General features: G+C 36.2%; 2 protein-coding genes and 1 long non-coding RNA gene across 3 annotated transcripts; all 3 read right to left on the reverse strand.

The window, feature by feature from the left end:
* Positions 1–41,317: 41,317 nt before the first annotated feature.
* LOC111909790 (uncharacterized) lies at positions 41,318–41,752 on the reverse strand. The gene has a single exon (XM_023905567.1). It carries the CDS (start codon positions 41,750–41,752, stop codon positions 41,318–41,320), a length of 435 nt encoding a protein of 144 aa, XP_023761335.1.
* A 631-nt stretch (positions 41,753–42,383) lies between these two features.
* Positions 42,384–44,007, reverse strand: LOC111909791 (protein FAR1-RELATED SEQUENCE 5-like). The gene is made up of 3 exons (XM_023905568.2): positions 43,328–44,007; positions 42,965–43,223; positions 42,384–42,827 (listed from the first exon to the last, which is right to left on the reverse strand). Exons 1-3 carry the CDS (start codon positions 44,005–44,007, stop codon positions 42,384–42,386), a joined length of 1,383 nt encoding a protein of 460 aa, XP_023761336.2.
* Positions 44,008–73,661: 29,654 nt separating this feature from the next.
* On the reverse strand, positions 73,662–75,470 carry LOC111909808 (uncharacterized). The gene is made up of 2 exons (XR_002856311.3): positions 74,846–75,470; positions 73,662–74,527 (listed from the first exon to the last, which is right to left on the reverse strand). It is a non-coding gene; the product is annotated as an uncharacterized LOC111909808 (long non-coding RNA).
* Positions 75,471–117,895: the final 42,425 nt, after the last annotated feature.

The following is a 117,895-nucleotide window of genomic DNA, read 5'->3' on the forward strand; positions in this document are numbered from 1 at the left end:
GATGCCAAATGAAGAGATAATCCCAGATCCTTGAGCTCAAGATACTCAAGTTCTTCTTCTACCACTTCTCTTCTTATCCTTCTTCACAAAATAGGCTCAAAGATCAAACACACACTAGCAAAGAGCAAAGGGGACGAACTAGGGTTTCTTTGGGGTGAATGATAAGTGAGGAGGCCAAATGGGAGGCTATAATGGGGTTTAAATACGTCTCAACCCTTAAAATTAGGGTTTTCCAGCTGGTCGCGTACGCTGGGCGTACCATAAGGTACGTTGCACGTACGCTCCTTCTCCCAGCGTTTCATTTAAGCATTACGCCCAGCGTACCAGGGGGTTACGCCCCGCGTACGGCTTATGGACTGCTTACACTTCAGCCCAAAAAATGAGAGTCCAAACCAATCCAAGATGCAAATTCCTAATCATAGCCTAAATAAAATTCGAGAAACTAATTAAATTAATACCTCCAAAATTGATCATTACAGGATCATTTAATAAAATCCCTGCAATTAAGGAAACAAAATAAATAGGTTTGACCTCTCTTTTTTATCTCACGTTAGTTCTTCTTCTTCACCTACAAAAGAAAAGGAAATCAAGGAAGTCGGCCATAACTTCACTCATCCAGCAACCCATCTCGTCACCTGTCCTCCATCCTTCTTTCACTTTCGTTCCTGTTATCGTGCAATTGCGAACACAACTGATCGTGAAATAAAGGCTAACAATTCCTTGAACACTTTTCTAGATGGCTTTCTTAATGTCAAATCTTCAATTTTAGAGGTTTTTTTCTTAGCTAGTCGCAATCAAGTTCACAATCTGAAGTTTAGATTCATCAGGTTCGTTATTTTCTCTTTCTTTGACTTCATATATTTCTATTTTATCCTTCTTTTACTTCATATATTTCTGTAATCAAAGTAAATCTCATTTTTTTGATATGTTTGATATGATTCTATCATGGACTTCATGTGTTCGATAAATTGCCTCAATGAAAAAATAGTTAATAATATTTAATTTTTTAATTTCTATCCAACAAGAAATCTGATGCCTTTTGCCCCAACCAGAACTTCGAAAAATTAACAGTGTAATTTTTATGTACAGAGCAATGGTCTCGATTTGGTAATTACCACAAAATTTTGATTATGAGCGTATTTGACAGCAATTCTATCGGAATGGAAGATCAAGATTTAATTATGTCATAATGAAATCTCGATTTTATGGCATGGAATCTCAAATTACTTGTTAGTATTTGAAGGTATACACTCTTTTTTTGTAAATTTAGTCACATTCATGTATTTTTATTAATTACATATGTTGTATGTTTCATCAAGTGGAGTATAAAGATATGAGCATCTGATTTTGCCCGCCAAATATTTGTTAAAATGTTTGAATAAGATATTTCAGCGAATTGTTTTGTAATCTTTGAACTATCATATCTCTCTCATACTAGCTTGGAATGATCTGAAAATTTTTTCTGTATATTCTCCTTTGTGTTAGCTACAAGTTAGGTTTCAATGTCATTTTAATTGGATTAATATTGGCTGAGTTGTAGTCCTTCGGACATGGGATATTACAACTGTATTCTATGTATTCTATCAGAATGTATTCTACCAGAATAAAATCGATGTATTCTGCCAGAATGTATTATATGTATTCTGTCATATTCTATGTATTATACCAGGATATATTAATTGATAGTTAATTGCAAGTAACATGTTTTTAACAATTATTAGTTTTTGTTGTATTTGTGATACGAATGGCTGGAAGAAGGCGTTGAAGACCTAATAGGAATAACTTGAAGAATGAATGAAGTTTGATCATACTCACAATTTAAGAATGTTGTTATTTTTTAAGAATTTTAATCATTTTTGTTGATATTCTTTTAGAATATGTATAATTATATTAAAATGTATAAGGATTTTAGTCTGTAATAATATGTATGAATTTGTATTTAAGTTCGAATGTATAAGAATATATTAAAATGTTTGTTATTTTTCAACATCTGATTCAAGAATGTCGTTTTTCTTCAGTAATATTCTATTATAATAAAATTATGAAAGAGCATCATTCTAACAAAAAATATTCTGACAGAATAAAATCGGTTATGTTTACAAATTACGTTCGAATTAAAATTGAATTAATTAAAAAATTCAGATTTTTTTTAAATTAGGAGAATTAATAATCCCTAAAAATCCGAAAATTTCCTTTTATAAATGTAGTTAATTGTCCAAAATACCCTTTTGCTAAAAATTGTGTGATTATATGGTAGATGTTACCCCATTGTAATATCATACACTCTCAAATCATGTCCATTGATTAATTTCATCCGGTGGTCCAGATCTGATCATTCTGGCACACAATACTTAATAAAAACAAAATAACTTAAGCCTATATATATATATATATATATATATATATATATATATATATATATATATGTGTGTGTGTGTGTGTGTGTGTGTTTGTGTGTGTGTGTGTGTGTTTGTGTGTGAGCATAGGTGTATAGGTGTGTATATATTGTTAGTTAGTTAGGATCACTTGAGACGCTTTTTTATGATTTATTTTTCAAAACAAATTTTTCCGACTTGAGTCGTTGGATTTTAAGCTCTTTTGAAAATAAACTAAACATCAATTTAAAAAAATGGGTATATATGCAAACGTTAATGTGCCTACATGCACTTTGGAAATTCTTAAGTTCCTACATTTAAAAAAAATATTTCGTTTTAAAAAAAATTAGATTATTAATCTCTTCACGACTGTCTAATTAATGCATTGTAAACAAAAATATTAAAAAATATCTTGAATATTGTTTTTGATAACCTTATTGAGTTTTACATATCTTTGGATTAATGGTCAGTGTAAATCAAATAACAAATTAAAATAAGGTACGCACGATGTCTTTAATTAAGTGATACCCAAAATTAAACATCTATAAGAAGCTCGTGCAATATATCAAATAATGAAAGTAATGTACTCTTCATCTGTTACATAGGGTAAAGAGAATTTTTACATTAATGTATTTTATCAAGGAAAATATCAAACAAAACATATTGTTATTTGCGTGAAGTTAAAAACACATTTATTTATATATATATATATATATATATATATATATATATATATATATATATATTAAGAATGTACACAATAAAACTATATTTATTATTCAATCTTAAATTCCATAAACATGATCATCTCGGCAACTATATATTGTAGAACTTTTTTTTTGTTCGAAGAAGACCCAAATGTTTCGTTGTTAATTGTTATTTCAGGCCTCAACGGTTTACCGACATTTAAATTGAGTGTTTTTTTTTTGGTTTCATAAAAGGCTATATTTTGCAAATTTTCTTTTTAGAACTAAATTTTTTCTTTTAAATCAAACTTAATTTGAAGTTGTTCATAATTGTTTTATTAATTGAGTCGGTTATCTTCTGTACAAACGCTAAAGGTTCACCATATACCGATTTTGAACCAGTTTTTCTTTTTTGATTTTTTTTTCAAATCAGTTTAAACAAAAAATTATTATGTCTATACCGGTTTCGGTTACAATTATTCAATTTTTTAAGATAAATTGTGTTTTTGGTTACTTTATAGTATAAAATACGAAAGAAAAACGTTTTTAAAAAAACATACAAATAAAACAAAAATATGTGATGTAAATAGTAATTTATGTAATAAAATATTGTTTATACATATTTAACAAAACTTTAGATATTAATCAACATGTTTCATGTGTAGGTATGAAATTTGTAACTTATTTTATCACTTTATTATAGACTTATTATTGTCTTTTATTCGCATGTTTTCTATCTTCCAAAAAAAAATGAACAAAAAATCTGATAACACAAAAATGTTTAGTGGAAAAAGACTTATTTGTAACCTCACTCGGTGTAATGTGCATAAATTGAAAACCATGTTTAATAAGCATGAATTGTTTTACAAAAATCAAGTTGAAAACGCGTGAATTCTTCTTCAAGACGAGATTTAAAACAAAAATAATAGTATTTTCTGCGCCGAAAATCGGAGCTTGGGCATTTAAAGTGAAATGGGTGTCTAGATGATTTTAACTTTCAAATTAGAAAGCATATTTATATAAATATTAAATAGATATTTTAATAAAATCCAGAACCTACTTTTCGATAATTATGTGTAGGGGTGTTCATAAATACCCGAATCAATAAACCGGATCCAAAAAATTTGATATCTGATTTTAAATTATCTGAAAATTCGGAGACCCGAAATTTGGATATTCGGATTTTTGGATTCTGATACGGAAATCGATTTTGTAAATTTCTAGATATTTCGGGTATAAGAATCCAATATCCGAAAATTTTGGATATATGAATTTTCGGATATAAGATTCCACTATCTGGAAACTCGCTTTTCGGGATACAAGAATCCGCTACTAGAAAATTTTGAATATCCAAATTTGCTGACATATGGTTTCAAATACCCGTACCAATGCGATTGCGTATCTCGGAATCCCTCAATATCGGCCCCGAATATAATGCCATTTTGTACATTTAGCCATGTGACTGGGGGTAACCAACTCAACCAATGAGTTAACAACAAATAAGGTAAAATTGGTTTTGTATTGAAAAAAAAAAAGGTTTTACGTGCAAAAAAACGAAAAACATAGTGCCCTTTAATAAAAAAAAAAAAAACATAATTTAGCTTTTCCTGACCTTATTAACTAACAAGTAATTGGAAAATATAAGCTCCTTTTTGAGAGAAAAAAATGTTTTAGGAACAAAAAGTAAAAGAATTCCAAATATAAGGTCTTCTATAGAAATTACTCTTAATTCATATATAAATTTGAGTATATCCACAATAATTTTAATAATATATTACAACTAATTTGTTGCAATGTTTGTTGCGTATATGTGTTTACGTATCAAAGTATGTAACTACAAAATGTAATTGTCGTGAGGATCCATTAAACACAAAAATAAAAAAATAAACATATGTAAGCATATGCATAACTGAATAATACCAATGAATTTAATATATTGTAAAAGGGGTAATTATAAATATTGTAATATTTTAAATTTAAATATAATATTAAATTTTATTATTTAATTATTAAAATCTTTTCTACGACATGATATAATTAGCAATATTTTATTCTTTTTCTAACTTGATCTTGTACTCAGTTATTTTTTTAATTCATAATTACTTATGTACTTCACGAAATAAATTTAGTTTAGGATTCACAAGTGTATCTCTGTAAAAGTTAGCATAATGTGTGCCAATATTTATTCTAATATTAAGGTGTTAAAACTTCATTTGTCCTATATTTTTTATTTCATCAGTAACATTGTATAATGAATTCAATTGCTAAAATAGAAATCCTCGACACTTAAAAACAAGTTTGGTTGACAAGATAGACTTTATCATTAAAGTTCGTTGAATCAGTATGTTAATTAGGTAAAAAAAAAAAAAAAAAAAAACTTTTAGTCTACTTTCACATAATTTGTAATTTTACAAATTATACTAAAAATAAAGTAAAAGGATTTCATTCATGTTAGTGGTTGTCGTTTGATACTAACTTTTTTTACTTAACATTAACGTGATATATATATATATATATATATATATATATATATATATATATATATATATATATGTATAGGAGATAGGGAATATACATTACAGTCCCACCTAAGCTTAGGTACTAAACCACTAAAATATGTCATTTTAACATGCTAAATATACCCGGTTTGGTTTCACTTGGTAAATATATCATTCTCCATAACATTTCTTTCTTTCATTATCGTTTTATCATCTCCGTTTTCTTTCCTCAATTATCGTTTATCACTTTATCCAAGTGAACATTACTAAACCCTAAACCTAAACCTAACCCTAAACACTAAAGCTAAACCATAAACCCTAAATCTAAACACTAAACCCTAAACCCTAAACCCTAAACCCTAACCCTAAACCCTAAACCTTAACCCTAAACCCTAAACCCTAAACATAAACCTAAACCCTAAACCCTAAACCCTAAACTCTAAACCCTAAACCCTATTGTGTCGATCTTGAAGTATTAATCGTGAATCCATTAACCGTAATCTTTATATAGTAAAACAATGTATTTTCAAGAGGTTTAGTACCTAAGCTTAGGTGGGGCTGTAATATATATTCCCTTTTCCCATATATATATATATATATATATATATATATATATATATATATATATATATATATATATATATATATATAACTTAGTTCAAATGAAATGAAGTAAATAGTGTGAAAATGGAAAAACTCTATGTTTGTATTATTATTCTGCAATGAATGTTGTATATGTGTATTGTTGGAAATAATTCTAATGTGAATATTAATGTTTGATTATTCATATATTCATTAGAATGTTATTATTCTATTATAAATTTTGTTTATATATATATATATATATATATATATATATATATATATATATAGATACATACACATATATATATATATATATATATGTGTGTGTGTGTGTGTGTGCATAGGTGTATCGGTGTATATATATTGGTAGTTAGTTAGGATCACTTGAGAGGCTTTTTTTATGATTTATTTTTCAAAACAAATTTTCCGGATTTAGTCTTTGGATTTTAAGCTCTTTTGAAAATAAACATCAATTTTCAAAAATGGGTATATATGCAAATGTTGATGTGCATACATGCACTTTATGAAATTTTATATTCCCATATTTAAAAAAAAAAAAAAAACATTTTGTTTTAAAAAAAGTTAGAGTATTAATCTCTTCACGAGTGTCTAATTATTGCGTTGTAAACGAAAATATTAAAAAGTTTCTTGAATATTGGTTTTGATAACCTTATTGAGTTTTACATATCTTTGGATTAATGGTTAGTGTAAATCAAACAACAAATTAAAATCAGGTACGTACGATGTCCTTAATTAAGTGATACCCAAAATTAAACATCTATAAGAAACTCGTACAATATATCAAATAATGAAAGTAATGTACTATTCATCTCTTACAATGGGTAAAGAGAATTTTTACATTAATGTATTTTATCAAGTAAAATATCAAACAAAACATTGTTATTTTCATGAAGTTAAAAAGACATTAATTATGACATATATATATATATATATATATATATATATATATATATATATATATTTAAGAATGTACCCAATGAAACTATATTTATTATTCAATCTTAAATCCATAAACATGATCATCTCGGCAAGAATATATTGTATAATATAGAAACTTTAAAATTTATTGGATGATTATCCAATAATTATGTTAGTTACTATTTTGTGACACAACATTTATCTCCTTTACAGTGGCTCCTACAACCTGCTTTTGTTTTGCCACAAACGTTTTTCGCTCCACAACAACAAAATAAATTTTGTTGGCACTTCTTACATATCAAAGTGCACGTTGGGGGTTCTAAAAACTAAAATCCCAACACATAAATTGAGTTTTTTTTTTCATAAAAGGCTATATTTTGCAAATTTTCTTTTTAGAACTAAATTTTTTCTTTTAAATCAAACTTAATTTTAAGTTATTCATGATTGTTTTATTAATTGAGTCGGTTGCCTTCTCTACAAACGCTAAAGGTGCACCATATACCGTGAACCAATTTTAGTTTTCTTTTTCAAATGAGATTAAACCAAAAATGAATTTGTCTATATAGGTTTCGGTTACAGTTCTTTAATTTTTTAAGATAAATTGTGTTTTCGGTTAATTTATAGTTTAAAATACGAAAAAAAAAAAACATTTTAAAAAACACATACAAATAAAACAAAAATATGTGATGAAAATAGTAATTGATGTAATAAAATATTGTTTATACATATTTAACAAAATTTTATATATTAATCGACACGTTTCATATGTAGGTATAAAAATTGTAACTTATTTTATCACTTTATTATAGGCATATTATTGTCTTTTATTAGCATGTTTTCTATCTTCCAAAAAAAAGTGAAAAAAAAAATGATAATATAAAAATGTTTAGTGGAAAAAAAAAACTTATTTGTAACCTAACCGGGTGTAATGTGCATAAATTCTTTCTCAAAGCCATGTTTAATAAGCATGAATTGTTTTACAAAAACCGAGTTGAAAACGCGTGAATTCTTCTTGAAGACGAGGTTTAAAGAAAAATAATAGTATTTTCTGCGCCGGAAATCCGACCTTGGGCATTTAAAGTGAAATGGTTGTCTAGATGATTTTCACTTTCAAATTAGAAAGCATATTTATATAAATATTAAATAGATATTTTAATAAAATCCAGAACCTATTTTCCGATAATTATGCGTAGGGGTGTTCATAAATACCCGAATCAATAAACTTGATCCAAAAAATTTGATATCTGATTTTAAATTATCTAAAAATTCGGAGATCCGAAATTTGGATATCCGGATTTTCGGATTCTGATACGGAAATATATTTTGTAAACTTCTAGATATTTCGGGTATAAGAATCCAATATCCGAAAATTTTGGATATCTGAATTTTCGGATATAAGATTCTGCTATCTGGAAACTCGTTTTTCAGGATACAAGAATCCACTACTAGAAAATTTTGAATATCCAAATTTTATGACATATGGCTTTGAATACCCCTACCTATGCGATTGCGTATCTTGGAATCCCTCAATATCGGCCCCGGATATAAAGCGGTTTTGAACATTTAGCTACGTGACAGAGGGTAACCGACTCAACCAATGAGTTAACAACGAATAAGTTAAAATTGGTTTTATTTTGAAAAAAAAAATTAACGTGCAAAAAAAACAAAAAATATTGTAACGATCCGTCTCCGGTATGATGATTCCATGGTATTTATTTTGAAGTTTGCAAGAGGGACTCGGCGAGTTCATAGCCTGACTAGCCGAGTAGGGTCGGGATTTCGAGCACGTGTTAGTCGGCGACTCGGCGAGTCCATATTCGGGACTCGGCGAGTCTGCCTGCCTGGAAGAAACCCTAAATCCACAGGTTGCTCACTATTTAAACCACCTTATAGCCCCCAATCTCGCCTCCTTCACCCTCAGAGAGCTGTGAGAAAACTCTAATCCATCCTTGAGTGATTTAAGTGTTCTTGTGTGATATTTTGAAGGCTTGAAGAAGAAGAAGAAGAAGAAGAAAGGAGCAAGGGGAAGAGGTGTAGAACAAAGATTCAAGGGCAAATCAGAATCCATTGAGGTATTCTTCGGATTTTCCCCCCCTTTTATGCTTCAATTTCCATTGGAACTCTTCTAGTAATAGTTTTATGCCTTCTCAAGCCTTATGATTGTATGGATGCCTTAGTAGATCGAGATATCCTTAGATCTGTTCATTTACGAGTTGTAGAGCCCGGATCTAATGCCTTTTTGAAGATACTTTGCATGAAAACCCTAGATCTAGCTTTTATCATGCTTTTTGAGCCATTTTAGCTTCATGGATGCATATGGGCACGTAAAGATAGAATCTTTACGTGCTAATCGAGTTAAGGGAGTCCAAATCTATAAGTTCTATACACTGGATTCGAGCATAATCGAGTTTTGAGTTGTTGCATGAAAGCGACTCGGCGAGTCGGAAGAACGACTCGGCGAGTCGAGTCGCGAGTCCCCGATTTTTTCCTTTTTGAGTGATGCCGAGTGGGACCAGTGAGTGGTAGAGTGAACTCAGTGAGTTTGAGGTCAGACTCAGTAATGGAGGGACTCGGCGAGTTGTTCATACAACTCGGCGAGTCCAAGGCAATCTTCTTAGCTCGAAGAACAGCTCGTCGAGTTGTTCATACGACTCGGCGAGTCGGATGCAGATTGCCTGAGTTGTGGATTCGAAAGGGAACTCGTCGAGTTGATGCCATACTCGACGAGTAGCAGCGAGTAAGGTTGAGGAGTGAGAATAGGGACTCGGCGAGTTGGCGGCCCAACTCGGCGAGTCAGGTCAACTGTGGGTTGACTTTGACCGAGAGAGTTGATTTTGACCAAGGATAAAGGAGTCATTTTACCCAATGCAGTGTTTAGTATCTGATTGAGTGTGTTTATGGACTTGTAGTCGGGGAGATACCGGAGCAGTAGCAGATAGCTTTCAGAGCCATACACACAGCAGCCAGTTCACGAGGTGAGTTTCCTTCCAGTAGGAACGGGTCTACGGCCACAATGACGGCCCATTTAGTTAGTAGCAGTTCCGGACTTCAGTCCGAAGCAGTAGTTCAGTATGCTTGATGTCTCCGTGATTCAAGCACGTTGTGTGTTATATGTTCCGGACTATGGTCCGATGCAGAATGCAATATGTGTGTTTATGTTAGTTGCTATGTGTTATGCCATGCTATGATGAGTAGTTCCGGACTTCGGTCCGATGCAGTCAGTTCCAGACTTCGGTCCGATGCAGTTAGTTCCGGACTTAGGTCCGATGCAGTCAGTTCTGGACTTCGGTCCGATGTAGTTAGTTCCGGACTTCGGTCCGATGCAGCTAGTTCCGGACTTCGGTCTGATGCAGTGGGCAAGGCCCAATATGTGTTTTATATGTATTGTATGGTATGTGGTAGTTTGGGGGAGCTCACTAAGCTTCGTGCTTACAGTTTCAGTTTTGGTTTCAGGTACTTCCGCAAGCAAAGGGAAGAGCTCGGGATGATGGCATCGCACACAACACAGTTTCAGTTTTATTCCTGGGAGTTGATTCAGTTCTTGATTATGACATGTTTCAGATTTCCTCACAGTATTTTTATTATGGTTGAGAAACATAGTGTGTGGTTTTATGATATGATACTCAGATTTATGGTTTTTGGTTATATTAAAAAAAATGAAATTTTTGGGTCGTATTTTGGGGTTGTTTCAAGTTGGTATCAGAGCCTTGGTTTGAGGGATTCGGATACACTTCCGGGTGTATCTGAACTCAAACTAAAGGGAAGATAGAAAGATTTTTTTTTTTTAAAAAGGAAAATGTTTTCTAAAGAATTTTGAAAGCACTTAGAAAGAAAGAAATTTTTAAACGAGATAAGGGTGTGGTGCATGCGATCAGCCGAGCTCAAGTAAGTACTCCCAAATTACCCATACAAGTTATTTGTTCAGTTTCAGTTTCAGTAGAACAGCATGCTAGTATAGGACTAAGGATCTAGGAGGATGCCTTATGTGCCTGCTTTATGTATATCAGCTTTATGAGCATTGCATGCTAGTATTGAGTAGACAGCAGTAGGATAGCCTATTTAGGTTATGCCTGATAGTATGAGCTTAGCATTATATGCTAGTACAGTTTCTTGTTATGAGAATAGTTTTGCCTGAGTATGTTTCCTTTATCCGAATGTTGCTTGCTTTGTGCTTTGTGGGATTCTGAGTGATGGGAGTTAGCCATTAGGTGAATACGTCACATTACATGTGATCAGGGTTGAATAATCTCAAAGTGCTGGATTTGACCCTATTTCGCAGCTCTCGTTTGAGTCCAACCGTTGTAGGGACGAGTCTTTTACTCGAAGGATTATCTGAGTCTCGTCACATGTGATGGTATCCAGGTGGCGGCTAGTTGGCATCGCAAGGAGGCCTTCAACAGCTGAGGACTGGTTTGAGTTGAGTCTGAGGTTTCCCTAGGGCAAGCCTAGGATGAGTGTAGCAGAGATCAGTAGTAGTAGAAGTGACTTGGTGGAGTCAAGGCAGTTCTTGAAGAAAGTACGGATAGATGTGGAAGGTAGTATGGGCCCGTACTACTGAAAGCAGAGGATCCGTACTCGAATCAAGAAAGGCTGAGACAAGACCAGGAAGCTAGTTGTAGTATCAATGATCCCTTGAGATATTTCAGTTTTCTGATGTAGTTGTGATGTGTTTCAGAATGGTGGTTTTGCGTTCGAGACCAGCAGCCGGCAGTGGAGGTGCCGGGGAGGGATCAGGTTCAGGCTCGGGGGACGAGCGCATGGATGAGCAGACCCGAGAGTTTCTTTCTTCAGAGATTACGCGTATCATTATAGAGCAGACTCCTGTGATCTTCGGTTCGATCAAGGAGGGAATCCTAGAGCTGATGGATGAGAGATTGGGCACCTTCTGTGCCGAGGTGGCGGCCATGATGGGGTCGCGCACCCTTACATTCAGGGAGTTCAGGGCATGTGGAGCTCCAGATTATCACGGGGCGCAGGACCCCATAGCGAGTACTAGATGGTTGGCGGATGTGGCCAACGCTTTCCGCACTAGCAGGTGTCCCGAGGGGGACAAGGTCAGATTGGCGTCCTGTCTTCTGAAGGACAGGGCACGGGATTGGTGGGAGGAGGTCGGACATACCATTGGAGATGATGCAGCATTGGACACCATGACCTGGGCTGACTTCTCTACCAGGTTCAGGGCGGAGTTCGCACCGGTCATTGAGGTGCAGCAGCTAGCTAGAGAGTTTCAGGACCTCACCCAGACTACGGAGACAATGGCGGAGATCACCGCCAAGTTCAGGGAGAGGGCTCTTCTCGTTCCTCAGTATGCAGCCGATGAGGAGATGAAGAAGGCCCGTTATCATGAGATGTTGCAGAGCGATATCCGCCAGTTTGTGAGCCGGTCCAGCTGTAAAACGCTGGATGACATGATTGCTAGGGCTCGAGAGAGAGAGAGATTGATCTCGAGATGGAGAAGAAGAGGAAACCGGAGGCGGTTTCGGGTACAGGTAGTTCGGGCAAAAAGCCCAAGGTTTCAGATCACAGATCTAGGAGTCAGCAGAGCCACGGTCGATGTGGCAAGTGTGGGAGATTGCACGAGGGGGCGTGCAAGGCAGGGAGTTCCGGCTGCTACAAGTGCGGTCGGGTTGGGCATTTGAGCAGGGATTGTACGGCCCCTGCTACTGCCGTTGCAGCATCAGATCTGATTTGCTTTCAGTGCAATCAGAGGGGACATAAAAAGTCCCAGTGTCTGAGTTTAGCCGTAGCAGGGAAGGTGGCTGAACTTGCCCCTGCTACCTTGAGGATTACAGATGGCCGGCAGGGCCGAGCCGAGACGCCAGTGGCGAAGAGTAAGGCGTTTCAGATGACAGCAGAGGAGGTGCGAGCGACTCCTGATGTGGTGACGGGTATGTATCTTCCCTTCATCTCTTTATTATTATGGATTGATTATTGCTTATGATTGTATGTTTTATTTAGGGTCGTTCTCTGTGAACGACATTTCTGCTATGGTATTATTCGATTCGGGGGCTACCCGATCATTCGTATCGCTTGCGCTTAGCAAGAGATTTAGTAGAGCTCCAGGGGAGCTGGATTGTCCATTAGAGGTTGAGATAGCAGATGATAGGACCGTGAGGGTCGGCAGAGTGCATAGAGGGTGTTTTCTTCAGTTGTTTGATGAGCAGTTTTCAGTGGACCTGGTTCCTATTCCCCTGCGAGGGAATAAGGTTATTGTGGGCATGGATTGGCTAAGCCCCAATGGGGTGGTGATTGATTGTGAGCAGCAGTTAGTGAGGGTTCGCACTCCTAGTGGGGGAGAGTTAGTGATTCAGGGCGAGAGGCCACAACGCGGATCGACCTTTTGTTCCGCCGCAAGGGCAAGGCGCTATGTTCAGCAGGGTTGCGCCGGTTATGTAGCTTACGTCTTGGATGCCCGGGAGAAGGGCAAGACGACAGTTGATGATGTTCCTATAGTGCGAGACTACCCGGATGTATTTCCCGAGGATTTGCCGGGGATACCTCCTGAGAGGCAGGTTGAGTTCAGGATCGACCTGATTCCTGGTGCGGCTCCGATAGCCAAGGCACCGTATCGACTAGCTCCCCCTGAGATGCAGGAGTTGTCTACGCAGCTGCAAGAGCTGCTAGACAAAGGTTTCATTCGGCCGAGTAGTTCGCCTTGGGGAACGTCGATCCTGTTTGTGAGGAAGAAGGATGGGTCGCATCGTATGTGTATAGATTACCGGGCGTTGAATAAGGTAACGGTGAAGAACCGTTACCCACTCCCGAGGATAGATGATTTGTTTGATCAGCTTCAGGGAGCATCTTGGTTCTCCAAGATCGATCTACGCTCCGGTTACCATCAGATGCGGGTTAGAGATGAGGATGTACAGAAGACTGCTTTCAGGACCAGGTATGGTCATTATGAGTTTGTGGTGATGCCATTTGGTCTCACCAATGCTCTAGCCGCGTTCATGGATCTCATGAATCGCGTGTGCAGGCCGATGCTGGACCGGTCAGTGATAGTATTCATAAATGATATCTTGGTGTATTCCAAGACGCAGGAGCAGCACGAGGAGCACCTGCGGGAGGTGCTGGAGGTTTTGAGGAGGGAGAGACTTTTCGCAAAGTTCTCCAAATGTGAGTTCTGGTTGCGCGAGGTGCAGTTCCTTGGTCACCTCGTCAATCAGAAGGGTATTTTGGTAGATCCGGCCAAGATAGAGGCCGTGATGCAGTGGGAGGTCCCGAAGTCTCCATCTGAGATTCGGAGCTTCCTAGGGTTGGCAGGGTATTACCGGAGATTCATTCAGGATTTCTCCAAAATAGCAGTGCCGCTCACCCGACTGACCAAGAAGTCGGTGGTATTTCGTTGGGGGCCTGAGCAACAGGCAGCGTTCGAGACCCTCAGACAGAGATTATGCGAGGCTTCAATCCTTACCTTGCCAGAGGGAGTAGAGGACTTCGTAGTCTACTGTGATGCCTCGATCACAGGTATGGGAGCAGTATTGATGCAGCGAGGCCATGTGATAGCTTACGCCTCGAGACAGTTGAAGCCTCACGAGGCTAACTATCATACCCATGATTTAGAGCTGGGGGCGGTTGTGTTTGCCCTCAAGATTTGGAGGCATTATCTTTATGGGGTCCGTTGTACTATCTACACGGATCACAAGAGTTTGAGGTACCTTATGGATCAGCCGAGTCTGAACATGAGGCAGAGGAGATGGTTGGATGTGCTAAAGGATTATGATTGTGAGATCCTTTACCATCCAAGGAAGGCCAACGTGGTGGCCGACGCCCTAAGTCGCAAAGTGTCGGCAGCCCCTATCAGAGATCTGTGTTTGAGGATGACAATGATCACTCCATTGTTGGAGCGGATCAAGGAGGCTCAGGTTGAGGGTCTCAAGGAGGAGAGGCAGAAGTGTGAGAGGATAGTGGGCCGGGTAGCCTCGTTTGATTATGACAGTCGGGGATTGCTGACGCTTCACGGGAGGGTGTGGGTACCGTACCGGGGTGGAGTACGGCAGGTGTTGATGGACAAGGCTCATAAGTCTCGATTTTCTATCCACCCAGGGGCGACGAAGATGTATCGAGATCTTCGACCCGATTATTGGTGGCCCTGCATGAAGCGGGACGTCGCCTGGTATGTTGAGAGATGCCTGACCTGCAGGAAGGTCAAGGTGGAGCACCAGAGGCCTCATGGCAAGATGCAGCCGTTAGACATTCCTGTGTGGAAATGGGAGGACATCACCATGGATTTTGTCACCAAGCTTCCCAGGACCGCACGAGGAGTAGATTCGATATGGGTAGTAGTGGATCGGTTGACGAAGAGTGCTCATTTTATCCCGATCCAGGAGAGTATATCGGCAGAGAAATTAGCCGATATCTATGTGCGAGAGATTGTGGCACGTCATGGAGTGCCGGTATCGGTGGTGTCAGACCGAGATGTCCGTTTTACATCCAGATTCTGGAAGCGGTTCCACGACGAGATAGGTACTCGTCTCCATTTCAGCACCGCTTTCCACCCTCAGACGGACGGGCAGAGCGAGAGGACGATTCAGACTCTCGAGGACATGCTCAGGGCATGTGTTTTAGATTTCGGTGGCAGTTGGGATACGTATCTTCCGTTAGCGGAATTTTCGTATAACAACAGTTATCATGCGAGCATTGATCGACCTCCCTTTGAGATACTTTATGGGAGGAAGTGTAGGACCCCAATTTGTTGGGGCGAGGTCGGTCAGCGAGTCATCGGGAGCACAGAGGTGATGCTCAAGACAACCGATTTGATCCAGCAGGTCCGTAGTAGACTGCAGACTGCGCAGAGTCGGCAGAAGAGCTACGCCGACAGGAGGCGTTCAGACTTGGAGTTCCGGGTGGGTGATATGGTCCTTCTGAAGGTCTCACCTTGGAAGGGTGTCATCAGGTTCCGGAAGAAAGGCAAGTTGGGTCCCAGGTTTATTGGTCCTTTCAGGGTTTTGGCCCGGGTGGGTCGGGTTGCTTATCGTTTGGATCTTCCTGAGGAGCTTAGTCAGATCCACAACACTTTCCATGTGTCTCAGTTGAGGAAGTGTTTGGTGGATGAGTCAGCAGTCGTTCCCCTAGAGGATATTCAGGTTGATAGCAGCCTGAATTATATTGAGAGACCGGTCGCGATTTTGGATCGGAAGACAAAGACCTTGAGGAACAAGGAAATTCAGTTAGTGAAGGTGCAGTGGCAGCACCGGAAGGGGTCTGAGTGGACGTGGGAGGCTGAGGAGGAGATAAGAGAGCACTACCCAGAGATATTTGCAGATTCAGCCGTAGCAGACTTCGAGGACGAAGTCTGAGATAAGTGGGGGAGAATTGTAACGACCCGTCTCCGGTATGATGATTCCATGGTATTTATTTTGAAGTTTGCAAGAGGGACTCGGCGAGTTCATAGCCTGACTCGCCGAGTAGGGTCGGGATTTCGAGCACGTGTTAGTCGGCGACTTGGCGAGTCCATATTCGGGACTCGGCGAGTCTGCCTGCCTGGAAGAAACCCTAAATCCCCGGGTTGCTCACAATTTAAACCACCTTATAGCCCCCAATCTCGCCTCCTTCACCCTCAGAGAGCTGTGAGAAAACCCTAATCCATCCTTGAGTGATTTAAGTGTTCTTGTGTGATATTTTGAAGGCTTAAAGAAGAAGAAGAAGAAAAGAGCAAGGGGAAGAGGTGTAGAACAAAGATTCAAGGGCAAATCAGAATCCATTGAGGTATTCTTCGGATTTTCCCCCCCTTTTATGCTTCAATTTCCATTGGAACTCTTCTAGTAATAGTTTTATGCCTTCTCAAGCCTTATGATTGTATGGATGCCTTAGTAGATCGAGATATCCTTAGATCTGTTCATTTAAGAGTTGTAGAGCACGGATCTAATGCCTTTTTGAAGATACTTTGCATGAAAACCCTAGATCTAGCTTTTATCATGCTTTTTGAGCCATTTTAGCTTCATGGATGCATATGGGCACGTAAAGATAGAATCTTTACGTGCTAATCGAGTTAAGGGAGTCCAGATCTATAAGTTCTATACACTGGATTCGAGCAGAATCGAGTTTTGAGTTGTTGCATGAAAGCGACTCGGCGAGTCGGAAGAACGACTCGGCGAGTCGAGTCGCGAGTCCCCGATTTTTTCCTTTTTGAGTGATGCCGAGTGGGACCAGTGAGTGGTAGAGTGAACTCAGTGAGTTTGAGGTCAGACTCAGTAATGGAGGGACTCAGCGAGTTGTTCATACAACTCGGCGAGTCCAAGGCAATCTTCTTAGCTCGAAGAACAGCTCGTCGAGTTGTTCATACGACTCGGCGAGTCGGATGCAGATTGCCTGAGTTGTGGATTCGAAAGGGAACTCATCGAGTTGATGCCATACTCGACGAGTAGCAGCGAGTAGGGTTGAGGAGTGAGAATAGGGACTCGGCGAGTTGGCGGCCCAACTCGGCGAGTCAGGTCAACTGTGGGTTGACTTTGACCGAGAGAGTTGACTTTGACCAAGGATAAAGGAGTCATTTTACCCAGTGCAGTGTTTAGTATCTGATTGAGTGTGTTTATGGACTTGTAGCCGGGGAGATACCGGAGAAGCAGATAGCTTTCAGAGCCATACACACAGCAGCCAGTTCACGAGGTGAGTTTCCTTCCAGTAGGAACGGGTCTACGGCCACAATGCCGGCCCATTTAGTTAGTAGCAGTTCCGGACTTCAGTCCGAAGCAGTAGTTCAGTATGCTTGATGTCTCCGTGATTCAAGCACGTTGTGTGTTATATGTTCCGGACTATGGTCCAATGCAGAATGCAATATGTGTGTTTATGTTAGTTGCTATGTGTTATGCCATGCTATGATGAGTAGTTCCGGACTTCGGTCCGATGCAGTCAGTTCCGGACTTCGGTCCGATGCAGTTAGTTCCGGACTTAGGTCCGATGCAGTGAGTTCCGGACTTCGGTCCGATGCAGTTAGTTCCGGACTTTGGTCCGATGCAGTCAGTTCCGGACTTAGGTCCGATGCAGCTAGTTCCAGACTTCGGTCCGATGCAGTGGGCAAGGCCCAGTATGTGTTTTATATGTATTGTATGGTATGTGGTAGTTTGGGGGAGCTCACTAAGCTTCGTGCTTACAGTTTCAGTTTTGGTTTCAGGTACTTCCGCAAGCAAAGGGAAGAGCTCGGGATGATGGCATCGCACACACCACAGTTTCAGTTTTATTCCTGGGAGTTGATTCAGTTCTTGATTATGACATGTTTCAGATTTCCTCACAGTATTTTTATTATGGTTGAGAAACATAGTGTGTGGTTTTACGATATGATACTCAGATTTATGGTTTTTGGTTATATTAAAAAAAAAATGAAATTTTTGGGTCGTATTTTGGGGTTGTTTCAAATATAGTGTCCTTTGTTAAACAAAAAAAATATAATTTAGCTTTTCGTGACCTTTTTAACTAACAAGTAATTGGAACATATAAGCTCCTTTTTTAGAGAAAAAAATGTTTTACGACCAAAAAGTAAAAGAAGTCCAAATTTAAGGTCTTCTATAGAAATTACTCTTAATTCATATATAAATTTGAGTATATCCACATAATTTTGATAATATATTACAACTAATTTGTTGCAATGTTTGTTGCATATATATGTTTACGTATCGAAGTATCTAACTACAAAATGTAATTGTCGTGACGATCCATTTAACACAAAAAAATAAATAAACATATGTAAGCATATGCATAAGTGAATAATACCAATGAATTTAAGGTGTTAAAACTTACTCTATCCTATATTTTTTTTATTTCATCAGTAACATTGTATAATGAATTCAACCACTAAAATTGAAATCTTCAACGTTAAAACAACAAGTTTGGTTGACAAGATAGACTTTATCATTAAAGTTAGTTGAATCGGTATGTTAATTAGGTAAAAAAACTTTTAGTCTAGTTCACATAATTTGTAATTTTACCAAGTATACTAACAATAAAGTAAAAAGATTTCATTCATGTTAGTGGTTGTCGTTTGATACTAACTTTTTTGAGTAAACATTAATGTGATATATATATATATATATATATATATATATATATATGTATATATATATATATATATATATATATATATATATATATATATAACTTAGTTCAAATGAAATACAGTAAATAGTGTGAAAATGGAAAAACTCTATATTTGTATTATTATTCTGCAATAAATATTATACATGTGTATTGTTGAAATACTTCTAATGTGAATATTAACGTTTGATTATCATATATTAATTAGAATGTTATTATTCTATTATAAATTTATATATATATATATATATATATATATATATATATATATATATATATATATATGTGTGTGTGTGTGTGTGTGTGTGCATGTATGTGTGTGCATAGGTGTATAGGTGTGTATATATTGTTAGTTAGTTAGGATCACTTGAGAGACTTTTTTATGATTTATTTTTCCAAACAAATTTTCCGACTTTAGTCGTTGGATTTTAAGCTCTTTTGAAAATAAACATCAATTTTAAAAAATGGGTACATATGCAAACGTTGATGTCCGTACATGCACTTTAGAAATTTTTATGTTCCCACATTTAAAAGAAAACATTTTGTTTTAAAAAAGATTAAAATATTAATCTTTTCATGAGTGTCTAATTAATGCGTTGTAAACAAAAATATTAAAAATTCCTCGAATATTGTTGTTGATAATCTTATTGAGTTTTACGTATCTTTGGATTCATGGTCAGTGTAAATCAAACAATAAATTAAAATCAGATACGTACGATATCCTTAATTAAGTGATACCCAAAATTAAACACCTATAAGAAACTCGTGCAATATATCAAATAATGAGAGTAATGTACTCTTCATCTATTACATAGGTAAAGAGAATTTTTACATTACTGTATTTTATCAAGTAAAATATCAAACAAAACATTGTTATTTGCATGAAGTTAAAAACACATATATTGTAGAATATATAAACTTGATCATCTCGGCAACGATATATTGTGGAATATAGAAACTTTATAATTTATTGGATGATTATCTAATAATTATGTTAATTACTATTTTGTGGCACAACATTTATCTCCTTTACAGTGGCTCCTGCAACTTGCTCTGGTTTTGCGACAAACGTTTTTCGCTCCACAACAACAAAATAAAGCTGGTTGGCGCTTCTTACATATCAAAGTGCACGTTGGGGGTTCTAAAATCCCAATACTTTTGATGTCTTTGACTTCATTTTTGGTACCTATAAATCCAAAATCCATAATATTTCTATAAGTATGAAAGATAAAAAAAAATGTAAGCATATGATAATAGGTGATAGAAAATTACATTGATAACACACAAGCAACATGAGAAAGCTTATATAAAAAAGAAATATATGTGATTTGAAGAGCTTGACCATTGTGTGGAGTGCTTATGATACCTTTCCTTGTTTTGTGTATGAAGAAGATTCATTTGGCCACAATTTATACCAAGAGTTGGAATTATGAAGTAATTAATTAATCTGTTATTACCAAAACTAATCTTTTGATTATTCTTTTTAGACCTAGAACTTTTTTTTGTTCGAAGAAGACCCACATGTTTCGTGTTAGTTGCTATTTCAGGCCCAATAGTTTACCAACACATAAATAGAATTTTTATTTGTTTCATAAAAGGTTATATTTTGCAAATTTTCTTTTTAAAACTAAATTTTTTCTTTTAAATCAAACTTAATTTTAAGTTATTCATGATTATTTTATTAATTGAGTCGGTTACCTTCTGTACAAATGCTAAAGGTGCACCATATACCGATTTTGAACCGGTTTTAGTTTTTTTTTTTTTTTTCAAATCAGTTTAAATCAAAAATCATTATGTGTATAACGGTTTCAGTTACAGTTCTTCAGTTTTTTAAGTTAAATTATGTTTTCGGTTAAGTTGTAGTCTAAAATACAAAAAAAAAAAAAGACGGTTTAAAAAAACATATAAATAAAACAAAAATTTGTGATGTAAACAGTAATTTATGTAATAAAATATTGTTTATACATATTTAACAAAACTTTATATATTAATCGACATGTTTCATATGTAGGCATAAAATTTGTAAGTTATTTTATCACTTTATTATAGACTTATATTGTCTTTTATTCGCATGTTTTCTATCTTCCAAAAAAATGAACAAAAAATATGATAATACAAAAATGTTTAGTGAAAAAAAAAAACTTATTTGTAACCTAAATGGGTGTAATGTGCATAAATTCTTTCTCAAAGGCATGTTTAATAAGCATGAATTGTTTTACAAAAATCAAGTTGAAACGCGTGAATTCTTCTTCAAGACCAGGTTTAAAACAAAAATAATTGTATTTTCTGCATTGGAAATCGGATCTTGGTGGGTTTCTAAATGAGTTTCATTTTCAAATTAGAAACCATATTTATAGAAATATTAAATAGATATTTTAATAAAATCCAGAACCTATTTTTCGATAATTATGCGTACATAAATACCCGAATCAATAAACCGGATCCAAAAAATTTGATATCTGATTTTAAATTATCTGAAAATTTGGATATCCGAAATTTGGATATCCGGATTTTCGGATTCTAATACGGAAATAGATTTTGTAAATTTCTAGATATTTCAGGTATAAGAATCCAATATCCGAAAATTTTGGATATCTGAATTTTCGGATATAAAATTCCATTATCTGGAAACTCGTTTTTGCGTGATACAAGAATCTACTACAAGAAAATTTTTAATATCCAAATTTTCTGACATATGGTTTCAAATACCCCTACCTATGCGATTGCATATCTCAGAATCCCTTAATATCGGCCCCAGATATAAAGCGGTTTTGTACATTTAGCCATGTGACAGAGGATAACCGACTTAACCAATGAGTTAACAACGAATAAGTGAAAATTGGTTTTATTTTGAAAAAAAGTTTTACGTGTAAAAAAATGAAAAATATGGTGTCCTTTATTAAACAAAAAAACTTAATTTAGCTTTTCTTGACCTTTTTAACTTGCAAGTAATTGGAAAACATAAGCAGAAAAAATGTTTAAGGACCAAAAAGTAAAAGAAGTCTAAATATAAGGTCTTCTGTAGAAATTACTCTTAATTCATATATAAATTTGAGTATATCCATAATAATTTTAATAATATATTACAACAAATTTGTTGCAATGTTTGTTGCGTATATAACTACAAAATGTAATTGTCGTGAGGATCCATTTAACACAAAAATAATAAATAAACATATGTAAGCATATCCATAAGTGAATAATACCAATGAATTTAATATATTGTAAAAAGGGATAATTATAAATATTGTAATATTTTAAATTTAAATAAAATATTAAATTTCATTATTTAATATTTAAAATCTTTTCTACGACATGAGTAATTAGCAATTTTTTATTCTTTTTTCTAAGTTGATCTTGTACTCAGTTATTTTTTTAATCTATAATTACTTATGTACTTCACGAAATAAATTTAGTTTAGGAGTCACAAGTGTATCTATATAAAAGTTAGGATAATGTGTGCAAATATTTATTCTAATATTAAGGTGTTAAAACTTCATTTGTCCTATATTTTTGATATCATCAGTAACATTCTATAATGAATTCAATTGCTAAAATTGAAATCTTAAACATTAAAACAACAAGTTATGTTTACTAGATAGACTTTATCATTAAAGTTCGTTCAATCGTTATGTTGATTAGTTAAAAAAGACTTTTAGTCTAGTTCACATAATTTGTAATTTTTCCAATTATATATAAAATAAAGTAAAAAGATTTCATTCATGTTAGTGTTTGTCGTTTGACACTAACTTTTTTTAGTTAACATTAATGTGATATATATATATATATATATATATATATATATATATATATATATATATATATATATAGAGAGAGAGAGAGAGAGAGAGAGCTAGGTTCAAATGTTTTTAGCAAGTATTGTGTGCCTAAATGCACCAATGAGAAATCAAGAAATAATAAACAATTAAATAAATCATTTAAGGGTATTTTGGACCTTTTATACTTTTAATTAAGGAAATCATTTAATTGAATCTTGCAATTAAGGAAATAGAATAAGTATATTTGACCTAGCCTCTCTCTTAAATCCTGTCTAATAAAACCTCCAGAATCCTCAAACCCTTTTCACTCTTAGTTCACCAACCGGAAGATGCGATTGAAAAATTCTTCAATGGCGGAAGATGCGAAGGAAGGCAGTCAACGGTTCTTCGTTCCTCTCCCGTCGTCGGCAACAAAGAAGATCAAGGGGAAGATCCCCCTGTGCTCATCTTCGTCGGATTAAGGAGGAGAAGCACGATTGGAATCAGAAATCGGGAAGCACCTCCAGTGATTCACCGATTCGAAGGAGGAGGAGGAGGAGGAAAATATCGATTCCATGAAATCGTTTATTGCTAATCGAGTCATCTGTCATCAAAATCAATTCTAATCTTATTAATTGATTTTGTGTTTGAACTAAATCAATCTGTTGAACAGAAATCGGGGAAAAGCAACAGCAGCAGATGGCAGTGAAGAGGTGCTCGGTGCCTGTTATGGAGTCTGCAAAAGGAGGTGAAAACAAAGGAAACAGGGGATTTTAGGTCGTCAACGACACCACCAAGAAACTGAATTGGTATGCTCTTGTACTAATCATAACATGTTTTTTTAGTTGTATCTCCAGTTCTTGACCACCATGAAACTGAATTGATAAGACTCTCACTAATTTTTTTTGAAGAAATTGAAGAAGCACATCAAATGTTCGATAAAATGCATAGTTGAAATCTAGGTTTTTTTTACTGGTTCTGGTCATGTTATTTGGTGTAAAAATAAACCATTTCTTAATTGTTAGTAAGAATTTCAATTGGAATTCAGATACTTGTGTAAATGAATTTCAATGTCTGCCACATTCTATTAGAATGGTTAATTGTTTATATGCATTATGATAGAATTTTGGTTAATTGTTTATATGTATTTTGATAGAATTTCAATGTCTGCGACATTCTATTAGAATGGTTGTATTGTGTGCTTTAGAATTTATAGTATATTTTTTTAGTTACAGCTTAAATGAATCATTCTTGCAGAATGTCTATTAGAATGATGTTAGTAACAATCATAAATTCGATGCCTATTATTCGCAAAAGATTTTTAAAAGAATGTTATTTAAGTGCATTTTGTAATGTTTTCTGTCAGAATTTATTTATATAAATGTATTATGTTAGAATGTCTTTACAAATGTTTGTTAACTAGTATATTTGTTTAACGGGTAATACTAACGAGTAATGTATCTTATTCTTTCAGAATTGCATAGAGAAGGAATTCAATATTGATTATACAAGAAAAATATTTGGAATCGAGGTCAACAACAAGTATATATGCGAAGATCAAGTAGATTATACGGACCACTGAAGAAGATCAAGTGTATTTGTTCAATAATTGTATATTCAAGAATGCTATTTTTTAAGAATTTTATTCATCTTTGATGATATTTTTTTAGAATATGTATAACTATTTTAAATGTATAAGGATATTAGTCTGTAAGAATATAAATGAATTTGTTTTTTATTTCTCAAATCAAATATCTGCATTGGAAATATATTCTGCAAAAATAAAATCGAAAATATATTTACTAGTTTATGGTTGACATTCTGTCATTCTAACAAAATAATATTCTATTAGAATAAAATTCTGAAAGAGCATCATTCTAACAAAAAAATATTCCGACAGAATAAAATTGGTAAAAAATTGAAATTGAATTAATTAAAAAATTCAGATTTTTTTTAAATTAGGATAATTAATCATCCCTAAAAATCCGAAAATTTCCTTTTATAAATGTAGTTAATTGTCCAAAATACCATTTTGCTTAAAATTGTGTGATTATATGCTACATGTTATCCCATTGTAATATCATACACTCTCAAATCATGTCCATTGGTTAATTTCATCTATTGGTCCAGATCTGTGCATTCTGGCACACAATACTTAGTAAAAACAAAATAACCTAACCCTATATATATATATATATATATGTGTGTGTGTGTGTGTGTGTGTGTCACACCCCGAACCAGACGGCGGAAACGTCCGGGGCTTGTGATTGACTTCATCTTGAAATATCATTACAGTGAATATAAATAAAACATAACATCATCATCACCATGCATAATATAATACAACTTCCATTGTTTAAATCAAGTACAATAATTTAAATTACATGACCAAAACATTGAATGTATGATGTTTAACAGTGCACAAAACAAAATCCCATATTCTTGTGGATTCTTTCGCTTAACGAGTCCCTGAGAATATAAGTTATTTTGAAAACGTCAACATTTATAATGTTGGTGAGTTTATAAACATATTTGATTGAAAAGTTTTGTATGGTTCGTAAAACACCAAAAAATCCGATATTTTCTATAAAGTAGCTTGAAAGTAATGTGTCAAAATCAAGTATTAATGCATGTGTGTTTGCTGCTTTTGGAATGTATAAATAAACAAAAATGTAATCCAAATAAAAAAAACCATGTATTTTCTGTTGTAAGTAGAAGGTAATGTATAAATGGATTTATCCCAGAAAATCCGATATTTTCTACTTATAAAAGTATCGTAATCATAAAATTTCCAAGACCGAGTATCGATGTATGTATGTTTTTAGTATCGTCTAGATTTGTATAAATATACCTAAATCTTTGATGAAGTTAGTCCCTAAGTTAGCCGTTACAACCATGCTTGATAATGACTAATTCGCCTGTCTTGGCATTTTCAGGCGCCAGTTTTGATTTAGGTAAGGTTTGTCGCCCTAGACTAGCCTAGTCTAGCTGTAGCGAACAACTAAGGCGTGGGGGGTCACCCCGTATAGATCTATACACAAACTGCGGCTCTCCCTCCAGAAAACTCTGGTTATAACTATAGGCTACGATCGTACACTCGAAGGTGTCAACCGACAAGTCTTACTAGATCCTCAACTTTTCACGATTGCTATGTTTTTCACCATGTATAATGTTTACGTGTATGTTTTCAAGGTTTCCAAATTCCAAGAGTAAGTGCTGAATAGTCCAGGCCCAGTTAGCATGTAGATGGGTCATTAAGGTCCAATAGACATGTAAAAGGGTAATTTAGGCCTAATAGGCATGTAAATGGGTCAATAAGGCCCAATGAACATGTGATCCATGGCTCAGGCCCAAATTAACATTTAATGGGCTACCAAGCCCAATATACATGTCACGGAAAAATGTTAAGCCCAATATACATTTAAATGGACCACCAAGGCCCATTAACCATGTATCAAGGGTTTTAGGCCCAACACACATGAATCATTATATTTTGTTTATTCGTTAAGATATTGCTCATTTTAGTTTGAATGTTTTACCAAAGTGATGAAAAAGGCCCACTATTATTAATATGGCATTTGTAGCTCATTAAATCCTAATTTTACGATTTGAACTCGTTTTTAATAAAATTTTCACTTTTGGTCCCTTAAGACCTAAAATATACATTCCTGGACTTATTTCAAATAAAATGACATTTTTTTGGTCCTTTTTGATGAAAAAGAACATTTTAGCCCATTAAATCATTAAACTTTGTCTTTTGGTCCAATTAGAAAATGATTTACAATTTTGGTCCAAAATGCATTCATTGACATTTCCAGCCCTTATTTTGTAAAGATTTACATTTTCGGCCCTTATTTGCTATAAATGACATTTTCGGCCCAAATTTTATAAAATTAACATTTTGACCCAACTTTGAAATAAGTGTCATTTTCAACCCCTAAATTTGTAAGTTTTCATTTTTGACTCAAGTTTTGATCAAATAACATTTTAGTCCATAAAAATTTATAATTTTTCAATTTGGGCCCAAAAAGCCATAAGGCCCAAATTAAGGCCCATAATGCAAAATTTTACACTTTTGGTCCTTTGGAAGGTATGGTTGCTATAAAAACTCATTTTTATACAAATGTAACCCTTTTAATCCTTACAAAACTGTAAGTGTCAAAATTATCCCAATCTTTTGTTTATTTGTCAAAAAAATGATCCTTATAAAATATTTTTCTTTTGTTTTTCACATCTTAGGCATGTATAACACTTTTATCTTTGTAGCATGATGTTTAGAGTGTTTTAGTTTATGAATCTCACCCATTTTTGTTAGAGTTTTCGAGATTCATCAAGTTTTATCACATAATCACAACATAAACCAAGAAAATCACACATAACATGCATAAATACATAGATCTACACATAAACACTTGTATTCTCCCCCAAAAACATGTAAAAATCGAAAACAAGAGGGTATGAACTCACCTTGCTTTGTTGTTCTCGGTTTGATGAAGAGGTGGAAGGAAAGGATGTGGTTCTCTGCCCTAACAAGCTCCTTGAGATGATTTTTGAGCTCTAAGGTATTCTAAGAGCATAGATCATAAATTAATGTGAGTTAAGAAGAGATTTAAGGTGTAACTTGAAGTTAAAACCATGGAGTCCAACTAAAAACTTACCAAATATGATGAATTTTGAAGAAGAGTTCTTGGTGTGCTCTTAGACATTCTCAAAAATTAGGAGGATGGAAGGGGGGAAATTCTTTATGCTAGAGAGGAAAATGAGAGAGTATTCTTGAGTTGGAAGATGAAAAATGATGGTGGTGATGAAGAATCCTATGGCTGAGAGTTAAAATGAAGAGGAGAGGGAAGGAAAAGGTTGAGGTGATGTTGCATGGGTACATGAGAAGTCATTGTTATTTGGTGTGTTATTGCATGGAAGTCCACCATGCAAAGATTAGGTGGCACTTGCATGTGTAATCTTTTTTTTATTTATATATAGTTGGGCCGAGATTTTTGGGCTTGGAGAAATGGATTGAGGACATTTGGGCCTCATCTTGGCTTGGTTCGAATTCATGAAGCCAAAATAATATTTTTGGCCCATTGGGCCCTTATGGGGGTTCACGACCCAATATAGAAAAAGGAATGGGTTTATGGCCCATTAGGCTAATTAAATCATTTATGGCCCATCAAGGCCCTTTAGAGATAGAATGGATCATTCTAGGCCCAAATGGCCGAAAATGTTATAGTTTCCAGAATTGGGTCCAATTAGAGCCCAATTAGGGTTCCTAGGCCCAAAGTAGTCAAGTGGGAGGTTTATTGGTCCATTAGGCCCAATAAGAGAATGCTAGTTTATATTAAATTGGAACCGAGATTTCTAAGGTTTTCAGGCCTTAGTCGAACATATGAGATGTATTTGAATGAGCATAGAGTATGATATTCGCTTAGAGTACAAGTTATTACACTAGGTGAATGATTACATGAGAGTAGAATTTCCTAGCAAAAACGCTAGTTGTGACAATATATATATATATATATATATATATATATATATATATATATATATATATATATACATATATATATATATAACTTAGTTTAAACGAAACACAGTAAATAGTGTGAAAACGGAAAAACTCTATGTTTTTATTATTATTTTGCAATGAATGTTGTATATGTGTATTCTTGAAATAATTCTAATGTGAATATTAATGTTTGATTATTCATATATTCATTAGAATGTTATTATTCTATTATAAATTTTGTATGTGTGCATTTTTGTAGTAAATTTTAATATTAGTTTTAAAGTGTGCTTATTTATTTATTCATTGCTGAATAATGATATAAAGTTATGGATACGAAGTTCATTGTACAAGAATAACATAAAAGTAGTGTTTTTACGTGTTCATACTATTTATTGTTTTTATTCTAAACATCTCTCTCTCTCTCTCTCTCCATATATATATATATATATATATATATATATATATATATATATATATATATAATAGCCGTTTACCCGCGCCAAGCGACAGGTATGAATAGTTTTTTTTCAGAAATTAGTTTCAAGAATCAATTAATTCTTTTGTGCAAATTGTTTACTACATCTAAACAATTATCAATAAGATTCATGCTAACAAAAAAGAAGTCAATAAAAATAAAAAATAAAAAGTTAGAATTCTTTTCAAAATATACATAAGCACATGATTGATTGTGGATTTTTAATCGTGTTTATGCACCACATTTGATTTATAGACTTCGCTGTCATTGAATTATTCGTCAATGATCACTAATACTTTTGTATTAACATGTGAGACAACGATTGGATTCCTTTCAGGGAGCAACAAATAGTTTTAAACTCAAATGGCTAATGGATCCAATAATCATGTTGGTTTGATTACACTTCATATTTTTCGCCATAGAGGATTTGCCTGAAAAATGATTTTTTTTTAACGTTGATGATTGACAAATTTTAAGATGTATCATGATTTTCAATAAAAAATAAAAAAATTATGATATTTCTAATCATCAAGTTATAAGTTCAAGATAGAGAATATAGTTATTTATATATAAAAAAAAATTATACATATTACAATAACATCTATTTAGAAATATGATAGTTTAATGAAAATAAAACTTTAAATTTATAAACATAATTGTTAAATATATACATTAATAATATATTTAAAGTTATTATTAACTTAGTATCCAATAATTACTTTTGACTAATTAAGTCAAAAAAAAAAAAGTTTATATAATCCGTTAAAACGACAATAAAGGGTCAAGTGGTCACGGTGGGTCTATAATTTACTATATAAATGCCAAATAGCTATTGATCTATATGATTTGCAAAAAGTATCATAATAATGACACATATTTGTTTGGTCCTTATGGTGTGAGTTTTTGTTGGTCTTTCAAACACTAATTCTAACTTTTGAGTTGTTTTCTAAATGATCAATATGCCCTTATATTAAATCTATAGAATATTATATTTCTCTAAGGCTCATTTCAACAATACCCCTCATCTATTATAATTATCGTTAAACACTTATTTATTGGTTGTCATCTATCATTTTTAATATCAGTTGTCTTCGAAACCCATATCGAAAACGATGTGAAATAATTCCCCTCAAACATGCCAAAATAATAAATAAAAAATTGTTCAAGGGTTATTAAAATTAAGGATGAATTACATAAAGTTTTATTTTAAAAAATAATTAACTATTTCACAGCATCAACAAATTGGAATATAACAACATGTAATATGTATCAGGTTTTTGGGCATTATCAAGTGGTCTACAACCCAAAGTGGCACAATTGAACAGTCAACAACCAAATTACTTTTGTTAAAAGATTTCAAACAAATAACACGTTGCTATTCTTACTTTATGTTGGATGTCTTAGAGGGCTTTGATTAATTCCATGCATCTCATTTATTGAATCACCCGTCTCATTGTCTCATTTATTGATATCTAATCACCCATGACATTCTCATTAAATTAAGAGTTAACAATAGTTATTTAAGCCTTGGCAAATATTTTATAGAAAAAAAAAAAAAAAAAGAATGAACTTCAATGAAAGAAAATCAACCCTTTGATGTCTTTAGCAACACTCTGTTTTACCAAATTGTTAATAGCAAATTAAACTCCTTTCCCTAAGTGGGCTTTGATTTATTTAATCGAAAATTCAGAATTGCAAAACCATCACAACTGACAACATTATTAATCCAACACATTCATATGGGAAATTCAATCCAAACAAACATCAAATAATTGTCCGCTTAAACTATGGAACTGAGATAAGGTTTTATCCATCTACAGAACTTGTTGTAATTCCTCAGCAGAAACCTTTTATACCTTCCAACCTTCAACCCCAAAAAATGGTAAGCTATAAGAATTAAATGTTAGCAGAAAAAAGATAAACTCACAAAGCAGTTTCCTTTTCCTTGACACCAAATAGCAATGTAAGTATTTTTGGATGAAATGTGGCAAATAGCAACATAATTTTTTTTGCTACCTATTTGTGCAATATAGAGTGTCCAGCTGAGTGTAAACTGCAAAAATAGAGTTGCCACATAAGTAACATGCTTTTGTATTTGGATGAAATTTCTATAGCTTAATAGATATTGAATGTAAAATCTTCTGGTATGAAAAAAGGAATGTATAATTCCATATATACGAAACAAATCCATACAAATACATTTCTATTTAATGTCTGCTAAATGTCCTACCCTGAAGTTCCTCTCAAAACCATGTATTTCTAGCAACGATATTCTTCTTATTAAAGGCTAGTTGTATTTCCTTAACATTTTTACCATACTTGTTCCTAATTCGCAAAAATTAACGGACATTTAGTAAATAGTTTTAGCTATAATAAACAAATCAGTAAAACACCTCCCCAAATTCAGAAAAACCCAATATGCAGCAAGAATTAAAATGTCAATCGAAGTAAACATTTACAAATAAGAGTAATATCTCTTCATCTGATTTGGTCAACACAGTCAATCCCTTTTTTTTTTTTAAAAACCATGAAAATTCATGGCAACTACACGCAAACATGACATGTGCAACAAATTTTTTCAAATTTTTTGGATGAAAAACCCTTATTCTCCTGAGGAAAGATTCATTCAACTCTAACAATTGACCTAATCTAATCCTATAAACACCAAAATCAAAGAACTTTATACTAAAAGGGAAAGAGGCCTTCTTTTTCACAAGAACAAACATGCACAGACAAAAATGGAACCCTAATTCAGTAAAAAAAAACATCCCCGAAAGCCCTTTCTTTAAACCTTTACTTAAAGATTTTGTTTTTAGACACAAAAAAAAAAAAAAAAAAAAGAAATCAACATGTCTAGAAAGATAGAGAAAGATATGAGGCTAAATGTTTAAGATAAAATTGTTACCTTTCCGGCTTTATCATCCTCCATGACTAAGATAACCGACAAGGATTTTTCCATTGGAGATGACGCTTTCAGAAAATGATGTAGCCTCCTCCTGGTAATGGATTGGTGTGCAATAGAAAACGGGAAGATCGTAGACCAAATTTAAGGGATACTCCTTAACGCTAATCAATACAACAAAAAAATACCTTTAGGTTTAGTACCCACGCTTTCTTTTTTTTCCTCTGTTTGCTCTTAACCTCAAATCATAATAGCCAAAAAAAATTATAAAGAAACACCTGTAAACATAAACACAGTGAAACACACAAACACACCTAAAGTTTGAGAGAGAGAGAGAGAGAGAGAGAGAGAGAGAGAGAGAGAGAGAGAGAGAGACTTCGGTGCTGTGCATATTCGGTGGCAGTGGCATATCAGTGTGATGTTGAAGTATTGGCATTGGTGGAGACGGAGGAGCGGCGTTAGGATTTTCTAGAGAGAGAGGGGGAGATAAATTGATTTAAGAAAGAGTTTGTATTTCAAAACATGAATTGACATGAGAAAATAAAATGACGGGAGCATTCAGGATTTATTGAAAGAGACTTTATAAAACAATGAATGAGTCTCTAGATTTGAACGATAATAATTCTTCAAGACCCCAACAAATATTCAAACTGATTTGACTCACGTTAAAATATCAACAGAAAATCACTCTTTCAAAGATAAAAAATGATCTTTTACGGAGACAACAAGAGATTAAATGAACAGAAACAATGAGAACAAGGTCTTAACCCTAAAATAAGAATCATAATGATAAACAGTAATACATACCCTAACATTGAATATGCCATCTTATCTAAGGCCTCCCAAAAATAGTAATAAGACTTGATTGAAGACCTGGAGTTCAGAAACACATTTATTGTTTATAGATAGTAAATAAGAATATGAATTAATTCAAGTGATAATAAAATAACAACACGAACAAAAACTTCAAAATTACTAACCCAAAAATAAAGATGACAAATTCGATCAACATACATTCTCAAACAATGGTGGTGAATGTCGTTAGTTAGGGAAAGGAAAGATGGAGGGGACAGGGTTATGACGATGGTGATTAGTAGTGAGAAAGGGTTTCTAGATCTAGTCGATAGTGGTGAAGGTCGTGGAGGCGATAAAGGGTTGTGGTAGAAGGCAAAAGGAGGCAGAGCGACTGTAGTGGTGGTCGGAATTCCATAGTTAGGGTTTCTTTGACTGATAGAGAGATAGAGAGAAGAAAGAGGGCGATGAATACCGAGTGGTGTATGTAGTCTCGTTGTGATTGAACTGAGAGAATGGATCCAAATATAAATTGTTGACAAATTCAATAGGCTTGAAGATAAGGGATGACCGATTGAGTTTGTTCAGTTTGTTTAGTGTTTATTTGACTTTTTCAATGGTTGACCGGATAAGATCTAATTTTTCTGGAATGCATCAAGTTGTTGTATATGATGTTTTAAGGATTGTACCTCTTAAAATTCAACATTTGTGGCTAAATGTTTATTAAGGTGTGTGTGTATATATATATATATATATATATATATATATATATATATATATATATATATAGTTAGTTAGTTAGTTAGTTAGTTAGGATCATTTGACCGGATAAGATCTAATTTTTCTGGAATGCATAAAGTTGTTGTATATGATGTTTTAAGGATTGTACCTCTTAAATAACAGAATTTGAGGCTAAATGTTTATTAAGATACTAGTCGTTTACCCGCGCAAAACGACGGGTGTGGATCAACAAAATGACATAAAAAATTTGTTAAACAAAATGACGAACAGATAGAGATTTCTTATACCTGCGCTAGGATTAAACGTAAGACATTTTTTGCTTAATTCAATTTTAGTAGAAAGAAAAACCAAAGGAGGAGACAGCGAGCATGAGAGAGAACCAAGGTCTTGCGGTCAATAGCTAGGCATTCATGATAGACGAATGCTAGATCAATGTGCTTCTTCCGGTTTATATGAAATGCTTTATAACGTGTGCATCGTATTAGACCGATTCAAATAGATATGAAGATCATTTGGTCAAACTTTGACCCATTCAAAATCTTATCATCATCTTATTTGACTTTTTCATTAATGTTGACTGGATAAGATTCAGTATTTATCGATTCAATTGGATATAAGGAACACTTGTTCAATGTTTGACTCATTCAAAATCTTATCATCATATTATTTGACTTTTTCATAAATGTTGACCGGATAAGATTTAGTATTTTTCGATTCAATTGGATATGAGGAACACTTGGTCAAATTTTGACCAATACAAAATCTTATCATCATCTTATTTGACTTTTTCATAAATGTTGACCGGATAATATTCGGAATTCTTTTAATGCATAAAGTCATTGTACATGATGCACTAATGGTTTGTACCTCTTATGTTTCAACATTTGACCAAATTTGCATAATAAGTAATATATATATATATATATATATATATATATAGCTAGCTAGTTAGTTAGTTAGTTAGGATCATTTGAAAGGTGATTTTTTGTATGATTTTTTCTTTCAAAACAAACTTTGTGAAACTTTAGTCGTTGGATTTTAACCACTTTTTAAAAAAAAATCTATTTCAAAATGTGCATATATGCATTCACGTCAAAAGTTTTATTTACACATTTAAAAAAAAGACATTTCATTGAAAAAAATAGAGAATTAAGCTCTTATTGAGCGTCATAATGTGTTGTACACAAGAATTTGAAAAATATCTTGAATATTGTTTTGGATAACGTTATAGACTTTATAGTATCTTTAGATTAATTGTCATTGTAAATGAAACAACAAATTAGAATCACTACAAATGATGTTCTTTATTAAGTGATACCCATAATTAAACACTTGTGAGAAACCATCCATGCAAAATATCAAATAATGAAACTAATGTACTCTTGATGTAATATGTAGAGTAAAGAGAATTTTTACATTAATGTATTTTATCAAGTAAATTGCCAAACAAAGCATTGGTATTCGCATGAAGTTAAAAACTCATTAACTATGTTCATATATATATATATATATATATATATATATATATATATATATATATATATATATATATATATATATATATATAGGGAAAGGATCAAATGAGAACGTCTAAAAGATTGAGAACGCGAGAACAAATCTGGTACATTAAATATTTAAAATCTAAGGATGTCATTAATCATTAATTAAAACAAAATATTAAATGAATTTAATCTTTTTTTTAATTAAAAAAAATATAAAAGGGTATTCAAGTAATTTTATGATGTCATCCATTTTGAATATATCAGGTAAGTTTGAAAATTAAAAGAAATCATTCCTATGTTTTAGTAATCGCAGCTAACTTCTAATCTTTTGGATGATTCGATCGTATCTTGAATGCAAAATATCGTCAAAGCTAAACGTTTATACAAGACTCGATTAATATTGTTCATCCGTAAAGAGATATTTTGCATTCAGAAGTCCGTGAAGGGTTGAAGGTAGAGGAATGTCGTCAATGATCAACCGAAGTGGAAGAAGTAAGCTTTCTAATCTTTTTTGAATGTCGAATGACTGGAAAATGGGTGTAGTAGTGTGTTTATTTTTTGTTAATGTGTACATTTTAACGATTCTTAAAACCCTAGAAGTTGGGTTTTTCGTTTTTTCTTTATATCATCGATTATGAACTGTAGTGACTCTTCATCGTTGATGATTGTTGATTTAAAGGTTGTATTTTACAAATAACACGTTGATGTATGTGAATGTTTAAATGAAAATGGTAATTGTAGATGAGTTTCGAAGTTACGGTATTATGATATTGAATGTGTTTAAAAATTAATTGTTTATGATTGTGTTTGAAAGTTCTAAGATGCATATATATGTGTAGTCGTAGTCGACTACTTTTGAACTGAAGTAAGGTTACGAAAACCCAAAAATTAGGGCTTTTTTTTACTTTTGTTTTAAGAGTCGTATTGTTGATCAATGGCAAAATAAATACATTATCAGTAGGACAAGAGGAGTAATTGATGTTAGTATTTGATTGTGAATGGTGTTTAGTAGAAAAATAATAAGGAAGGGTATAAATGTCATTTGTTACTATTGATTACTTGTAAAATCCGATTGTTTGTGCGACAGAAGTACTTTTCTAGTATTAATCCTTGTTGTTGGTTGTATATTATGTATATTGTTAAAGTCATATTCAGATGTGAATGGGTACTTTATTGAGTATGTATGTGGTTTTGATCTTGTACATGATGTACTAAGTAAAGAATAATGGTGTAGGAGTCCCTACTGTTTTTTGTGAGTAAGTTAATTACACTGTTTGTTTAGTGATGATTATTGTAAACATTACTCTGTTTTTGGGTATGTGTTTAATTGTGTTTGTGTTTAGTAGGTATAATTTATGATTATTTGAGTCGTTAATGATTCAATTTTGAGTTATAAATGATTAAGTTATTTTAATTCTACTATTAGGTAGAAAGAAAAGCGAGAGGATATTACTAAAGACGGCATTTAGCAAATTCACAAATGAAGAATCCAATCCATTGCTTATTGATATTGAAGATGAAGACAATGAAAGAAACGAAATAGTACAACCTTGGATTAGAAGAGAAGGACAAAATAAGTGTTCAACACCTAAGAAGAAAACTAAAAAACAAACTGGTGGTGATGATGATTATATGAAATTTAAAATGTTAAATATCAATTGGAATCTATAGTGATTATGTGTCTTATTTTTTGGACAGGTGTGGGGGAACGTGTTAATCGCACACCAGCTAATTCAATGTGAAGGGATCTTAAAGTTGTAGTTTTGAGCTCAGATTTAAGTAATGTACTTGTTTAAAAATAAATCTATTTAGAGTTTGATGTTGTAGTTAGTTTTAATAACTTGTGTTGTTTTGTATTTATTAATAGAAAAGAACATGAAAACCAAAGTCAATGTGAAGAAGTTTGATGGAGGAAATTCAAGGTTTTCAAAATCTAAAAATAATATACAGAAACAAAAAGGTATCAATGATGATTTCATGTAATGTAAGTTGTATATTAAAGTGTCTTCAGTTATGATTATGTTGTCTACTTATTGGCAGGTTTGATTGAAAGTTATGACATGACAGAAGATAGTGGAATACATAGGGAAAATGAATTGAGAACAAAAAGACGGTTTGATAGATGTAAAATAAAAGGTGATGAAGTTGTTGTTATAAACTCATGTTCAGGTAGTGATTTTTTTTAATAAATTTAGTATAGTATTATTTTGGTAATTTATTTATAATCATTTATTGTGTTAAATATGTCTTAACAGGAATAGATAATGTTACTGTCAAGAAGCTTGATGAAGATGAAGACTCTGATTTTGAAGATGTCAAACCTGTGGTAATAAGGAAAAAGAGAAGGCGTTATACTTCATTCAAAAATGATGACAAAGAAAATGTGAAGAAATTTAAAAGACAAAAGAATAAAGAAGGAAATGTAGTGAAGGCAAGAAAACTGCCTAAAGTTGTAGCAAGTGATGCAGAAGAAGCAAGGCGAATACAAGTACGGACATCTCCAAATTTTTTGTACAGTTGTATGCATAACCTTAGCAAGGAACAGGAAGCTTATATTTCTTCTATTGGTCTGGGGCATTTGTTGAATATGAAAGTGGATGGGTGTGCATCAATTATGGGGCATTATATTGTAAGGAATTTTGATGCAGATATGATGGTACTCAAACTTCATCATGGAGAGATACAAATCAATCGGCAAGTTATTCACGAAATGTTGGGTCTGCCTCTGGGACATGTTACAATAAAGTCCATGCCTTATAGAGAAGTCACAGACGACACGATAACTGTTTGGAGGAAACAATTTGAAGATGAAGATAATATTAGACCAAGGGCAGTTCAACAAGTTATTATGCAATCAACACGTGCGGATTTAATCTTTAAAGTAAACATATTTGTCCTGTTGTGTAATACACTAGGTCAGTCGATGAGCATGGGAACATGTGACCTGTCCATGTTATCAAAAGTCACGAAAGACCTGGATCTAAGTGACATTGATTGGTGTGGATATGTTTTTGATTGCCTTAAGGAGACAAAAAGTGCATGGAATCCAAACAGCAAAAAAGGATTCTATGTTGGGCCAATTATATTACTGCTGGTAAGATTTGTTTTAAATTCAGTTGTCATTCAATATTGGTAGACTTATGTGTGTAGATTCATTAAAGTGTATTTAAGTAATACATTTTTTATTTGTCTTTGTTTTTGTCGCTATACGTAGAAAGTGTTCGATGTGATTCAGTGAAGATTGTACGATGCAGACCAGCAATATGTTGTTGGAATGTTGATAAACTACGTGAGCGAGAAAGAGTAGAGTGTAGGACAATTGGTCTGGGTATGGGTGAATTGCAAGATCCATTTCAAGTCATCAATGAAGCATCGGGAACTAGTAATGTAGGGCAAGAAAAAGTTCAGGTAATATTTTATTGTATTGAATAATGCATATGAAATTTATTATTTGTTATTTTGGTATAATCTAAATTAATTATATTCATACATTATTGACAGGGAAATGATGCAGGAGGTGTTAAAAGTAATGATAGAATGTGTAAGGTATTAATATAATATAATCATTACTAAATAATAAGTTATTAGTACAACAACTAATATTGTATTAATTTTCGTAGGGAAATCAAGGATAGGAGATTTTTAGTGGAAGTGGGGAAAGTGTTGAGGTAGTTTACTACCTATTCACATTTGAATAATGAGTTACTATAGTATTAACTAATACTAACTAACATATTAATGTTTTTATTTGGTTTTTAACGTAATTCTATTGTGGTGACCTAATTAGACAACTATTTCAACAATAAAGGAGATGTACGACATGATATTGCAGCAAAAGAAAGTGTTGGAAGACAAAATAAATGATGCTGTCAAGAAATATCCTGAGAATTAGTTGGTCAAAGAATGGAAAAACAAAGTAAATGATTTGTTTAGTGAAGTTTTCGCATCAGAGGAACCAGAACAATCTCAATGGTGGTATGATAACGAGGCTGAAATTGAACGTATGCTGATTCTAGCTACAACTCACAAACAGTTTGACAACTCCCCGATAGTAAAATGTAGTATTCACATGTCACAGGAATATGCAGACTTCACGAATAGATCTGGAAGAAAATCTTTTAAGAATACACCACCATCTAAAATGGAAATGCCAATTCCTTTGTCTGTAGTACCATTCAACAATGATGAACATTGGGTTAGTAGAAGAGGGTATAGGCCTCGCATGAAATCCGAATATCTGAAATCTCCTTACATTATACGGGTTGTTGATATCATCAAAGGAGTTCCACGGCAGGAAAAACATGTAGCAGAATGGATATTCTCTCTCCAGGGAGAGCCAAAGTAAGTTGCATTTAAAATATTTTTAAAATTACTTAATTTTGTTGGTTGCTTATTAAAAATAGTATTAATTAGTCACGTCTTTTGCAGTGATATAGTTTTCCACACTTTGGATGGTTTTTCTGCTCAGAGGTTTCACATGGAAAGTTTTTTTTCCAACATGCGAACTATTTGGCCATGTCATTGATTGTTGCAGTCAAGTGTTGAATCTTGATGAAAGTAACCGTGCACCTGAATCGCCTCTGAGAGTTTATTGCAAGACAGATGTGACGGTATAATTTAATATTGTTCAATGTTGATTATACTATTTTTTAAATACAACATATAAATAAGTTAATGAGTTTTTAAAAATGGATCACAGAATTCGTATCTTGAAAGTGATTTAACAGAAAGTCAACGTAAAGATAAATTCATTGAGAGTCTGGTGCTTTCTATTGAAGATATGGATGCAAGCCTATGTTTTGTTGGATTGGTAAGAGATATATCTCCACAGTTTAGTTATGTGTTTATTTATCATTGATCAAATATGAATATTAAATAAAGTGAATACATGTAAATGAATAAACGTTGCAACTTTTCCTACCAGTCATCCGTTCCTTCCACATTTTCCGTTTTATGATCAATCTACAACACCCAGAGTTTTTAATCATTGACAACAACAAAGTTGATGATCCTAATGGTGAGAGATATGGTCAGTTGTCCTAAATCATTGTAAGTGATTAATAAAAATTACTTTACATAGTTAATAAAATTTCATATGTGTTGACAATGTTTTTTACATTTTCAGAAAGAGTCCATAGTTGATTACTTAAAATCTCAGAATCATCCAAAAGCTGAGATGTTTTCACATGTGATTCCACATAGACTGGAAATGCCTTGGAGAACAATAAACAACAGCATTGATTGTGGTGTGTTTACGATGCGTCACATGGAAACATATATGGGTGGAAGTATGAATGAGTTTAAAGTTGGGTTCAAGAACGAGTCTTCTGCACAAGATGATCAACTTGTTAAACTGAGGACAGTATTTATACAAAATCGTCACTCATGAATATAATGTGTAAAAGGATTATGTGTTGCAAAAGGTTGATGAATTCCACAAGATTCCTTTAAGACATCGTTCTCAACTGTTGGCCATTGCAAAGGAAGAAATTCACAAGAGATTGGATGATTTAAGTTAATTCTGTTAAAAAAGTTATTTTAGTTATGACTTCAATGGTTTCTTTTGGATAGTTTTAAAACAATGGTTTTGTATGCTAAGGATATTAACTTGGGTTGTTGAACGTACAATAGTTCCTTTTGGTTTGCTAATTTTAGTAATGGATTAGTGATATTTTAGTAGTTATAATTTTACATTAACATTTGAAAAATTAAGTTATGTTAAAAAATGATGATTAACATGGATGGTATAATTTTAGTGTATATTCAGGAATGATTCTTACTAACAAACATTTGTTAATATGCTATGTTACTATGACCATACAATCAGAATTTTTAATAATTAAAGTGAATATATCTATATTATATAATGATTGTTGTTGGGTTTATATCTTAAAGTATGTTGTTATTCAAATATTGAATAATAGCATAAATACTTAAATTATTCCTAACATATTATACTTTAAATGCAAATTGTTTTAACTTAACAGAAGAGTATTTAACAATTTTCATATCATCAATATGTTGAAAATAATTAATGTATTTATGATGTTATTCATTATTGACTATAATTAAGGGTTTAAAGTCGACCATGGTTAAACTTATGACTAAAATTTACCCAAAAGCAAACGTAAATCAATATATGATGTATAGGTGTTTTAAAAGTTAATCGTACAAACATTTGTTATTAAGATATACTACTAACAGCATACAATAAACTATGAATACTGCTTGAATTATATATGACTATAGTATATAATGATTGATGTTTTTATAATTTCAAGAAAGGAAAAGTATATCTATTCTAAGTGCGAACTGTTTTAATCAAATAATAGAGGTTTAAATGCCAGATAATATCATTAATCTGTTAGGATTACCAAATTTGGCATTGCTATTATTCATCGTTGAATAAAACAAAACGTTAAAAATAATGAAGGTGTTTTAAGATAACATAACATTTAAATCATAGAAACATATTCTTATTCATAAATCTAATAGAAAAGTAAAATCTATTGGGAAAACGAATGGGCCATTTTAAGCTGCTTTTGACTCTCGTGCAAGTCTTACTTTGCAAGTCCTCCAATTATGGTTAACATATTGATTGCAACCTGTGCACATTCTGGTTTTTTTCTTTGCAGCTGCAACGACTTTCTCAATAGCACTAACCATTCTTTTCTTAGTTCCACTACCTTTGGTATGTATAGATGCAGGTGGATGGATATTTATTTCATCAGGAATGCTGCGTATTCCAAGCATCCGAATAATTTCTTCTTCATTGTTATCAGGTGATGTTTGGTTTGAACTGCCAAACTCCATTGCCGCCTGCTTCAACGTACGTGTTTTTTCAACAAATTCCAACAATTTCTCCTTGCTTCTTTTGAAATGATCCAAGCAGTATTCAATATTGTTGTATGCCTCTGTTAGAAGTGTGAAGGTGTCATCTTCTGTTTCCATGGCAACATGTTTCATGGCAAGCAAATGGCTGGAAATTGCGTCCCTTCTCCATCTTCTTAGAATATACTACTCTGGAATCTCTTCAACATGGTTGTTTTTCAATACAGCAAAAATATGACGACACAAAATGCCAGTACGTATGAAGTGATTTCATGAACATTTAACTTTTTTTTTCAGACAACTTTAGTTCAACCTACATTGTATAATAAAAATAATGTATGATAGTAACTGATTGAATTAACATATTAGTTGGTGGTTATTGCATAATATTGAAAAAAAATATATGTAATTTAAAATAATGATATAATATACCTGTATGATGACTAATGAAAAGCGTTTAAACGATGAATATAACCTTGCATTTTATCTTCAACTGTTTGCTCTTATCCGTTTGTGTAATCATAACAACTTGCCACCCATCAATCTTTTCAACACTGTCGATAGAACAGTACCAGGCTGCTTTAAATATTTCCTTTTTGACCTCATAGAAAAAAAAAATTAGTGTAAACCGCAGCTGCATGTTCTAGTAATCCACTTTGAAGCGTCATTTACCGTTTGTGTAATCATAACAACTTGCCACCCATCAATCTTTTCAACACTGTCGATAGAACAGTACCAGGCTGCTTTAAATATTTCCTTTTTGACCTCATAGAAAAAAAAATTTAGTGTAAACCGCAGCTGCATGTTCTAGTAATCCACTTGGAAGCGTCATTTCATGCTTTGCATTTTTTCTATCATGTTCTAGTTTCTGTTGAGCATTTCGTTGCTTTCCAATTGCGGTGTCGTAGTTCATCATGAAATAGATAAGCCAATTACCAGAGTTAGAGTATTTATTAAAAAATGAGTTCAGGCTTTCAGACCTTGAAGTAGTTTTCATCAGACCGTGTAGTGGCATGTCTTTAAAATAGGCTGGAATCCAAAGTTTTCGATCCCTGTACATGTCTTTGAACCATCTTTTTTCCTGTAGTTTGAATTTTCTCATAAGCAGTTTCCACCTTGATTCAAACACTTCAGGCTCGATGTAGACATTCCAAACAAGTTTCGTAAAACGCTTTCGAAAATCAGTGTTTTTCAAAAAATCGGTTGAAACCTAAAAAAAATAGAAATTTATAAGATTAACTATGAATAAACAATATGTATGCTAATCGTTTTTAAAAATATGTGAACTGTGTAAATCATTGCTGAATAAAACATGTTGCGTGTTAACTTAAACCAAAATATACACACCTTGGCTTGTAGTTTTTTCATAATGTGCCACATACATAAACGATGATTAGAAGTAGGAAATATTGCTTCAACGGCCTGTAGAATTGTTGGATCTTGGTCTGTTAACACTAATTGAGGGTGTTTTACATGTGCTTTCAAAAAATCTTCGAGCAACCAACGATAAGATTCTATTGACTCGTTGCTTAACAAACTTGCCCCCATGTTTATTGAACGTTTGTGGTTATCAATGGCTGTAAACGGCACAAAAATCATTCCATACCTATATCAAAAAGGTAATTAAAAACAAATTCAACATTGATTATAAACTCAAAAAAACATCAATATTCATATTTAAAGAAAAATATAATAAGTATAAGAGCATACTTATTTGTTCGGAATGTAGCATCAAATGAGATCACATCTCCAAACTCCTTGTAATATAACTTATCGGTTTCATCCGCCCAAAACATTGCGTTTAACACACTATCAACACATTTATACTCAAATGTGTAGTTATGTAACTCATCTTTCCTCATGTTCATTTTGTCAACAACCAGCTGTGCATCCTTGTCACCTATAATGTTTCCCATCTTCCTTCTGAAATTTTTATAATCAATTGCTTCAGGGCCAACGTTTTCATAACCTCCTTGCAAACTAGCTTGTAACTTATGTGCCTTTGTTGCACCAATGTTAGATGTTGAAGAACGCACTATAAACTCCTTGTCTTTATAACTAAGTCGTCGTGCACGTTTGGAATACCGTCTTTCTTCTTTAGTCTCTAGGGGGTGGTTGTGATTCTCTTCAAACTCGTATATTTTACAAGCATTAGTTTGCATATGTAACCTTTCAAACTTTATCAATGCCTTGCAGTCCGTGATTTTGAAGTTTGAGTTTCGTTTATTCCTTCCACTTCCCTCAGGATCCAAAGTGTCAGTTGATCTGTTAAGTATTTTACCCATTTTGTTGCACACTGCATACCTTTTTTTAATGGTTTTGTCACCAAACCTTGTTATTGTATTTAACCTGACACCAAAACCTGCTTTATCTGCATATAATTTATACATTTCAACCGCCTCCTCTAATGATTGATATATATAGCATCTACATCTGGCATAAAATCTTTAGGAACAATAGGTTTCCACAACTTGGTTTTCCCAACAGGCGAGTCAACAACATTACTATCGAATGATTCCTCTTCAGAATCAGTTTGATTTGTACCTGTTTTTTTAAGACAACAAAAAACAATAATGCGACATGCAAGATATGATATATGTAACATCCCGGAATAGCAAGAGTAGAATTGAAGGACTAAAAGTGTAAATTTTGAAGGGCAACTCGGCGAGTCCATGGATGGACTCGGCGAGTAAGGTCGCGACTTTGGCCGCGAGTCAAGTGGCCTACTCGGCGAGTCCAAAGATGGACTCGGCGAGTAGGTGCTGAGTGGAGAAAACCCTAAATCCGGGGAATGAGCCTTATTTAAAGAACATTATATCCTCTCCCCATCCTCTTTGATTCCCCTTGAAGTCCAGAAACCCTAGAAAGCGTGATTGAAGAAGATTGGAGTGTATTTGGAGCTTGGGGAGGTGTTTGTTGAAGAAATCTTGAAGGAGAAGAGGCTTGGATCAAAGGGCTTTGCTTGGATTCGAGTTTCATTGCAGTTGGGGCATTCTCTTGGAGGTAATATCTCGTTCTTGGGCTATCAATCATATGGATTCATCGTTTTGGGGTTTGTAGGGAGTATATCTTGGTATGTTTTAGAGTTTGGAGGTTAGATCTGAGGTTGCTACCTTAGATCTAGAATATTGAAGGCCCAGAGTGCATTAAAGTTCCTGTGTTTGGGTGCTTAGTGAAGCCATCATGTCCCAAACCCTAGCTATAAAGTGAATAAGGCCTAGATCTCTTTGGATTCACGTAAAGTTTGCCACTTTACGTGATGGATGAGTTGTAGGAGGCTAGATCTATGTTTTGGATCAATTGCGTGGTCTGGAATGCTTCTGTATAGATTCAGATCGGTGGTACTCGGTGAGTTACATGGGTGAACTCGACGAGTTGCTTGAAGATGAGTTGGGACTCGACGAGTTGGAAGAACAACTCGGCGAGTTGGATGAAGATGGCCTGGAACTCGGCGAGTTGTATGAACAACTCGGCGAGTAGGTTGAAGATAGCCTTAGACTCGGCGAGTCTGTTCTTGGACTCGGCGAGTCTTGTCGAAGAGTCCCGATATTCTCTGGTTGAGTCGAGAATCGGTGAGTCAAGGGAAGACTCGGTGAGTTGAGAGCGAGTGGACTCAGAGTTGTTGAACTCGGCAAGTCTCGGGGTGACTCGGCGAGTTAGGTCGCGGATTGAGTGAAGTTTTGAGTATGGGAACTCGGCGAGTCATAGGGTTGACTCGGCGAGTAGGGTCAGTCAGGGGTTGACTTTGACCTTGTCTTTGACCAAGGGTTAACCAGTGGTTTCCAGGGGTATTTTGGTAATTGTTTATGGTTTTGAGTTCAGTGCATTGGCGGCTGTCCAGAGGTGGAGATCGTATCAGTGATCGGAGCAACTTGAGTTATCTGTTCAGTCGGTAGTTTCGAGGTGAGTTATCCTCACTATATCAATAGGGTTTAAGGCACCAAGGTCGAACCTTTATTGGATGGAAATCCGGGTAGTGTCTGTTGTTATGATATTGCGGAATATGGGCCGGAAGGCATTACGTTATGGGCCGGAAGGCATTATATGTTGTGGGCCGGAAGGCATTACATGTTGTGGGCCGGAAGGCATTGCGATGTGGACCGGAAGGTCATGGCCTGGAAAGGCGTATGTGTGTAAGTAGTATGTTGACTGATTCGTAGGGTGATGTTATGCTAGTGACCGGTTAGGCCGGTATCTTGGTTAGAGTAATGTTATGTTATGTGATCTGTTGATCGATTTACTGACTGCGATCTGTGATATGGTTATGTGTTATGTGCAAGTTTGCTTGGCCTGGGGTTTGACCCGATATGTATGGCTGTTCTATGATCTGTTATGTTATATATGCATTTTATGCTATGGGCCGGAAGGCGATATGTTATGGGCCGGAAGGCAATATGTTATGGGCCGGAAGGCGATGTGTTATGGGCCGGAAGGCAATATGAATTGGACCGGAAGGTCGTGGCCTGGAAGGGCGTATATGTGGTTGGTATTTTGGGGGTATCTCACTAAGCTTTCGGGCTTACAGTTGTGGTTTTATGTTTTCAGGTTCTCAGGAGTCTGTGGCAAGGCAAAGGCGTGATCGTACCGTTCCTCGCGTTGGCGTTTTATGATATGAACCTGGGAAAATACTCTGTTAAATAATGTATTGAAAACATTTTTGTAACAACGTTATTAAAATGGGTGGTTTTTGAAAAGTTTTAATTGTTTTGAAATTTTGGTCGTTACAAGTTGGTATCAAAGCCTTGGTTTGAGTGAATTGGAGGAACATTCGTGTGACTCCAGTCTCAAATCGAGGAGGGTTTTAAAAAGAGAAATTAAAATGGTTTTCAAATTAAGTAAAAGGAGGACGCGGAGGTACGATCAGCCGAAGCCAGTAAGTAACCCCAAGATACCATACATGATATTTGTCTTATTGAGCTTGATAGAACAGCATGCTAGAGTTAGGCTAGGGATCTTCAGGAATTCATGACAATGTTGCCTGATTTGTGATGCCTATAGCCTAGGGTCCCTTATGGGAGATTCTCAGTGTTCCTCTAGTGGTGAGGGGTTGAGCGTTGTTATGCATGTTTCTCTAGGGTATTGTGGTAGTACTTCATACAAATATGGGTAGGTGTGGAAGGTAGTATGGGCCCGTACTACTGAAAGCACAGGACCCATACGCGTATCAGGGAAACCATGATCTTTAGGGTTGGGGTGCGAGAGTTGGATCCCAGGATTGTGGGAAGAGTCTGAGATTTGGTATGGTGTTTTTCAGTATGGAGATTCCGAGGCATGATGAGAGTGGATCCGGATCAGGATCGGGAGCTGGAGAGAGAGTCCGGGTGGATCGGTGCCGTCTGAGGTTATCGATCAGATGAGTACGAGCGAGTTGGATGCGAGGATTCGCGAGATCCTGCATGATGAGGTTGCTGCATTGTTCCGGGCTGAGTTGCCGAAAATGTTTGGGTCGATCAAGACCGCCATGGTTGAGTATTTTGATGAGCGCTATGCGGCTCTCGCAGAGACGGCTGCCGCGGCGGCTACAGCGGCTGTAGCAGCGGCAAGGGGAGGGGCTAGTCGGGGTTTTCAGTATCGGGACTTCTATTATACGAAGCCTCCCACATTCGATGGAGTTCAGGACCCGATTGTTGCTATGACATGGTTATCAGACGTGGAGGGGTGTTTCTCCACGTGTTTATGCCCTGCTGATCAGAGGGTGAGGTGTGCTCTGAACCTGTTGAGGCTCGGGGCGAAGGGTTGGTGGAGATTGACCACGGGGTCATATTCAGATGCGTAGAGGGCTGCGGTATCATGGGATCAGTTCCGAGAGATGTTCATCACTCGTTATGTTTCGCAGGTTGAGAGGGAGAGATTGGCTCAGGAATTCCTTGAGCTAAAGCAGGATTCGGAGTCGATGAATGAGATCACCAGGATGTTCACTGAGGGGGTGATGTTTTGCCCTGAGTTCGCCTCGGAGCAGGCCCAGATGTCCCGATATCTGAGTATGCTCAAGGGGGATATCAGACAGTTCGTGTATGCGCAGAGGTGCGAGACTTTGTTGGAGTTGCAGGAGGCCGCCAGGCGGCGTGAGGTAGAGGTTGGGTTGCAGTTGCGTGAGCTGAGGCAGGCCCCGATGCAGTCGTGGCCGACGCCGAAACGGTCAAGGACCGTTGATGTTAGAGTGGAGGATGGGTCACACCGGAGTTTGTTGGTCCGGTGGTGCATGCCGCAAATGCGGAAGGGAGGGGCACTATGCGCGGGATTGTCGGCAGTCGGTGCCGGTTCGGGATTTGAGGATTTGTTATCATTGTCGTCAGGTTGGACATTTGAGGGTCAACTGTCCACAGCTTTCTGCAGGACCGGTGCAGGCTCCAGCACCGGCCACTTTGAGGATTTCAGGAGGAGGTCAGGATGGAGCAGAGCCCCCAAGGGCTCAGGGTCGTGCTTATCAGCTTGCGGCAGAGGAGGTCGGAGCAGTTCCGGAGGCAGCTGCGGGTATGTTTCTTTCTTGATGTCTTGTTATCTTGCGATTTTTGGTGGTGTATTGTTTGTGCTGGTATCCTTGTGTGGATTTCGATGCGGTATTCGTCATTTTGCGGGTTTGGCATGGTTATGGATTTGTGTTTCAGGTTTTCATCTTGGTATCCATTGTTCCCTGAGGGTTTGGTATGATTATAGTTGGTGTTTTGTGCTATCGTTGGTTATCGTTCGTGAGGGTTATTAGTGGAGATGCGGCATTGGGTTGAATGTCGGGTAGCATCTACATTCGTGGAATGGATAATTGGAGATCGGATTCTTTTGAGCGGATTGATCAGTGAGGAGATGTGTTTTGCTGAGGGTTACTTATGCTTGTGGGAAGCAGTCAGTGTGTAAGTGTTCTCTTGGTGCGAGATTGTTCTGGAAGGTCGTTAATGGCGACCGGTGGTTGTTAGTTAGTGCTTTAAGTCGGGGAGAATTGGAGAATTCTCCGGGAGATCGATGAGTATTTGAGGGTACTTAGTTGTTGGGATTCAGCAGTGTTCTGTCAACCCAGAGTATAGGCTGATAGGAGCGAGTGTCGAGCATACGGGGCGGGATACGGACCTAGGGCATTTGTTTGTGGAGGCCTGGAAGCAGGCCGGGATCAAATTTGAGTAGGTAACCGGGGTTATGTGATCAGAGTATTGGTATGCTTTATGTACGTGATGTGTTGTACTACATTAATTCTATGGGATTTATGTTGTGCATGTTTATAGAGTTGGAACCGGAAGGTTCCCAGAGTTAGAACCTGAGGGTTCATAGAGTTTGGGTGTACGGACCCACAGAGATATAGCCTCGAGTGGCTAATATGTGTTATGTGAGTCGGTCCAGTCATGCTGGAGACTCTACTGTTATTGTTGGATCAGTTTGAGATTGCGGTTTGTGTATGTTGCAGTGTGATTGCATTGGAAGGTCTGGCCCCGGGTAGTGATCTTGTTTAGTTGAGGTAGTGCATGGGCTTGAGAGTCCCTGCGAGGAGAGTCAGAGTAAGTGTGTTGGATGGATAGCGGACACGCTAAGGGTGGTGTAGCATCAGGCGAGCACCGTGGCATTTGTCGGAGCGACATTGTGGCCGGGTGGATTCCTTGGTAAAGGAAGAGAGAGAGGTAAGAGGTGTGTAACTCCGAGAGGGAGCGCAAGTTCACGGAAGTGAAAGCGTCCGAGCAGAGTTATGATTAGAGCAATTCGAGTATGGTTAGTAAGCAGCGTGTTTGCGGCAGTGGATTAGAAGCTCATCCGGTTTGGAATGTCTGCTGAGGTCGCGGAGGGAAATCCTCAAGTGTAGAGCCAAGAGGCTCGGAAGGGATGCAGGGAGAGAAGGAGTCTTGAACTCTCAGTGTGATTCTGATCAGGGTATGGGATGTATAATAGTGGTTCATCCTGGGGGATGTTTGAGGGTATTATCAGTGTATCAGGTTTTCCCAACCTGAGGGTGTTAGAACTAGTTCAGCATGTGTATGCGGTTGCAAGAGGAGAACTCATGAGAGTTGCTCTGAGATTGAGAATGGGTCTCTCAGTCGTCCCGGAATGAATAGAGTGGGATTCGGATCGGGAATCCGATGGTTCATGGTTTTCTAACCCTTATGGGTCGAGTGATTGTTGAGATTTGGGGCAGTGATGCATCTTGGGTAATTCTCGGTTATTGAGAGTGATGATCAAGGGGTACAGTCGGTGCCCGGTTCGAGACGGTGGTCAGGACACCATGAAGGAGGGGAAGGTGTATTCGAGTTTTGATAAGTATGCCTTGAGGGACCTGGTCCGGTTAAGGCCAGGTGGAGCGTTGTGGGAGTATCCTTGGAGTTGAGTTCCTGTAGGCTTCGAGGGCGAAGCCTAATTTAAGTGGGGGAGAATTGCAACATCCCGGAATAGCAAGAGTAGAGTTGAAGGACTAAAAGTGTAAATTTTGAAGGGCAACTCGGCGAGTCCATGGATGGACTCGGCGAGTAAGGTCGCGACTTTGGCCGCGAGTCAAGTGGCCTACTCAGCGAGTCCAAAGATGGACTCGGCGAGTAGGTGCTGAGTGGAGAAAACCCTAAATCCGGGGAATGAGCCCTATTTAAAGAACATTATATCCTCTCCCCATCCTCTTTGATTCCCCTTGAAGTCCAGAAACCCTAGAAAGCGTGATTGAAGAAGATTGGAGTGTATTTGGAGCTTAGGGAGGTGTTTGTTGAAGAAATCTTGAAGGAGAAGAGGCTTGGATCAAAGGGCTTTGCTTGGATTCGAGTTTCATTGCAGTTGGGGCATTCTCTTGGAGGTAATATCTCGTTCTTGGGCTATCAATCATATGGATTCATCATTTTGGGGTTTGTGGGGAGTATATCTTGGTATGTTTTAGAGTTTGGAGGTTAGATCTGAGGTTGCTACCTTAGATCTAGAATATTGAAGGCCCAGAGTGCATTAAAGTTCCTGTGTTTGGGTGCTTAGTGAAGCCATCATGTCCCAAACCCTAGCTATAAAGTGAATAAGGCCTAGATCTCTTTGGATTCACGTAAAGTTTGCCACTTTACATGATGGATGAGTTGTAGGAGGCTAGATCTATGTTTTGGATCAATTGCATGGTCTGGAATGCTTCTGTATAGATTCAGATCGGTGGTACTCGGTGAGTCACATGGGTGAACTCGACGAGTTGCTTGAAGATGAGCTGGGACTTGACGAGTTGGAAGAACAACTCGGTGAGTTGGATGAAGATGGCCTGGAACTCGACGAGTTGTATGAACAACTCGGCGAGTAGGTTGAAGATAGCCTTAGACTCGGCGAGTCTGTTCTTGGACTCGGCGAGTCTTGTCGAAGAGTCCCGATATTCTCTGGTTGAGTCGAGAATCGGTGAGTCAAGGGAAGACTCGGTGAGTTGAGGGCGAGTGGACTCAGAGTTGTTGAACTCGGCGAGTCTCGGGGTGACTCGGCGAGTTAGGTCGCGGATTGAGTGAAGTTTTGAGTATGGGAACTCGGCGAGTCATAGGGTTGACTCGGCGAGTAGGGTCAGTCAGGGGTTGACTTTGACCTTGTCTTTGACCAAGGGTTAACCAGTGGTTTCCAGGGGTATTTTGGTAATTGTTTATGGTTTTGAGTTCAGTGCATTGGCGGCTGTCCAGAGGTGGAGATCGTATCAGTGATCGGAGCAGCTTGAGTTATCTGTTCAGTCGGTAGTTTCGAGGTGAGTTATCCTCACTATATCAATAGGGTTTAAGGCACCAAGGCCGAACCTTTATTGGATGGACTCGTAGGGTGATGTTATGCTAAGTAGTATGTTGACTGATTCGTAGGGTGATGTTATGCTAGTGACCGGTTAGGCCGGTATCTTGGTTAGAGTAATGTTATGTTATGTGATCTGTTGATCGATTTACTGACTGCGATCTGTGATATGGTTATGTGTTATGTGCAAGTTTGCTTGGCCTGGGGTTTGACCCGATATGTATGGCTGTTCTATGATCTGTTATGTTATATATGCATTTTATGCTATGGGCCGGAAGGCGATATGTTATGGGCCGGAAGGCAATATGTTATGGGCCGGAAGGCGATGTGTTATGGGCCGGAAGGCAATATGAATTGGACCGGAAGGTCGTGGCCTGGAAGGTCGTATATGTGGTTGGTATTTTGGGGGTATCTCACTAAGCTTTCGGGCTTACAGTTGTGGTTTTATGTTTTCAGGTTCTCAGGAGTCTGTGGCAAGGCAAAGGCGTGATCGTACCGTTCCTCGCGTTGGCGTTTTATGATATGAACCTGGGAAAATACTCTGTTAAATAATGTATTGAAAACATTTTTGTAACAACGTTATTAAAATGGGTGGTTTTTGAAAAGTTTTAATTGTTTTGAAATTTTGGTCGTTACAATATAAATTTCTATCAATTACGTATACATAAACTACATAATTTTATAATCATAATCAACGTCTGTGAAACAGTAATCAAAGTTGAACTGTTTACTCATTTTAATCATATTAACTCATAATCACCAATGATTATCAAACTTAATCAACATTGTATTAAACTTAAGAAACAATGTACAACGAGGGACTCCTGTACAACGATCTGTGATATACACCAGTATTAAGTAATTAATACATATAACGTATATGATTAATCGTATACAAATATGTACTGAATAAATGACAGGTCTTATTCATCATATACAAAAATTCAATAATTACAGTAATACACGACTTGTATTTACAAGATGTTGATATTGTTTTCATTTTTTACCTTCACTCACATAATCAGATAATTGATTTCTTCCGCTGTATTGATCATCCGAATGATAGAAATCGTCGTCATCATATTCATTATAGTTGAATGCTTCATCGCTATATTGATCATCATCTTCTGTATCATCGCTACTGTAATCAAAACAGTCCGACATCGATATTGATTGGAATCATGAATGGTATATTGCGTTGTTATCTTCAACCGTAAATGATTAACCATATACAAAAGTCGATTGACTGAAATCACGAATGCTATACTGGAAATCGTATCTTCAATTCCATATCTCCTTGAACGATAACTATGGAATATCCCTTAATTATAGGTAAATATTAATGGATAATATATTGATTATTAATTGTATTATATTAATTAAAAATTAGATTAAATACAAATTTACTTAAATACCCTAATAAAATGATTGGCTGCTAAGTGTTCTCGTGTTCTCAACCTTTTAGGCGTTCTCATTTGATCCTACTCCTATATATATATATATATATATATATATATATATATATATATATATATATCCCTATTCTAATAAAAGAATATGTTTAATTTCCTATTGACAAGTGTCATACAATTAGAACACCTCATTAATGTTATACACTTGTCAACCTATTAATTATTCATTTCAAATTTCAAATTTTAAATTTTTTCACTCTAATTACATTAAACTAATAATTGATTCTTTTATTTAAATTTCAAATTTTAAATTTTACCACTCTAATTATATTAAATTAACAACATTAGATTGAAAAATAAAATAAATTTAATATATATTATAAGATGATATAATTTCATGTATTTATTTAAATCAATGACTATAATTTTATATAACTAAAAATTTTTCTCTTAAATAATAATTTATTTAAAATAATTAATTAATAATTTTGATTTTTTATATGAAAGTTTAATTAATTTTATAACCATGGTTCTCACGGGTTATAAACTAGTATGTATATATATATATATATATATATATATATATATATATATATATATATATATATATATATATATATATATATATCCTCCCTAATAAATAAAGATCCTTTTGCCACATGTAATTTTGTGGTTATTTTCAATTAATTTTTATTCCACATGTCATTTTGTGGTTTTTTTTCATTTTATTAATTTTCACATAATATTTAAATATAATAATTGCAATAAATGTAATAATAATTGCATATAAATTTCATTAATTGACTTCCTTTTAATTTTAAATTTTCTAAAAATTAAAGTTTTATTAGTTTTCTTTGTTTATTTATCTACATTATTTGTTTAATTAAAAAAAAACAAACAATTTAATTTTAACAATTCAATATTTTTCGATTTTTTTTCTTATAAATTCAAACTTCTCAAATGTTTAGAATTCGTATTTTTTTCTTTAAAATGAACTCATGTAATACATGGATCTTACATCTAGTGTATGTATATATGTATATATATTAAGAATGTAACCGGCAAAACTATATTTGTTATTCATTCTTAAAATCCATAAACATGAATGTCTAGAACATAATATATTTATAGACACTTTATAATTAATTGGATGATTATCTAATAATTATATTAATTACTTGTTTGTAGCACACCATTTATGTCCTTTATATTGGCTCCTATATCATTCTATGGCTTTTCCGTAGAAGTTAGGTGCTCCATAACAACCATATAATCTTTGTTTGATTTGTTTCACCTCAAAGTGCACGTTACAAGTTTTAAATTCCTAATACTTTTGATGTCTCTGACTTCTTTTTTTTTTTTACCTATAAACCCAAAATCAACAATGTTTCTTAAAGGGTGCAAGATAATAAAAGTAAAGATATGATAATAGGTGATAGGAAATTACATAGATGACAAACACGCAACACGAGACAACTTATAAAAAAAGAATCATATGTGATTGGAATAGCTTGACCATTATATGGTATGCTTAGGTTACCTTCCCTTCTTTTGTATATGAAGAAGATTCATTTAACCAAAATTTACACCAACATTTGAGATTTTGAAGTAATTAATTAATGGGTTATTTCCAAAAGAACAAAAAAACTTTTGATTTTTTTCCCTTTATACGTGTAACTTTTTTTTTCAAAAAATATCTAATTTTTTCCTAATATTATTACTTGTTCACATCACCAACACCTAAATTAAGTCTTCATCTTTTTTTTTCATAAAAGATTATATTTTGCACTTTGTTCTTTTTAGACCTAAACTTATTCCTTATTGTTTTATTAAATGATTCGGTTACCTTCTGTATCAAGGCTAAAGGTGCATTATATACCGATTTTGAACCAATTTTAGTTTTTTTCAAATATGTTTAAAACAAAATCGATTATGTCTATATTGGTTTCGGTATGTCCATATCGGTTTTGGTTATGATTTTTCGGTTTTTTGAAGTGAATTTACATTTCAAAAATGATTTTTCGGTTAAAATCAGTTCGGTTCAGTTATAGTTGGAAATCAGGAAAAAGAATGATTTCAAAAAAGCTTACGATAAAACAAAAAACGTTGTAAATAGTTATTTATGTAATAAAATATTGTTTATACATATGTAACAAAATTTATATATTAATCGGCTTCATTAATATGTTGATAAAAAATTTCCAACTTATTATATCACTTTATAATAGATTTATTACTTTTCTTTTATTCACTTGTTCCATATGTTCCCAAAAAAAGAAGTGAACAAAAAATATGATAATACAAAAATGTTTATTGGAAAGTAAACATGTTCATAACCAAACCAGATATGCGTATGAATTATTTTCCAAAACCAAGATGAAAATTTATGATTTCTTTTCCAAAACCAAGTTTAAAACAGAAAATAATAGTATTGCATAGGCTGGGAATCGGACATTGGGCATCATTATCATCATATCATATCATTTCATTATCATACATACTTATAAAGCTAGCATTTTTTCTTGAATCTCATGCATTTGAAACCTCATTTTTTAACTTTCTCAAACCACATTCATTTGAAACCCCCTTTTTTTAACTAATGCAACTCAAAAAATTTCTTAATTATGATTTAACACTCAAAAGTTTTATAACTTATATTATGTTTAATTAGCATTTAGTGAAAAATTTACTATAAAATGTCAATCTTTTGGGAAGACATGCATACAAATCATCTACAATTTTCAGAAAGAAAACAAACTTAAAGGTTTTTGTGTTTGGTTAAGGTCTTATGACCACATTTGGAGATATGTTGTTATATTAGATCTTTTAATTTGTATGTTTGTTATACTAATTCGTTTCTATATTTTCTTCATTTTTGGATTATCGTACTACACTTTTGGAGATATGCTATTATATTAGAGCTTTTAATTTGTTAGTTTGTTATACTAATTAGTTTTTATGTTTTCTTTGTTTTTAGATTATTGTAATACAGCCGTTGTATATTGTGTTTAATCGTTAATATATTTATCATATGTTATATAGGGTGATGTCGAAAATATTTAATTAAATATTTTAAATATATTTTTTTGTTTTGTAATTGTACCGTTTCAAAAAGATAATTAATTAAAACTCACACATATGTTATACTTTCTATCTCTCTCTCCCTGTGTGTGTGTGTGTGTATATATATATATATATATATATATATATATATATATATTATAATAGAGGTCAAAACACCTCAACCAAAATTCATTTAAAATCTAATATTTCAAATGCTTTATAATAATGATTGTAAAAATTTCAAGATGTGTTACTTAATTGATTGATTAATAAAAATATTAATGTTTTGAAACTTCTAACTCTTAATCTTATATTATTTAATTTGTTAGTTAACTAAAATATTTTTCCTACATAAAGATAACATTTTTATGTTTGGTTACTCATATTTGTTTATGTAATTAGAAAACAAGGTGTACTTAGAATAACTATTTCAATTTCACATAGGAATCGATACCATTAGAGATGTATGTTTTCTTTAACCGGTGGTAGGAGATCCACGTACCGTTTTTAATTATTTATATTAATGTTTAGTAATATCTATTTTATATTCCTATTCACCTTAATTTTTTAGGTACAAATTAAGGAAAAGGATTATCGGCGCACCAACATAAAGTAAAACGTACGCCTTGCAAAATATGTAATTAAAATTAAATATCATATTTACTAATCGACTTATTTTAAAACTCTTGATGACATTTATGCATAATGATATATTTTGTATGACTTCATTCTTAATTTCAAATTTTAATATTTGAAAGTTCATATATGAAACATTAGATGTTTTAGTGTAATATAAATAGTTTAATACAAAGTTTATTAGTTCAATATTATTTATTAATAGCTCATTCAAAACAACTTATTTCTTATTTTATCCAAAAAATATTATCGGACATAAGAAAAGTAGATAATATTAATATTATACAAAAACTTATAATATATTGGATATTATAAAAGTAAAAGTAAAGTTTATAAGGTATGGACTATATTAGATAGTATCAAAATATAAGTTGATGGATTTTTATGTTATTCGATAATTCAGTTAATGTCCAAAACATGACTAAAAACGTAAATTTCAACATATTTCTATTTTTTCCACGATTATTTTAACCACTTAAATGCATTCTTGCGTAACGCGCGAGCTTATGCCTAGTATATACTTATAAATGAAGCATTTTTCCTTTCACCACATTTATTTGAAACTCTCATTCATTTTTCCTTTCATCACATTCCTTTGAAACTCCCATGAATTTTCAGTTTCTTTCTGATAATGATTATAAGTTGGTTAATAAGGTTAAATAAATAAAAAACCTAAAGTATAATCATATATAAACTAAATTTCAATATTAAAAGTATATATTTTTTTCTATTTATAAAGTTATGTTTTTTTAACTTTTAACATATTATACTTAATTTATTAGGTCTAATATGTTGTTATATGTAGACCATTATCATTTTAAAGCTATAACTTTTGAACTATTTGAATAAAATACTTAAATTGTTCATTTAAACTTACCCTTATAGGATCAACTTAAATTTTAGTTCAACTTAAAAACCCAAAAAATATTTTGTAAATAATTAAAAGTGATAAATTGTAGTATCTTTCTAATAATGATTATAAGTTGGTTAATAAGGTTAAATAAATATCAAACCTAAAGTGTAATCATAAATAAACTAAATTTCAATATTAAAATAATATTTTTACTTCTACTTATAAAATTATGTCTTTAACTTTTAATATATTATACTTAATTTATTAGATTTAATATATTGTTGTATGTAAACCATTATAAGTTTAAAGCTACAACTTTTGAATAACTTGAAAAAAAATACTTAAATTTTTAATTTAAATATAACATTAGAGAGTCAACTACAATATAAATTCCTGTTACACTTAAAAAACTCAATTAATATTTTGTGAATAGTTAAAAGTGATAAATTGTAGTGCTGAATGCAAAAACTAAATTGTAATATCAATTAACTAAAATATTTCCTAAAGATATTTTTATAATCGTTAAAAGTTTTCAAATAAATAGTTTAAAATAACTTACAATAACAATAGTTAAAAATAATTCTATATAAATTATTATATTGGTACCTTTAAAATCTAAAAAATTGTTTGATGTTTTAAATAATTTTAATGATAGAAATTTAAACATGAAGCAAATAAATTTTAAGATGTTAATTAACAATAACAACAACTATAAATAACATCAAACCATATATTATATTTAATTTTATTATGAGTAACTCGCGGGTAGATGTCATTCAAAAGATTGGGATTTTACAGGTTTAATAGATGTGTATATTATCATATAATTCAAAAAAAATCAATACATAATATCAACTTAGTATACGAATTATTATATCAAATTTAACAACAACATTATTGTTATATTTAAAAAAACATATATTTGTAAATATTCCTGCTATATAGATGCTACCACGCAACGCGTGAGCGTGGGCATTCGCCTAGTTATACTTGTAAAGGAGACATTTTTCCTTAAATCTCATGCATTTGAAACCCCCACAAAAATTTGCAAACACCTGATGCATTGAAACCTCCTATTTTAATGAATAACATTCAGAAGTCTCTTAATAATGATTAACAATTCAAAAGTTTTATAACTTATATAATATATTTAATAAACAGTTAATGGATAGTCTACTATAAAAAGGTCAATCTCTTTGAGTAGACACACAAATACAAATCACATACAAAATTCACAAAGAAAGCAAGTTTAAAGTTTTTTGTGTTGGTTTGAGGGCTTTAGACCATTTTTCGAGCAATGTTATTATGTTGAAGTTTTTAATTTGTAAGTTTGTTATATACTAATTCTTTTTTGTATTTTCTCGATTTAATTTATTTTTTAAGAATATCATTGTATGTTGTGGTTGAAATTTTAATGTAAATTAGATTAGATTCATGTTATCGATCATATGTTATGGAAGGTGATATATATATATATATATATATATATATATATATATATATATAATATTTACTTAACTATTGTATACATCTCTGTATGTTCGTGTTGCTTCAAAGTAATAATTAATTAAAAATCATGGATATGTCATATTATCCATATTATCAATGTAAGCCTCTTTTAAAATCTAAATTATCTATATGTTATGGAAGGTGATATATATAATATTTAATTAACTATTGTATACATGTTTGTATGTTCATGTTGCTTCAAAACAATAATTAATTAAAAATCATGGATATGTCATATTATCTATATTATCCATGTAAGCCTCTTTTAAAATCCAAATTGTCTATCTTATCAATTTACATTTTGGTATATGTTTAACATTTTAACTATAATAATAAGTGATTTTTAAAAGTTTCTTTCACTTATTAATAGTAATAAGTGGTTTTAAAATTAATGAACAATAATTATAAATAATAAAATCAAATTATAAAAATCATGGATATATCATATTATCCATGTAAGTCTCTTTTGAAATGCAAATTGTTCACTTTATTATTTAGTATATGTTTCACATTTTAATAATAATATTAAGTGTTTCTTAAAAGTCTTCTTTAACTTATTATTAATAATAAGTGGTTTAAAATTAATGAACCCCATGCATTTGAAACTCCCAAGACTATTCAACTTATATAATTTAATTTATGATTAATTGAAATGTTGTGATTTGTAACTTCTAAAACTCTTCAAATCATGTTATTTAATTGATAGGTTAAATGAAATATTTAGCCTATATAAGAACCTTGTAGCTTGCATATTATATGTATGTCAACACAAAATGATAGATTATATTGGTAGAGTTTGAAGATTTATGCCAGTGGTTCCATGTATGTAAGAGAGCAATTGCAACTTTTCCAAATGTAAATGCAAGTAAATGCAAATTGGTTGCATGTAAAGTTTTATATATTAACCAAGCTTCAAATTTGGGTATGTGTGTAAATGTATACTTGAGACAATTTTTTTAATTTTATGTTGTATAGATCTTTTTATAATCAGACGATGATGAAGTGAGACTGATAATTACTTTTCATAAGCTTTTGGTAAATCAACATTTAAGCTACTCATCAGTTAGAGAAATTAACTTTATTAACATGTATGCATCTTTATGTCGTCTTTCTCTTTTATGTTAAGGCAATTTATTTTTTTGTCCAAGAGAACATTATTTAACATGTATTTGATGCTATTTGTTATATACTATGTTAGTTTCTATCGTTTATTTTGTTGTAAATAACATCTTTGGAACTTTTTATAATTAATTTTGCTAAAAAGAGTTTACAATTATTATTCTAAATTGTTGGTGATAATGATGAATCAGAACGAATGATGTTCCATATGATATGACTTTATTGTTGAAAATCAAGGATTATTTATGTGTTATAAAAATACATTATGTTCTCACAAAATTTATATCCATGTATCTATTTTTTAAATGTTTATATAGTAAGTAAAATAAGTACTCTATTATATCTTATTAAATTAGTTAATTTCTTTTTTTCTATTCGTTTTTCACCGTAAAGTTAAAGTAAAAATAAAGAAAATATTAATACTATTATAAAAAATTATAAGTGATAAAAATATACTTCATGTGTAACATTCCCCACTCTTTAACCCACACTTAACACGTTGTTGTTGTTGTTTTTTTTTTTTTTTTTTAATTGGACTTAGTACTTAACAATTACTACAACTTTGAATTTCAAATCACTATTTTACTTATACCCTTCATCCCCTTCCAATATTTCATACTTTAACGACAAAAGTAAAAGTACAATACTGAAGTACGATAACTTTTTTTTTCTAAATATAATAAGGAATTTTTTTTACACAAGTAGTTTTTAATTAAGTAAAAATAATAATAGTTTAAAATAAAGTAAAACTACAAAATAGATTATATTATATTAAAATATGACTTTTATTTGAAATAATAATAATAACAATAATAATAATAATAATAATAATAATAATAAATGAAATAAAAATACTTAAATAAATTATTTCGAAATCATTTAAAATTACCTATAATTATTATTAAATTAAAAACTCTATTTATTTCAATTCAAACACAACTTATTATATATATCTTATCGTATACAAAAAATAATTATAAAATTAGTTACAACTTAGTGTAAAAATCATTATTTTATTGATAAATTCGAATAATATTGTTATTATAACATATAGTTGTAAATATTTATATTACATTATTGTATACAACTCAAGTGTTTGAAACTCCTATTACAACTCAAGAGTTTTCTATTTTAAATGTAGTTTTGATTCCAAATTTAATATAATTAGTCATGCATTTTTATTTTCCACTACATTCAAGAGCTTTTTTTTTAAGTTATGATTATTAATGTTCAATGCTTTCTTATTTTTCTTTTATTTATACACACTATAGCTATATTTGTACTATATAAATAAGTTTTGTGTAACATCTCAAAATTTAAGGCCAAAATTTTCATTTTTAATTAGGTCATTATAAAAATCAATAATATAAAAGCATCCATAATATTTAACTAGTGTCAAACCAGTGTGTCAATAATCAAGCATGTCATCATAAAATAATATCAGAGTATAATCCCAAAGATCTCTTGTGTGGAAAACATAGTGTGATGCGCTGCGATCGAGCCGACTCCTTTCCTTTGAAAATGAAGTACCTGAAACCAAAACCAAAAACCGTAAGCACAAAGCTTAGTGAGTTCCCCAGAGCATAACCCACACACAATCCACATAACACATATCATATTAGCTATAAAGCTACATATACCACATAAGCCATACATACATAAACCTGTAAGAATGCCATGGGCTACCCCCACATGGTCTTTACCTAGGACTGCCATGGGCTACCCCACAGGTCTTACATCTAATGTCGTGGGCTAGCCCATATGGTCTTTACCTAGGACTGGCATGGGCTACCCCACATGGTCTTACATCCAATGCCACGGGCTCCCCCCGGGGTCTTCCATGCTAAACCCACAATCACATATCATATAAATTCACAGAAAGACTAACATCTATGCCATAATCACATAATGGGTCGGCCTTGGTGCCTTAGACCCATGGGTATGGTGAGAAGACTCACCTGGCACTGTTGAAGTCCCATAGATAAAACTCCAGTGCTGGTTGACAGGTTCTCGAACTGTCAACATCAAAACATCACCCAATTAATAATTGGGTTCCACTACATAACCATAAGTACATACTTTGGATAATTACTACATTACCCCAAGCTTGGCTTTATTCCAGCCCAAGGCTCAATCCATAGACCCAAAAGTCAAACTAGGAATCAAAGCCCAACATATGGCCCAATTTTCCAAATTGGGCCCAAGCCTTTACATGGTCTTATTCAAAGGCCCAACCATTTATTCCGGTCCAACATTTGACATTCTAATGGCCCAATATCATATATAATCATTAAGGCCCATCTATGACCTAATTTTCCAAATTGGGCCCAAACCCTCATGTACGCCTTACCCTAAGCCCATCAACATATTTTAGTCCATATGATTATTCTTGGATGGCCCATTAATAAACCAATTACCAAAGCCCAATAGAAAGGCCCAACTTAAGGCCCAAGTGAAATTAGGGTTTCACATAAAATGATAATTAGGGTTAAGTGCCCCTACTTAACCCATTAAGTCCAATATTGACTAAGGTTTATTGCAAATGATTATTAATTAATATATTAAATTCATTAAATAATCCCAATGCGGTCCCACTAAGTCCCAATTTAGGGTTTCGTGGCATTAGGTTTTTCTCAAACCCTAATTATGTAACAACTGGTAAAAATTGGTCGGAGTTCAGCGGTCAAACCACCGCGAACCGTTATACAATAAACACCAATTACGTGAAATTTTATGTTTACAAAGTATATTAAAGATATTATTTATCAATTTCAGAAAAATTTCATTAGTCGATATAATGACACGAGAATCGCGAGAACGAGATTTATACCACAAAATATCTTATACATATTTATTTCTTAAAATATCTATTAAAAGTCAAAGAAAGGCTTTTGATTGGAGGTTCAATCATGCTTCTCTTGGAAGCTACTCTTCTCTCTTCTCTACTTGTCAAACTATAGCACACATATACTTAAAAGTCTAGACTATTTCTTACACATCTAGTCAAAAGGACATACATGATTGAAATTTTGGAGGAGTGTGCGGCCATTTTGACTTACCTTGCACTCTTTAACAAACAATTAACCCCAAAAAGAGAAGACTATAGAAGACTATACTGTCTCTTCATACTCTACTCAAAAGAGGATGCCAAAAAGAACAGAAAACCAATAACCTCTTTCCCTTCATCTTCATTATTTCCTGCCAAAGAGCAACAAGAGCCATCAGCCTCTTCTCTTGGTTCTTCCATGTGCAAAACCTGTCGATAGAAACATTGAAAATCAACCCACAAAATGTATTTTTTTATCTGTGAAATCAAAGAGGTTGCAGCCTCCTTGCTGCTAATCATAGCAAGCCAAATACCTCTGAGGTCATCACTGTTGCTGCTACCCTTCTTCCCTGTGTATGAAGTCGTCGATGACAGAGGACTAGTGAACTAGAAGGAGCTCGCCGGAAAACTCATTCCTTTTCTTCTTCCTTTCTTTTCCTATCAACCGGAACAACAATCCAAACACCCCTGGTTGTTGTTGTATTCCCTCTGTGATTGTACCATTGGTTCAGAAAGAAGAAAACATGAGGGAGCTGCCGATTGCAGCCCCCACTGGTCGATGAAGCACCATCCAAACCCACCGTCTTCTTCCTTCTTCTTCTTCCAATCGGAGCCATTAAACCCCGCCCATGGATGTCGACTGTTGCTGTTCTGTTCACCGATCCCAGCCGAACACCCAAAACCCAATCGTTGTTGCTTGTTGTTCTGATTTCTTTTCCAAGTTGTTGCTGTCGGCGACGGAATCACGAAGACCCAGGGATGAATCGTCGTTTTTACGGAGTTCTTCTTCCCTCCTCCCTGCGATTGAAATCCACCACCGAACCACCCCCATCGCGTTTTCTAAACCACCGGTGCCTCTTGGTTTCCTGATTTCGATCGAGTTCCTCTTCTCCGACCTGCCTTCGATCCGCTCTTCTTCCCCTTGGTTGCTGTCGCCGTCGATGAGAGAAGGATTGCAGTAGGGTGCCGGAGTTGGGTGGCTAACCCTGGTCGCTGCTCCGTTCCGCCCGTTCCAATCAGACGCCCAAAAGAAATAAGACGCACCCATTTGTTATATTTGGAGAATATGGCAAAACAAGTCCCTATGTTTAATACCTTAAATTAAAACTAACCCTTTGACCTAAATATTTTCAAGGCAAATCCTATAGTTTGATATTTTACAAAACAAACCCGGAAATGTTTTAAAGTCCAAAAGTGGTTAATTTGTGGTTTCTCACGACAAGCTTCACGAACCGAGCCTAGATCGAGATCACGCATCGAATGTGAGTTTCTACGGCCCCTCTTTTACTGTTTTAATATTTGAGGGAGAATACATGAGTGTCTATTTAAGGTTTGATGATTTTCAAGTCTTATACATAAAATGACATCATACTTTATTATTGGTTAAGAGTTATGAAAATAACAATTTAAAAGGTATAAAGCATTAATAAATTATATAAGTTATATTAGAATACTATAAATGATATAATTATGCCTTGTTGTGATATATTAATTAATATTAATAAAAATCACTAGATTATAAGTAGATTGACATGAATATATAAGTTATTTGACGAATCATAAACTATAATACTCGTCGTATATATGTACATGAAAATATTGAGAAAGCGTAAAAAGACACTATATCCATAACAAAATGTGTTATTTGATATAATTGTGTACAAAGGAAATGTACATTGTCTTAAACGACTATAAATAAAGATTTGACGAATATATAATAATTAATTGAAAGTATACTAAAAATCAATTATTATTATTATCCTCTTGATTATTATGTGGGAATGATTTCTAAGTAAATGATATAATTTATTTTATAAGTATTATAAACATATAAATCACTTTAGCTGTGATACTAAATGCGTCACATACAATGATATCATTGATTCTCAAATCATTAGGGATTATTACCTAATAAATTATACGACATATCAATTATGCAATTTATCGAGTATTTGCATAAATGAGTATTCGGCTATGCGAACGAACATCTTCCTTATCGGCTGAAGTAAGGAACTATACAAATTATTACCGCCACAATAGTCGAATGCTACGCTAAATTCACTATCTAACTAATTTAAATAAGCTTCGAAAATCTTAATAATCTAAGATTCGCGTTAGTGACCCTAGTGAACGGCGAATTTTATGAGTTGAAGAATTATCATCATGGATTTTGTGGATTGTGTATCCCGTGTGTGTTTGTGGGAGGAATGTATCGAAAGGGGTGAAAGAGAGAGTTTTATGATGGTGTATTTTTCCTTTGTAGGGATCAAATCCTGGAATCGACACCTAACTCTATAACCGTTAATCCAGGAGGAATCATATACTGTAGGTCTATGTACACGGCATAGATTTATAATAAAGAACCTTGGTGTAGATTTTTTTTTTATAGAAAGATTTATGCGAATGGTTATTTTCCGTCTGTGGTTGCTAGCTACAACTTCGTCTGACGAGGCAACAGGTGTCAGGTGTTTCTTTCTTCGTTACTATACGACTGCTTTTAAACGTTAGTAATGAACTCGATTCCTCAATTATTATTTATATTGTGCCTGTGTGGCTTGTTTATTGTGCCTTTTTGGCTTGTGGAGGAGCGACGTATAGTGTCGGTTATAGACAAATTGATATATATTGAAGATTTTATTCGAAGAAGTATAGATCTAGATTGAGTCGATCCTCCCAATTTGGGCCGAGTGTGTAAGAGTGTTTAGGTATTTAACTACCTCTCCCTATGACACAATTCTCCGTAAGCAGAGACGTTTGAAAGAACAGGATTGTAAAGATAATGGTTAATATTTGTCGTTGAAATTATACGAGTGGTAAAAATATACATTTATAATTTACCAATTATAGAAAAGTATTTTGGGATGAGTTTGCCCCACTGGTTAAGTGTTGATTTCCAAATTAAGTAAGATAATGCTTAATTAATAATATGACACGGATTTACAAAGTTTATAAAATTCAAAATTTTGAGTTTTACATATAAACTATACGAATGTTTGTGCAAAGTTTTAAGAGTAAATTTGGCTATTTTATGTTTACACAAAGTGTGATATGACTTTATTTATATAAATTGGTTTTCAAAATCTTTATATAAAGAGCATTTCGGTCATGAGAACCGTAAGAATTTGTTATAAGTTTGGTTTACTTATATATTTTACAAATGGTGTATTTTTGGATTTGAGCAAACGACATTTCTAAATGAGTTTAAATATACTTTTATGACTCAATTATTTTATACTTTCAATAGAAAAATATGTGTTTATAAAAGCTAGTCAACCAGATAAATTTTATAAAAACATTTTTGGGTGTAAAATACTTCTTGTCAAAACCTGTAGAACTCATCAACAATTTTGTTGACGTATCTTAATCCATGTATTCTCAGGTTATTTATAAGGTCAAAAGAGTTTGTATAGAAGATTCTCCGATATTCTTATCATACAAATGTGAACACCGGATTGTTAAGTGTATGTAGTGATTCAACAATAGTCATTATCAATGTAATTTCTATTTCGGTAATAATAGAAGATTGTATTTGTACTGTTCAATATATGTTCAATACTTGTGATTACTGGTTTATGTTGCACACCTCGGCATTTCCGCCGTCGGCCGAGGGTGTGACAAATTAGGGTTTCCAACCCATATTAGGGCAATAGGCCCAATAGTTAGGTCCTTTGACCAATAAGGGTTCATTAGGCCCATTATGATTTCACTAAGCCCATTAAGGTTTCAATAAGTCCATTAGGGCTTCATTGGGCCCATTATGGTTTCAAGCGTCTCAACCGAATCAACACAACACGAACCGCCACTCGACACGGGGACCGGGGGCCGCAGGAGGCGGCAACCGCCACCTCACAGTGGTGGTTAGGGTTTCTTTCATTATTCCTTTATATTTTAAAAATTTTACAAGGAAAATATCAATCAACACACACATACTAAACTAAACATGCACACACACACAACCACCTTATGGTGGCTGACGGTGGCACGAGGTGGCAGCCACCATGGCTGGCGGCCATGGTGGTTATCTTCTCTGTTTTCTAGCCATCAACACTACCTAGAACACATACAAACACAAGTTAGACACTTAGAACACACCTATCATCAATCTGGAGGCGGCAGGTGGCGATTCGCGACGCCACCAACAACACAAACAGCGACATAGCGGTGGATTGCGAAGACAGCCACCACCTCACGGTGGCTGCGGTGGTTCTCTTGATTCACATGAGCAAAATAACACACATACATCCCAATTAGTTACATCACATTTTCAATTTGTACGTTACAATTTCTTGCCCACATCATGCTCAAACAAAGTATTGGTCACATTATGCCCAAACAAAGGATTGGTAAAATAACTGTTAAAATCACTATTTTTAAAACCAACAAAACAGTATATGGACAGTTTGGTAAAAAAACCATAAAACAAAATATAAAACAATAGATGTAAAAACAATTTAAAGGGCATAAACAGTAAGTGATATTCATTCAAAACATGTGCATCCGACACTAAATGTTGGTAAGTGTGCACATGACACCAAAAGAGGAGCCCTTACAATACTTAATTGTTTTAAGTGTGCACTAAGCACCAAAAGATGTGCCATTTCATAGTTTTTGGCATAATTTAAACAAAAGCAAATATCCTAGATTAAGGTGACTGGATTTTCAATACTTGACCCACTTCCATCTTTTGTGACCACCTTTCTCATCAACTTAAGCTTTGTGATCCTCTGCGAAGGACCACCCTTTCTCCTATTACACTTTTTAGCAACAACTCGTACATGTTGAGCAACTACATGTTCAGCTGCTTGCTCCTCATTTGGTTGTTCATCAGCCACCATTTGTTCAACAACTTCCTCAGCAACCACTTCTTCTTCAGCCCCAACCTCCTCGACAGCCACTTGTTGTTCAACCCCAACCTCCTCGTCAACCACTTGTTCTTCAACCCCAACCTCCTCGGCAACGACTTGTTCTTCAACCCAAACCTCCTCGGCAGCGACTTCTTCTTCAGCCCCAACCTCCTCAGTAGCCACTTCTTCTTTGGCCCTAACCTCCTCAGCAGCCACTTCTTCTTCAGCCCTAACCTCCTCAGGTAGTTGTTCATCTATAAGCAAAAAGATTATTAGTGTCAAAATTTTAATAAAGAAAGACTAATTAGGAATCAAACCTTGTTTTAGCAATGGACATCGTCTCCTGTTGTGACTTTATTGATGACAATTACAACATTTTGGAATGCCCCCTTCTTGCTAACATTATGTTTTCCTTCTTTTCTGTAGGGCATTTCTTTGTGTTCACTTTTGGTCTCCCAGGCATTCTCCTACGCCTTGGTGGCAAGATGCTTTCAAGACCTATTTCCAGCCACATGTCAGCTCCATTAGCTGGTTTCACATTATATCTATTGCAACTTCCAAACATATTCGTTGTGAACCAAACTGCAACATACTCCTCTGCATTCCCATTCAAAAACAAGATTGCAGCAATACCATGTACACATGGTATACCATTCAACTGCCATGCTCTACACCCATAGCTTCTTTGGTCCAAGTCAACTGCATAAACCTCATGTAATTTTCTCACTTCATATATTTGCGGACCACTTGGAGTAACATCCCAATACCTATGATGAAATGGTATAAAGTAAGTAATTTCAAATAAAAAAAAGTTGCATTCCATGTAAGTATTATACCTCTGTTGTTCTTTAAGTTTCTCAATCCTCCTTCTAATGGAAGGACATATATCCAAGTTCCATTTTTTCCCCTTCCCTTTTTGTTTGTACATCCTCTCCATCACGTACACTCTGACTTCTTCCAACATTGATATAATAGGTTTTTTCCTGGCCTTTACAATTGTTGCATTAAAAGATTCTGATATTCCATTTTCCACAGCATCGCAACACTTATCAAGCTCAAAAAACGCCTTGCACCATGTCTTTGGGTCTCTTTCCATTAGGTGATCATAAGCATGTGTGGACATCGCATTGATTTCCCTCATATAAGATCGGAAAGCTGACTCGGTTGTGGACTTTGCAGCTCTCTAGAACAACTTCCTAAACTCAACACCTGTGTATTTCTTCTTAAAGTTAGCATAGATGTGTCTAGCACATTGCCTATGCTCACATGTTGGTGCTCTTTCTTTAACAGCTTCTACCAAACCCTGCCAGATGAAAATATTAACATTAAATATAAAATAACATATAAATAAACATATAAAGCACTAAGTTATGTATTTATAAGAACAAACCTTATGTTGGTCAGAAATAATGGTAAGACTTCTGCCGTCTCCCATCCCAATGTCCTCAAGTAGCAGATCTAAGAATCATTTCCAGGTTTCCTTGTTTTCTACTGACACTACAGCCCATGCCAATGGGTACATTTGGTTGTTGGAGTCCCTACCAACAGCTGCTAATAGCTCACCTCTACAAATACCCTTCAAAAAAATCCATCAACACCAATCACCCTCCTGCATTCTTCAATCCAACCATCTTGCACACCCTTCAGGAAAACATACATTTTGTTAAAGTAAACTGTAGAATCGGGCATACGATTCACTTATATTGAGACTGTTGAACCTGGATTAGACCTCAATAACTCCGCTCCATAATCCCACAACTTTTCATAGTGTCCCATCAAGCTACCTGGAATTTCATGTAGTGCAAAACTCTTGCCATTTCTATATTGCCCAACACTTACATGCAAACCAGAATTTTTCTTAACTAATGCTACCATGTTCCTGTAGCTGATGCAGGGCTTTTCCAAAATGTCATTGGTTAACATTTTACCAATCCATCTGTATGTCACAATAGACCCCAAATTCACTTGTCTGCAATAGTTATGTTCGTTAACTAGTGATTTGATCTAGAATGAATCTTCACTACTCATTGGAGTAGCCCATAGTCTAAAACGGCAAGCTGCCTTCCCTTCTTTATTTTTACAGCACCTCACTAACAATCTAGTTGAGTCATTTTTTCATACCATAATGCATAACCTTTAAAGACAACATAATTTGTTAACATTTGCTTAAGTTCATATCTGTCAAAGAATCTCATGCCTAATATAGGTACCATTATGTCCCATTTTTGGTCGGGATCATGAATAGGAAAGTGGTGGACCTCATCATCAACTTCCTCATCTACCCCTCCTTCTGGAATAAGATTTTTCTTGGATAAAAAAGGATCAACAGATTTAGGAATTTCTATAAGCTCATCATCAACTTCATGGTCTACCGATATATCATCAGATATCACTGAGTCCACATCATCAGAACATGGATCACTATCACCATACACTCCACCTTTGGCTATCTCTTCTTCAATCCATTGCATAAGTGGCTCGTGGTCGTGATCAATGTAGATACTGATTCTTCTCCCATTTTTATATCCAGCATCAAGAAACTTCACATAATCATCTTCATCTCTCAACTCCCTCAACCCATCTACTATGGCCCGATTTGGAAGACAGTAGTACATATCACGACACATACCCGTCAGCAAATTACGGATGTAGATAATGAAGTCCTTGAACTCCATGTTTCGTAAGTCTACCTTTGTGACAGAAGTCTTATCAGGATTGAAGTACATCAAGGGCTTAGGAACAAACACTCCTTTATAGAAAACATCTATACTCAATGCACCATCTGTTGAGAACTACATTCTTGTTTTAACGACTAAAGTCAACTACAAAAGTCATTGTTAATGATTAGCAAGTCACATAATCATATACAATAAATAAAGGTTGAACATATGACTAATTAAAACAATAAATTTTGCAAGAACGTTCAACACAGTTCAAAACTATGAGGATTGATTTAGGGTTTGTTACCCCTGATTTAGGGTCTGTTACCCATGAGAATAAGTGATGGTCTGATTTTTATCAATCAATGATGAGTCCAAAAACCTCCATTCTAAATCCAACGTTCGATTGATTTAGAGGGGTTGGGGTATCGAAGCCAATGTTTGAAGCACAAAAAGAGACACAAAAAAAAAATCGTTTGCTAAAAGAGGGAATGTTAAGAGTATAACTTACATGAACATATCCGACTTTAGAATTTCTTGAAGGCTATTTGATCGATCGAACCCTAGAAGAATCGCCTTCCGAATCTTCCTGTTGTTGACGAGAAAGGCAAAATCCACATATGACTATGTTAAACGATCGTATACTCCATGTCATTTCCTTTTTTCTTTTTATTTTTTTTAAACGGTTGAATAAGAGAGGTAACCTACACCTGTCGGTTACCATAGGTAACATTTGAACAAACGATATATTTTCTTGGTGTTTTTTTATACAATAACGTTATTTGTATGGTATTTTTTGAACATCGTAAACTTAGATGGTCTTTTTGGAACATTTCTGAAACTTTCTTACACTTATAAGTCATTTTCTCGTAATTGTACTATAACAAATTAAATACCCTTTTATTTTTATTTTTATAAATCCTTCTACCTAATTAAATGATGACATATGTCATATTAATATATTAAAATATCATTAAATGAGTATTAAATGTTACACATGTCACTATATAATTGAGTAGGAGGATTTTTAAGAACAAAAAGTAAGAGGATATTTAATTTCTCTTGTACTATATATTAAAAACTTCCACAAACATGTGGTTCTTTAGTTTTTAAAATTACATTTGCTACCTTTTACATTTTAAAATAATTTATAAAATAATATTTTTATCCTTCTCCTTTTAAAAATGTCATTTTGATCACCTCCACTAATAGCTTTATAAAATATCATTTTCACCTCCTCTATTTTGTAAACTTTCTTATTTCTCTCTCATATTATTTATTATTTGATTTTCCTTAATAACTTTGATTTGTTAACTTAAAAGAAAAAAATATATTAGTTGTTTTTTATGTATGTGCCACTATAAATTCGAGATTGTCTATGTTTTAACGTATATGCATTTTTTTTACGTTTTCGTGTTTATTTTTATATATGTTTTTTATGTATGTGTCGGGTCACTTATAATATGTTTTTGACTATTATGAACTTTCGTCCGTTAACTTTTATAAAATAATCATACTTACTTATTTTTATATGTGTGTCGGCAAAAAATTCAATTTCTTTACTTTTTGTAGCTTCTTTTTATGTATGTTTCCTATGTATGAATTTGGTCATTTATAATAAGTTTTCATTCCATCTTGTATATTTATCTACCAACAAATAAAAATATACATAACTTTAATTGATACAATTTAACTTTAATCAATACAGTCATTAAAACTCAATTTACAAAACTTACTGTCTAGCCCCAATACACAATGGCAAAATAGTAGTTTATACTAAAAATTATATATAAAATAAGGATTAATATTATTTATATTAAATACTATAAAGGATTAAAATATAAAACAATATGTAAAAATTAAAATAGAGGACGATATATGTAAAAAGAATAAATATATGAAGGGTTATTACAGAAGATAAAAATCAAAGATAGTATATAACCTAAGATACAAAAAATACAAAACTTGTTTATAATGCGTAGGGATGAGCAAAAGAACCGAATCGGCCGGAACCGGCCTGAACCGGACCCGATCCGGGAACCGGCTTCGGCCAAAATCAAGAACCGAACCGGCCCGGCGGTTCTACCGATTCCCGGTTCTTACCGGTTCTTGTCGTGTCTTCAAATGTTGGAACCGGTCTTCGAAAAATAGCATCATACGGTTCTGGTTTTGCCAGTTCTATCGGTTCCGGTTCCTACTGATTCCGGTTCCAAAAATCCACAAAAATAACGTCCCAGTCCCAGCTCGACCGGTTCCATCGGGTTCCGGTTACGGTACCGGTTCTGGCCGGTTCCCCGGTCTATATGTTCATCCCTAATAATGCGTTTGGTCCTAATGATGTGTAGCTAAGTCAAATTGGTTTTTTGACTTTTATAAATGGTTTTTACCCTGGTTTGCGTGTGAATAACACCACCTCCATCGACATTTTTTTTGCGGTGATATATTTTGAGGATTTCTCCACCACTAAAAAAAAGTTGTAATGCCCCAATCATCACCTTGTTCCTAATTGAGGTCTTTGATATTGTTTTCTTTCATACCTATAAATTTCATAGGTTGCATTTACATGTAAACTTATTGCAAAAGTTCTTGCATTGATGAATGCATCGTTGAAGATTCGGTTATTAGCAAGGTTTAAACGATGTTCATTAAAGGATGGAGTATTCTTTATATTTGACTTTGAAAATAAGTTTGATTCTCTTAGTTGGTCTATTGCAGTTCCATTCTCGTTGAAATAGGATTTAGGTTAAGATAGTATACATGATCATTTATGGTTCTTTATCTTCATCTCATACCTTGATTTCTATCAAAGGCTAATATGGAAAAAGAAGTGAAACAAGGATACCCTATATCTTATTTCTTATTCTTAAATCACATTTGAAGGGTTGAATATTGCTTGTGGGGAGGTAAAAGATATTATCGTAACAAAAACTACATTGTTTTTTACTTTTCTCAAAACTGCTGAAAAGGTAGATTAGTTATACTAGTGGATTTCATCAACTCAAAATGTAAGAACAATAAACAGGGATAAGTTACCCTTTGCCTTCTCTCTCAAGTTGTGGATTATAATAAGTGACAATTGATTTAATCTTGCTATATGACATATCAAGAACAACCAGATTCTCCATGGATAAATTGGAGTTACAAACAGTTTAGGAAACCCATGCATACACAACCACCTTAGTTCTTTTGAAAAATTCTCATTAGACCCATTCTAGCAACACTAGATTAATTAATTATCCATCTTCTTTTTCTAATATCATAACTTTTATAAAAACCAAGCCTAGCAGAGGCTAGGACAAATATACACGAGAAAATAAATAAATATAACAATTACACCCAATTCTTCCGCTTTAACTTCCCACCCTCTTTGCCTCTAGTACTAAGCCGTAAAAAAGAGACATACATGACCACACACACACTAAGAGATAGATGCAAAAAATATTTAAAATGTGATAAACATGTATATGGAGAAAACAAAAAACATTAAATATGCATAAAACGATCCATCTTCTCATGTCAAGAATGAGGCCTTAAATATTTTCTCTGTTTTCAATAGTGCACAACTAGTTGTCGACCATGTGTAATTTGTTGTTATTATAATTTTGCTTCCCACCTCAAATACTTTTGCTTCCAAGTAATGACTATCAATATTGCCAAGAACTATAAACATGTTTTTACCATCTCCTGCATTCTCGACATTGAGGTGTACATAGAAACATCATGAACTTGAATTGGACTTGTTTTCGTAATGTCACCACACATTTGTTTTTGTAAATCAAAAAAACCACTAAATTTTTCATCACATCTCCTACTGATATCTTCAATATAGCTGCTTGTATCAAATTCATGAAAATATGACCTATAGACATATTTGGCTAAAGATGTCTTCCCGATCTCTCTTATACACAAAATAGTGAGTATGTCACCCATATATGAGGAACTATCTTTCAACCATTAAGTGACGAATTTAATGGAGTTGTACCTCCCAATAAGTTGTGGCACAGCACTCCTTAATAGTACTTGTAATCTATAGTGGATATCTTGAACAATTTCTTTAATAAACTCGGTCTCCAACCTGAAAATTAGATTTTAATAAGTGAAAACACCATGTATAAAACCAACAAATCAGATTTGGAGTTAATTTATCCAAAGTTCCAAATCAAAATTATATTGTATTTAGCTACTATTTTTATTAATCTACATGATAACATGCACTAATTTATAAGATTACATAACTGAAAACCTTAGACTCAGTGTTATGTTTCTTTCTGTATCCAAATAAATAAATAAATAAATACATACAACTGATGATATTGAAGAAACTTATTGAAATGTATAGGAAGTATAGAATCCTGACATTTTAATAGGGAAATTTTGGTAAGAAAGTGATTACCTTCGCTTTAAGTTCTCTAAAATGTATATTCTTGCTTCCTGATATGGGTGAGCTCAACATGATAAAAAATGGGGATAACAAATTGGTTGGATGTGATACCCTCCTCAAGAATCAATATCCAACTGGTGTAATTTTTGGGCAACACAATAATAGAAGCCCTGGATTCTTTGATGCCAATCCCCAATTCTGGTTTCAGATCTTCAGGGGTTTTAATTGTTTGATCATCTACCAAGATGGCAATATTGGCACCCTTAAGCGTCTTCAGAAAGGAACTGGTGAAAATATAACGATCGTCATCACCTCTAAAACTCAAGAACATGTCATGTTTATAATTAAGCGAACAAGACGATGGCCCTACCACAAATTCAGACATGATGAGCTATGAATATGATAGGATTGTATGCACCAAGTAGTGTGCGTTTGTACTGTTTTATAAGGAGAGCGGCTGAAGCCTGAGGGTTTGATAGAGATCTTGCGCCGGGGTTTTTTAGGGCAGACTACTTTCGAGACGACCAAAAAGGTGACTTGTTTGTCTTTACGGCCCAAAGGATTACTTTTTTTTTTTTTTGGGTGATGTTTATAAGACTAGAAGGAATCATTCATAAAAATTATTTAAAGATGTGTTAACTCTAATAAGTTTAATTTTTTTTTTTTAAAAAAAATGATCAACTGCTTTGAAATTGGGTATTCTGGACCCGATGAAAACACAACAAACTCATTTTTATGGTCCGGTTTTATATAACTTGAGCCCACATCTCATATCGGGATGTTAATCCGTAAAAATTGAAACTCAATTTTGAAGTTTTTTTTGAAAAGAAAATTACGGATTTTATTAACCATGTTAATTTTATAGGTTTTCTAGGTGGACAGCTGTATATAATCTAATTTCTTTTATTATATATTTATATTTAAAAATAAAAAATTATAATAAATATAAGGGTTTTTTTTTTCTTGTTCGTCTTCCTGGGCCTTTAAAAATATTTCATTTTTCAGAACCGGCCCTGTCTGTATGATTTGAATTTTATTTTAGGAAAAGAAGAAATTACTGAAAGTATGAGCGGAAACATTGATGGACAGTATTTTTGACCAAATAGGTCAAGATGACGTAAGTAATTTGATCTAAGGGTGAAAATATATAAGTGAAACACTATCAAAAGTCTTTATTGTTTTAGATGATGAAATAAAATTTCTCTTTTTGACATAGAAAATTCAATCATAAATTTTGTAAATGTAAACGTTTTAGTCTCTCTCTCTCTCTCTCTCTCTCTCTCTCTCTCTCTCTCTCTCTCTCTCTCTCTCTCTCTCTCTCTCTCTCTCTCTCTCTCGTCAATGTAATGAGTTTTATTGTTTAAATCTATAAATTTTAGGATATCATTAATATCTGAAAAATAATAATATTTCAATGGCAAATATTTACTAATAAATTTATCAATAAATTCAAAATGAATTATAAATAATTGTTTTAGAACTGTTAAAAAATTTATAAAAGTTTACAGTTTCATAAAAAATAGTAGTTTTCTTATATTTATATCAATGTTGTAATGAATAACATTGTAATAATGTTGACAAATTCACATTCAAACAGGATAATAGAGAAAAAGAATTATTAAAACTCTAAATTCATTTGAGTTTAAACCCAAAAAACAAATAGATGAATAATTCAACATTTCATAAAACTCAAAATGTATTTAAATGATCAAAATTCTAACACAAAAACAAATAGTGTGAAACAGAGTCATCAAAAACCAAACCCAAAAACCAAATAGTATGTAAACATAATATGTAATGCCTTAAATTTTCAAATAATCTTTTTTTTTTCATTTTTAATTCTCGAAATATTACTCATAAATCCACCTCATTACATAAATTGTAATTTATTTTCAAAACAACATCAGAGTATCCCAAAATCCTCAAATCTTTATCAGCCGACGGATGTGTACAATCGAGCCTTCGCCTTCCCGAAATCTACAGAATACCTGAGACACGTATCACACAACACTATAAGCACGAAGCTTAAGGAGTTCCTCAAAATACCACACACAAATAATTAGCCTCTCATAACTTATTCTCGATAAGGACCCTCCGGTCATGTGTCTCAGTCAGGACCCTCCGGTCTCACAGCTCAGGTTGGACCCTCCGGTCCGGTATCTCGGTGAAGACCCTCCGGTCTCACGGCTCGGGTTGGACCCTCTGGTCCTATCTCAATAATGCACAGGATATTATATAGCATAAATCACAAGACATAATGCACGATATCACATATCTCAGTGTAAACACATAAGATCAACATATACATAGAATAATATGACAGCATAAGTCACAAAGACAATATGCACGATAACATATATCACAATATAAGAAAATAATACCCTCTGATAAATAATGTACTAAGAACCTCCAGTCAATAATGTAAATAAGACCCTCCGATCAATTACACAATGAGACACTCCAGTCAATAACATGAATAAGACCCTCCGGTTAAACATAAATTACCACACATGTAAATATAGTGCGAAGACTCACCTTGCAGAGTAGAGCAATGTATCCCACACTCGAGTTGCTGGTCTAGAATTCGCCTACACATATCACAATCATCTCTACTTAAAAATCATATAAAATGTTAAGCTAACTCCTCTACTAAATCTCAAAAAGGGTGAAAGACCATTTTACCCCTCTATGTTCTCCAAAGTTCACAACTTGACCCAACCCTAAAAGTCAATGGGAGTCAACACTTCATGTTGAATCAACTCGTCGAGTCCCTCAGAACTCAGTAATTCGCGAAAAACCGAGTCAACTCGTTGAGTTGCTAGCCAACTTGTAGAGTACATGCAGCGTCTAGAAAATCGAGAAAAACCCCAACTACTCGTCGAGTTTCCCCATCAACTTGTCGATTTCACTCAAAATCCAAAGATGGGTAAAACCCTCTCAACTCGTCGAGTTGGATGGCAAACTCGACGAGTTCTCTAGCCATTTCTCATTTCAGTCGATTCTAGTGCTCCAAACTCCAAATCTAACCTCTTAGGATGAAGTTACCATGTAAAGTTGCTAACTTTACGATCATGCAAGGCCTCACAATGCTAGAACACTCAACTATGCTCAAGAAGGGGGTTTAGGACATGAAGACGGGTCAAAGCTTCATAAAGCTCGAGACTTTATATACATGGGGCCTAGAGGAGTCTAGATCTGAAACTCATACCCTCTGGACTAGCTTAATCCAAGAATGGTCCTCATTTTGTGTAACACCCCAAAGTTTGGAAAGCCAAGAAAAGAAAGAAAAACCTCAAGTTTAGGGGAGACTCGGCGAGTCCATGGAGGGACTCGGCGAGTCCGAGCGGGATCCGGGTTGTGGTGAAAGCGACCGACTCGGCGAGTCGGCCAAGGAGACTCGACGAGTTGGGTTTGATCGAGGAAAACCCTAAATCCGGGACTTGGAGCCTATTTAAGCGTCTCATTCTCTTTCCTAGGGTTCCTTTACTCCCTTTCTACCTCAGAACACCAAACCCTAGCCGCCATATCCGTTTTTGAGCTAGATCTTGCCTTGAAGAGTGCACTAAAGCTTGGAGGAGGAAGAAAGACCTTGGAGGTGCAAGAAGGGACTGTAGATCTGGGATTGAGGAGTCATTTCAGACCAATTGGAGGTAATAAGCTGTTGCTTGGACTCCCTTTGCATCTAGATCTATTCTTATGTGTGAGTTTTGGTCATTATTGGTATGATATGTAACCAATTCGAGTTGGAGGTTCAGATCTGAGGTTGCTACCTCAGATCCATGTTGGTTTTGGTCTTGAATCCCCTAAAGTATCAGCCCTTGGTATGTTGAAGAGGCATGTTTGCCATAAACCCTAGTTTAGTGTGTTTTGAGCATAGATCTCTCAATCTACACGTAAAGTTTGCCACTTTACGTGGGGAATAGGCCCTAGAAGTATAGATCTATGAGTTGGAAGCTCTGGTTGGCTCGAAAAGCCACTGCATGGATTGAGGACTGGATAGACTCGGCGAGTCCTTCGAGTGGACTCGGCGAGTAGCTTGAAGATGAGGAGGAACTCGACGAGTAGGATGAACAGCTCGTCGAGTCGGATGAAGTTAGGCATGGACTCGGCGAGTTGGATGAACAACTCGACGAGTTGGTTGAAGATTGTCTAGGACTCGGCGAGTCTGTTCTTGGACTCGGCGAGTCAGATCACGAAACCCTAAACCCTTTGAGTTGAGACTAGAATCAGTGAGTCGGGTGGTGACTCAGCGAGTTGGACAGGTCAGGACTTGGAACTAGTTGGACTCGGCGAGTCATGGACTGACTCGGCGAGTCGGGTCGCGAATAAGAAAGACCCTGAGCTTATGAACTCGGCGAGTCTTTAGGAAGACTCGGCGAGTAAGGTTGACCTGGAAGGTTGACTTTAACCAGAGTTGACTTAGTTGACTGTCAGATTAAGTGTTATATGTATATTGATAGCTCGGAGAGCTAGAGGAGCAGCGGTTCAGGGGATTGTCGAGTAGCAGCCAGAGGTTTATCAGCAGGGCTCAGCAGTTCAGGTGAGTCTCCTTCCAGTAGGAATGGGTCTAAGGCCACAATGCCGGCCCGTTTAGCTAGCAGTAGTTTTCGGATGTTGATCTGATATAGTAGTTAGTATGTTTGATGCCTTCGTGGCTCAGACAGGATTTATGTGTTATGTGTTCCGGGCTACGGCCCGAAGTAGTATGCAGTATACGTGTGTTCATGCTAGTTGATATGTTTATGTTATGTTCTGTTCAGTTAGCCCGGACTTCGGTCCGATGCAGGGGACAAGGTCCCAGTTAGTCCGGACTTCGGTCCGATGCAGGGGGCAAGGCCCCAGTTAGCCCGGACTTCGGTCCGATGCAGGGGACAAGGTCCCAGTTAGTCCGGACTTCGGTCCGATGCAGGGGACAAGGTCCCAGTCAGTTTCCGGACTTTGGTCCGATGCAGGGGGCAAGGTCCCAGTTAGTCCGGACTTCGGTCCGATGCAGGGGGCAAGGCCCCAGTTAGCCCGGACTTCGGTCCGATGCAGGGGACAAGGTCCCAATTAGTCCGGACTTCGGTCCGATGCAGGGGACAAGGTCCCAGTCAGTTTCCGGACTTTGGTCCGATGCAGGGGGCAAGGCCCCAGTTAGTCCGGACTTCGGTCTGATGCAGTGGGCAAGGCCCAATATGTGCTTTATATGTTTTTGTGTGGTATGTGGTAGATTGGGGGAGCTCACTAAGCTTCGTGCTTACGGTTTTCAGTTTTGGTTTCAGGTACTCGGTTTTCAAAAGAGGAGCTCGGGAAGATTGCAGAGCACACACCATAGTCAGTTAGCCTGGGAATGTTTGACTCTGATAATGATATTATGTTTTGAATTTAATACTCAAAAGTTATGTTTGACTTATGATATGTTGTTATAAATCTATTTTTAGTAATGTTTAAAAGAAATTTTTAGTCATGATTTTTGGGTCGTTACAAGTTGGTATCAGAGCCTTGGTTTGAGGGATTCGGGCGCACTCCTGAGTGTGTTTGAACTCAAACTAAGGAAGTGGTATATAGTTTTCAAAAGAAAAATCGTAGTTACAAAAGAATTTTGAGAAAAGAAAACAATTTTTAGAAAAAGCAAAAAGAGTTTTGAAAAGAGAAAAGGGTGTGGTGCATGCAATCAGCCGAGCTCAAGTAAGTACTCCCAATTTACCCATACAAGTTATATTATGATTATCAGTATCGGTTTCAGTTTCAGTTCCAGCTTCAGTAGAACAGCATGCTAGAATAGGACTAAGGATCTAGGATGATGCCTTATGTGCCTGCTTTATGTGTTCAGCTTTATGAGAATTGCATGCTAGTATTGAGTAGACAGCAGTAGGATAGCCTGTTTAGGTTATGCCTGGTAGCACGAGCTTAGCATTGTATGCTAGTGTAGTTTCTCGTTATGAGAATAGTTTTGCCTGAGTATGTCTCCTTTATCCGAATGCTGCTTGCTTTGTGCTTTGTGGGACTCCGAGTGGTGGGATTTAGCCATTAGGTGAATACGTCACATCACATGTGAGCAGGGTTGAATAATCTCAGAGTGCTGGATTTGGCCCTACTGCGCAGCTCTCGTTTGAGTCCAACCGTTGTAGGGACGAGACTTTTACTCGAAGGATTATCCGAGCCTCATTACATGTGATGGTATTCAGGTGGTGGCTAATTGGCATAACAAGGAGGCCTTCAGCAGCTGAGGACTGGTTTGAGTAAGAGTCAGAGATTCCCTAGGGCAAGCCTAGGATGAGAGTAGCAGAGATCAGTTGAAGAGTAAAGGGGACTTGGTGGAGTTGAGGTAACTCTTGAGGAAAGTACGGATAGATGTGGAAGGTAGTAGGGGCCCATACTACTGAAAGCAGAGGATCCGTATTCGATTCAAGAGGGGCCGAGGCAAAATCAAGGAACTAGTAGAGTATGCGAGGAATTCCTCAGCAGTAGTATGTAAATTGATCAGGATTTTGTTATATTTTCAGCATGGTGACATTGCGCGAGATACCAGTTAGCAGTTCAAGTGTCGAGGAGGGGTCTGGCTCGGGCTTCAGAGCCGGGCAGCTTGATGATCAGATGAGGGATTTCATTTCCGCAGAGATTACGCGCAACATCATTGATCAGACTCCAGTGATTTTCGGTTCGGTTAGAGAGGCCATTGTGGAGCTCATGGACAGTCATCTTGAGGCCTTTAAGGCCGGGTTAGTTTCAGGACAGATTGGGGCTCGTCTAGGTCCCGAATCTTATGGAGTTCAGGGATCCATCAGGGAGGGAGATCCCATTTCTAGTTCCTGCCATCAGGGGGCAGGGGTGAGTGGGGAATTCTGTCTCCAAGAGAGACCATTGCATGATTGGATAGTTGAGGAAGTTTCGCGAGCCATTCGCGAGGATCTGCCCGACATGGTCGTGAGGATCACTGATAGATTGATAGCGAGGCTTCAGGATCAGACATCTGTTGTTCAGTTAGCAGGCGTTGCCGTTGGGGTAACGCAGGAGCGAGAGTCGGGCAGGGAGTCAGAAGGGAAAAGGAAAATTGATGAGACTCAGGTAGCCACAGGTTCGGGTAAGAGGCCCAAGGGTCCAGATTTGAGGACGAGGAACTATCAGAGCCGCAGTCGATGCGGGAAGTGCGGAAGGACGCACATGGGTGTGTGTAGGCGTAGAAGTGGTGGCGATGCTGGGTGTTTCAAGTGCGGCCAGATTGGTCATTTTAGCAGAGACTGTGTTGTTATCATCGCCCAGGGGCTTGATCCGTTATGTTTCCATTGCAGTCAGAGGGGCCACAAGAAGGCCCACTGTCCGAGTTTGTATCCAGCAGGGCAGGTGCCAGCTCCTGCCCTTGGGACTTCGAGTACCGCCAGCAGTTGTCGAGGCCGGGCAAGGGTGCCTACGGCTCAGAGCCGAGTTTTCCGGTAGATTTCAGCAGGGATTCGAGCAGCACTGAGTAATGAAGGTACGTAACTTTTGTTTTTCTGTCAGCTTATGTCATGATTATATTGTTATGGTTCTGCATCAAATTGTGGTATAAGTGTTGTGTTATAGTGTGGCTTGCTTGTGATTATGTTATATGCCATTTGCATACCTCGGATAATTGGTTGGTAGTTAGGGGATGTGCTCTTATGGAGAAGGTTTCGGAGGATGCAGTAACTGTAGCATGGTTGAGAGAGATTTGGTTCGTTTCACTAGTTCGGAGTGGTTAGTGATTGGGATGGATTGGTTAAATTCCTACCTGGCAGGCTTGGGTTCCCTAGTAGATGATCCGGAATGGTAGTGAAGATCAGGATCTCTTTTGAGTGTGAAGCAGCAAGGGGTAAGCAGGATCGAAGTGGGGGAGAACCCTCCGAGTATTCATGGATAAGAGACACGTAGACCCAGAATGAGTGCGCAGCCTCCGAGAAGAAATGGTAGTAGCACAGTGATGGATGGATTGAGAACTTCAGAATTGGGAGTTCGAGAACTTTTCCCAGCAGCTAGTTCATGTAATCGAGATGGTTAGAAGCTGGTTGGGAATCCAGGAATGGAGGACCACCTGTCGGACGCATGAGAGTCGGAATGAGGATCCTGAGAATGGGTATCAAGAGATGTTTTCGTATTAGTAGCCAGTGTCTGAGGCGGCATGCAGGTTGCGTAGATTCGGGAGTTGGGAGGTTGGAAACTTCCCAACAATAACTTCTTGTATCCGGACTAATAGACGGTTGGTTTGGGAACCAAGCCGAAGAATTCCTCGACGAAGCGCTAAGTATATCAAGGATATAAGATGTCGAGGATGATGCAGAATTCAAAGACTGAGGGCTGGTTTGAGAAATCGGGATGAGGAATCACTAGCGGAACTAGGGATAGTCAGGATGTCCTCGGGATAGAGTAGTAGTAGTGGTGTTGTAAGTCTGCGGGGGTAGCCGTAGCATTCACTAGTAGCCATATAGTACTAGAGAGTTGTAAGTCCGCGAGCGTAGTCGCAGCCTTTATCAGATTGGTAGGTGGCATGAGCGCGGGTTGGACGCGGAAAAGTAGTAGTACCCACCAGTTCTAGTGCAGCAGTGAGGATATGGGAATCCACGGGTTAGATTTCGGATTTCCCAAATGGTTCAGTGATGGCTAAGTCAGCAATTTTGGCTATAGAACATTGCATCAATTATGAGATCAGAGTAGTAGTGGACCGTTGGGGTTCGGGTATGTTAAGGGCTACCGTCAGTCTGGGAGCCATCATGATGTTAGTCGTGGAATTGATGATGTCAGGATGTGTCGAATGGACCCGATCGGTTGGATCGGAAGATTGTTAGAGCCGCAGTGACAGGATAACTAGTGAAAACTAGCTCCAGAGAAAGATTTTGTTCAGAAGTCGTAGAAGCGACTAAGTGAGGAGTCCCTTGACTCCACAGTTGGGTTGGAGTTCAATGTTTCAGGCAGCTCAGTGTTTAAGCCAGTTCAGTGTTTCAGGCAGCTCAGCGTTTCAAGCAGTTTAGTGTTTCAGGCATGTTCATTATTGCAGGCAGTTCAGTGTTTGGAAGGTTTAGGGTTTTGGGTCAGTAGTGTATTTGTGTTGGAATGCAAGTGCTGACGGTATAGTTGGTTGATTTGGAAATGGCAAGTACCTCTCAGCAGGATCAGTTGAGCCTTTTGCCGAGTATAAGTGATCTGTAAGGATAGCTAGGCAGGTAGCTTTTCATTCAGGAGGGAAGGCTCGAGTTAGTAGGAGATGAGTAATCAGGTGGGATAAAAGCAAGCTGGTTCCAGCAGCATCGTTTCTGTATGAGCGGCAGAATGGATAGAACAGTTATAGATAGTCGAAGTATCTTCAGGAGTCGCTGGAAGAGACTAGGAGTTTGCGATGGAGTGTAGTGACCGGTGGGAGTCCGGTAACTCAGATATCGGGAGATTGGTTAGACCAGAATAGTCTCGGTGCATCCGGTAGGCGGATGGGAGGCAGCAGGATTTTCAGTCGGAGGATGTAACGTTGAGGAAATTATGGAAAAGAGAGGGATCCAGTATGTTCCATCGGTAATGATCGGCATGGTGAGTGGCTGGAGTGTCGGACAAAAGGGTGTTAGATTTTCCAGACAGAGAGTTGGAGGCAGTTCGCAGGCAGTTGATCATAGCAAACTTCGAGGACGAAGTTTAGTTTAAGTGGGGGAGAGTTGTAACACCCCAAAGTTTGGAAAGCCAAGAAAAGAAAGAAAAACCTCAAGTTTAGGGGAGACTCGGCGAGTCCATGGAGGGACTCGGCGAGTCCGAGCGGGATCCGGGTTGTGGTGAAAGCGACCGACTCGGCGAGTCGGCCAAGGAGACTCGACGAGTTGGGTCTGATCGAGGAAAACCCTAAATCCGGGACTTGGAGCCTATTTAAGCGTCTCATTCTCTTTCCTAGGGTTCCTTTACTCCCTTTCTACCTCAGAACACCAAACCCTAGCCGCCATATCCGTTTTTGAGCTAGATCTTGCCTTGAAGAGTGCACTAAAGCTTGGAGGAGGAAGAAAGACCTTGGAGGTGCAAGAAGGGACTGTAGATCTGGGATTGAGGAGTCATTTCAGACCAATTGGAGGTAATAAGCTGTTGCTTGGACTCCCTTTGCATCTAGATCTATTCTTATGTGTGAGTTTTGGTCATTATTGGTATGATATGTAACCAATTCGAGTTGGAGGTTCAGATCTGAGGTTGCTACCTCAGATCCATGTTGGTTTTGGTCTTGAATCCCCTAAAGTATCAGCCCTTGGTATGTTGAAGAGGCATGTTTGCCATAAACCCTAGTTTAGTGTGTTTTGAGCATAGATCTCTCAATCTACACGTAAAGTTTGCCACTTTACGTGGGGAATAGGCCCTAGAAGTATAGATCTATGAGTTGGAAGCTCTGGTTGGCTCGAAAAGCCACTGCATGGATTGAGGACTGGATAGACTCGGCGAGTCCTTCGAGTGGACTCGGCGAGTAGCTTGAAGATGAGGAGGAACTCGACGAGTAGGATGAACAGCTCGTCGAGTCGGATGAAGTTAGGCATGGACTCGGCGAGTTGGATGAACAACTCGATGAGTTGGTTGAAGATTGTCTAGGACTCGGCGAGTCTGTTCTTGGACTCGGCGAGTCAGATCACGAAACCCTAAACCCTTTGAGTTGAGACTAGAATCAGTGAGTCGGGTGGTGACTCAGCGAGTTGGACAGGTCAGGACTTGGAACTAGTTGGACTCGGCGAGTCATGGACTGACTCGGCGAGTCGGGTCGCGAATAAGAAAGACCCTGAGCTTATGAACTCGGCGAGTCTTTAGGAAGACTCAGCGAGTAAGGTTGACCTGGAAGGTTGACTTTAACCAGAGTTGACTTAGTTGACTGTCAGATTAAGTGTTATATGTATATTGATAGCTCGGAGAGCTAGAGGAGCAGCGGTTCAGGGGATTGTCGAGTAGCAGCCAGAGGTTTATCAGCAGGGCTCAGCAGTTCAGGTGAGTCTCCTTCCAGTAGGAATGGGTGTAAGGCCACAATGCCGGCCCGTTTAGCTAGCAGTAGTTTTCGGATGTTGATCTGATATAGTAGTTAGTATGTTTGATGCCTTCGTGGCTCAGACAAGATTTATGTGTTATGTGTTCCGGGCTACGGCCCGAAGTAGTATGCAGTATACGTGTGTTCATGCTAGTTGATATGTTTATGTTATGTTCTGTTCAGTTAGCCCGGACTTCGGTCCGATGCAGGGGACAAGGTCCCAGTTAGTCCGGACTTCGGTCCGATGCAGGGGGCAAGGCCCCAGTTAGCCCGGACTTCGGTCCGATGCAGGGGACAAGGTCCCAGTTAGTCCGGACTTCGGTCCGATGCAGGGGACAAGGTCCCAGTCAGTTTCCGGACTTTGGTCCGATGCAGGGGGCAAGGTCCCAGTTAGTCCGGACTTCGGTCCAATGCAGGGGGCAAGGCCCCAGTTAGCCCGGACTTCGGTCCGATGTAGGGGACAAGGTCCCAGTTAGTCCGGACTTCGGTCCGATGCAGGGGACAAGGTCCCAGTCAGTTTCCGGACTTTGGTCCGATGCAGGGGGCAAGGCCCCAGTTAGTCCGGACTTCGGTCTGATGCAGTGGGCAAGGCCCAATATGTGCTTTATATGTTTTTGTGTGGTATGTGGTAGATTGGGGGAGCTCACTAAGCTTCGTGCTTACGGTTTTCAGTTTTGGTTTCAGGTACTCGGTTTTCAAAAGAGGAGCTCGGGAAGATTGCAGAGCACACACCATAGTCAGTTAGCCTGGGAATGTTTGACTCTGATAATGATATTATGTTTTGAATTTAATACTCAAAAGTTATGTTTGACTTATGATATGTTGTTATAAATCTATTTTTAGTAATGTTTAAAAGAAATTTTTAGTCATGATTTTTGGGTCGTTACATTTTGTACCAAATATTCACAAACTCAAATAAGAAGAGATCTAAGAATTGGAAATCCAAGGTGAAGACTTTATACCTCCATCTGGATGCCAATATGATGTAGATGCTGGATCTACCAACTTCCCCTCGATTCAAGCCTTCAAGTCCTCAAGCCTCCTTTCAAAACTCCTCAAAAGCCACCTTCTAAGCTCTCAAACACATACAAGAAGGTTCCAAATCGATCGGGGGTTTTCTATGGGTGATAAACTGATGAGGGAGGCGGGGTAAAGGAGCTAAAGCCCTTTAAATAGGGTGCAAGCCCAAATAATTAGGGCTACATCAAACAGACCCAACTCGTCGAATCCATGCCTCCGACTCAACGAGTAGACATCATATTCCGTGCGTTCTGATCAACTTCTACACAACGAGTTGGGGCCAACCAACTTGTCGAGTAGGCCCCTCAAATTGCACAAAACCCTCAAGTTCCACATCCAGGATTCGGGGTGTTACATAATATGAAATCAATAGTACACAAACCTTCACCTACTCAAATTAAATCGTCAAAATCATATATTATTTTTCTTGATTTGGAATTAACAGTTTTGGTTTACCTTCTCCAGAAGTACGCTCTGCCATTAATGATGATGGTCGTTTGGCTGAGGACATTGTTGTCGGAATATCAACATCGTAAACATCTTCCAAGTTGTGTTTTAATTCTTCATGTCCAGACACTTTTTTAAAGGATGTCCTCTTAGTTAGTGGACCTCTTGCAATACTTTTATCAAGAATCGAAGCGGATGTGGTGTTATCACCGGTAAATTAAACAAAACAACATCCTAAATGTAGAAAATAAATTCATATGTCAATCTAAAAGTTAATAATAATTTTAAGTATTTAAAATATTAGATTTAGTTATATTATATTTTAAAATGCTCAAATTTAATATGTCTTACGATTCGAATTTTGCCGATAAAACATTTAACGAATCGGATTATGTAGCCTACATTTGTAGTACATAGAAATATGTTAGTTGATCAACTGAAATATAGAAAACAAAATTTAATAAGCATAGTGTTTGTATTATTCTTTGTAAAAGAATGTTACCTGTTCGATGTTAATTTTTTTCCAATTCAGCAATGATTCTCTTATCAGCAGTGAACTTTGGAAATCCAAAACCATCAACTTTGTTCTTCAAATTATAATGTGAATTTTGAATTTGGAATGCCAACTTTTTATCCAAAAGTACATTCAAAGCAGATGAATAAATCTCCATATTACCCTCCTCAAATAGAAAAAAAAATGAACGGTTATAAAAATAGATAGACAAAAAGTAAAAATTAGTTTTATGGAAATGAAGTTAATATTGACAACCTCATCAAACTTTTGAAGCAACTCTTGTGCATTTTTTTAAAAAGTTTCTTTGCGTCACGGTCAAATAACGTAAGTGACAAACAACTGGTGAAGTCTTGTAGTCTGATGGTGATTTTAAAACTAAAACCATTATTATAAAGAAAATTTAATATAAAATTAATAAATTTAGTCAAAGATTATAAGAATATGTATAGAAGAATTATTGAAAACCTTGGAACAACAAATATGCCTTTGTTCATGCAAATTGAAGTATAACTAGAAAAAACTTCTTTATATTGCTTTTGGTCATCATCTATTAAAATAACTTTTATGGATTTCTCTTGACCTTTAGTTCAACCCAAATAATACCATTCCACATTCGTACACACATACTTAATCGTATCAACAACAATCAATGTTTTTTTAGAAATATTGATGTAACTTTGAATTATATAATAAGAAAAGTAAAATGAAATATGAGGGTAAAAATATTCCAAAAACTATTATTATTCCAACTCTAACGTCCCAAATTCCATACTAGAATTTTCATTTTTAAAATAATATAAACACCCAATTTTAATAAAGTTACATTCAAGTCAAACCATTTGTTCATAAACCATTGTTCAGAAATCAGAGTTATCAAGAAGACAACGTGGAATCTCGAATCATAAATATTTTGATGTGTGTGTATATTTCCACCTTCGTAATCTATTAAGTACCTGTAAAACATTTAATCTACAATTGTGTACATAAATCTTAGTGAGTTCCCAAAACAATCACATACAACACATCATAATAATCAGCTATAGGTTATTAGTAGCTAGCCTAGGACTACCAGTAGTTCTGAATCTCATATACAACATAACAATATAAACAAATATCGTTATTAACAACCCTGGGGACTATTGGAAGTCCCGGTGGGCTAACAACATGCCCTATGGATTGACAACCCACCTCACATGTTATCAACAACCCTGGGGACTACAGCAGTCCCATGGAGTCACAACAACTTAGGAGTTATCAGCAACTCAGTTCACATATAACAGCGATTAACAAATAAGACTCAATTGGTCATCATATATACATTACCACACAAGAAGATATAATGAGAAGGCGCGCCTCTCAATAGCAGGTAAAGACAACAGGTCTCACACATCAATAATCCTACAAAGCACCTAGAAGCAATAAAGAATACCATCTCAGTCAACACTCTAAAACCTATAAATTGACCAAAATTCAACTATGCTCAAAGTTAATACCCAAAGTCAAACTCATCTGGTCTCGATGTCGTAGCCACTCATAGGCCACTTAGCGGGTGCCACATGACAAAACAGTCGACAACCCCCAGCTGCCACGCCGTGGCGGCCAAAATGCCATGTCGTGGGAACTGGCTTTCTACCACTTAATGTATTCAACTCTTGATCCATTAAACCACTCCTTCAAACTTTCCAGAAATCTTCCTAAGGTATAATGCATCACAAATATTGATGATTTTTCATCCATGCATGTCCAATGTAAGTCTAAAGCTCCAACTTAGGTTAAAATGGGGAAATAACACCACAGTCTCATGCATGAAGCTTAATATGCCAACAAACCCCTGATCCGAGACATATGTATACTAGGGGACCTTAATAACCCATAAAGTTATTAACTTTATGGGATTCATGCACTCCTCTCAACCCAAAAATGGATAAAAGTGGGTAGAGACCTAGATTTAGAATGCTTCAATGAAAAAGGCAGAGATTTTATACCTTTAAAAGGTCAAAAAAGAAGTTAAGACACAAAATCTATGTTGGAACCAAGCACCCAAACACTAATATAAGCTCCTTTATTCTTAAACATTCTCAAGAGTGGATTTACACACTCAATAAACATGTTTGGAGGCTAAGGTTTGGAGGGGATTCGATCTTAGAGAGTGGAGGTTGTCAAATGAGGAAACCCTAGGAGTTAGTGCCATTAAATAAGGCACCAATCCTGAAATTAGGGTTTTGCAAAGATCTAGTATGCTCAAAAATCATATTAAAGTAGTATTGTTACTTAACATATGATACTAATGGGTCACACAAACAACAACTTGATATAATTGATTTCAATAAATATTCAATAAAACTCTTATAATTATTTGGGAATTATTTATTTCATGGAAATAATAATTTTCATTAGCAAGTAACCTAATATATCATATTGTATGATTTATAAAGTCATGTACAACATTTTGGACCTTAATAACTTTTTGTCTTTTACAAAAAGACAAAATTTATATTTTATATTCTTCGAGTTTATAATTTTTAAACAAATCTTCTTCTTTTTGAAAGCATGGGCTAAAAATTAGATGGAAAAAAAAAGTGATGCTCTTTTGCATTCTATAATAAAAAGAAATAGGTATGGGTGCATGCATGGGGGAGAATCTTGTCTAAAGGTCTTGTTGGTGTCTCTAAAGTTCATCATTATTTATCAACTTCCAAGCCTCCCAATAGGATCCAAATAACTAAAAAGATTGTTATTTGTTCTTTTTTTTCTTTAGAGTTGTTTTCTTTCCATAATTTGCAAGAAGATCCTTGTTAGGTTATAAACTAATTTAAGTTAGTCAAATTATCAAGTCTTCAATTGCTAAATCTCTTGTTTTTGAAACTATTGTTAGAATAAAAACCCAACAATTGGTATCAAATCCACCTTGCAAGTTTGGTTAGATTTTTTGATTTTTGGAAATCTTGGTTTTTGGAGAACATGGATAACTTGGTTTTATATAAAAACAAATTCATACATATTTTATATGACAACTTTATAATTGTTATTTTATGTGACAAAAGTTATCATGAATCTTTTATGTGACAAAGGTTGTTTAATGTGTATGTTGATATGTATGATGTGCATAAACTAGCCAATGACCATTGTCTTTGTGGTGTTGTTGTGTTTGTTGTTTTAAAAGAATGGCTGTGATAATTTATTTATTTATATGGTATGTAAAAATTTAAATAGGTTAGTTTTTTGGTTTATTTTTGTAAATAGTATATTAGTTGTTCGAAATAATTTAGTTGTATAAAAGTGTAACAAGAAATGAAGTTGGACCATTTTTTGAAGACCAAAGCGTAATTTTCGAGTTTAAAAGCATGCTAAAAGTTGGTAACGGTTTCTAAAAAGTGTCACTAAGGCTATTTAATAAGGATTGTTGGAATTTTAGCGATAGTTACTGAAATATTGCTATAAAGAAGCTTTTTCCAATCTCTTGAAAACAAATGGTGTTTTCCGAAGTGGAAGCTTCTACAACAACATAACAAGAAGATTGTTTCTCCCTTAAAATGTACCTTTAGGAAAGGACTTCACATTTTTTGTGTTGGCTCACAAAAAATGTCATTAGTTAGTTATGTTTATGGACATATATTTTATACATGTTTGTGTTGTTTATTTTATGTAATTATTATGTGTGGTAGATAAATTAGTTTTTTTCACATGCTAAACTAATTTTTGGATAAAATAAACATCACATAGAGTTTAGTTTTCAAAATTCATAACGTGGGCATAAGATGTAATAAGTTATTATTTTAAAGTAAAATCCGGTTTTATAAAAACGTTAATAACGTCAAATTTTGAAATACTCAAATGTAAGTTTTAAAATGGTGATTTTTATAACTTATACAAACTCAATATATATAAGTAATAAAACGAAGTCTTATTAAAGATATAAAATATTCGAATGCACTCAAACTTAATACCCGTTATTAAAATTAAATCGTATCAAATTATATAAAAACTAGCTTTTTTATAGAACTTTTAAAGTGATTTTATTTTGAAAATTGGTATTGTGGTTTATATATGCACGTAATAACTATGATAGCATATGTTTTTAGAACTATAATTATAAACCATATAAAATACCCTTTTACAAACCTCAAATCTAAGTAATCCACTTTGTAGAACACTAACACATTTCTTGTATGCGCTAGTGGGACAAAGGTCACCTAACCACTTAGTGTTATCTTTCGATGGTCGGGGTGTCTTCATGATTTATATAACAAAGTTATAGGACGATTACACAAGTATTTCAAATTGGATGATTTGATCGGAAATCTTTTGTGATAAAGGATACCTAAGCAAGAGTGTTTTGAGGCATAGATGAAATCAAACATGTCTAACTAAATTTGTTATTAGCGATCTCATAAATTTAGGACTTATATAATAAGATATAATTGATAATCGATATCTACCGGTTTCAATTCAAATGGATAGGATAAAGGATAGCTAACTATTTTTTTGTTTTGCAACTTGGATCCTAGACTTTGATAATTAATGTTTTTGGAAAGTAAAAGGGTATTAATTATTAAAAAGCTTAAATATTGAAAATACGAAATGAATTTTGTTAAAATTTTGTAGTTAAATAATCCATTCTCGTTATCATGAATTGTCATTTTTCTTTAGCGACTTAATGAAACAATAACGTTTACTAGATACAACTTAAATGAATGAGTTTGTCTTAAGAGACAATCTCGTGAGAGATATGTAATTGTATACACTTAAAGGTCCTAGTCCTAAAGTATTTGCTTTGAGCAATAAGACTCAACATGATAACTAGTAAAGGCATCGTTGTGATACTAAAGATGTTTCTGACATCAAACTAGGAATAACACAGCCCAAAAGAGTCACCTTATGTGAACTAGGAAATTACAAGAAAATGTATATATTGTAGCGGAAGGTTGCTATGGAACGTATTGTCGTTGTAATTCAGCAACAGATCGTGCTATAGAATTTCGTTCCATAGCTAGATTGCTACCACATTTTCTACGGAATTAATTTTTGGTAGCGAAAATGAGAATTGCTATGAAAATTGTTACAGACTTGAAATCGATTGGTAATATTGCTACGGATATTGCTTTAGAAACGCCATTTGTGGCAATTTTTCAATGAAAATTGTTATGAAATTACTTTTTGTTGTAATTCTTCTACGGAATTAAATATCATGGTTAATCTGCAATGGAAATTTTCAACAGAAAAAAAAAATCCATAGCTGCTTTGCTACGGGAGTAGCATTTATAACTATTTACCTACAGAATTGTGCTACGAAATTCTATTTTCATTGGTTGTTTGCAATGGAAAAAAACCTAGCGAAGTTATATTCGGTAGATATTACTCAATATTTCAAAACCTAACATATAGAAACATACATAAAATAATTACCAAAATTGTATACATAATTATAGGTTATAAAAAATATAGAAACGTTATTATACTTATTAACACAAAATAACAACCTTAACAAACTACAAATGCATACAAAGTTCACCCATTGTCAATTAAGTAACATACACTAAATTAACATACATGTCAAAATTGATAATTATATATATATATATATATATATATATATATATATATATATATATTAAAGGTTGACCAAGTTAAGAATAGTAAACTTTTGTTAACTTTCATTTTGCCACACGACTTTCTAAACTTTTACACTTTTGTTCCCTTAATAAACTTTTGTTGACCTTCATTTTGCCACATTACTTTCCAAAATTTTACACTTTTAGTCCCGTATTAGATGCCTTCTAAAAATATGATATTCCTATGAATTCTGATCATGTAACAACATAACAATTTACTAATCAAGTAACAATATCAACTAACTACTTATCAACTACCTTACTTTACATTCATATATTAAATGAAAAGTGTCTACATATCATTAGTTGTCATACTATGAAAGCGTCAAAAAACTACTCATAAATGATCCCAAACTCCCTAGCAAACCTAACGAAACAAGCCTCCCACAAAAAAAAAATTCACACCTGAACAACCATTTGTTTCCATACACAAAAGCCTCTGACACACTAATCATAAAACTATGCATTATACAAGTTCTATAGAAGCCATGGAAGTCTATGACTTCTAATCAAGTAACAACATAACGATTTACTAATCAAGTAACAACATCAAGTAACTACTTATCAACTAACTTACTTTACATTCATATATTAAACCAAAAGAGTCTACATATAATTAAGTGTCGTAATATGAAAGCATCAACTAACTACTCATAAAAGATCCTAAACTCCCTAGTAAACATAACGAAACAGGTCTCCCATTAACAAATTTCACACCTAAACACCCATTTGTATCCATACACAAAAGCCTCTCACACACTAATCACAAACTATGCATTACACAAGTTCTATAGAAGCCATGGAAGTTTACATGTTTTCTCCCGACCCTATTCAATTGGAGATGAACCTTGGAACAAGTTGCTTTAAGATTCCATGTACCTTTTGTTCTGCGATAGGCATCGTTCAATAGGTCCAAAGCTTCCTGCTTCATCTGTCTGCCTTTTGTCATCATCATCATTCCCAGGACAAATGTTGCATCCAAATATCCCAATGCAGATGCTTCTTCAAGCATTGCTTTCCCTTCATCATCTTCCAAGAATAATACATTCATTTGAAAAAAAACACACAATTTCTAGTTAAACTAATGAAAAACAAGAAACAAATTAATAATATGTAGATAAAAGAGTACCATTCCATCCCTGAACATATATTTGGTTTTTTCAAGTCTTTGCATTTGTTGACGAGTGCATATTTCTCATCAGACCAAAGACAAAAATGTAATCCATCTATCTCCATCTGTTTGTATATTTCTTCCATTTTTCCTACCTCGTTCAAGATTTTGCAACTGAAAACAAAACACAATATTGGCCCCTAACTATAAGCACAAATCAAATATACACATGTAATAGAAGGATTAAAGACGAAACTTACACAACCTTCATCTTGAAAGCGTCGACTACTGGAATTTTCCTTTTCTTTCTTGGTTTCATCTTCGAAGAAGTACTGGCTTCCATAAAATTATTCCTCGACTAAGATAACGATTCTCTAAACACGATTTTAGGATTTTCTTTTATGGTCAAATTTTGATCTTGGGGTTGATTGCAAGTTACTAAAATAATCTTGAAGAATTGAGAAGACGTGATTTGTTGAAAAAATTATGGCACCCAGAAGATGTTGACTATAAAATGACCTAATTTCCCTCATACATACAATGCCTTATATTTGATTAGTAAGGGTAGTTTTGTCAAAATTCAAAATTAAAAAAAAAAACAACCTTTTTTAAAACACAACTGACACAATTGATATATGACTTTTTAATCTAGGTAAAAAAATTATGGTTTAGGGTTTAAGGGTAATGGCATTAAGTCAAATGGTTTAGGGTTTAAGGGTAATGGAATTAAGTCATATGGGCTATGGTTTAAGGGTAATGGCATCAACCCAATGCACACGAACCATGACCTATTTGTCATCCATTGGTATTAACATGACACTATAAGCCACTACCACCCAATGCACACGGACCATGGCCCATTTGCCATCCATTGGTCTTAACATGACACTATAACCCACTACCACCGAATACGCACGACCCATGACCTATTTTTCATCCATTGGTCTTAACATGACACTATAACCCACTACCACCCAATACACAGGACCCATGACCCATTTGTCATCCATTGGTCTTAACATGATACTATAAGCCACAACCACCCAATGCACACGAACCTTCACCCATTTATCATCTATTGGTCTTAAGATGACACTATATGTGACAACCCTATATTTTTCCAAAAGCATTGTAACGCTCGAAAGCTAAATACAACGAAATTAACCTCGAAAATAAAGTGTTCAAGTATCTAAGTTGGGATGCATCGAATATTAGATATCATGCCAAGGTTTCCAAAAACATAAAGAACGCTCAAAACCGGGTTATATTGAAGAAATTATAACCACTCGTATATTTACGACGCGACGTTAAAACATTATTTGACGTAAAAAGTAGAATCTCAATAAAATGCATTTTAAGCCTTAAGTATCTAAACAAAAGTCGTAGATCTCGTTGAAAGGTGAACGTGCATAAAAAGATCGCCCAAATTGGACCTCGTATGAAGAAGTTACGAATTTTCAAAGTTTCGTAACGGTAGTAGAGGGCTAAAAACTCGGATTTAAGATCGAGTGTTATTTAGCTAACGCAACCTAAACGAAAGTTGAAGATCTCCTCAGTAGTAATAAAACAATAAAAAGACAAACGAAAACCGACGTCGAATAAAGAACCTATGAATTTTTAACGAACTTTAGGAGGCCCGGCCTATTAAAAATATATCATTAAAAATAAAGTCAAAACTAGCCGACGAAGTCTAAATGAAAGTTGTAGAGCATAATCTCACCTACGCGTGGATATAAAGAACGCGAAAAACAGAGCTCGTACGCGAAAGTTACGGAATTTGGAAGTCGGAAGCAGGGATTACGCCCCGCGTACTAGACCCAGCGTCGAGTCCCATCGGCCTGCCCAAGCTACGTTTAGCTAGACCCGAGTCGTAAGCCATGACGCCATTCTACGCCCCGCGTAACCAAGAACGCCCCGCGTACCGAGTACGCCCAGCGTACTCCGGAAGTACGCGCCGCGTACGAGGGTTTCCAGCCCTATAAATAGAAGGCATGAGCTCGAGTCTTTGCACACTTTTCTCAATTCTTCAGTCACTCTCACTCCCTTCCAAGCACCAGAGACCATTCCCTCACCTCGGTTTCCGCACTCGAGCCCCGACGAAAGATTTACGCTGCAGAGATCCCTGAAGAGCCCGACGACGCAACCATCCGCGGACGAAGTTCTGCTCAACCCTAGCCTCTCTCTTCGAAACGGGTGAGTTCATACCCCTACTTTTCAATTCTTTTCACGTTTTAGGGGGGGGGGGGGGGAATACCAGTACATTACAAATCAAAGTATTATCTTTATAATATCGTTCTTATAGAGTGTTGATACATAAATAACTTTATGTTTTAAAAGGGATATTATATCGCCAAGTTGTTATTACCAAATGGGAACATACTTTTGACAAACTATAATGAGCATAGTATTCAAGTGATTCATACATTTTACATATACATCTCGACAAATGAAATGCTTTCAAAAGAAGTACAGTCTTTTATCATCGTAAATCTGTTTATACCTAGTAATGTGAGACAGCTTCACGTATGTTCGAGTATGCATTATTAAGTCCTGTATTATATACCATAATCCCTTGTAGGGGGAGCGTGATACTTGTGTATAGATCTATACGGGATTGACAATCCCACACCTAAACTGTTAGCTACAGCTAGGCCGGCAGGCCTGGGGTGACAAATGTCATAACAGTTCCAACGCCTGAAGACCGTTGTTACAGGCCAACAATGTCATTAGCATGGTTATAAAACTCACATAAAAGTATAAAAACAAGTTAGATTTACGAGATTCATATATGCATTTCAGTTTTCCATTTTATCGTTAATACAAATTTTATCACTATTATTCAAGTATGGAAAACACAAACGCACTCCAACACGGGAAACTTTACAAATCATTTATAGAAAATATTGGATTTTCTGAAAACCTCGTTCATCGGTTTACTATCAAAAAGGACATACTTTTTCAATACAAAACGCTTATGAACTCACCAACTTAATTGTTGACACTTTTTCGAAACCACTTGTATTTCTCAGGGAATCAGTAATACAGGTAACCACCAGCTTTTGGAGAAAGGAACACTAAGGATGTTTTATTATGGAACATTTATCATCTCATTGTAATATTCTTTTGCTAATATGTATAACGCAACAACATACGTTTTCATTATATATGTGATGGTTGTGTTACTTTCTTTACAATATTCAATGGTTGTGATACTACGTGAAGTCATCCACCCCCGAATGTTTCCGCCATTCTGGTTTGGGGGTGTGACAGATTGGTATCAGAGCATTGTTTATAGTGAACTAAGTATATCGAACCACATACGATATACAAACTATAAATACAAAGGGCACCAAAAACCCTCTGATGAAACATTTTCATGAACAAAATACATTCTTTTAAAGATATACATTTTTACAAGCATGCATAAATCTCGTATCATAACAAGTTTTACTAAAAAGTATTACGGCAAGTTACGACACTACGATTGAGCCTCGGGGTATGTAATCATGTCGAGAATAAATATAGCCTGATCAACTATATTTATCCTGGATTTGACCAACGTACGTCGAGGAATGGTCGTAGTGGACAACAAGCCGAAAACTTACCAAATACAAAATTGTTCTAGTTTCGCCAAGTTGAAATAGTATAGAAGTATTATTAAAAATAGTTGTACAACAAAATTACAGTTAAAAATAATAAGTCGCTAGATAGAAATTTCTTTTAACGTTCTCATACATCTATCCTAGTACAGACAAATGGCCGGATTCCATTTACCAGGAGATCCCTACTACCCAAACCAAGGTAACGGCGGTTGGATAGAAGAAGACCCAGAGGAAATCGAAGAAGAGGTCGAGGAAGAATTCGAAGTCGAAGTCGGAGAGGAGTTCGAAGTCGACGAAGAGATCGTGGAGATTTCTAGCGGGACAGACTCCGAGCCAGAAGTGTACGACCCTCCCATCCCTCATCCTCCCGTAATCAGACCAGATCAACCGGGACCCATCCCCATCTGGGGAAGCCACCTCTACTACTGGAGCCGCCAGCAAGGTGTACGCCCTCCATTCGGCATATGTCGGGATTTTTACAACGTCAGTGGGGGAGGCTCAGCAGATCGAGCACTTCCTGTCGTCGTGAATGCTATAGCTAACCAGAACTACCAGGCGGACCAACAAGCAGCCAGAGTTCGTGAAATCAATGCTGCTACCCAAGGTAACGCCGCTGACATCCGCCGTTTGGAAGGACTACATGAGAATACCCAAATCTACACGGGAACACTTCAGAACCAAATGATAGTGGCTCTGGCAGAAATAAGAGGGATGAAGGAACAACAAGCAGATCTCGAGAGGCGACTGATGGGAGTCAAACGGTCGGATGCCGAGTCTAGCTCCAAACGCCGCAAGTAGAGCTTGTTCGATGCCCAACAATTTTGTTATAGATTAGGATCTCGGATAAAAGTTTTTTTCCCTTATTTCCCTTTAGTATCTGCAATCGGAGACCTCTAGGAAGGTCAAATTTTTCCCGAACAAGATATGTAATGTAACACACCTCAAGTGTGACCTATATGAATGAATATGAAGTATTTCTTATTATATACCTCTCAAAAATTTCGAGTTTTAAATGTCTATGCGTACCTTGAAACCATAAACTAAAGTCAAAACAAATTACAACTAACACACGATTGTCAAAACATTAGAAACTTATAGTATTCATTCTTATTTTTCTCTACCAGAACATGCCTCCTCGTAGATCAACACGCAGAAACTCAACTTCAACACCACCTCCACCACCTCCTCCAATTATGGACACCGTTATGTTCCAGACTGCTGTAACCGCTGCTGTAACTGCAGCAATGGCTCAAATGAGCAACAACGGATCGGGGGGAGGAACAAACAGTTTTACAAATGGCCAAGGTCAAAGCCGTTCAGGGGTATGCACTTACAAAGACTTCACCAACGGAAAACCTATTCCCTTTTACGGGACTGGGGGAGTATTGGCTCTATCTCAATGGATAGAGAAAACAGAAGTTGTATTCGAAATCTGTGCATGTCCTGAAGAAAGCAAAGTAAAGTTCGCCGCTTTTACTTTCTCTGAACGCGCCCTGACATGGTGGAACGGCCACGTCCAGACACTAACCCTGGTGGTGGCAAACTCCATGGGTTGGGAAAACCTGAAAAGAATGCTCCTTCGAGAATACTGCCCAAGAGGCGAGATTCAGAAGCTTGAACAGGAACTGTGGAACCTCTCGATGGTAGGATCGGACATAGCTGGTTACACCAACAGGTTCAGTGACTTAATAACACTTTGCCCAGGAATGTTAACCCTGGAGAGCCAAAAGGTTGAGAGATACATTTGGGGACTATCACCCCAACTTCGAGGAAGTGTGCTAGCTTCCAGACCCTTGACTTTCGCCAGCGCCAAGGAACTAGCGCAATCTCTTGTTGATCATGGTGTCTGTCAAGGAGTCGCGGCGATTATGGCTGAACCAACCAAAGGGAACAGCAACAATGAAATCAATGCCAACAACAACAACAAGAAGAAATTTTGGAACAAAAGGAAGGGGCAAACTTCACAAGAACCTTCAAAGAAACAAATGGTTGCAGTTCATGCTGCTACTACCCCCACCACAACTCCTGCTACCTCTGCACCAACAAAACCATATGCAGGGATTCTGCCCAAGTACAGCAAGTGCAACTACCATCACCATGGTATTTGTCGCGAGATGCACTGCAAGAACTGTGATAGGAAAGGGCACACAGCCCGTTTCTGTAAAGCACCGGCACGACCAATTACTCAGGTTTCTGGCACTGGGGTAAGCCGGGCGTGTTATGGGTGTGGAGAGACTGGACACTTCAGGAGGGATTGTCCCAAGGAAAGGAATATTGGCGGTATAGGGAGAGTGTTGGCAGTAGGACAGAATGAAGAAATAGCAGACCCGACGGTGGTTACGGGTACGTTCCTACTCAACAACACTTATGCATGCATACTTTTTGACTACGGTGCGGAGAGAAGTTTTGTGAGTCATAAATTCAAACACCTACTTAATCAAAAACCCCAACCACTCAGTAAAATATTCACTGTAGAAATGGCAAACGGTAAAACAGAACACGCAAACGATTTATACATAGGGTGCACACTAAATTTAAACGAGCATTTGTTTCAAGTCGATCTTATGCCCATTTCCATAAGAAGTTTCGATGTCATCATCGGTATGGACTGGTTGAGCCTTCACCATGCCGATATCCTTTGCCACGAAAGGGCTGTTCGCTTAAATCTGCCAAACGGCGAAACTCTTGTCATTTATGGCAACAAACCTAGTTCAAGTTTACAAATCATTTCCTGTATTAAAGCACAAAAATATCTTCGTAAGGAATATCATGCCTTTCTAGCCCACGTAGTAGACAAGAAACGAGAATCGAAAAACATTAAAGATATTCCGGAAGTCTGCAACTTCCCGGATATTTTCCCAGAAGATCTTCCAGGAATCCCACCCGAACATCAAGTTGAGTTCAGAATCGACTTAATCCCCGGAGCTACCCCTGTAGCAAAGTCACCGTACCGTTTAGCCCCAACCGAGATGCAGGAACTATCCAGTCAATTAAATGAGCTGCTGAGCAAGGGATTCATCAGACCGAGCTTCTCACCATGGGGAGCGCCAGTCCTGTTCGTGAAAAAGAAGGACGGATCCTTTCGCATGTGCATCGATTATCGGGAACTAAACAAACTCACGATCAAGAACCGATATCCCTTACCGCGCATAGACGATCTATTCGACCAACTGCAGGGGGCAAGCTACTTCTCAAAGATCGATCTAAGGTCTGGTTATCACCAACTGCAAGTACTGGAAGGAGACATCCCCAAAACGGCTTTCCGAACACGTTATGGTCACTACGAATTTGTGGTAATGCCCTTCGGATTGACGAATGCTCCAGCAGTGTTCATGGACTTGATGAACCGAGTATGTCGTCCCTTCCTGGACAAGTTCGTGATCGTGTTCATAGATGATATACTCATCTATTCAAGAAGCTAGGAAGAACACAGCAAACACCTCCGCCAAGTACTGGAAACATTAAGGGCAGAGAAACTTTACGTAAAATTTTCCAAATGTGAATTTTGGATTCGGGAAGTGGATTTCCTAGGACATGTTGTAAGCAAAGAAGGAATACACGTGGACCCTTCCAAGATAAAGGCAATAGATAATTGGACTACTCCAAGAACCCCTACAGAAATCCGGCAATTTTTGGGACTCGCCGGGTATTACCGAAGATTCATACCGAACTTTTCAAAGATTGCCAAGCCACTTACCACCCTAACCCAGAAGAATGTGACCTTCGACTGGGGAGAAAAACAAGACAGCGCATTTCAGACATTAAAGCGAGCCTTGTGTAGTGCGCCCATCCTAACCTTGCCGGAGGGAACGGAGGACTTCGTGGTCTATTGTGATGCATCAAACCAAGGACTTGGGTGTGTCTTAATGCAAAGAGGGAAGGTCATCGCCTACGCCTCAAGACAACTAAAGACGCACGAAGTGAACTACACAACGCACGATCTTGAGCTAGGAGCAGTCGTCTTCGCTCTGAAGATATGGAGACACTACCTCTACGGCACAAAATGTACCATCTTCACTGATCATAAAAGCCTCCAACATATCCTAAATCAGAAAGAACTCAACATGAGACAGAGGCGATGGGTAGAACTACTAAGTGATTACGAGTGCGAAATTCGATATCACCCTGGAAAGGCTAATGTAGTGGCTGATGCACTCAGTCGGAAGGAGTACTCAGGTCGCCGAGTGAAATCCCTAACTATGACAATCCATTCACACCTGTTCACGCAAATCAAAGAAGCCCAAATAGAAGCCTTGAAATCCGAAAATGTGACAGGAGAAGCCCTAAGGGGAATGGATAAGAACCTTGAGACCAAGAACAACGGAATTCGTTATTTCATGGATCGAATTTGGATACCGAAGTTTGGTGGATTCAGAGAAATCGTTATGGATGAAGCCCATAAAACACGATACTCCATACATCCCGGCTCCGATAAGATGTATCTCGATCTCAAGAAGTTGTACTGGTGGCAAAACATGAAAGCCGAAATTGCTACCTACGTGAGCAAATGCCTGACATGTGCCAAGGTCAAGGTGGAATATCAGAAACCCTCGGGTTTATTACAACAACCAGAAATACCTGAATGGAAGTGGGAGCGGATAACCATGGATTTCATAACAAAGTTACCCAAGACAACAAGCGGACTCGACACCATTTGGGTAATTGTCGACAGGTTAACTAAGTCAGCGCATTTCCTACCGATCAAAGAGACGGATAAATTGGAGAAGTTAACTAGGACATACCTCAGAGAAATTGTACGACTACATGGTGTGCCCATATCCATTATCTCGGACCGAGATAGTAGATTCACCTCAAGGTTCTGGCAGTCGCTACAAAAAGCTTTGGGGACAAGACTAGACATGAGTACCGCTTATCACCCACAAACCGACGGCCAGAGTGAGAGAACTATACAAACCCTAGAAGACATGTTGAGAGCTTGCGTAATCGATTTTGGGAAAGCATGGGACACACATCTACCATTGGTCGAGTTCTCGTACAACAATAGCTACCACACCAGTATCAAGGCTGCCCCGTTCGAAGCCCTCTATGGCCGCAAATGCAGGTCACCTTTGTGCTGGGCCGAAGTGGGGGACACGCAACTAGCAAAAGGACAAGCAACTGACAACACGCTCACTGGACCGGAAATCATAAGGGAGACTACGGAGAAAATTGTTCAAATCCGAGAACGTCTAAAAGCATCAAGAGATAGACAAAAGAGCTACGCAGATAAGAGACGCAAACCCTTGGAATTCCAAGTTGGAGACCATGTCTTACTCAAAGTCTCACCTTGGAAAGGTTTAATACGCTTCGGAAAACGTGGGAAACTGAACCCTAGATACATCGGACCATTCGAGATCCTTGCCAGGATCGGTCCAGTGGCTTACAAACTTAGACTACCTCAGGAGCTCCACAACGTACACCCTACCTTTCACGTATCGAATCTGAAGAAGTGCTTATCCGACGAGACCCTTGTCGTCCCTCTAGACGAAATTGCAATAAATGAAAACCTCCATTTTGTCGAGGAACCAGTAGAGATCATGGATCGGGAAATCAAAAGGACTAAACAAAGCCGAATACCCATTGTAAAGGTCCGCTGGAACGCCAAGCGAGGACCTGAATACACTTGGGAACGCGAGGATCAGATGAAACAAAAGTACCCGCATCTTTTTCCAAAACTGTAAACGCTATCTTAGAGTAAATTTCGGGACGAAATTCCCTTAACAGGGGGATGATGTGACAACCCTATATTTTTCCAAAAGCATTGTAACGCTCGAAAGCTAAATACAACGAAATTAACCTCGAAAATAAAGTGTTCAAGTATCTAAGTTGGGATGCATCGAATATTAGATATCATGCCAAGGTTTCCAAAAACATAAAGAACGCTCAAAACCGGGTTATATTGAAGAAATTATAACCACTCGTATATTTACGACGCGACGTTAAAACATTATTTGACGTAAAAAGTAGAATCTCAATAAAATGCATTTTAAGCCTTAAGTATCTAAACAAAAGTCGTAGATCTCGTTGAAAGGTGAACGTGCATAAAAAGATCGCCCAAATTGGACCTCGTATGAAGAAGTTACGAATTTTCAAAGTTTCGTAACGGTAGTAGAGGGCTAAAAACTCGGATTTAAGATCGAGTGTTATTTAGCTAACGCAACCTAAACGAAAGTTGAAGATCTCCTCAGTAGTAATAAAACAATAAAAAGACAAACGAAAACCGACGTCGAATAAAGAACCTATGAATTTTTAACGAACTTTAGGAGGCCCGGCCTATTAAAAATATATCATTAAAAATAAAGTCAAAACTAGCCGACGAAGTCTAAATGAAAGTTGTAGAGCATAATCTCACCTACGCGTGGATATAAAGAACGCGAAAAACAGAGCTCGTACGCGAAAGTTACGGAATTTAGAAGTCGGAAGCAGGGATTACGCCCCGCGTACTAGACCCAGCGTCGAGTCCCATCGGCCCGCCCAAGCTACGTTTAGCTAGACCCGAGTCGTAAGCCATGACGCCATTCTACGCCCCGCGTACCGAGTACGCCCAGCGTACTCCGGAAGTACGCGCCGCGTACGAGGGTTTCCAGCCCTATAAATAGAAGGCATGAGCTCGAGTCTTTGCACACTTTTCTCAATTCTTCAGTCACTCTCACTCCCTTCCAAGCACCAGAGACCATTCCCTCACCTCGGTTTCCGCACTCGAGCCCCGAAGAAAGATTTACGCTGCAGAGATCCCCGAAGAGCCCGACGACGCAACCATCCGCGGACGAAGTTCTGCTCAACCCTAGCCTCTCTCTTCGAAACGGGTGAGTTCATACCCCTACTTTTCAATTCTTTTCACGTTTTAGGGGGGGGGGGAATACAAGTACATTACAAATCGAAGTATTATCTTTATAATATCGTTCTTATAGAGTGTTGATACAGAAATAACTTTATGTTTTAAAAGGGATATTATATCGCCAAGTTGTTATTACCAAATGGGAACATACTTTTGACAAACTATAATGAGCATAGTATTCAAGTGATTCATACATTTTACATATACATCTCGACAAATGAAATGCTTTCAAAAGAAGTACAGTCTTTTATCATCGTAAATCTGTTTATACCTAGTAATGTGAGACAGCTTCACGTACGTTCGAGTATGCATTATTAAGTCCTGTATTATATACCATAATCCCTTGTAGGGGGAGCGTGATACTTGTGTATAGATCTATACGGGATTGACAATCCCACACCTAAGCTGTTAGCTACAGCTAGGCCGGCAGGCCTGGGGTGACAAATGTCATAACAGTTCCAACGCCTGAAGACCGTTGTTACAGGCCAACAATGTCATTAGCATGGTTATAAAACTCACATAAAAGTATAAAAACAAGTTAGATTTACGAGATTCATATATGCATTTCAGTTTTCCATTTTATCGTTAATACAAATTTTATCACTATTATTCAAGTATGGAAAACACAAACGCACTCCAACACGGGAAACTTTTCAAATCATTTATAGAAAATATTGGATTTTCTGAAAACCTTGTTCATCGGTTTACTATCAAAAAGGACATACTTTTTCAATACAAAACGCTTATGAACTCACCAACTTAATTGTTGACACTTTTTCGAAACCACTTGTATTTCTCAGGGAATCAGTAATACAGGTAACCACCAGCTTTTGGAGAAAGGAACACTAAGGATGTTTTATTATGGAACATTTATCATCTCATTGTAATATTCTTTTGCTAATATGTATAACGCAACAACATACGTTTTCATTATATATGTGATGGTTGTGTTACTTTCTTTACAATATTCAATGGTTGTGATACTACGTGAAGTCATCCACCCCTGAATGTTTCCGCCATTCTGGTTTGGGGGTGTGACACTATAACCCACTACCACCCAATGCACATGACCCATGACCAATTTATGATCCATTAGTCATAACATGACACTATAAGTCACTACCACCCAATGTATACAACCCATGACCCATTTATCATCCATTGATCTTAATATGACACTATAAGCCATTACCAACCAATGCACACGACCCATGTACCATTTGTCATCCATTGGTCTTAACATGACACTATAAGCCACAACCAACCAATGCACATGACCTATGACCAATGAACTGCAACCCATGGGTCATAACTTTCAATAATTGTTTTTTAGGCTAAAGTTTTGCTTTTTAAATATATTTAAATTATTTGGTAATCATAGCAACATAAATCTTTACATTTTATCAACCTACATTTTTTAATATTGTTAAATTTTCTTTTAAACTTTAAAATTACATTTTTTTGATAATTTATAATCTAATGATGGCATATCGGTCGTTATGGTATGATCAACACCTTGTTACCCTTTCTTCTTTCTTCACAGTACACTTGCTATCTCACTGTAACTACTTAAAATAGTTTGAATTACTAAATATTAGTGCTAATTAGTATTTTAACAATTTAATTTTTCATTAGTAGAGATCCAAAAAATTTCGCAGTCTCATTTCCCTCCCACCTACACACTTAAGCCTGCATATTAGGGACAATTACCTTATTAGAAGTAGGGTTTAAATTTTCTGTCATCATCTCCGGCGGCACATTGATGCAAACCTACATATCTTCATTACATTTGTTCACTGGTCTCTTTGGCGATATAGGTTTTCACTTATGTAAAATATATTTTATTTTACCATTGTTGTGATCATCGTTTCTAGTTTTCTAATCATCATGTTCTTATAATCTTCAATAAATTGGTATTGACTATTGTTTTTTTACATGTAATGAGGAAAGATGTCGAACTTGAAATCAAAAGGATCATGCAGTGTTAATTCAAAAGGATACATTTCCCCCACAGGTTTTGAACCGTAACAGGACTTCATGTGTAAGATTTTTAAATCATTTATTCGATGAAGATGTTGAATTCTCAAAATCATCGACACCATCCAATGCACCCACATCTACTACCAAAACCTCTAACCCAAAATCATTGACACCATCCTCAACAGCTATCTCGTCGACACCATCCTCATCATGTACATCATCGACACCATTCTCATCACCTACATCTACAACCAAAACTTCAGCACCTACATCATCGACACCATCCTATACACCTACATCTATAACCAAAACTTCAACACCTAGATCATTGACACTATCCTCATCACCTTCATCGACACCATCAGCACCAAAGGTAACTACCACATCATCCTTACCCAAACCAACTACCACATCATCACCAACAGATACATCTATCCCATCACATACCCCATAATCTACCCCAACACCAACACCATCAACTGTATCCATATCCACAACAAATGCTAATGGATATGTTGTGGAAACTGTCACACCCCAAAACCAAGAACGGTGGAAACGTTCTGGGGCGGAGGATGTCATGTAAAGTATCATAACACAGTAAACGTAAACAAGCAAACAACATCATCCATTGCATTAAATACATAATTTTAATACAAGCGTGTTATGTACAGTTATAGACACCAAAAATAATGTGAATCAAAATAATAAGATGAGTCTCTGATGCGCTCCATCTTCTTAAAAGCTGGCCTCGGTACCTGTCTACTGATGACCTGAGAATACAAGTTATTTTGAAAGAGTTTATCAGCATTAAGCTGGTGAGTTCATAAGTATTTTAGTGTCGGTGTTTGTATCAAAACGTTTGAACACAGTTTTAAACAATAGTTTGTAAACATTGGTGATAAAAGTATGTGAATGTTTGTACGTGTTTGTAAAAGTTTGAATCTCTTAGAAAAACCTATATTTTCTATTAAAAGTAGCCTTCTACCAAGGCGTAACTGTTTTGTACGTTCGTTTATCGTAAAAGTGTGTAATTTTCCCAAGTGTAACTATCATTATCAAAATATAGTTTGTACATTATTGTTTAAGTGAAATGATCACAAAATGTATATAACGGATAAATTACTGTAGTACTGTAGTGTAGTATTATAGGAACTACTGCTGTACTAACTACCTTAAACCGGATTTATATTAAGGTAACATGTGATTTATTGTACCATACTATCGACTGGATAAACAACGACAAATGTAGGTCGTAAAAAGAAATGACGTTTGGCACCCGCAGACCTGCAGGTCCGGCTGTAGCTAGCAGCAAGGTGTAGGATAGTCAATCCAGTATAGATCTATACGCAAACTCACGCTCTCCCTTCAAGAGACTCTGGCTACAACTCGGGCCATGACATTTAAGTCATGCTCCGATTCATATCACAATAATTAACGTATTCATGTATATGTAATGTAATGAACTGTTCTAGTATAGTTGTATATGTTCTCCTTCTAGTATAGTTGTATATGTTCTCTTTCTAGTATAGTTGTATATGTTCTCTTTCTAGTATAGTTGTATATGTTCTCTTTGTAGTATAGTTGTATATGTTCTCCTTCTAGTATAGTTGTATATGTTCTCTTCCTAGTATAGTTGTATATGTTCTCTTTCTAGTATAGTTGTATATGTTCTCATAGTAATAAGTATTGACTCATGAATGAACTGACTCATTGATCTAGCAATAGTATAAGTATGATCCTGTGTTACCCCGATGGTAACTTACTAATGGTGTAACTGATACGTATGAATATGGAAGCACTTTTATGTCTATATATGCACATATGATATATAATTAATATTGAAACGACCCTCGGATGGCTACCCGACATCCCACCAGACCACACCCAAATCGAGAAAAAGGAAATAGGGCGAATGGCCTTCCTAAGCCCTTTAAACATTGCTTATATATCTATACATATATGGGCATGCAATTTATAAGAAGTATAACAAAGTTTAAAAAAAAGTATTTGGTAAGAAAAGAGTTTGTAAAACATTTTGAAGTAAAACAGTTTGATAAACAGTTTGAACAGTGATAAAATCATTGGTTTTATAGTTATTAATCACATGTGATTGATGTAATAACTATAAGTATTCAATTTGTATCCCCCCATAAAAGTATTTAAAGCATTTGAAAGTATTTCAAAGGTTAATTAAAGGGGAATGAACTCACTTGTGGTGAGTGGATTGGATTGAAGTGTCGGTTACGGTGCTAGGTGACAAATGAAGACTTGTACACACGCACGAGCCTAGTTATCATATAATGAACATATATATAACTAATTAGCCTTTTTATAACTAATAAAATGAGTTGGGACACTCTAGAATATAAAAACACTTTGTTTCAAGTGTTAAAGATCACAAGGATTGCATCCAAGTGTTAGTAGGGCAAAACTAGTGTGTTTGGAGTCCAAGAGTAAACTCCTTTGGAGTTTACGGTTTTGATGGATAAGACCTAGGGAGTTTACGGTAGTAAACTCTAGAGTTTACGGTCGTAAGCTCTAGATTTTATGGTCGTAAGCTCTAGTCTTAAGGTCCAAGTGTTGTTTTGTGGTTTAGCAAGCCTTTGAAGCATTTCTACTAAGTGGTTTGGCCTTTGGAAGGGACTAGGGCCACAAAACACCCTCCTTGAGGTGTTTACGGCCTAAGGGTATTTTCCCTTGGGTTTACTACCGTAAACCCTTATGCGAAGGGATATTGCCTTTGTTTCAAGTCCTTATCACCACTAGGCAAACATCTAAGTTAGTTTTTAGGGCTAGGAAAGGAAAATGGCTCATTTAAACACCTTTTTGGGTGTTTACGGTTTTGGGATATCCTTAGACCATAAACACCTATAAATGGTGATGTTTGGTGTTTTTCAAAGCCTAAACACATCCATGGGAAGGTTAACTAAGTTAAGGTAAGTCTTAGACTTCAAACTAGGGCTAAACATGGGACTTCAGTAAATTTTGGGGGACTTTATGGTGTTTACGGCCCAAGCATCATCTTGGACCCTGAACACCTCAAGCATGGTGTTCCTGACCGATTTTCTTGGTGTTTAAATGATGTACTAGCTTACAATCACTCAAGGATGGAAGTACTTACTATAATGAAGCTTGATTTGAGCTAAAAGGCCAAGAACACTTAGTGTGTGTTCTTGGTGTTTTGGAAAATCTAAACAAAATACATAAATGAATGGATGAATAGATGCACAAACACTATATTAAGTGTTTTACTAAATTGAAATGGTTAGAACACTTACAAGATTTGAGTTTTGGAATTTAATGTTGGATGATACTTGAGAGAGTTTTTAGAGTTTACTCTTTTGACTATTTGGGGAGTAAACACAATGACTAGTTTCTTGGGGAGTAAACTCATACATAGGTATGAGTATACGGTTTTGGGTGCTTTTTCAACCCAAAATATAAAAGTTTGGTCGGGTGATTCTAATACGCGAAGTGTTTGCGGTTTTCAAAAATAAAAACCCGGGATGACACTTTCTTTCACCTGTTCGTTTAAAAATAATATTAAAATAATCAAACGAACTTTATATTTCTTAAAAATAAGAAATAATGATATTAATTTACGATACGAAGTGGTTGACTTTTAAGGTTTGACCGAATGAAAATTTCGGGTTGTCACATCATCCCCCTGTTAAGGGAATTTCGTCCCGAAATTAAAGTCTAAACAAATAAAGTAGTTACACATAACTAAGCAAAAAGATGAGGGTATTTCAGTTTCATCTGATCCTCACGCTCTCAACTGTATTCCGGTCCTCGTTTGGCGTTCCAGCGGACCTTCACAATCGGGATACGGCTTTGCTTTGTCTGCTTGACTTCTCGGTCCATGACCTCTAGCGGTTCTTCCACGAAGTTGAGACTCTCGTTGATCTCGATCTCATCGAGTGGGATTACAAGAGTCCCGTCGGACAGACACTTTTTCAAGTTAGATACGTGGAATGTAGAATGTACGTTACGAAGTTCGTCGGGTAGGTTGAGTTTGTAAGCTACAGGGCCGATTCTTGCGTGGATCTCGAAGGGTCCTATATATCTCGGATTAAGCTTCCCACACTTACCAAAGCGTATCAATCCCTTCCAGGGTGAGACTTTGAGAAGGACTCAGTCTCCCACCTGGAATTCCAAAGGTTTCCTTCGCTTATCAGCGTAGCTCTTCTGTCGGTCTCTAGAGGCTTTCAATCGTTTACGAATTTGAACGATCTTCTCTGTCGTTTCCCGAATGATATCCGAACCTATGAGAGTGCTCTTGGGAACTCGTCCCTTAGCTAACTGGGTATCACCCACCTCAGCCCAGCATAGAGGGGATCTGCACTTTCGGCCATAGAGGGCCTCGAATGGAGCTGCCTTTATGCTCGTGTGATAACTGTTGTTGTAGGAAAATTCAACGAGGGGTAAATGGGTATCCTAAGCTTTTCCAAAGTCAATCACACAGGCACGCAACATATCTTCTAAGGTCTGGATTGTTCTCTCACTTTGTCCGTCGGTCTGTGGATGGTAGGCTATGCTCATGTCCAGCCTTGTTCCCAGGGAGTGTTGTAGTGATTGCCAGAATCTGGAGGTGAACCTACTATCTCTATCGGAGATAATGGATATAGGTACACCATGCAGTTGTACAATCTCCCTAATGTATGTTCTCATAAGCTTCTCCATCTTGTCAATTTCTTTGATAGGTAGGAAGTGTACAGACTTGATCAATCTATCGACGATGACCCATATGGTATCAAGTCCACCCGTTGTCTTGGGCAACTTGGTTATGAAATCCATAGTGATCCGTTGCCACTTCCATTATGGAATTTCTAGTTGTTGTAGTAAACCAGAGGGCTTCTGGTACTCGACCTTAACCTTTGCGCAAGTAAGGCATTTACTTATAAAGGTAGCAATCTCTGCTTTCATATTAGGCCACCAGTATAACTTTTTAAGATCCCGATACATCTTATCTGAACCTGGGTGGACGGAATACCGAGTGTTGTGAGCTTCGGTCATGACCAAGTCTCGGAAACCACCGTGTTTCGGTGTCCAGATCCGGTTCATGAAATATAAGGCTCCGCCACCCTTGGCTTCTAAATTCTTATCCATTCCTCTAAGGGATTCACTCATCACATTTTTAGGTTTCATGGCTTCAAGTTGGGTCGCCTAAATTTGCGCAGACAAGTGTGAATGGATAGTCATTGTCAACGACTTGACTCTTTGACCAGAATATTCCTTCCGACTTAGGGCACCTGCTACTATGTTGGCTTTACCCGAATGATAACGAATTTCGCATTCGTAGTCACTGAGTAGCTCGACCCACCGTCGTTGTCTCATGTTGAGCTCCTCCTGATCGAATATGTGTTGTAAACTCTTGTGGTCGGTAAAGATAGTGCTTTTCGTTCCGTATAAGTAATGTCTCCAGATCTTCAGAGCAAACACCACTGCTCCTAGTTCAAGATCGTGGGTCGTGTAGTTAACTTCGTGTATCTTCAACTGTCTCGAGGCGTAGGCGATGACCTTACCTCGCTGCATAAGAACACACCCGAACCCTTGATTCGATGCATCGCAATAGACTACGAAGTCTTCTATCCCTTCGGGGAGGGATAGTATTGGTGCGGTGCACAAGGCTCGCTTGAGCGTTTGGAACGCTCTTTCCTGTTTCTCTTCCCAGTCAAAGGCCACGCCCTTCTGGGTCAGGGTTGTAAGAGGTTTCGCAATTCGGGAGAAGTTCTGTATGAACCTGCGGTAGTAGCCAGCGAGACCTAGAAATTGACGAATTTCTATAGGCGTCTTCGGTGCTGACCAGTTCTCAATGGCCTTAATTTTGGATGGGTCCACGTGGATTCCCTCTTCGCTTACCACGTGTCCTAAGAATTCGACTCTTCAGATCCAAAATTCACATTTAGAGAACTTCGCATAGAGTTTCTCCGTTTGTAAAGTTCCTAGAACTTGTCGCAGGTGATCTCCATGCTCTTCCTTACTTCGGGAGTAGATCAGGATGTCATCAATGAAAACGATGACGAACTGATCCAAGTATGGTTGGCATACTCTACTCATCATATCCATGAAAACTGCTGGCGCATTGGTCAATCCGAATGGCATCACCACAAACTCGTAGTGTCCGTAACGAGTTCGGAAGGCTGTCTTCGGAACATCCTCCTCTAGCACTCGTAACTGGTGATATCCGGATCTTAGATCAATTTTGGAAAAGTAGTTCGCCCCTTGCAGTTGATCAAATAGATCGTCTATGCGAGGCAGAGGGTAACGATTTTTGACAGTTAGTTTGTTGAGTTCTCTGTAGTCGATACACATGCGGAATGATCCGTCTTTCTTTTTAACGAACAAGACCGGTACTCCCTAAGGTGAGAAACTTGGTCTTATAAAGCCCTTGCTGAGCAGTTCGTTATGTTGACCGGATAGTTCCTAGATCTCTGCTGGAGCTAATCGGTATGGCGACTTGGCTACTGGGGTAGCTCCTGGGAATAAGTCGATTCTGAACTCGACCTGTCGTTGCGGAGGTAATCTTGGTAGCTCTTCTGGGAAAATGTCGGGAAAGTCGCTCACTACTGGAATGTGCTTTAGTTCTTTCGTTTCGAGGCTCGTATCGACGACATGAGCGAGGAATGCATGGTATTATTTACGTAGATACTTCTGTGCTTGAATACTTGATATAATACGAAGACTCGCACCGGGTTTGTCGCCGTAGACTATAAGAGTTTCGTTAGACGGGAGGTTTAGATGGACTGCTTTTTCGTAGCACATGATGTCGGCGCGATGAAGACTTAACCAATCCATGCCGATGATAACGTCGAAGCTTTTTATTGAGACCGGCATAAGGTCGATTGGGAATGAATGGTTATCTAGAGTTAGGGTACAACCTAAGTATATGCTATTTGTACTTTCAGTTTTTCCATTAGCTATTTCTACTGTGAATTGTTCCTTAAATGTGTGTGGTTGTTGCTTAAGCATGCGAGCAAATTTATGGTTCACGAAGCTTCGCTCCGCTCCACTATCGAATAGAATGCATGCATAGGAGTTATCGAGGAGGAACGTACCAGTCACCACCGTCGGGTTAGCAACTGCTTCCCCATGGCCTATTGGTAGTACCCTCCCTGTTCCTCTAGCATTCTTCGCTTTGGGGCAGTCCCTCTTATAGTGGCCTGCTTCACCAAATCCATAGCAGGTCGGGCTCGCGCCAGAGCCGGGGACTTGGGTGATCGGTCTTGCCGGAGATCTACAGAAACGGACAGTGTGTCCTTTCTTGTCGCAGTTAGAACACTACATTTCACGGCAGGGGCCGTTGTGGTGGAAGTTGCATTTGTTGCCCTTAGGCAAACTTCCAGCATACTGCCTCACCGGAGCAGTAGCAGCAACAGGGGATATTGCGGCATGCACAACCACAACTTGCTGCTTTTTGGCAGCTCGCTGTTTCTTCTTCTCTTCCCAGAACTTTCGCTTAGTGTCAGCTGGGTTGGAGGGTTCCGGGATGGCTAGGGTGGTTGTTGTTGCAGGGGTTTTGACTCCATGGTCAATGAGTCGTTGTGCCAGTCGCTTCGCACTGTCGAAGGTAGCGGGGTTTGATGATAGGACATTCCCCTGATACGGAGGCACTAGCCCCCATATGTACCTTTCCATCTTTTTCCCTTCAGTGGGAACCATATTAGGGCAGAGGGCCACCAGTTCGCTGAATCTGGCGGTATAAGCGACTACGTTGGTGCCCTTCATGGTCAGGCTTCAAAGTTCCTGCTCTAATTTTTGGATTTCGCCCCTCGAGTAGTATTCCTCAATCATGAGGTCCTTCATGGTTTCCTAGCCCATATCATTCGCCACTACTAGATTCAGCGCTTTAACGTGGCCGTTCCACCACGTCAGGGCCTTTCCTTCGAAGGTGCATGCGACATATTTGACTTTGCTCGCAGCAGGGCATGAACAAATTTCGAAGACTGATTCAGTCTTCTCGAACCATTGCGAGAGGGCAATGACTCCGTTGGTCCCATGAAAGGACTTCGGCTTGCAGTTGGTGAAATCCTTGTAGGAGCAGTCTCTCGAGCGCATAGGGGTTTCAACCGGAATGGAGTTAACAGGGGTTCCACCTCTGCTGGCGTCAGTAGAGTGATACTGAGCCATGGCAGTTGCCACTGCTGCAGCTACGGCAGCATTCAGGGCTGCGGTATCGATGACCGGAGGAAGAGGTGGTGCAGGGTTATTCCTAGGAGATTTGCGAGGAGGCATCTTTCAGCTATAAGTTTATAAAGATAGAAAAAATGGTAAGAATCAATTTGTAAGTGGGGTGAGAGTGACACATGGACTAACTAACCATAGCCCAACAGTTGAATGAGTGTTTGAGATCACAACAAAGATTATTAGTAGGAAAACACAAGTGTACAAATTTTTCCCACAGATTAGATAGACATCAATAATATTGGTATTACCGATGTAATAAGTTCAGGGAAAATCGACCTAACAGTAGGTCTTACATCATACCATACGGAAAAGTTTGACAGTTCTTAGATTCCTAATTAGAGTACTGAAAGTTAGGAATATTTTACAGACAATTGTTACTTAGAGCACAGATATTAAAGGCTATTCCTTAATCAAAAGACAGAGATGTACTAGACATCTTTTAACGGTGATGGGAAATCCTCGGGCGAACCCTGAGGTCTGCCACTTGACGAAACACTTCTTGAAGGTGTCGCTCATGAGCCCTCTGACGGGCTCGAAGTTCCAAGACTTCAGCTCGGGAGGCAGCCAGTTGTTGTTGCAGGGTTTCATTGGTTCTCCGGGTCCGTTCCATGTCTTCTTCAAGACGGTGGATGCGGACTGTGTTAACACCAAGGTTGGCATCAATCTCCATGACCCGGTCGATGGCTGCTCGACCTTGCTCAACATTACGAGCTATTCTGCGGATAATGACGGGCAGAGCTCGGTCAGCAGAACCACCTTTGCTGACGTTGTAAAAGCTTCGGTCTCCAAAATAAGGTAAGGGTTGACCCTTCTCGTCACTCTAGCGATTCAAGTTGGTTGCCCACAAGGGTGTAGGACCTGGAAAATCTGGTCGGGGGTTGTTGTTCGGGGCTTGACCTACTAGCGGTAGGTTGTTGACTTCAGGCTCGAAGTCAGATCCATCAGAAAAGCCTTCTGCGAGGTGATCATCCACAGGGATTGGATGTTCATCTTTGGGCTCTTCTTCGATCCACCCTGCATTGCCTTCATTTGGAAAGTACGGGTGGCCGTGATGAAATCCAGCCATTTTGATCTACGCGAGAAGAGAGGTATAAGAATATAGTATATATGTAGCTAGTAGTACAAAATACACCTATAGTATTTTAAGTTTAGGTTCTACTGATCTTCCTGTGGTATTGTTGGTAAGTTTTTAGACTTGTTAACATATCACAACCATTCTAGGGCATATGCTAATCACTCCTCGAACCAGCATAGTTGATCAGGCTATGCCATTCCCAGGACTGACCATACATCCCCGATCTTACCTGTGATATTTAACAATCGTAATACTTTTGTTCTTGTCATTGTGACACTGATTTTAGTATGAATGCAGACTAGTATACTTAATTAAATATTTTAGTATTTAAAGTATAGACTCTTGGTCAGAGTGTTTTAATCCCAAATGGGTTTATAGTTAGTATATCTTTTATGGGTTGATATACTTAATTCACTATAAACAATGCTCTGATACCAATCTGTCACACCCCAAAACCAAGAACGGCGGAAACGTTCTGGGGCGGAGGACGTCATGTAAAGTATCACAACACAGTAAAAGTAAACAAGCAAACAACATCATCCATTGCATTAAATACATAATTTTAATACAAGCGTGTTATGTACAGTTATAGACACCAAAAATAATGTGAATAAAAATAATAAGATGAGTCTCTGATGCGCTCCATCTTCTCAAAAGCTGGCCTCGGTACCTGTCTACTGATGACCTGAGAATACAAGTTATTTTGAAAGAGTTTATCAGCATTAAGCTGGTGAGTTCATAAGTATTTTAGTGTCGGTGTTTGTATCAAAACGTTTGAACACAGTTTTAAACAATAGTTTGTAAACATTGGTGATAAAAGTATGTGAATGTTTGTACGTGTTTGTAAAAGTTTGAATCTCTTAGAAAAACCTATATTTTCTATTAAAAGTAGCCTTCTACCAAGGCGTAACTGTTTTGTACGTTCGTTTATCGTAAAAGTGTGTAATTTTCCCAAGTGTAACTATCATTATCAAAATATAGTTTGTACATTATTGTTTAAGTGAAATGATCACAAAATGTATATAACGGATAAATTACTGTAGTACTGTAGTGTAGTATTATAGGAACTACTGCTGTACTAACTACCTTAAACCGGATTTATATTAAGGTAACATGTGATTTATTGTACCATACTATCGACTGGATAAACAACGACAAATGTAGGTCGTAAAAAGAAATGATGTTTGGCACCCGCAGACCTGTAGGTCCGGCTGTAGCTAGCAGCAAGGTGTAGGATAGTCAATCCAGTATAGATCTATACGCAAACTCACGCTCTCCCTTCAAGAGACTCTGGCTACAACTCGGGCCATGACATTTAAGTCATGCTCCGATTCATATCACAATAATTAACGTATTCATGTATATGTAATGTAATGAACTGTTCTAGTATAGTTGTATATGTTCTCCTTCTAGTATAGTTGTATATGTTCTCTTTCTAGTATAGTTGTATATGTTCTCTTTCTAGTATAGTTGTATATGTTCTCATAGTAATAAGTATTGACTCATGAATGAACTGACTCATTGATCTAGTAATAGTATAAGTATGATCCTGTGTTACCCCGATGGTAACCTACTAATGATGTAACTGATACGTATGAATATGGAAGCACTTTTATGTCTATATATGCACATATGATATATAATTAATATTGAAACGACCCTCGGACGGCTACCCGACATCCCACCAGACCACATCCAAATCGAGAAAAA

This window comes from Lactuca sativa, chromosome 1 (assembly GCF_002870075.4).
Source record: "Lactuca sativa cultivar Salinas chromosome 1, Lsat_Salinas_v11, whole genome shotgun sequence".
In the NCBI taxonomy this organism is placed as follows: domain Eukaryota; kingdom Viridiplantae; phylum Streptophyta; class Magnoliopsida; order Asterales; family Asteraceae; genus Lactuca; species Lactuca sativa.

What these genes read in the sequence shown, in the direction of transcription:
- LOC111909790 (XM_023905567.1), bottom strand. Translation starts at nt 41,752, where the DNA reads ATGAAACATGTTGCCATGGAAACAGAAGATGACACCTTCACACTTCTA.
- LOC111909791 (XM_023905568.2), bottom strand. Translation starts at nt 44,007, where the DNA reads ATGTATAAATTATATGCAGATAAAGCAGGTTTTGGTGTCAGGTTAAAT. An exon ending in GCTACATTCCGAACAAATAA is followed by an intron (nt 43,224 to 43,327) that starts GTATGCTCTTAT and finishes TTTTTGATATAG; the next exon opens with GTATGGAATGATTTTTGTGC. An exon ending in TGAAAAAACTACAAGCCAAG is followed by an intron (nt 42,828 to 42,964) that starts GTGTGTATATTT and finishes TATTTTTTTTAG; the next exon opens with GTTTCAACCGATTTTTTGAA.